The 130,400-nt window shown below is 43.3% G+C and overlaps 1 protein-coding gene across 1 annotated transcript; it reads left to right on the forward strand.

The window, feature by feature from the left end:
• The first annotated feature begins 31,761 nt into the window (after nt 1-31,761).
• fgfr3 (fibroblast growth factor receptor 3) lies at nt 31,762-101,585 on the forward strand. Its single transcript, XM_022751305.1, has 17 exons — nt 31,762-31,903; nt 55,794-56,057; nt 59,123-59,176; nt 70,029-70,198; nt 81,815-81,938; nt 82,152-82,342; nt 88,931-89,075; nt 89,718-89,893; nt 93,598-93,746; nt 94,122-94,243; nt 94,462-94,572; nt 94,665-94,855; nt 95,578-95,700; nt 96,374-96,444; nt 100,283-100,420; nt 100,509-100,614; nt 101,421-101,585. The coding sequence occupies exons 1-17, from the start codon at nt 31,762-31,764 to the stop codon at nt 101,583-101,585; spliced, it is 2,442 nt and encodes an 813-aa protein (XP_022607026.1).
• The last annotated feature ends 28,815 nt before the right edge of the window (nt 101,586-130,400 follow it).

The following is a 130,400-nucleotide window of genomic DNA, read 5'->3' on the forward strand; positions in this document are numbered from 1 at the left end:
CCGCCCTCTGCTGCCAAGGTGCTTTGAATTAAGGCTCGTCAGCACCTAAACAGTAGCAGCTTGTGGTTGTTCTGAGCAGATGCCAGAGCTGTGGCTGCATTTCAGACTAAATATAACAAAACACACTATTTTACTCATTTAAATATGTTCCACTAGTTTGTCAGATAATATAATGGAAACTAATACTTTGCACCGTTTTACTAGCAAGAAATGACACAAGATATGAATCTGTCTATGAATGTGCTTCAGGAAAAATTTAACTTTAAAAAGAAGAAGAAACATGAATGTTGAAGTAACAGTTCAGTTGCTTTATTGACGTTTTCATTGGGCAACCTGGAAACCAAAAGCAGGAAACAGCTGACATATTCCACTGAGGTATGACGTGTTTTTACATCTTATTTTTTAGATAAGATTAATTCTAGTTAATCGACAGATTATCTGTCAACTATTAGTATATAATAGTATATAACATAAAGAATGTGTAATTTTCTCTGGCTCCAACTTCTCAAATGTGAGGATTTTCATCTTCTGTGTTTTATTTAAGTCACTGTCTCTGGGTTTTGTGGTATTTAGACTTTAGGTTTTGGACAAAAGTATTTGGCACTGTTACTGCAGGCTCTGGGAAATTACAATGGGTAACGTTAATCTAAAGGTTTAATTGATAAATAGAAAAAAGAAGATGAATTAACAATAAAATGAATCATTAGTTGCCTGTAAGTTAGTATGTGTAGTTTGGAATTGGTGAATGAATATGAAGCACAATGCTTCTGAAAAGACGTGTGCGTGCTCAGCCCCCCTGCCCGGATGAATGACGGCTAAATAAAGGTAACGGAGAGGAAAGACAGGTTAAAGATGGTGTGCAGCCTCAGAGTCAGACCAGGGGTCTATCTTAGAACAGCAGTAGTCAATCGGTTCAGTAAATCCAGCAGGATAGAAACATAATACTTGCAGGGTTTAGGGGAGGGGGTGCACTGACTGACACTAACACCCTCTCCTCAAAGATCCTTTTTGTCTTAAGCGTTCAGTGGTGGACAGAGCAGAGCTAACAGGCTGCTCCTAGCGCTTAGCCAAGCAGTTGTGAAAACACACGGACCCCGGCGCCAGGGATCTAGCAGCACCTCTTTTTCTTTTTTTTTTGACCAAAACCGAGGAGCTCTGGCTGAGACCGAGGTGCTCGGTGGGGGCAGTGGGGAGGCGACAGTGAAGAAGAGGGGGTGGAAATTGAGGAAGATTATTGTCCAAGGCTTTAATCGGGTTTCTGAGGCAAGGCTCAGCGCCTTTAAAGGGGGAGGTCTGGAGTCAAGTAATACTCGGTCTGTCTGGAGTGTGGAACTCCTGTCAAAACAAGCTATCGTGAGAATGCAAGGCCCGGTGATTGGAGGGCACAGGGGAGGGGGGGGGAATGCAACCCACAAGACCAACAGAGGTAGTTTATATGAAATAACAGCTCACTGAAGATTGGATTTAAAATGATCAGCTTGAACCTGATTCAAAGAATGTGGAGTAATACTTTAAACCGGCCCTATTTAAGTGTATTACCCAGCATGGTAATATATGGAAAGGCACATAATCTGCAAGTAAATATATAGTAGGTGCATAAAGTGCCTATAAAAAGTATTTACCACCGTCGCCGCCCATGGATGTTTTCATGCTTCACAATAATGAAGTAGATTTAATGCGACCTTTGGCTGATGTTTCCCACCACTGGACACTGCAACCGCTCGTCGTTCATCTTCACAAAGCCTTACATTATTGTTCACGTCCTGGAGCTGTATTACAGAAACTTCCTAACTTGCAGGTCCTGTTTTAACTGTTTGGTAACCATGGTAATTAAGGTTAGAAAGAAAGCTGTGGTTCCTAAGTTAATGTTTAGATAGGAAAAGTGTGCTACACAAGCTTCCAATCTTAAATAAACTCTCTTACCTGTTTTAAAACGGCGTCTTTGATCTCCGTCTATACTTACCACACCTGAAAACACACACATACATGACCATTCACGGACACTCATGCACACTACACATGGTGGAAGCAGGAAGCGTCGACTCTGCAGATGATTAGTTGCAGAAAATGCTGCGAACGAGATATAGCAAACGCAGTTATAGAGTTAAAATGTAGAATTGAACGCTTGTATTTCCTTATGCTGGTCGAGGCTGATGAAAGCCAATCAGGGAGCGACCGGGGATGTTTAAGTCATCGTTTTCAAAAGTCTCAGTTTCTGTTCCGTCCCAACGACCGAACACAACAGATTTCTCTAACTCGTCTGTCTTGAAGTTTAGTGTCTGAAGTTTTGTTCTATTTCTTTGTGCATTTCAATTAGAAATCTAAACGATACCTCAACAAGATGAGATGTGATGAGAGAAGTATCATCGGTTGCTAGGTAACAGACATAAAAGTTGGTAACTGATCTTGGATTGAGTATTTAGGATTTCCTGACCGGAGACAAGACAGGATGAAGTAAGATAAGATATGATAGGGTTCCTAAAGTTAGTCTGTATTTGCTTCTGTCATACCAGTTCAGGAAAATTCCTCTCTTAAGCTTAACTTGATATGTAATTTTGTGCCTGGACTTTATATAATTATATATTCTATATTCAGTGCATGTAAAATATTTTCCTCAAATGTAAATCTTCACTGTATCCATACACCTCCAATGAGGTTATATTTTGACTGGATTTGTTTTATTTTGATGGAGATCTCAGAAACATGACAGAATTAATTTGGCGGGAAAATTGTATTATGCGGGACTGTGCAGCCTTGGTGGAGGTATGCGCCCTCTGAGTGCTTTGCAATTTTCAGATTGTGTTGTTTTACAGGTGTATTATGTGTGAGAGAGATCCTCAGCTCTGTACAGGCTCCTGTGAAGTGTTACTTACTGTTTATATAAAGTATTGGTTTAGAGAATTAAATAAGCCAAACTAACTGAGAGAAACAGGAGGCTTTTATATCAGAATTCGTTCTGTATCTAAAGCACTCTGCAGCCTGTGTTGTTCACGCTGAAGTGCTCTCAAAGCTCTTTCTATTACTGTGGGTTATTTGCGGTCTTCTATTTTGGATGCGACCTATTTATGAGTGATGTGTGTGTTTATGCAGTCCTCTCGCCCCCACAGAAACACTCAGGTTACTATGCTGCAGTAATTACCCTCCCTGCTTTTAGCTGTCATAACACAAAATGTTTGGACTCGGGGAAGACAGACGAGGTTGTCACACCGAACAAAACCGCTAACCAGACATAGTAACCGGTGTTTAACTGCAGCGGCGGGCTGGGCTGCAATATACCATCACTGACAGCGAGACAGCCGGGGTGGGGGTGCATGTAAAAGTGGGCAACTGTCCACTCAAGCCAGACGACAAAAGAATAAGTCAGTGCAGAAGAGATTACACACTAGAGCTCAAAAGTGTCACAACCCCCCAGTCCACAGAGAAATGCACACAGCCTGTATTCAGAAATTGAGCCTCAAAACGAGTCGTCACAACTTCAGTGACTTTGTGATGTCACAACAAAGCAGTCACTGCCCTCAGCCATGCCCAAAGCCCCGCCCACCTGGACCCACCCAACCAGGATTTTGTTTCTCTGAGTGTTTTACTTGAAATCTGCTATATTCTTGTTTGCTCACTCAGAAAACAGTGAGCCAATCAGAAGAGAGGCTCAGAACTTCCTCTCTTCTGATTGGCTCAATGACCTGTTGTTATCAGAGCTCCAGAGAGAAGCCTCAGAAAGGAGATGTAAAACTACATTGAATATAATATCTTCTTATGGATCAACACTTCAAATAAAACATGGAGCTTTAAACATCATGGAGCTGGTTTGGGAGGAACTGGACAGAAAGTGAAAGCAAAGCAACCTGCAACATGCAACACCTTGGTGACTGACTTTGAACTTCCTCTGAAAGAGTTTTCTTGATCTCTATTTAGATTCTGAGAGGCAGACCAGCAGACAAAGGCAGGGAAACAGAAAAACAGTCAGACACAGACAGTCAGATAAAGACAAGAAGACATCCAGACTGAAGGAGACAGAGACAGAAGAAAGAGGAAAGAGTTACTAGGTGTAAAGTGAGGAGCATCAGTCCTGATCAACGTGATCTCTCCGGTTCAGCTTGATCCTCCTTTTCCCAGACTTTCAGGCTGGGTCCACTGAGGTCTTATTACTTTGTCGGAGCAGACTCGGCTGTTTGCAGATGATGGATGATACTGGGGCTGTTTTGGTTCTGAACCAGCTTTGGATCAGCAATAGATAGGAGAACGATCGCATTCTCGTTTCCACCAACATGGGACAAATTTTAGAAAATAAATAAATGAATAACATTTGTGGGAGGACAAAAGACCTCGGGAACATGTCTTAGGTTAAATATAGTTTAGATTATATGCAGACAAACACTATGAAAACATCATACTGTTAGCTTGCCACCTGGTTTTCCCTGCACAGTCCTTTGCTGTGGTGCAGCCCTGCTCTTTATTTCATTGTATTCAATAGACTGTATCCGGAAGATTTGAGTCACAGGCAAAGACAAAAATACTTAACATGCAAAGGTGGAACTGCTTTAGTCGTGTCAGTACATGATGACAAAGTGATCAAAGTGTTGAGTCTGCAGTTATCAAGAAATAAAACAACACCAAGGGTTTTCTATTTTTGTGGTTGTGCTGTCAAAGTTGTGCAGCTACATTGTTTTTGTTTGTCTCTTTATTGTTTCTCATCAGACAGACACAGACACGTTAAAACAACAGCTCCACTGCAGTGAACACCACTCTTACCACATACTGTATATATATATATATATATATACAGTATATATATATATATATATTGTCTCATCTTTTTTTTCCTTTTCTTTCTAAATGCATTAAAGCCCAATATCCAACCCTGTTAGAGGACCATCTTCTTCTGTTTCCAAGGTAACCACCAGCTGCCATCCCGATGAACCTCGCTCACTATGCAAAATAAATATCCTTACATGTTTTCGTATGGATTTCCAATTAAGGTTACCCACCATCGTTAATCACACCATTGCCCTCGGGAATGCTGAGAGTCTGAGAAATTGATTTGGAGTATTATCATCGTGATTCCTTTAATGAGACAGTTTTTTTTATAATCAACTAATGAAGCTCACTTATTTGAACTGAAATTAGCTGTGTAATAATTGTACTGTTTTGTGGTTCAGCTCTGTTGTTTCAGTCGTTGTAATAATGGATTTAGAGTGAGAGAAACTTTGTAAAAGCGCCTGATGTTTGCACTTGATAACACAAGAGAAATGTTGCAACACAAATCCACAAGTTGAGCTCTGATGTCATCGCGCGCACAAACTTTCTTTGTGTTGGTTGTGCGGTGACTGGAGTGCAGGCTGAGTGGGTGTTTTTTGAAGGTAGCAGCTTGTCATCCCCCCCCCAGGGCAGAAAGACAGGGTACTCAACGCACAAAGAATCTAAAGACTGTCACATATCCGGTCCGAGCGCTGGGCTGTTATCCACCTCCGCTTAACGCTACATATCTTGGATTCTTTATTCTGCTGATTGAGGGTTGTGTAGGAGGCTTGTATGTATATTTACTTCCACCTGGTAATGCACCTATTTGCAGCCCCACATGATGAGACACAGCAGAGATATTATGGAAGACTTTTGTGATGTAAACAAGGCGTTCATGTGACACTGAGTACGCAACAGATAATTCATTTGAAGGGTTAACTTCATTCAATTAAGATATTGTAGGATTCTATTTTCATTGTCACACAATTTAGTTTGTAGTTGCAGCTAATTATCAGTACTGGTCCTTTGTTTTAGAATATGCAGCCAGTGATTAAAAAGGAAAAGAAGGTTTAATTGCTCGACAATCTATTGGAAAACACCTCAGGGCTCCAGTAGCGGGATCTCACTTCAGTATAGACGAGTGAAGGCGAGAACTGTGTGTGTGAATGTATGTTAATGCTTTCTATTCACATTTTATTTAAAGAGCTTCTGGCTAATTCATACAATGCAAGCTAACCGCCAGCTTTGTACGCGGTAGGGGTGGGCGATATGGCGAGAAATATTACATCACTATTCTTTTTTATGTTGTTTGGTTTTTAAAGCTCTTTTGCAAGTTAGTGAACAACAACAATCAAACTAATTTCCCTAGTCAAAAAAATACAGTCCAACAAGGTGACAAATCTTAAAGGAAAAAAGAATAACAGACCATTTAGGCCAGAGTACCTTTTCAATTAAAACAATCATTTTTTAATCAAGTGCGCAATTCTATAAAGTATGAAAAATCAACAAGAATTCTGAAACAGTTTGGACTTGTATTCAAGTACAGAGACTTTTGCATTATTCCAAAATGAACATTGGTTTCAAAAGGTAAAATAACACTATAAATAGCTTATGGAAAAAAGGTTTTAATAAAAATGTAAACTAACTCTTGTAATATAATAAAATGTAAATTAAATTGCAGACTAAGCTCCTCATTTTACTTTATTCTGTGCTCCTACTGTAATTTGTAGAGACCTTTATACTTCATTTTTTCACAGGCGCCAATAAACCTCTAAAAGGAAAATTGGAATAGATGTGTTTTATGAAATAATAGAAAAAACACTGAAGCATTTTGGAAGCATTCAAAACGGAGCTTGTTTGTGTTTTCACACCTCTCAAAGCCTACGCTCTGAAGCCCCCCCCCCCCCCCTCCCGCTTTTTTTTTTGCCGACGCAAAAGAACACGTCATTACGTCTTACGCTCCTTACGCTCCCTGCCATTTTGTAGCAGTAAAGCTAACAAACAAATCATCTCAGTCTTCTGCTTTGGACTTCTCAGGACGATATTAATAACCTGGAATACTTTTACAAGGAACCCTTTTGATTTTCGTTTTCTGTGGATCCTTACGGACTAAAGGAACACAAACCATGGAGGAATGGAGAGAGAGTCAGAGTTCTACACGTATAAAAGGTAGGCACTCACCAAGCTGCGCTGCTACACGATGCTGGTAGATAATAATAAATCTTATTTACGCGCTTATGGTTAGCGCAAATCCTAGAGACTTTAACCGATCTAAGGAGGTACAACCTGTCTATATTTATATTATACATACAAAACTTTAAGTCTTTACTCCGTCCTTCTAATGGGCTCTTGCACGGGCCGGCGGGCCGTATGAGGCTGTTTTGCCCTGTAAGTGAGTGAGGACGGTTGGTTGACCGCTCTCCCTGTAATGCTCGAGCTCCAACCGTTGTTGTGGAGTTAATAAAGCCACTCGTTTGGAGTACAAGTGAGCTGCAGTGGCCTGCGCCTTACTGTGGATGCCTGTATGCGCCACAGAACTGCACTGTGTCCTGATAGTAACTGTAAAGGCAGATCATATCCTCATATCCTCACCCCTAGTATGCGGTTATTGATTAAGATTATCAGTCATTGTTATATTTCTAAACGGTCTTATGTGCCCTGTGTCAATTTTACCACTGTTACGAAGCTCACATGACAGCAAAAGTGAGTTAAAAGTGTGCTGCATGTCATCATTTCATGTCATGTAATAACTTAGGTTAAACATTACAATAAGGTATAAAGATCAGCAGTAATGGTAACTGGTCCTCCTGAGACTGTGTTGGAATTGTTTGTATTGTTTGTAGATGTGACTCTAGATAGATAGATAGATACTTTATTTATCCCCTATCAATACAGAAGAGTGAAGGCGAGAGCTGTGTGTCTCTTTCCTCTTTCTTCTCCGGCTACTTCCTCCTCTGTTTAAGAGCACGACAGTCATGGGCATGTTTGGTTTCTAATAGCTGGTTCCATGTCAGATCCACTTCTATGTTGGTGTAGATAAGAGAATTCATCTTGACTGTTGGTGTCATATAGGAAATGAACAGCAGTTCAACCCCAACCTCCTCCTGACACGTCACCTCACTTCCTCCATTGCTCCCCTCATAATTACTCCACCTGCTAGACGTCACCGAGCAGTAAAATGTTATTATGGGTGATAATAAGCAGCCTTACAACCTGTGGTGTCATCTTCTTACAAGAGGAGTCTTGAAGGATCGGACTTCCCTGTACCGCCCACTCTGTTTGATTGACAGGTGAATAAAGCACAGAAACAGCACAGAGATTAGCTCTTAGCAACAAAGATGGAGACAAAACAAAACAAGAGTAACTTGCACTGTAACTTGAAAATGACTGGAAGAAATTAAAGCCACACGGGGGATATCTGTGCGGTTGTGGCATTACTAATACATTAATAGAATTATATATGCATGTATTCACATTGTGATGAGTGAGGACAGGGCCCTTAGATGTTTATTAATATATTTTATTATGCACTATGTGTCAGAATGAAACAGAGGAGCCTTTATTGTTGGCTGAATTTGCCCTTTTTCACAATATTTTATTCATTCTATCTCTGCAAATCAAATATTTCTCATTTTTGAAGGCGGGTTTGAGTAAAAGCTTCGGCTGATCCTGATTTGAGGTGGATATTCTCAAAGTAATACTGGTAGTCCTCCTCCGCGCACACTTTCCCACAAGTTAGCCCATAAAATGGAGAATGTGCCTAATCCCATGCAGAGTTATGACATATGGTCAGTGGCTTAAGTGATCTGGGACCATCTTAAGATGTAAGTGGAATGCTATTCCCAAAGGGGAGCGGGAAGGTAAATAAAGGAGACAATGCTCAGCAGATATGGGAAAATATTGACATGGCTGACCTCGGTGCTTAACTGATTAAGGCTGGTAACATCTCACAGCTGTTTACCTAACAGCTACCAGAGTGATTTTTAAAAATGAGGGGAAAGATTGAAATTCATCAGTCACCAAAAATAAAAAAAAGGATCCAGTCATAAGAGGTGTCACTGTTCTTTAACAAAGGGGTTTAATTTGCAGCGCTCCGGTTTTTAAAGTTGCTGTAATTCAGATTTGTTTTGTGCCTTTAGTCATATTCAGATGAGCTCTGAAGATGCCCCGAGCAAAGAGAGGAAGGTGCTCTGTCAAAAACGGTCCAAAACCAAAACGGTCTTTTCTGTCGACGTTAAATGCTCTCTGACCTAGAGAATAGCACATTTCGTTTTAGTGAACAGTGACTTTTAAGTGAGAAGTGTGAAAGACCACAGGGTGATGGCTTGAACTTTTCTGGCTGGGAAGGAATAGCGTTTCTTTGCTTGCCAAGTCTGCATCAATAACAACCAAATATCACTTCCAGGGAAACTCGCACTGGACTGGTCTGGTAATTCACACAAGCCAGGGTGTCTGAGAGGCATTTGGTAATTAGATCAACTGTGTGCAGTGTGCTATTAAACATAATCACTATTCTACTGGCTAATACAATGAATACAAAGCCCATTCTCACTTTTCCTCTCTTACCAAAACTGGTTTGAGCCGAGCTGATGAATGTAGGAGGATTTCTGACACTTCATATCCAATACACTCTATTGTTGTACACGCAGAAAACAACCTCTGTTGATGTATTGCGTGTGTTTTCCTCCTGACCTCACAGCCCACATCATTACTGAGCTCTTGTGATGATCAATACAGATCAATACTCAATAACTCCTCTGTTTGTTTTTGTTTTGTGTTTTTTTGCTCAGGGAGAGGACTCCGAAGGACAAAGTACGCTCAGACTGGAAACGTGGATGAGGAACATTGCCTCCAGACAGGTAGACAGTCAGAAACTATTAATCAAATATAGATTAAACACAGACACAGTGGGGATTCAGCAGGAGCTGGAGACATTTTCCATTCCAGTGAAACAGCAGATGTTAAAATAACAAAAGAAGAAATTATATTATGTCATGTTAGTGTTTTTTTTTGCGGGGGGGGGGGACTGACATGACAAAAAACGTCTGACAAGTTGCAATTGTGAGGTTTTCTTTGTATTCACTTGCTAACTAACTTCACTGTGTTTCTAAAACTGTAAGAAGGTGAGCGCAGTAATGGGCCTGTGTTGAGTTTGGGAATTTGTCATCGTCTGAATTAAGACAAATGACAAACAGCGACTCAAACGGCCCCGCAGCGTCACCACCGTCCCCCGGCTTTGTCTTCAGACTCCTTCCCAGCTCTGTCCTGTGCAGGGCTGCAGATGTGACAACACACAAAGATTGTAAAGAAAAAAATTTGGGTGGTGGTGGGGCAATTGAACGCTCTACTTCATAAACTCAGCTGCACTGCGGTTTTTAAAAAGAAACGTCTCTAATTGACAAGTTGCTCCTCCTCAGTGTTTCAGACGGCATCTTATCAAGTGTTCTTCTCCTTTACGCCTGTTTTCTCTGCTGCCCACGGACTGATAACAAAACCCCCTCTTTAAAACACTCCACACACACACACGCACACACACACACACACACTCACAAGCCCTAACATAAACACACACTCACACATTCATTCAGTTACACTTGCCTGCACACAGCATGACACATAAGAACCAAAACACCCACATGCAATCCTGTGCACCCTTGCGTGCATCATGATGAGCAAGAAGCACACACACACATACATGCACACACACACACACACACACACACACACACACACTCTATCTGTCTCACACACACACACACAACACTCACTCACTCACTTGCAGGGAGGGAGGAGTCAGCGCTAAAAGACTTGTAATTTGTGTTTTGCCAACAAAGACTGGCTAATCCTGCAGAGGGCTTTGTCGCAGCTGCTATTGTGTATTTGTGTGGTGTGTGTAAGTGAGTGAGAGAGGGGGAGAGGGAGAGAGAGAGAGAGAGAGAGAGAGAGACAGTTGGAGGAAGGAGGAAGAGAAAAAGAGGAGAAAACACAAGGGAAAGAGTGAGAAAGAAAGAGCTGTGCTTGATTGCTGTTGAGTTTTTTTTTTTAAATTTGTGTGTGTGTGTGTGTGTGTGTGTGTGTGTGTGTGTGTGTGTGTGTGTGTGTGTGTGTGTGTGTGTGTGTGTGTGTGTCGCTCTTTGTCCCAGCTGTGCGAGCATATCTGTGGGGGGCGGGAGTGTGTATTCGTCGCCTGCCCCTCCTGCAGTTTTCTGCATGACAGAGCTCATTTCAGCCCATCTCCTTCTCTTCCCATGGCCGCTCCTCCACAGCCGGGCTCAGACCTCTGCTCCTCGGGCAGCCCGTGGTGCCGAGGGGTCGCGGGGGTCACCGGGGACGGGAGGGGAGGGGAGGGCCGCAACGCTTGTTGGAGTCATTTAGCTTAAGACGGAGATGATCTCTCTGATATCTACCAGGGGGCCTCAGCCGAGTCGAAATAAAGTCACCAATGTGTGACAGGTGGAAAGAGAGCGAGCTAATAGCTTTGGAGCGGCGAGGGGCTTTTCTCCTCCACCCTCCCACCCATCCTGTCCCATTCACCGACTTAAAGAAACCACTGAATCAGACTTACCTCTCAGTGACAAACAGAGAGGCAACCCGGTGGGAGGCTAATCAGAATTAGGCAAATTCATCAGCTGTCACCGAGTGTCTCCAAAGGGGAAAGCGCAGGTATCACAGGGTTTATTTGCCTTTTATTCTCAGTTGCAGAAAGTTTCATAGCATCAGATCTCTTTGTAGGAATTTGCTGACGGGCCTCGGTGTTCGATACAGTGGCCTCGGGGAAGCAACCGACATGCAGTCTGCACATTCTGCTCCTCTCGTCGAGCTCTGCAGCGGAGAGGTGCTGAGCTGCTCTTGGCAAATTCCCTCCGTCTGGGAGCAGAGATCATAATCTGCATGTGGAGTTCAGTGTTTGTGCGCTGATAGCATGTGACAGAGCACGCAGGTGCAGCTGTGGGCATGTGCAAGCAAACAGATGTGCAGAAGTAGGATTTCAACACTGTAGCACATTTAGCAGCAGGAGGGGAGGGAGAGAACAGTTGTGCTTATCGTTTGGCCGAGATGTAGCAATGAGGAGAAAGATGGGTAGACTATGACCAATCAATGAACATCCTGAAGACACAGGCACTCAGTTTGCTTTCACTGTGTAAAACATAGTGTCGTTGTGAAACATGATGCATGAGAACATGGAAACGTCTCGTACCCGCAACCTCACAAGTAGCTTCAGAGCTAACAGAGCTAGCAGTGCCTTTGGAAATAGAGAGTAAGTGAAATAAAACACAAAGAAACTCTGGAAAAACAAAAAACTTTAAAACATGCAACAGACAGATGATTAAATGCATAAAACAAACATGAGAACATAGAAGTATCTTGTTTTTTGGGCTCTGGTGCAGAAAAAATGTTTTTCTACAGGAGACATAATCTGTTCACAGACTCAAAGTGGATTTGAACTGACAGCCTCTGTGTTACCACACCTGCAATTTAATTAGCTGGAGTGCGAAGGCTTCCTGCCCTAGACCAGCTCTCACACTGAGAGCTTCATTTCAGAGCATCATCAGATCAGAGTTTAAAGATTAAAACGTTGTATGCAAATAAGAACTGAGAAGATGTTTGGATGAAAACCAACCGAACACTAAACTATTTTCTAAAAGTGGGAGAAAAAAAAATCAACACAAAAAACTGTCAGAGCCACAAGAAAACAACAAACAGAAAAACCCTTTGCGAAACATCCTGCCAACAGCAGGAACACCCCACTGACGAGAGCGTTTACTATCAGTTGTGCAACATCTCGTGAGGACATGTTGTCTCACTGTAAAGCTACACCTCCAACACACAGCCAGCTCATGTCAGGTTTGTCTCTGCCTTTATGTGACAGATCAGGGCCAGCTGAAGTGAAGCGATGACTGATAAACGCTGTGACATACCTGCCATCTGCCAACAGCACTCCCTCGCAGGCCTGTTCGCTGCTGAGGGCAGGAACGCAGGTAAAACTCACCTCCCCTGCTCCCCTACACCGCTGTCTGAAAAGTGTTGTCAGATAGTTACGTTTAGACCGTTTTGCTTTTTTATTTTCAAGCAGTATTTCAGTGTCACACCAGTTCCTCTTTCTGCCCAGGGAAACGGGACAAACGTTTGCAAATGATGTTTCGCAAGCAACTGAAAAGTAAAACGTTTTCAATCACGTCTGCAGAACCGACATTTGAAATACAGTCAACAGGATTTTGTTTATTGAAATATATAAAGTAGAAGGTTGTCTGTCCGTTCCTTCCAAAACGACCCAGATGACCAATTCAGAAACTGCGCAGCTGAGCGCTGTCTAATCTGACGCCTCCAGAGTTAATGTTTGGTTGAGTTTACTCAACTTTACTCAGCACTGACTGGTTGGAGATGGGATATAAAACCCACTCTGGAGCTTCAACCATCCATCACCCTGACCTCCTGTTCATGAGATTTTGCATTGTTACAACAACAACATGCCGCTCTCCCTCTTGTGGGTAGTTTGAAGGGTCAGAACGAATGACCAACCTGTTGCTTTTCACCTGAAGATCTTTTCACCTGTAATCTCCAAACCCTGCTTTGTGGATAGACTGTGGATAGTGATGGAGCCAAGGAATAGTCATAACCACATAAACTGTTTGGGTCACTTTCTTTGACCGACTGATGAAGTTACACCACCGGTCAGCCGGCCGAGTGTTGGAGTTTTCTCGTTGGCTGTTGCTCTTTCAAAATGAATTATGTCATCAGTCACTTACAGGCAGCTTTTCCAACTTAGCACTTTGTTTACTGACTTCAAAGACCTGTTGGCAACTTTTTTTTTTTCAAAAAAATTTCCAGATTTTTTTCAGCAGGCTTTGGCTACTTGCTATTGAAAGCAGTTGTTTACAGCAGTTCTACAACAGTTTTCAATTTTGCACATTGACCATATGCGGTCCAGCCATATTCTAGGTTTTGACCTAGTCTGGTTTTCTTGTGTGCAACCATTCCTGCCAACAGCTACGATGCCTAGAAAACCTTTTGTGCACTGTGCAGGAGTTACTGTACAGTTGACAAATGGATGCACGCGGCGTTTGTATACGTGCACAACACTGACTTACTTTTCTGCTTCAAGTTCTTAGTTTATTTCTTCACATATGAAATTTTGATTCTAATATTGTCATGTTTCGTCTGTTTTGCTTTTTGCATTTCAAGCCTGTTTTCTGACATTTTTTGGAAACCTGGATTGTTTTTGTTTAGTTCGAGTTCAGTGAAACGTGAGGAAGTGCACCGGTCAAAAACCAGTAGCACCGAAACTGTTGATACAGCACAGATTGAGGTTCAATGCATGTGTTTAAACAGGGATTAAGGAATTACGGCGTGACAAAACACTCGTCATGCACACGTTTGGACAGCAGTGACGTAACACGGCCTTGTGTCGCCTCACAGCATTTGGGATAGCATCTATTTCATTGCAGTTTTGTAAAACAACTGAAGTCATCGACGTGCCGTGTTTGCTGCTCTCACCTGAGCCTCACGAACAGGTCCGACCGGCCGTGCGACTTTCTCCTCCACCTCCACCTACACCTCTCCTCCCACGCCGCAATCAAACAGGCGAGGCTGGCGTTTGTGTGAGAAACCCGGGACAGAGATCCGCCTCTCTGCCCTCCCACACAGTCATTAATACAGCCACATGCAGCAGACGCACAGAGAGAGGTAGAGAAATATCTCGCTCTCGTCAAATGAAGCCAACATGTTCTCTAACGTGTTCATGAAATAAGACCTCGTAGCAGTAGAAAGGGCGCCGTGCTGCAGCACAACTGAATCATGGGAGAATGTGGCGCCTCTGTCTATTTCCCAATAAGCCAGTATAATTTAAATTTTTAACCTTCCTTCTTCCACACATATAAACCCCGCCCATCCCCCACCTGTTCAGTCACCTCTGGGCTGTGTCGTGTGTAGTGCTGACCTAGACACACACACACACACACACACACACACACACACACACACACACACACACACACACACACTGTATGGAGATGCATATTCTCCTGCTCTGTGAAACCCATCTCCTCTCTCTACTCTATCTTTTCTTTCAAGCCCTGGGTTGTAGCAGCAGCTTTTTGATGTTGGTAAGAAACTGAGGGAGCGGTTATGAAAAAAAAAAAAAAGAGCAGGCTAAAAATAGCCTTTGGATGAGAAGTGAGCAGAAAATAGCCTTTCATCTGTCTTTGCTGCACGCCTTTTTCTTTTTCTTTTTTCTGCTCTTTTCTTCCATCACAGACAGAGATGAGGAAATCCTGAGCTCAAAACACGCGTGATAATTGATTATTAGTACAAGCTGAAGTAGTGAGCAGGTCGAAGGTCGCAGCTGGACAGAATCTCTGACCCGTGACGCTTTCTCCTTTTTGAGAAAAAAAAAAAAAGTCCAGCAAGATGTTTGTGCTGCTCTTTTTTCAGTCTGACCAGAAAGCAGTAAAGTCTGAGTGGTACATTTAAACCTTTTAAACTCTGAGTTTACATCACATTAAGGAATCCAGATGAACTCAAACATGTCATTAGTCACTTTGCTTCATTAGTCGCTATGGAGCTAATCTGTCATGTCTTTAAAGCTAAAATGAATAATTCAGCCCATGTTGCTGGTTTGTGATATGATGTTCAAACTATAACAGAAATTGATTATTCCGATCTGACTCATGATGTCCTGAAGCAAAATGCCTGAAAACATGTTGAAACACAATGAGATGAAATAAACTGTGTGGTACAAAGTAATGGAAGTTGCTTTTCAGGCCGCTCTGTATACAATGGCTTACGTTCAGATGGATCTTTGAGGCGTCGCCAGTCAATGACATCGAGTCCGAGCCTCGATCCAGACCTTTGACTTGCTGCCCACATCTTCAATTTCATCCGCTCTTCATAATAGGTTTTTGGTCCTGTTCTCATTGACATCTGTTTCCACCAGTTGGAGAAACAATCGACCAAAATAGAGTGGGCATATCTTCAAATATAGCTAGCTATTTAGCTACAATCCATGAAAAATAAAGACAGAAAATAGCCACAAATATGGCAACAAGCACCGATGAGATCAACACAGCTACACAGGTTGTAGTAAATTGATTTGTAGAAATAGAAATAACAATAATAATATGAATATTTCTTCTCCTTCTTTACTGCAGCTTCTGTGTTGACTGAAAATGACCGAGTTCACCATTAGACGACAAAAATAACAATGTTTTCCCAAAGATTTCAGCTTTGATATGGTGAAATAAAACTTCCAGCGACAATTAGATAACCATATTCTGTGAAAAACATGTCAAATATCAAGTTTTTCTTTGGTAAATTTCGACAAAATTAAAATATTGTAATAAAATTACAACCTTATACAATCATCCTTCTTTATCCTTTACAAATGCGCAGGGTGATTATGTCCTGCCTGGTTGTTACAGTACAGAATAGTGGGAGGCAGAGCTTTGAAAAAAAAGGTCTAGTTTGGTTGCATTTTCCACTCTGTTTGGTGTTGAAATGGTCTCTATGCCTCTTCCACCACTTTTCTATTATTGCTAAACGTTGGCACGAAATTGCAGCTCGGGAGTGGAGCAAAGTAGTGACACCAAACCTGACGATTACTAATTTTCTCCAAGCTCAGTTGTAGCTGTGGCCAAAATATGTCTGCATCGTATAATGTCAGCTACTTTTTTGGCAAGTTTGAAGAAAAATACAGCACAGAACAACAAAAATTGACCAGAAATTACATCACGAGCTGCTGATGTGTTTCCCCCGACGTGAGGTTTCCACATAACACTTGCATCATTCAAATTCATCTTTGCCTTTATGCCTGTAGCTCATCTTCCTCACCGCCGGGCCTCTTGGTCTCTGCGCCTCTTCTCTGTCACTGCATCAGCAGTAGCCTCAGGTGAACGCTCTACCCAGATGCCTGTGTGTCGCTACCAATGTTGAGTCGCTGTAGTGAGATCAGAGCGCCGGCGAGATAAAACTCAGACACTCTGATAATGTGAGACTGCGGCTCTGAGAGGAGCAGCTGACCCAGTAAGAAGAGGAGAGACAGCTGAGTTTATGTAACCTCAACAGAAGAGCGTGTATACTGTTCTGGCTCGGTGCCCGCTCACCGCTGTGTTGGATGTATGTTTGTGTAGTGAAATGTATAGTCTGCTGTCTGCTGTGCGTCTTGGACTGTCCTCGGGAAGTGAACATGAGGTTCTGCCGTCGCCCCAACAGCGATGGAAGAAAAACTCCAATCAGTCACTTTAATAAAAGAAGCATTAACACTGCAAAAAAAATAAATGTGGGCATGCATCCAAAGTTGTACAGATTTTTTAATTTAATTATGTCAGATTGGCAGGAAGGAAAAAGGAACTGAAGAAGTAAAATAGAAGGAAAGGGAGGGAAAAGAGGAAAGGAAAGAAGGAAAGTTGGAACTAAGAAAGCAGGAAGGGAAGAAGAATGGAGAACAGGAGGTGATAAATAAGGAAAGAATGGTGAATTAAAGGAAGGAAGGGAGTAAAGAGGAAAGGATGGACAATGAAAGAAGAGGAAAAGGAGGAAGTTAAAGGAGCAATTTGTAAGTTCTGCTACATAGGTAACGTTAGCATTGACAGCTGTTACCGGTCTAGAAAAAATTAATTCCTTTACTCACCAACAGCTGTCTCCAGAGGTGGAAAACAACCCTATGATTTTGTTCTACTGAAGTTAGCATGCTAACCAGCTATTCCTGCAGTGGTGGGACTGTTTTGGTTGGACTTCCCAATACTGAGTCACTGTAGCGCCCAGGCTACCCTGAAGAGGTGGCACCACTTCCCCTCTTGTATTGTACAAGTAACCATGGCTACAACCATGGTTAGTCGCTATCGGAAAGTGACGAGACTGGCAATAGCTAGGTGGTTAGCGTGCTGACTTCAGTAGAAGAAAAGACATGATGGAAACAAGAGTTGGCGTTGCTTTCCACCTCTGGAGACAGCTGTTGATGAGTAAAGGAATGAAGTTTGATGCCGAACTCATAACGATTCTTTTAGACTGGTAAGTAATGCTAACGTTAGCTATGTAGCATTAGCAAAAGGCAAGAAGTAGTTTTTAGAAAGACGCTTGTAAGCAACTAGAAAGAAAGATTTGATGATTTTATCTGAATCTGTCACTTAACAACTGGAGTTAGACTAATTCACATTGTGAAGATGTTCACTTAGTTGAACTCAGAGTTGCTCTTGCAGTTCTTGTTGTGATCTATTTTAAACCAGACTGTGTGAGTGGTGAGAAAGAGAAGGGGGGGGGGGAGAGAAAAAAAACGACATTTCTCTCTAATCCAAACACAGATCAGTGTCTCCTCCGTCTCCACCTTGATTCAATAAAGTTCAATAAGGCTTTTTTTCTTCACACTGTCTGGCTGGCAGCGAGGCAGTCGGCCAACTCTTGGAGCCACCCTACAGCTGATACACAGCAGGCTGAGCTTCTCTTTTTTTTTTTACATATTTTTTTCTACCCTATGCTTCTTGCCAAGTACTGGCAGCTGCCTATTTAACCAAGATATCACTTGACGTTCAGGTCTAACGATTAGATAACGCTGCTTTGTTTGATCAGACTGAAGTGTTTAAGCCTGCGTTAGAATAAAAACAACAAAAAAACGGCTGCATGCAAAGAGAAATCCACCCCAAAATGTTGCTGCTTTTATCTGATTCTGCTTTTTTCCTCCTTTGTCATTCCTACAAATCTTTTGTCTTTCTTTTCTTCTTTTTTTTTTTTTTTTTTGCTGCCATGAAAATACAGAAGCTTAGGCTCCATCTAAAAGCCAGACGTTTAGCTTGCTCTCTGGCCTCACATGGAGTGTTCCCTCTTGTTTGATTTTGTCTGAGAGTTTACTTTAAATATAAATGGATATGTGTGGCGCAGCGCTTCTGTTGTTTATCCCCTGTAAACAACAGATTTTCTCTCAGTTCTCCGGGAAGGGAAGGCAGATCCGTAGAAAATAAGAGGGCTGCTTTTTGACTCTTGGAGTTTTTTGGGTGAGTGCAAATGCAAACACAGCTGAGGGCTTGTTTTGTTTGCTCTGTTGACTCTCAGTTTTACACCTCAGCTCATAATCAGAGCAGAAGGGAGGTAAAGCCGAGGCTGGAAATGGAGACGGACGGAGAGTGCCAAGGCCCGGACGTGGAACAACCAGCCACTGTGTGCTGGGACAACAGAGAGAGGATTTAGCATCTCGGCGCTTTTGTGCCAAACCACCTCTGAATAGCGGCAAATAATCTTTAACGAACTTCTTTTAATTTACTTGGACGGCCACATCAGTGGGTTTTTACTGCGTCGGACTCAAATCCTCAAATTCAGATGGAGCAAAGTAAGTTCTTCCAAAGAGAACATTCACCCTGCTACAGCAAACCCCAACGAGCTCCTTTAGCGAACTTCACCTGCACGGGGACAAACTTTCCACACCTTGTGAAACACTTTTAGAATCAGTTATCAACTATTAGTGCCTTTTGAAAAATTCAGCATTAAAATACACATATCACCATCAACAGTTATTTAAAGAAACATCCATCTTCAAAATCTGATTCCTATTACTGCCAACATTCCTCGCCTTCCTTATGTTACATAACACCCCTCCCTATCAGCATCTTTCGTCAGTTTGTCCAGCTGGCCTTTTACCATTTCCTCGGATAGTTTGCGGTTTGATACACCTGTATAATTTACCAAGTGCACAAAAAACCAGGAACCTACAGCTTGCTTTCTGCTTCTGATGTTTCACTGATGTGGCTTTCTTTATTTTGAGTAAGTTGCCATAAACCTTTCTTATACATATTGAGGAATTTTTTTATTCTTTTTTCATTCGAAGGTGAGATATAGAAAAGTATAAATTCTCCATATTACATCAACCATTGTTCCTCAGCAAGAACTGAGTCCTCTCCATATGTTTTTATGCTTTACGCTCCCTTTGAATCTTTTCCAAAGAAGCAGATTGTTTTTTTATTACACTGTCCTCCTGTAAAAACACGACCACAGAGGTCACCTGTGCAAGCAGCTTATTACATCCCATAAGTCTGTTTTATCATCCGGCGACCTCGAGCAGCCGTAGTAATGATGAGAGCAGAGGAGGAAGGAAGGTGACGTAGTCAGAACGGCGACACAGTCCAGGTTAGGAGAAGGATGGGGTGGATGGATTGGTTGGTGAAAGTTTCACATGGAGAGACTGCTGTTTGTTCCCTGTGTGAAACTGATGTTGTTGCTTTGATCCTTGACTGTTGCACAAATTCAACGTATTATCGAAACCATCACGTCAAAGGTTAAATTAATTTACCCCAAAGCTGCGGCTTTCTCCTGAACCTGAGCTCTGATGGTTCGTAACCGAAGGGAGGGACAAACGATGTAATGATGGTTTCGGTTTGAGGATTTGTTGAGAAGCCCAGTCGGTCTGAGCTGCTCTTTGATGAAGCGATTAACCTTAATCAAACCCCCCCCACCCCCCCCGTTCTATAAATAGAAATCCCACTTCCCACTTTGAACTGTTTTTCAACCAAACCCTGTCTTCAGGTAAAAAACGAGTCCCAGGTGAATGGAGCTAATATATCACACTAATTACATGTGGTCAGCAGTAGTGTTTCCTTTTAGCCAGTAGAGACGACAGTTTCTTCACAGGGGTTACTCTGAGAGTGACACACACTGATGTAGTTGCACCTGAGTGAGTTTCTCTTTCAATCTTTAGATGTGTTTCTCTGAGCAAACACCCGGGAGCTCGGAGTCAAGCTGTCAAACTGTTTTGCGACCTCACCAACGAGCCCTCCTCTCTCGCAGCGAGGAAAATGTCAAGCCGCGGTGCAGAAATGACTCGCTGCTCGGATGTCGTCACGAGAAGTGTAATGGAAACGACTGTGCCCAAGCAAATGGACCGTCTCACTCCTCTACCCTCTTCTTCTACAGAAAAGCTCCCATTACCGAGGCCATTACAGCCAGTGGAGACGGAGAGGCAACACAAACAGTGTGCTGGAACCCCGCGGAGCCTTCGGCAGAGCGCTCACCTCACATCGCATCACATCGCCTTCAGACCTACTCGTCTCATTTCATTTTGAGGGGTGGGTGCTCATCACAGTCAGTGGTTACAAGGGAGTCACTGCACACGCTCTGATCGACCGCATCTCCCCGTGTTCTGCAGCTGTCGTCGCACACGTCAAATGCTCGCGATCTGTAGTACAGAAGAATCAGTTGGAATCAGAAAAAAAATTTACTTTGATAAGATTTCCTGAAACTAGCATAAACATCAGACCCCCGCAAAACCAAACAGCTGGTGTTTGAATATGAGTTACATGTAGTTTTCCACCAGTTGCTCTTGACCAGTACACAAGTGTTTTAACAAGGCCCGCATTTTAATAACAGAGACCCAAAGAGAACACAACGCAGGAAGCTATCATGTTAGCAGTGTGTTAGCAACATCCTCTCTGACATGTAAACTCCAGATAAAGATGGAGCTTTAGTTTAGGTTTTAGTTTGGGTTTGCGTTTTAGTCCGGAGGTCAATAACAGAGACAGAGAAACTCCCACGTTCACGACATATCCTCCCCTGATTCGTCACGCTCTTATCACATGACCCTTTTCCAGATGAAAACACACAGCCTTAGCCTCGACCGCCCGAGGTGAATACAGCATGGATGATGAATCACAAGCGTAGCTGACCTTGTTGTGTTTGCTAGCAGCTGTTGCGCAGTTAAACTTTGCATTTTATAAAGCTAAGAAATCTCTGGTCCTATTTTTCACCATTACTGTTCCTGGTTCGTAGTATTTTTTGCTTCCTGTTTACACCAGCACGCACGTGCCCAGTGTACATCAGTGGTCATGTGACAGGTGTTGTCAGGTGTGTTAGTACGGACAGAGATTATTCCTGATACACTTATTTGTATGAAATTCTTAACTGAAAACAGCTTTATATATTCTTGTTGAACTTAATCACCTTCTTGATAAACATAGGGTTTTACATACGTGTATGTAGCAGCGGTCCCCAACCTTTTTGTTTTGTTGCTCCGAAACATAAAGTCTGCTTGCATATGTTCATGAAAGAAATCAATGAAGGAATAACTAGTAACATCTCAGCATGGTGCATCACTTTACTTGAGAGAGCACAAAATACTGAAGTAATTAGAAATTAATCATCTGTAATTATTTTTGTGCAGCTCATCAACTGCACAAACAAGAGGCAAGAAGAAAACATGTTAGGAAAAACAACTGTATATTAATTCAGTGTTTTTTCTTTCCTCTCCGATGAATCATCCTGTGACCTCTCGGATTCATCTCATGACCTACTGGAGGGGCTGCGACCCCCGTGATGGGAACCGCCGGCATACAGTATGTTAGTGTGTGACAGCAGCAGAGACGAACCGTGACAGTTGCTCACTAGCAAGTGCGTATCTGGGTCAGCGGCAAAGCGCAGAGAGCAGCATCGAGTCGAGAATGAAGTGGCCTCGGTGATCAGCTCCCTCCCTTTGTGCTGCATCTTTGTTTGGCCAGAATCTGTGGTGTTAATGATTAGTCCGGCTGCTTTTGTCCACCTCTCGCAGACAAAGCCAGCGCGAGTCAATTGGCTCTTGCCCACACAGGCCGTGTGCACCGAGCCCAAAAGAGAAAGCAGTCAATGTTACCAGCCTGTTGGGGTTATCAGTGAAAATATGCACCAAGATAACAGCGGCCAGATAAACGGCTGGGCACCAGAAGAAGAATTTGTTGAGGTTTTCTAATTTTTCCGCCTGTTTCTCTCTTTGGATCATGGCAGAGAAGCAGTCAAACTAAACTCTGAGGCTGTCTTGTTGTTTAATTTTTAACTCCATTTTAAATGAAAAGGCCTCACCTTTCATCTCCCTCTGATCTGTTCCCCCGGGGGGCTGGGGGAAGAGGAATGTTAGTGGAGGGGATGTGTGTGTGTGTGTGTGTGTGTGTGTGTGTGTGTGTGTGTGTGTGTGTGTGTGTGTGTGTGTGTGTGTGTGTGTGTGCGTGAGTGGGTGTGTGAGTGTGAGTGTGTGAGAGAGTGAGTGTCTGCATACATGTGTTTGAGTGTGTTTGTGTTAATTTAGAAGTTAGGGTGTTGCGGGGGGGGGGCAGGGGGGAGCTTTGTTTTCCTACTAACATGAGCAGTGGTGAGCCGAGGAGTGTGTGTGTGTGTGTGTGTGTGTATGTGTGTGTGTGTGTGTCAGTGTGAAGAGGTCATTTGGTCAGTTTGGCCATCAGTACTCGAGCTGTCTGACTGAGCATTCTCACCATCTGTATGACCTCTCCTCCTGACCGACTGGCTTTTGTTCCCGGGCTCGCCTCCCTCCCACCGGCGTTTCTCACAGAGCACTGTAGTCCAAAGGGTCACCGAGCCCGGCCTTCATCATCAGTCGACCCTCTCCTTTCTCACTTACTTCAATAATGTTGTTTCTCCAGTTGGCTTTCCCGTGAGAATTATCCAGAGAGCAGAACCACCTGTATAGTAGGATATTTACCATAAATATCGAGGGTTAGACGCTGTTATAAAAACCAAAACGTCACAAATTGAATGCAGCAGAGTTGATTTAGATGTTTCCTATTAAAGCAGATACAGACATATATTTCGTTTTTTTTATGAACTTCATAGAGATCTGTTTTCATTTTGACATTAAAGACTCTTTTTCTTTTGTTCAGTATGAAAAAGCCACATTTAATCTACTTCTACTTGATGCTATAAAACAATAAAACATGAATACTTTAAAGCGTTGTGAATTCGTTTTATAGCCACTGTAAATGAAGTTTATTGTCACTATCATTCAGTTGATTAATTTCTAAATCAGTGGAGTAGGTGTTTACAAAATGCAACCACAGAGCCGTTATTTTTAGATTTAGACTCAGGCCCCCGAATGTATGAAGGGAGGTGACTAATATGTGAAGCCTGTCATGGCATTTTCATGCTGTGTTCAGGTCACATTAAAATTACTGTAAAGAAGAAAAAAAAGATCATTTTCCAGCTTGTAAATACCGTTCACATCAACATTCGAGCGATAATTGCGACTGTGTTTCTCTGGAAAAGTTATGCCTGACTTGGCAGGAAGGAATATGGAAATGTCTGGCAAACATATGGACGGGTCACGTCGGCCCAAAGTCCTTTACTCGAAGGGGCTAAACTCTAATTTGACGTGATTTTTATGATGCATTCATTGATAATCGTTTAGTCCAGTGGCTCCCAACCTGGCGTTCCCAAGATAAACGTAAAGCGGTTGCATAATAATTACCTGGATGCTAATAAGAAAATATAAATTCTGCTAGAAAATAATGTACATTTGATGTGAAATTCCAGTTTAAAATGGAGCAGCTTGAGGAGAATCAGTTGCCCTGCTCATAGAAAGGGGGTCAAGTGGACACGCAGGCAACAAAGGTCTGTCTATCTACCTGATGATGCAGATGCTCTGCTCCTCCTTTCTCCATCATTTACGACGTGTTGACGGAGATTGTCACAAATCACAGCGAGGAGCGCGGCTCTCCTGGACAAACACAGACGGACGACAGCGGCACACTCCTTCCAGCCACTTAGCAGAGGGGCTGCCCTGCTTTATGGCGTCATAAAGTCGCCTTCTCAAAACACAGTTTAAGAGGCGACTGTAATCGGCGTGTTGTTTAAAAGCGGCGTCGGGTGCTATCACCTCTCTAATGACGGCAGTAATTAGCCCAGAGGCCGCAGTATATGGCAGATTAAATGGGTGGTTAATGGTAATTTACTGTTCACTCAGCACGCTTTAGGTTGGACTGGTCAAACATGGGTTCAGGCTGTTTACGCTCCTCTAATGATTGTGACTGAAAATGACATGATTTACACTTTAACAGTGTTTAACATGGAAGAGTTAGTGGTCATAGAAATGTGGAACAAATGGAGGATTTGAGAAGCAGCAGCAGTAAATCTGACATCAAATAAGACGACGCAACACTAAAAGACATTAAATAAGGTTAATTGTATTATATATATATAATATATATATATATTATATGATAAATGGCAAATCCTTCACCAACTGGATCAACTCTGTCCAAGAGAAGCTGATTTTTCCTCTAATCAATTTGCTTTTTCTTATTTTTTAAAACCAGAACTATTCTTTAGTCTTAAGATTTTCCAGCTTTCCTCTGTATATTGTTTGTTACAGAACTAATTAGTGTTTTCCAAAATGTCATATCCAGCACTTTAAGAAGAACGTATGTGATTTTTTTTTTTTTTTTTTTTCATCCCACAGAAACAGTTTTATCTTTAATACTGGAAACTTCTTTCAACTGTCTGTTCAGAATCTGCTGAGATAACCAGGGGCTCCATAAGAAAATAGTTCACCAACAGCTCTGAGACACACACACACACACACACACACACACACACACACACACACACACACACACACACACACACACACACACAAAATTATCTCTAATCCCTGACATGTTCCAGGGCCCCTGTGTGGCTCTGGGCCCCCTGATTCTTTCAGGATTTATCCCTTAATGGCGTCCCTGGAGATAACTAAAGAGAAATGTGAATTCTCTGGTCTCAACAACTATCTGTAGACACTGGGTCACTGCTTTAAACCTCTCAGAGTGACATAATAGCAAAAGACCACCTAGAACCCCTCCTCCGGTCCCCTTATGGTCCCCAAACCCCGCGTTGGCAAACCACTGGGTGTAAGGCTCATACAGCAGCAGCTCTGGATTCTGCAACAGCGTCTCGCTTGATTGAGTTTTTCTGAACGAAGTAAAAGGAGCGAATGGGAGGCGCTTGGACCATCCGTCACTTGCTGCCTCCAGCGGGCCCAGAGGGGCGGCGCGTTCGAAATGTGATCGCCCTCCCCCCGCTGCTGCTGTTTGTCCCAGCGGCGCGCAGCCCGGCGGAGGCAGAGGCGGCCAGGAGGCATCCTGGACCACGGCGGGACTGGAGAGGAGAGGAGAGAGGAGAGGAGAAGAGAGCGCGTCAAGTCCGCGGAACACACACAAACACCAAAACACACGTGACGGTGGAGCCTTCAAAATAAAAGCTTAGTCTGAGGAATGTGGTTCTTTGAATGACTCAATTGTGATCCATCTGTTTACCAGTAATTGTATTTAACGTACTTACCTCAGTAGCGTATATGTATCTATTCACTTTCTCATCACCTTTTTCATGTTTCTTATTTTGTCTATTTTTATAATTAGCCTAATACTTATGGTTTAACTTAGAGTTCATTATAACGCAATTAAAAACATTTAAAATACCTTGTTGGGCCAACAAAAAATAAGAAATCTTTAGACACAGTAATGAATCAATTTATTTCAACAAAATGAAATAAAATGAAACATATAAGCTAATTTAACATATAAGATAACTCAGATGTTAAAGCTGATCGTTTGGATTTGTTCTAACTGACTTAATGTCTCAAAATAAAACTGACTTAGCTGTTATCAGAAATCTTTGACTAAGCTGCTGGATTTATTTCGTCTTCTTCCTTAATGTGATGTAAAAGCACCTCAGTGTGTAGGTAATATTACATTTGTTGAGCACAGATTCCACTTCAAGCATATTTGGCACTCGAGTCAGAAAAACATTGCGTCACCATGCAGTTCATCAGAAAAGCCCATGCTTTTATTTTGAAACTCCAACCCGGAACTCCTGTTGTCTCCTAGCTGGGCTGGTTTGGCGGCTTCACCGCGCACAGCTCCTACTTCACAGGCAGCCAGCGGAGGAAAGCCACCAGTCCGAGTTGGTTGACCCGAGGCGACGAAACACACCGACTGCCTGGCATCCGCGCCGGAGAGGAGCGAGGAGCCGCGTCCCCTGCGTCCCGTCCGCCTCGTCCGCACACGGCCCCGCGCACAGCAGGATGAACGCGTTCTGGACGTTTGGACACTTTGGGCAGCAGCGCGCAGTGGAAAACGGGATTTAGTGAAGAAGTTGGCTTTCGCAGCGGCGGTGCCCGAGCCGAGGACTCTCGCTGTCAAGTCGTGAGGGGGATTTCTGACTTTTTTCTTTCCCACTGTCGCCAAAACTGCTCCCCGAAGCACGAGGACCGAGGGATATAAGAGTAGTTTTGTGGTTTTTATGAAGTTTACCGGAGAATAAAAGCTGTTTTTCTTCTTCTGAAAGCTTGGTGACATCTGAAATCCGAAACGCTGAAATTTGCTGTCAAAACGGAATACTTTGGGTAAGTATTATTATCATTATTACTATTATTATTATTATTATTATTACAGCTTCTTATTATGAGCTTCTGGGTCATGGAGAAATAGCTTCATTTCCTTGTAGATGTGCGTCGGACAGGTTGAGCTTCCCAGTCTCTCAGCGTTAAGCAGCCGTGTTGCACTCCAGAGTGTGTACGGTGTGTGTGAAGCGTGGAGCTGCAGGGACCAGCCCCACGGCCGTGCCGTCGCACAGGTGGTGCAGAGGGGACGCTTCGTCTGCCGGGTCCCTGGTCTGTGCGTAATCGGCGCGTCTCTGTCTGTGTCAGGGAAATAAGGAAAGGACGCAATCTGTGCGTATTTTTTATTTTTATTTTTTATCACTGGTGTTGAGAGAGAGCGCAGGGGGTTTATGTTATAGCTCATAAATGCTGGTTGCGTTGCGTGTGTGTGTGTGTCGCAGGTTTGTTTCTGTGGATGAAATTACGCACGCTGCGAAAAATAATTATACATATTTGGATTGGAAAGTAGGCTATATATGATTTCTACTGGAACTGGACGCTGTTTGAGAATATTTTCTTCTTTTCAATGAAAATCTCGATCTCGATATAAAGAATTTGATCAAAATCAAAAGTCATTCTGATCAACGTGACTCTCCTCGTTCTGTCCAGTTTTAAAATATTGACACTTTGATTTCCAGAAAATTCCTAGAATTAGTGAAAACGTCAAAGTCAGAGGCACAATTTAAAAAATAAAAAAAAATGAAGGGTTTTTGAATAATGAAATTACGCACGTCCATCAGTCCGTCACTGTGCGCTGGAGATGCCCATTAGATGCGTCTGAGATGAGTTTGGTTTCCATTGATCATTAATCAAACGTTTCCACGTTTAATTTCACTCTCAAAAAGTAAAATATTGACTTTATTCGCCATCCTACTCTCGTTAGGACGAACACGCCTTTTCTCCTCACTGCAACAGTGACGTCTTCTTTGGTTCGCAGCACAAACATGAATTACACATCAGCCTCTTTCACAGAGCCGCACTCCCTAATGCCTCTGATCATCTCTGAAGTTTCTCCAGAAAGCAGCAGATTTTTTCCCCCCCTCCTCTCTTTGAATGAACGAACTGTGCGGTTCTCTCCCCTCAGCAGCAGATCAGTCAGCCCCTCTTCAAACACATGCGCTTCAATGGGATTCAGATGGTGATTTTGGCCACTCAGCTCCAGCTTTGACTTGCACCATGACAAGTCATCACCGGAGAAAATTACCGGATTATAGCATCCTACAAGAGAGAGGGGGGTGCTGAAATGAGATTTGGGAGTTGTATTGCATTAGCCTATTAAATTTCGGAGCCATAAAACAAGCGTGCGGGTGATAATAGTTGGCCTAATGCTGCAAATTAATTGTATCTATTGACCCGAGAAATAACGCATGCCAGTTTGCAGCGTTTTCAATCAGAGGCGAGCCTCAGACACATTTCGGTTCCAAATGAGACTCTGATTGCCTCTTTTCATTACCGAAATTGGCCTGAGACCATCGCTCTGCGTGGAGGTTTTGTGCCTTTTTTTCCTCCTCCCCTCTTTCAGACAGAGGAGGACGGTGCATTAATTGGCTCCAACTTGTCTAATTTGAGAAGAAAAGCTGATCTCTGTCGCACAAACATTCAGTCACTGTCATGCTCCAGTGAGAAAATCCTTATGTCGTGCAGCAGTGACCTTACCTGGCCTCTGTGGTGGTTTTGCTGTAGGACAGAATATGTCTCTGATTCTCAGTTATCAACTTTATTGGGCTTTAGTCTGAGTGTATTTGATTCTTTACTGAGCCTGTAACATTCAAAATAAAGTGACCTTACAGTGACCTTATAGCACCTAATGGTATTTTATGTTTCCCATTACTTGAGTTTATATAAACCTTGTTAAGCTTTATAACACTTACATTTCCCATGATGTTTGCTGATACAGTCTCAAAGAGAGTTATCTGTGTCTGAAGCACTTGGTGTTTGAATCATCAGTTTGTATTCAGTGGTTTCTCATATATTCCCCAAGTGTCCTTCTCTGTCCTCTGTCTGATGCTGAGGACAAATGTGCGGACAGGTGTCGTCGTCTTTTTACACGTGCATCATAAGACACACGACAACACGTCTTCCACCGTCCGTCCTGAGTGTCAGCCGGAGGTGAGCCGAGTGCACAGCCTGCGGCGCATTCACACCTGGAGTCACGCTGCACCTCTGACAGCTTTAAAGTGCGCAGCTCTCTCTCTCTCTCTCTCTCTCTCTCTCTCTCTCTCTCTCTCTCTCTGTGTCTCACTGCCTCTCAGCTGATCAATATCTCTTCTCACCTGAGGGTGCTGTTGGAGTGTGTGCTGTGGAGAGAGGAGAGGGTGGTGGAGGAGCGATAACGGCAGCAGAGGAGTGTGGTGAGGGGACATGAGGGAGAGCCGCAGAGATACAAGAACAAAAGCTGAAAGGAAAAGAAGAAAAAGTGTAGATGATATGGAAGACTACCCTCTTGTGTTTCCGCCCGGCTGCTGTTTGCACTTGTACCCCCCCCCCCCCCAAAAAAAAAAAAAAAAACCTCTAATCCCCTTTTCCCAAAATGACAGAGTCGATCTGGCCTCGGCTGTTGATTCTCTGGCTTAATTATTAAAGATTACTGATACTCCGGAGAGGTGTGACGAGCATGTGACCGCCTCGCATTGATCCTCACAGAGAGGGAGAGGGATGACAGGGATTTGAACCCCGGTTAAAGCACTTCTCTGCCTCCGAGCTATTACAATGTGGAGATAGTTCTGCATGATTAATATTCATGCATTATTCACAGCAGTGGCTGTGTTTCCCTTTTGATGCTTTAAGAAAATATTAGCATGAAAACACTTTGGAGGCTTTGAACTCCACGCTGGGTCTTTGGGATCCATACCGCCTCCTCCTCCTCTTCTTCTTCTTCTTCTTCTTCTTCTGGAGGTTGTTAACTGAAATCAAAGTGTTTTTAGTTGGTGTGAAGAGTTCGTTCTCAGCGTCCACTTTGCTGTGAAATATTTCATAGAACAGAGGCTGTGAGGTTACCGTACGTTACCGTCTGCTCTCACACTGACTGCAGTTAGTTTCAGTTTCACACTGTCAATCATGCTGCAATGCACGGCTGCTCCTCAAACTCAAGGATTCACTTTGCACATGAGGTTGTTTAAACTAATACCTGTCACCAAATTAGTCAATGCAAAAGCCTGTGTTGTTTTCCAATGTGTTCACACATGGCTCAAGAGGCTGTCATGCTGCCTGTCTAAACACATCTGCAGCACCATGACATGAACCAACTCTGCAGCTTTGTCAGCTCTCAAAGTGAAGTGCCCATAAAAAGCTGAGATTTTCTTTATATGCATGTGTGTGTGTGTGTGTAGGTGTGTGTGTGTGCACGCCTGCCAGAGAAAACAAAAGTTTTCAAATCAGAGAGGGAAGTGCAATCAGCTACCTCCGCGCCCCGGAGAGCGAAGGCCTTATCGTGCTGTATAAACAAACGGCAGCAGCGTGTAGGCGTCCTGTGTTGTAAGAAGGTGAGGATGGGCTGAGAGAGGAGGAGGAGGAGAAGATGAAGAAGAGCTCTCCGGAGAGCACAGAGAAGACATTAAAGGCTGCGGTATATGTTGAAGCATGAAAGGTGTGGTGGCAGTGTTTAGATTAGGACAGTGTGTGTGTTTTTGTGTGTGTGTGTGTGTGTGTGTTTCTGTGCTGCTTTATCTATTCATGTGAGTTCTGTGAAGTTTTCCCAGTTGGTGTTTTGTGCGATAATGTGCAAACAGAGCCTCGCTCAGCCGGCCCGGGCTCCACTTTGTGCTGAGCAAGGAGTGGGTCACAGGTCCTCAGAGGGAAAGAAAAACAGTACTGTTAAGACTTAAGACAACACAACCTTTCTGTGGACTGTGTGTTCGTACAATACACCTCTGTGTGCGCAAGCAAAGCCCACTCTCAAATGTGTGTGTGTGTGTTATTGTCGGGGTGGACGTCTCACAGACAAAGCTATTCTGAAGCTGGACAGAGCCGCTAAAGTTTAAGCTAGTGGTAATGTGTGTGTGTGTGTGTGTGTGTGTGTGTGGAGGAGAGAGAAAGGGGGGGGGGGTTGTGCTTTGCTTTTCTGGGCACCTCTCTCAGAGCTTTCTCTTCGAACCTCGGTGCATTCCAGCTTCTCCCTGCTTAAGCAAACAGAGAGCAGAGCGCTCCGCCGTCGCTCGCCGTGGCCGCCACTCTCCTCCCTCCTCCCTCCTCCCTCCCTCCTGCGAGCCTCCGGGCACGTTGGGCAACTGATACTGTAGATTTCGGCATTCCTCATCCTGCAGCAGGATTAGTGAATCCGTGTCAATCGCTTGCTAAACCATGCAGAAGGGTTTCTCAAGCAGAAAAAGAGTCCTGTGGAAGGAGCGACGAGGCCGTCTGAGGTGTTGTGATTTCTCTCTCCGCTCAGATAATCCTGCTGCTGCAGAGTTAAGTGATTGGTTAATGAACTTGTCTTCCAGGCCGGGGGTACGGCACAGACGGTTTTATGTGCCGTTCCAATATCAGAGCTCCTCTCCAGCCATCTTAACGATCAGGTGCTCCCAGAAAGTTTCTGAGAAAAACTGCGAAGAGGGATTTCCACCCTAATCCTTGAAATCTGTGAGGAATGTCAGGTCAGAATATGGCAGCATTTGTGCAGACCCCAAGGCGCTTCTTTCTTGCTGTGTTCTTACTTCTTCCTTTCTGATTGCACGTTCTCCCACAGCCAGAATAACATCCAGACATCTCTCTCTCTCTCTCTCTCTCTCTTTCTCTCTCTCTATCGCTCCGATCGATTCCCTCCTCATGTTTTTTGTATTTGTTTTGTTTTTCAGGTCAGCGGCAGGGAGTCTTTGGATAGTTTCTTGCGGCGTCAGAGGCCGCCGTTCTGCCGGACAGCATGCGAACGGAGGATGTTGTCTGAGTCGGGCCTCGCTGCTCTGTGTCTCACCTCGTCGTCCAGAGGGATGACGGCTCTGTGGTGCTCACTCTGGATTTCCTTCCTCCTGCCTCTCTGCGTCGCTCCGGCCCGGCTGCCCACCGCTCAGCCCACAGGTAGGACGCGACGCCGAGCCCCTCGCATACGTGTGCTGCATCACATCCTGCTGAAACAACACAGCACACACAGAGAAGATACAGTTTAGAAATGTCTGATCAGCTACCTGTGTCTTACACACTCTGTAGGACATTCAGAGTAGAAAATGTCCTTGAAGGCATCATAGATTTTGAGCAATGAAAGGGTTTTCTTTCTAAGTGGATGTATTTACACGTGAATATGAATTAAAAGGTAACTAAGCGACAATTTGAACTTTCTCATTGATCATATTACTAATGTGTTTAGTTGTTCTGGTTGAGCTAATGTGTGGATGTGACCACTGACTCCTGTGGGCCACCGTACGTATGTTTCAGCTCCCTGTTACAGAGAATAAGCTTTTATTGATTAGAGAACAAACGGCACATAAAAATCTGAGTAGAAAATGTCCTTGAAGGCATCGTGGGTTTTTTGAGCAATGAAAGGCTTTTCTTTCAAATTCCATAGAAAAATACAACACATGGAGAAACAGGAAGGATCAAACAGCTGATTGAGCGCAGGATCCTAATTGGTTCTTTAGTGGTGAAATCGTTAGTTGATGAATTGATTAGTCAGTGATTTTGTCACTTATCAAGCAAAAATGCCAAATATTGGCGGTTCCAACTCTTTCCGATATCAGTGTGAGTCGAACGTTCGTCGGTCGGAACAAAACAAAACTTGAAGCAGCAGCACAACAACAAAACACCAGCTCAGGGAAATAAAACCTCCTCGGGTTGGCTTCACACTCAGTTCTGAACCAGGCGCTCGTGAAGACGCTCGTCCAACAACGAGAGAGACGATGTTTTCAGCTCATCATCCACGTTCGCTTCTCCTCCTCCGTTGCTCCTTGCTTCATTTTCCATACTAATATGACATCTGCTTAGAACCAGCTTCCTGTGCGTTCATCACTTCAAATAGGGGCATTTCAAAAGGAACATTTATTGTTTATGAGAAAGTGGTGGAGTCTTTTTTTTTTACGAGGATTTAATTGGACTCTTCTTGGTTCGCTGAGCTTAGCGCGATTTTCCCTCTTTGTTCTCGAGGCAGAGAAATACCCAAAGATCAATCCAAAGTAAACGTCGACTGTGTTTTCTTTAATCTGTCCATATTGTGCAAAAAAAAAAACTAACACAGCAGAGTAATCTTTTTCTGAGGCGTTAGCCAAGTGTTGTTTTCTTTTCCTCCTCCCTCCCTTTTTGGTTTTTCTTTTAATGTGAGTTGTTTAAAATGAGTCTTTGACACACTTTACATGCTACAGTGCATTAAGAAAGACGAGGAGCTGGGCACGTTCTGGAGACGACCCAGCTGTCTTATACAAGCTGAGATGCCCTGTGTGTGTGTGTGTGTGTGTGTGTGTGTGTGTGTGTGTGTGTGTGTGTGTGGGTGGGTGTGTGTGCACATGCAAGAACATGGGCGTACAGTTTTTATTAACTTATACATGTGTGTGTGTGTGTGTGTGTGTGTGTCCATATAGCTGAGGTCCGACCACAGTTGTAGACTCAAGACTTGACACACAGACTTAAAATGGGAAAAACGAAGACTTGAAACTTCACTTACTTTAGACTGAACTACCTGAGGACTTGATTTGACTTGAGATGTGAAAACGAAAATTGAAAATTGTTCCATGTTTCAAGTTTGTACTTGGAAAGCTCCTGGAACAGTAAGACACAGACCTTGTATGTCACAGTTTTGGGTTTGTGCAGTGTGATGTGCCACAGCTCTGCGTCGGGACGATCCCGCCTGTGTCCTGCCGACTCTCCGTAGCCAAGAAAATCCCCCAGTTCTCGTCTTTCTGCCCCCCCCCCTGCCCTCTCTCATGTAAAACCCCACTGTTACAACAGACATGTTGTGATTCTTTGCGCCTGATTGCCTTCCCTGCTGGGAGCCATCACAGCCCATCATGCTTGGCATCCTCCAAAAAGCAGAGGGTGTTTTTTTTTGTTTGTTTTTTCTAAGCCCCCCCCCCCCCCCGGTGGCTGGTGTTCAGGCTGTGATCTCCATGTACCTTCACGTTACGCAGACGTGCACAAATACAGCCGCTCTGAAGAGGATATTGTTTCAAGGTGCTGATGTTTGTCATGTTCGGGGGGGGGGGGGGGGGTGATTCATCTGATGTGAAGTGGATGACGATCAGGTGAGAACATGCAACATGTGCAGCCACGTTTCCATCGAGAATGGTTGGAGTGTGATGCTGAAAATCTCATTTGAACTGGAGGTTAGATTTACTTCTCAGTCAGTGTCGTCGAAGTTTAATGACCACAGCCTGGAAAACCTGCATCTCCACACTTTGTTAGTAAGGAAAGCAGACACTTCTATCTGTTTTAAATAGAAGAAAACAATCTCATTATGGTCTAAATGTGGTTTCAGAAGTTTGTTTGATCCTGACAAGAATACAAATCTGAGAAAAAATACTCTCGTTTTTTGTATTTCTTGGCATAAAAGTGCAGTTATATGTTGAGTTTGTCCTTTAGTCAGAGGAGCAAAGCTGATAAATGAAGTCACTGTGCTCTGAGCTCTTCACTAACATACAGTCTTGTGGTTTGTTGGAGGTTTGCATCCCCTCTTCATTTGGGCTAATGATTCAGCACATGACATCACCACCTCAGAGGTCAAAGGTTGAATCCCGCTAGGAGCTTCTCTTCTCTACAAACATCCCATGTTTCACATGCGAGTAGAAATACTCTGGAAAAGCGGTCGAAGTAAACCGCAATGCAAAGATTCGGAACAACTGGAAACTTTTATACCGTCATGTCTTCAGGTAACTTGACGGATGGATACAGACTGAACGTCTCACACTGACTGCCCTGCAGCTAAAGGTCACAATATATTGCTTTCTCATGTTGAGCTGATGATTTACTGCCTCTGATAATCTGTGGACTGATTTTTGAAATACCTGAAATATTTCATTTTTAAAGGAAGGCAGAAAGAGGAGGTTATCAGAACACAGAACACATCCCTGACGGTTACTTACCTCCCAGACTTTTAACTCTCAGGTTCTACATTATCCTCATTTATCCGCCAATAGTGAAACTCTTGCATTTGTCCTCATGATGGGGTGATAAAGAAAGCTGTGAACATACAGCGGCCGTCAGCGCCTGGTGGTCATCTCCGGCCTGCGTCCTGTCTCTGCCGTCTCCCCCGCGGCCCCCTGGCCTCCAGCAGACTTCCCCACGTCCACAGATGGACGAGCAGTAGGGATAAAATGACGGTCGTTTACTGGCAGATGGCTCGATTTCCCCTCAGCCGCCACAGCACTGAGCTGCAAAGTTGTCACTTAGGTCTGTGTTTCTGTGTTTTGTGTGTGTGTGTGTGTGTGTGTGTGTGTGGCTGCTTGGGGGGTGCATGCAGATTAATGTTTGTGTGTCAGGGTCAGAAATTAGCAGGTGCCGAGGACAAAAATGCCCTTGAAAGTTTAGAGCAGGCATGTAAACATAAATTGAAAGGTAATGAAGCGACAATTTGGACTGCTCCATTAATCATATTACTAAAGTGTTCAGTTGTTTTTGTTGAGCTGCTTTAGATTAATGTGTGGATGTGGCCACTGACCCCTGTGGGCCACCGTAGGTATGTTTTTACCAGGGGTAAAAATTGTTTCCTGATACAGAAAATAAGCTTTTATTGATTAGAAAACAACTTCACGTGCTTGATAAGCTGTTTAAGTGATGGTACAAACTTTTCTTAAATATATATTTAAAAAAAAATTGTGGTTCAGATAGAGATTTCCCAGAGTGCCTTGCAAACAGATCATTTTATACTTTTTAAAAAGCCCCTTTAGAAGTAACAGGCTCTCTGGAATAACTCTTCAACTCATTCTCTGGACTGTATTTATTCCTGTGTGAGGTAAGGAGACACTGTGGTTTGTGTGTGTGTGTGCGCGAGTGTGTGAAGTGTAATTCCTTGTTTCCATTAAGTCCACCAAAATGTTGTTTCAGAGCGAGGCGTTGTTTATTTCTCCAAAGGCTGGTGGCGTTTCCAAATGTCCTGAAGAAAAGAAACGTTTGAGACGCCAAGTTTGACCGATGTGAGAGAGACTGATGACAAAGAGCAGAGACTGTGTGTGTACGTGTGTGTGTACATGTGTATGTGTGTACGTGCGTGTACGTGTGTGTGTGTATGTGTGTGTTTATTCTTTCATCGCCCGCGGATAGTTACTGACCATAAACCCCACCCACCACCCAGCCCCACCCCCCCACACCGATGCCCCCGCGGAGCTCGGATGAAATATTTGGCTCCTCAGCTCTGACGTTGTCTGTGTAGTGGCAGACATATAAATTCAACACATTCAGTTTTGCCATTGCGTGTGTGTGTGTGTGTGTGTGTGTGTGTGTGTGTGTGTGTCTCACAGAGCAGGCCTACGTGGAGTCTGCACTTAAGTGAATGTTATGTCTGTATGAGCAGAGGCGGATTATGAAAGGGAGGCAATAAAAGAAGATGAAAAGAGAGAAAGATAGAAATTAAAGGATAGCTGTGTGTGTGTGTGTGTGTGTGTTACAGAGGGGGAGCATGGGTGTGTGTGGTCAGTAAGCTCTTAACCATAGAAGAAAGCAAAAATGTATGTCATCTTTAGAAAAAGAAAACGACTGTGTGTGTGTGTGTGTGTGTGTGTGTGTGTGTGTGTGTGTGTGTGTGTGTGTGTGTGTGTGTGTGTGTGTGTGTGTGTGTGTGTGTGTGTGTGGTTGGGTGTCTGTGTGAGGTCACTGACCCCCTGCCTCCCCTCCTGGCAAGGACTGTAAATTTCAGCAGGGGTTGTTTGGATCGTTAGGACACTCGTTAAAACCACGCCATCCACAGATTTACACTCAGGCTCTACAAGACACACACACACACACACACACACACACACACACACACACACACACACTGTCACTCTCTCTCTCTTCTTGTGTCTGTGTGACACACTTGATTTTGAAGACCTGTCCTGTGTGTGTGTGTGTGTGCGCGTGTGTGTGTGTGCGCGTGTGTGTGTGTGTGTGTGTGTGTGTGTGCAGATGCATGCAGCGTTTACAACCAGCTTGTTAAACTGTTCTTCAGCTCTTCTCTGTGCTACAGTCCAACTGCTCGTCTGATTCGTCCAAGTTCCTCTGGTCTGTTTGTGTCTGTGGTCGTCGAGGACACTCACATTCATGTCGCTCAAAAAACTGTTAAAAGTTTTTATGGAAACCGTCACAGAAGTTCAGTTTCTTAAAGCAGGACTAAGCCTTTATTGTGGGACTACACTGAGTCCATGGAGCTGAAAATAACCAGGTCATATTTTCTGATCTGCTCGTTTTCTATGAATGGACAATTTAATTTCAGTGTTTTAAAATCAGTTAAATGCTGCATCAGAACAAATGCGCTGTTTGTTGTCTGAAACTGAGCTATGCAACAGACAAACAGGTGGTGGCGTCACTCCGGGTCAAACTACTCCTTTAAAAGAAGATCTGGACTCGGCAGCACTGGTCTGGTGACATGTCGACAGACCTGATGTGCAGTTTGATCGGGCAGGAATCAGTGGGACGGGACAGATGTGAGCTATGAGCAGACTATTGGAATCACTGCTTCAGCTTTTGAATTCTTATGTTACACAGTCAGTGATATGTGTCACAATTACCCAGTGGACATTTTCACCACACAGTCCAGCTGATTGGGTTTCTGGGGTTCAAGATGTTTTTGCCTTTCCAGTGTGTATTTATAGAAACATTTTCTTTTTTTTTTTTCAAGTATGGTAGTCGTGTCATTTTCTGTGGAGCACTCACCATCCCCACCGTTTAATCACGCTATTATGTAAATGAGCACTGCTCCCTGTGTGGGCTCTACATGACTCTGACAATCAGACCGTTCATCACAACTTTAAGCACAAATTTACACCAATCACTTCTTCTTCTTCTTCTTCTTCTTCTTCTTCTTCTTCTTCCTCCTCCTGCAGCAGCAGCAGCTCTCTCTGGCTCACTGTGTCTCTGCATGAATGTTCATTTCCCTGGCAACTTTATCAAGAAATCTTTTGGCAAGCGTGGGAAGTGCACGGGCCAAATAAGCTTTGGAGAATGACTATTTGTTGAACAATGACTGTTCTATCCTCAGTCCATCAGGCACTTAATCCAACAGACACTTTGGACACTTTTCTGGATGGGATTGAAACATTAAACACGACTCAGAGTCCCATTTAACAAGGGATCATGGTGGGGTGCTTCTCCTGGACTACTGTGAGACGCGGTCACGTGATTTACAGCAAAGCATTGTCACCTATAACAATGAATTTATACATTATCCAGCAGAAGGTCCTGAATTCACACAGTGGCCATCCTTCAGGAAAAACAATCTAACAGATTATGTATTTTCAATAACATATTTAACTTTGTGTCGTCTCGTCCCGCTGAGCATATTATGTATTAGGGAGATTTTCATTAAGCGCTCACTGTATTACTGTCTAGACGCAGTATTTTTCCAAGGATAACACACAGCTGAGCGCAAGTGGAAAAAGCCCGTTGCTAAGCAAAATGTTATTAAAGGTTTTCATATCAGATCACAGACTCGAGTGAAAATGGTCGGCTTGAATCAGACTGAATTGTGAAACAGCAAGGGTTTTATATTTCAGGCCTAGTGCTGGACATTGAATTTCTTTACTTACTTATTTACTAAAAATACATACGTTCATCTGTCATACTGAGTATTGCAACCTGTAAAGTATCGAAAGTCAGTATTAAATACTTACACATACATTTTTTTTCTCATATATTTATTCGTATTTAAGAGCATTTGTCAAAATATCTTCAGATTCAAACCTTAAACCTGCATTAAATGATGATCGCAAGCGGTCAACACAACACTGGCATGGTGAACTTGTGACACGGTGCAACGTTAGCATTAATTATGAGTCGTGTTTCCTGAAGTTATTCTCCTTTTAGCTCAGTTTTAGTCTCCACCAACTCCCGAGAAAATGATCTGGCTCATTAGCTGCTAATTGTTCCTTCATGTCGACTTGGTAGGTCCTAATCCTGCATGTTGTCCAGTGCTGGGCAGGTAACCTACAAAAGCAGCTGTCTGTCACTGTGAGGGAACCCAAACAGTAAAGATGCAGCTCAGAAAACCAAAACAATGAGCTGAAAGATGCTAAAATGCTGTGTGGAGCTGAGCTAGCATCAGGTGATAACTCTCAGGCGGGTGACCTCTTTCACATATTTTAATAAAAATATTGATCGTAGCAGCTTTAAAGTCAAATCAAAATGTTAACAATACAGGGCTTGATTTCAAATTAAAAGCTCTTCCTTTCCCCTGTAAGTAGAGAGAGGGAAATCCTCCCTGAAGTCAGCAGACTCTGTCAGGTTTGGGTTAAACGTACACTCAGGCGAGCCTTCGCTGGGTATGGAAAAAAGTGTCAGACAGCTGTAGATCAGTAGGTCACTGTCAGCCAGCGGCCTTCGTTCAAACCTTGTCTGCAGGCCACAGCTATGTATGTATTAATACACCTCATTAATGCCCTTTGAAAGCCTCTCTGCATGTCACTCCATGAATTATGGATTCAAATACAGACCTGTCTGTGTGTTCAGCTCACGTCTAACCCTGCCACCTTCTCCGCGGTGGGTGTTTTTTTATTATTTTTTTTATGTCTCTTTCTTTTCACTTTCATTCCCACTCAGCACACACACACAGATATAATGTGACATGCACACAAACTCATTTTAAATCTTCTCAGATATCGGCTCTTTTATTTTTCTATTTTTTGGCATGTTTTCAAATCTCAATCAGTATCTGATCCCTTTGATTGCTGCATGTTCTGCCAGTTTCAGCCTAATGATGTTTTCGCAGCACCTACACACACACACACACACACACACACACACACACACACACACACACACACACACACATGTATATGTCCTCTGCTCTACCTCTGGCTGTGATTCAGGACGGCTCTCAGCCTGCTGGCTGACAGCGGCGTTGACATACGGCGGGTTTTTAATTACAAAGCTCCCCTTAAGGAAATTGTTGAGATACTTAACAGATAAGGCAGACATGGAGGGGAACAAAGAGGCTCGTTGTGTCGTATCAGGAGGACTGCTTTTGGAGGGCGCGCAGGGAGGGGAGGGTGGGAGTTGGGGGTTAGTCAGCTGGAGCGGCAGTTAAATCTGACAAAATATTTTTGTGCTGTGAAGTGACTGGTTGATGGTGTTTTATTGAAAGTTTCGTGTCTCCTGAAAACAATGTCTCTGGCTCTCTTTTTTCCCATCATGCCTTTCTCTCTCTCGCTCTCTCTCTCTCTCTCTCTCTCTCTCTCTCTCTCTGGCTGACACCTGGATTTATGGCCACCATTGGTTTAATTACATAATTTTGACTGAATTGTCATGATGGATGGTGATTACAAAACGAAGCCAATATACACTGTCCTTGTGCATGTATAAACATGTTTGTGTGTGTGTGTGTGTGTGTGAGTGTGAGTGTGTGTGTGGGTGTGGGTGTGTGTGTGTGTGTGTGTGTGTGTGCACGCTTTGAGCCTTTGAGCCAACCCCACTGGAGGAGTGTATTTTGTTGCTGGCAGAGGCAAACAGATGGCAGGTTGTGTGCCGAGCTGTAAGGAGTCCAACACTCTCTCTCTCCCTCTCTCTCTCACACACACAAACACACACACACACACAGACAAAGGCAGAGAGAGAGAATCCAGGCTTGATCTGTCCCACCCATCACTCAGCCCCTTGACTCCCCCTCTACACCCCAAATGGCTCCTCCGCCACACACACACTCACACAGACTTGCACAAATAGTCATGTACTTGTTTCTTTTTCTTTGTGCATCTATTTGTTATTTTACTTCTCTTACCAATACTTTACTTTCTTACTTTAACTGTTGGTTTGCTTCAGTTTTTTCACCTTATTGTGAAGCGCTTTTAGCTTCATTTTTGTATACACTCGTTCTATACGTCTTTCTTTGCCTTTCGCTGTCATAATGACACACAAATATGCCTTAAACCAGTGAAGGTGAGGCAGTGTCCACACCGGACAGGTCACTGGGGCTCACGCGTACATTCAGCTCTTAGTTTCCAAATATCTGGATCCTGGGATCAGACCTCAGAATATCAACTCGTTAATGGCCTGACCCGACATAGGTGGGAAATAAGAATGAGAGTTGGATGCAAGTCGGCCGCCACACTGGGATTGACACAGCTCTCTGATCACGTAATCTGTCGCAGTGAACATCTCGAAAGAGTCTCACTCTGACGCATCCTGCGTGACCTTGGGCCTGAGGGAGGAGACTCATGCAGGTGCAGGAGGAAACATGCAAACTTGACCAAGAAGATCTCCAGTGGATAATAATTAATAATCTCTCATTGTATCCATCACACGTCCCTCTCTCTCTCTCCCTCTCTCTCTCCCTCTCCCGCTCGTTCTCTCTCTCTCTCGCTCGCTCTCTCTCTCTCTCTCCCTCTCTCTCTCCCTCTCCGGCTCGTTCTCTCTCTCTCGCTCGCTCTCCCTCTCTCTCTCTCTCTCCCTCTCCCGCTCGTTGTCTCTCTCTCTCCCTCTCTCTCTCTGTGACCACTAACCAGAAGCAGAGCTGTCCTGTCTGGCTCTGCTGCACCCCATTTACATTTCTGTGAATGGAAACAGAGAGCCAACAGACAGTGTTCGACATTGTGTGTGTGTGTGTGTGTGTGTGTGTGTGTGTGTGTGTGTGTGTTGGGAGAGAGAGGGAGGGGGGAGGGAGGCTGTGAGTGGGTAGGGGCATGTGCTTACCTCCTTGCTCGTGAGTGTGTGTCTCTTTCATCTTCCTCCCTCTGTCTTCCTCCTCTTCTCTCTCTCTCTCTTCCTCTCTTGCCTTTTCTCTCTCTCTCTCTCTCTCTCCTTCCTCATGGTCACACTCACACATCTGCTCACTCTGTCCCTTCATCCTCCTCCTCTTCTTCCTCATGTCTGCCAGGACAAATTCAAATTTGCTTTAATATCACGACCATAATTAAGCACCGTACTGCCAAAGCAGGTGATACCAGCTTTACAGTAGAAGTAAAATAATTCAGATTTTCCCTTTCCTCCTCCGCCTCCTCATTTTCTTTCTTTCTTTCTCAGCTGGTTCATCCATCCTTCTTTGCTCGCCGCCGCCGCCGTGTTGTTCAAAAAGATCCAGGGTCTCTCCTCACGCCCTCACATGCGCTTCTGTTTAAGGCCCCCCCACATCCAGGGCAGCTGACACATCTAATATTGAAACCAAACTCGGCTTCCATCCCTCCCACGTCTTCCCTCTCTCCCCCCTCCGTCACCCCAACTCTCCCCTGTTATTTTGCCAGGAGAGCTAAAATAATAAACCCTTGTACCGTCTGCAGAGCGTAATGGAAGCCTTTTTTCTCCCTGGAAAGAGGAGAAAGAGAGACTTGGTGTTGCGCTGGCTAACGGCAGAGCAGTGACAGTGGAGCTGACTCCAGTTTTGGTTTTTTAAAATAACCCACGTCAGAAAATTTTTCAAAACTCCCATGAAATGTTATTTTTGACTGTGGTGAATCTGGTAATTGGCTGCATTTTTTCCTCGTGTGACAACTTTCTCCTCACCGTGGTTTATCTGCTGTGTATCACCAACCACAACGTTGTTTACCCAGGGAGGAGCTCTGCCTTTGTGTGTGTGTGTGTGTGTGTGCGTGTGTGTCTGGTCTTTTTAAGCATCACTTGGTTGCAGACTTCTTACAGGGTCGTGATATCATCAGTGACCTTTATCGACCTGATAAGAACACGTTGCAACAACACTGATAGAGCTGAGCTCCTCCTTGAGTAGTCTCCGACACCCTGCTGATACAGTGGCCTTTACCTGACAGAAACTATAAAGTCCGACGTCTGAGAAATAAATCGACACTGAGACTCTCTAGTTTTTGTTAGCTGCAGTGTTTTGCTGCCCTGGTCTTGACAACAGAGTCTAAAATGGGAATAGTATCTCGCGGTTTCTGGAACGGTCTTGAAATGTGAATTAAGTTCATTTTGAAAACCAGAAATCCCAGTGGAAACAGAAGTGGCGTGTGCTACTCACCAGTACTGCTGGTTTGTATGAAACTGTGTGCCATTATGGTCATTTTATACACCTACGTGTTAAAAATGTATTAGTTAGAGTTCGTTAAAGGTCCCTTAATGTGTTTTATTTGAAATGTTGATCCATAAGAAGATATATTTGTGGTTTTGAGAACCAAAAACCATCACAGTGTAGTTTTACATCTCCTCTCTAAGGTTTCTCTCTGGAGCTCTAGTAACAACAGCCAATCAGAAGAGAGGAGGCGCTGAGCCTCTCTTCTGATTGGTTGAATGTTTCCTGAGTGATTAAATAAAATTATGGAAGATTTCTGGTAAAAACACTCAGAGAAACCAAATCCTGAGGCATGGCTGAGAACGGTGACTACTTTGTTGTGACATCACAAAGTTACAGAAGTCCTGACGGCTCATTTTGAGGCTCAGTTCCTGAATACAGGCTGTGTGTATTTCACTGCGGACTGAGCGCTTTGATGCTTTTAATATAGAACCTAGACCTGTGTTATAATAAAAGAACACATGGAAGTCTGTCTTTATAAAATATGGGACCTCTGATAAAAGGCTGTTCGGTGAGAGGTAGTGCTGAGAAGATTTAATGAGTAAAATGATTCATTGTTGACAGAAGATTAATCAAAATCAGTTATTTATTGGGCAAAAATTCTGTTCAAATGTGAGGATTTGATGCTTTTCTCTAATTATTATATCACTGTAAATCAAATGTTTTCATGTCTGTTGGTGATGGACATTTTTCCATTGTTTTTCTGATCCTGACTGATATTGACCTAACGATCAGTCTGTTGATAATAAATGTAATAATGAAGAGATTAATTGTTAAGCTAAGTTATCATTATGAATGTTTTTAAGGCTTCAGTCTCAGAGATAAAACCCTAAACTGTCAGCCAGCGAGCCGCTTCACGGGAGCAGTTGGGAGTCAAGTGCGGGTGCTTTGCTCAGTGGCACGGTGGCACTGGCTGAATGGAGGCGCAATTGAACATTTTCATGTGTGAAGCACTATACTGTCGTATTGTGCTCCTGAGGAAACGCCATTGACTCTTTAATGAATGGCGAAGCAAGGACTGTAGGCCACGGTGGAGTGGAGGCACATACAGGCACAGTCACCTTGGTAACTGAAGTGGTTACCATAGATATGTCGGGCTGTCCGGCTACAGACGAGCAGATGTTTCAGTTCATTTCGGTCGTTTTGCATTCATCCTGTTGTGCGTTGTTCAGACTGTGTTGGTGTAGACGTCTCAGGTTGTTGTTCTTCCCCAGACAGAGGCTCCTCTCTGTGGCCTGTCTGTGCTGTGAGTGAAGGCCGGTCCACGAGGGAAGCGGGAGGGAGGGATGACAGGATTAGAGGCTTTCCTGCTCCTGTCCTGCTCTCATAAGCGAACACACTTAACACAACAAGCGCTGCGTTCAGGAGTTTTTACTTTCTCATCAACAAATTCCAGAGTCCGACGTAAGGAAAAGTGATTATTGAGTCACTAAGAGGAAAAAAACGGGATTAACACAGAGTAAAGGTTTGGTGCTTGGTGGTTCAGTAGCAGGCCGGTACGGGACAGGAAGCAGCTCAGGAAGTGTTTGTGGGTGCTCCTGCTGATCAGAAGCACATGGCGGCTCAGATCAACAGCATGGTTTCACGGTGAGAGGTAACAAGAGCGAGGGGAGAGAGACGGACCTACGCAGTCCCACCGCACTAATAACCAGCATCGTAAACAAAGCAGTTAACGCTTTTATGTCCTGCTGATCCCGACCCAGGGACACGCCCACCCTGCCTCCACCTTCAGACCCTCCCTGGATCAAACACACCTACTGCTGAAATTTACGCAGCAGGTTTTATGAGCGCTTTATTAGATTAGGACACTGAAATGGACCAAACTGTTTAAATTTAGATCATTTTTAGTCTTTTATGACCTCAGCAATTTGGTGTACTAGAAATCATTTTAGCAGCATTTTTTTTTTTTTTATTGAAGTGGATGTTGATTTGATGATTGTTGCTTGGTCTGTTTTAAAACTGACTGAAGAGAACTCTTGAAATATAATTACATATGGAGGCAGGGGTGTAACCAGGACTTCAGAAAATCCCCCAATCATATGCCTGTATATATGTTTGATTATTCACATATAATTTATTCAGTTAACTGTTTCATTTTTAAAACATTTCACGTCCCTACATGAAGATTTAAATGCTGTTTCAAAGCCTTTTTTTTACACCGCCAGGAATAAGAATAGAGTATTTTCGAATTGACAAAGAGTTTTCAGGCCTAAAAACGGTTTCTTTTAAATATATGTGTCTTAAATAACTGGAATTACCCTGTAAAGTCGACTACATACACAAGTTTTAATTTTTAACTCACCTTAAGCCTCCGAAATTCCCAGGAAAAATACAAAGGACATGACCTTAGTGTCCGCTAGAGCCCTGCACAGGTTTACACTGGCTGCCATATATTTCCTGCTCCATGTCTCTGGTGCTGGTGGTGTTTGTTCAAAGTGAAGAAAACATGTAAAAGGTTGATAAAAGGCTCCTTCTTAGTAATGCTTGACAGATTAATTAGCAAAGTCTCGATGAGGTTTTAACTTTCAGCTCAAAGCTTCTCTTTGTCACCATTGTTAACTTGTGTGAAACACAGAGTCAGTGTGAGAGAGTGTAAACACGATTACTGGGGCTTTTTTTTTTTTTTTTTGTTTATCTATCTTATGGGATGAATACACAACACTGCTGTCTAGGTTTGCAACGTTGCTACGGCGACACAGCGATGCAGTGTGTGTAGGTGTGGGTGTGGGTGTGTGCTCAGGAGACAAGTGTGCCTTTGGACTGATCACACTCTATGACACTGATGTCTCTCTCACCACACACACACACACACACACACACACACACACGCATACACACACACACACACACTGCTATCACTGTCTTACCAGGGCAGGACATTATTTGTGGGGGCAGGTCATCCCAGCTGGAGAGTATCAGAAGTTGTCTGTCAGATGGGGGGGGGGGGTTAACACTTGCCACACTGAGAGGTCAGGGCAGGGTCCTGGTCGGGGTCAGCAAAGGTCAAAGTTGAACGTTTCAATCAGGCGTGTCCTCGTGCTGCGTGTTGGGAGATGGTTTCCTTCAGCCGGTTCTTGTCTTCACGGATCTGAGATGAAATGTCACTTTGAACTTTCAGAAAGTCTCTTTGTGATTTATTCAGATCGTTTGAAGTTTAAATTATGGATTTTTATAAAAAGAAAATATTCAACCTTCAGGTTTTTGACCATGAATATGTCGAACTACATGATGATTGAAATTTCTGTCTTGTTTTGTCATACTGTTTATATTAGCTTTTGTATTTGGCTATTGAAGGCAAATCCTCTAGTGGGAGTGTTTTATGATGGTGACTTTATTTTAACTATAACAGACCTGGTTCAGGCCGATATGCAATAAAATAATGTGTCACAATACTTGGGCTGGCCTGTATCGAGATATTACATCTTGGATATCGCTGTGTAATCTCCATGTAAACCTATAACAGACACTCCCATCAGGTTATAGTAAGTTTAAACAGCTATACAATGTCACAATGTAAAATTACATATACTTTCAAATCATGCAAAGTTTTAATCACTTCATCTTCACCTGAACTCGCCACTGCTCAGTGAAGAGAGCTGTTAATTGGCAGATAATGTTGTGGACATGCTCTTGCCACATTTTCAGCTTTTTGTCTTTTTCTGATCACTTCCCTGATTCAGCAGCGTCGCTCTCAGGATACATTAGTGCTGACGGAGCATCGGTCTGTGTGAAGTCGTCTGCTTTCCCAGTGTGACCCTGTGCTTCAATATCCTGCACAGCTGACTCTTGGAGTTTCACCTCTGTTCATGTTTTTATGGGAAAGTTAAGTGTGCAGACAACTTGCAGCCTAAGAAAAAAAGAAAAGAAAAAAGAAAAGACCTGAATTCTGAGAGATCCGAAAAGCCGCCTAGTAATCAGATTGGTTCCTGGGTGTTGTTTAGGGAAGTGTGATTATGTTGTATAGTAGCCCCACACACACTTCTCAGACATCCTGGCTTTTGTGGGCCGAGCTTCTTACACTTGTCTGTTGAATTGAAACTAGGCCAGTTCGTCTTTGGAATGACAATTACCGTGGACCAAGCCCAGGCCCTGTTCTGAGTCTGGAGGGATGGAGGGGAGGCGGGGGTGATGATGATGAGGATATGAAAGGAGCAAAGACGATTGGGCGCTGCCAAGATGCTCTGGACGTACAGTAGCTTCCGATGCTCGTTAACGCAGCCGAGCGGGGGGGGGGGGTGAGGGGTGAGGGTTGGGGGAGGGCTGGCACAGGCCGGGGCGGGATGTTTAGAGGCAACGTCTATCTTTAACTTGATTTTAGGGGCTCTTTTGATAAAGGGCGGCTCAGCTCGGCAAAGAATGGAGGCAACAAGCTGGGGAAACCCTCTCTCCCTCCCTCCTCTCTCCTCTTTTCTCCTCTCCTCCCTTGATCTCCACCGAGCCATCCCTCTTTTCTCTCCATCTCCTCCTGGCAGGCTTCTCCGCAACGGTGTGAGGTTGTCAGGCTGGCCCAGATTAAGGGCATTGTCCGAAGGTATTTACATCCGGCCAAACCATATTAAACAGAGATTAGGGGCTTTCACTGCACATTGCAAAAAAAAGGAAGAAAAAAAAAAAAAACGAAGGAGGTTAAAAAAAAAAAAAAAAAGAAGGGGGAGCTTTTCCAGGACGAGCAGGATTTACAATTGGCATAGCTGTGAAATGGAGGAAGAGAAATGTGCTCTTTATGGAGGTGATGGTTGTTGTTGTGATGGTGGTTGGAAGGGGGGGGGGGCTGCACAGATCCTGTTTGAAGGTCATGTGATGCTGGCTTGTCTGAGGGGGTGTTGAGTGTGCCAAACAGTTGGCAGCTGGTCCAGTTTTTCAGCGTACCGTACGGAAGCAAAAGAATCTGTTGGTGGGACACAGCGAGCAGACGAGCTGCTGCGGAGGACGTCTCGGCCTGAACCAGGCTGCCTGTCTGTGTGCCTGCAGCTCTTTGCTCTTATTTTTGTAGCTCTGTTTCATTTTCAGTATAAAGAGGGTTAATGCTGAGACTGAAAGTGAGTCTGATGGGGTAAGAAAGAGTCAGACAATCAAACAGGTTGTAAACAAATAATCTAATCTGGAGGATTAGTGGAAATGTTTTGGGTGTGCACATTTTTAGTTTTACCTCCAAATACAGTGATTTAGGAAATGGTGCTACTTAGCTAACTGTTTGTTTGCTAGCTACTAAGTAACTACTAGTTACTTATTACTTAGCTAGCTCACAAACAGATAGCTAGCTAGGTAGCAAAGACTAAGTAGTAAGTCTTTATTGCACTGGTCTGGTTGACATTAATGTCTTTGATGATTTTCTGGCTCTTGAGCATCAAAGTTAATTATTTTAGTTTTGTTAACTCAAGGTCCACTTACTAGCTTTTTCAACCCATTTCACCGTCTTCTTCAGCATCAACCACACTTGTGGTTGAAAACTTAAGAGTAACTTACTGAGTGAGTGTGGAGTTAAGTTTATTTTGACAAATAATCCATAGCTGTCAATGATTGCACTTCAGTAGAATTTATCAAGGCTAATCTTAAAACTCACTATGAAACTAGTCAGTGGCCATGTTTGCAGACTTTCCAGATGTCCGCAGTTGTTTTTGTATATATGTAAAACAGAACTATCATTTAAATTCAATATGAAATTGACCCACATGTGCACAGACGTACTGTACACACCCACATACCGTCCTCGCTCCCGGCTCCACACACATGCTCCCCGATTGGCCGTGAGCGATTGCCAAAATGTGGAAAGTATTTGCTGTCCCTGTTCAAAAAGGAGTCCGGTCTTTTTCAGCAGTAGAAGCAAACAACTAATTACCTGCAATAAAAAAGGCCATTTGTCGCTGAATTGCCTGCCACTGGTTTGGACTGCAGATGTTGGAGACGTGGCCTAGTTCTATTCGTAACTCGGCGTGGTGAGGAGAGTAAAACGAGGGAGCTCGATAAAGACGAATGTCTCCCTCGCCCATCTGGAATCTATCACTTTCAAAAGCAGTTGAAACACAGATATGGTTTAAAAAGGTATGTGTTGCTGTTTTTCTACCAGACTCAATAAAAGTACCTGTTAAACCGCCTTAAAGAAAGAGAGTCCTGTAATCTCTGGCTCTTTATGATCCTTCTCGCCGGCCTGTTTAAACCTGTGTGGATGCTGCGTTATGCAAAGCAGCGTGGCCGAACAAGAAGACGTCATTCTGAGCCAGCACCATAAATCAGCCTCCAGAACCAGCAGGAAGTTTTTAAGGGATGGTAATAAATTGGCAAAACTTTTTTTTTGTTGTTGTTAATATTTCAGGTATTACTGAAGACCCACACGTTTAGTGTTTTCTCACAGCAGAGATGAAAGTCTCTGTTTTTGTCTCCTCCAGAGAACAAAATGAATTCATCAAACTCCCACCACACTGATGCTGCAATTTGGCTGTTTACTGACAGATGTGAAATTCAGAAAATACCTTGCTGACTCTGAATTTTAAAGAGGGCTACACGTCAAGAAACATCATGCACACCCCCAAATCTTTTAAGCAACCTTTTACACGTGGAGTGTAAGTTCAGAGTCGCCTCATTTATCTTAAATTTAAAGTGGAGTCTCCCATTTTTACCCCACACAAACCTTAGTGTCAAACGCTTAAAAATATGTTCAAGACGCGCAAACAAAGCCGAGACAGACGGAGCACACTGGCAAATTGTGCAACTGTTGATTCGCTCTTAAATGAAAAAGGACACAAATATACACACAACGGATGTGTGAAGCTGCTTCAAGGCTGCACAGTCTTTTACATTCGACATATAAAAATGAGAAAATACCTCAGATTTCTTAACCTGCATTTGGTTCTGGATCTGTATCAAAGCACACAGTTTTCACAATAAGTGCGAAAGCTCATGAAAAAATATTGCAATTTTGAGGAAATCTTACATTACATTACGCTAACCGCAGATCACGTGTTCCTTAGCTCATGCAGGGCGAGAATTTCTATCGATTTTTAATTAAAGCTATTGACGAGGACCCTGGACCTCCTTGGTGGAAGTATTAAAGCACAAAGCACACTTGTATATGCATTGAAAAATCATAGGAAAAGTCTGTGTTTTTAAGCACTAGAACTCCTTCTAATCGTCTTTTAAGATACAAAAAGTTGGAATTTCAGCAGGTTTACTGAGCTAAACGTCATCCAGGTTCTCTCCCGTGACCTGATACAGCGGCGGCCATGGCGACAGCTCCTCGGTCTGGTCTACACGCCTTCCTGTTCCTCCAGGATTTCTTATTCAGTCCTTCAGTGTGTGTGTGTGTGTGTGTGTGAGTGTGAGTGTGCATTAGAGAGGGGAGAGAGAGGCAGGCGTGGAAAGGCTTCCCACATAAAGAGGCCTTTTCATCCCTGGGGCCGCAGTCTGCCGCCGGCCCCTGGAGAAGTTTGTAGAGGATAAATAAACCTCTTCAGACGCACAGAAAAGATGGAGTCTATAAGCGGCGCATTAACAGATAGCGCCGCCGCAGTATCTCAAAGAGAGACTTTATATGATTCTGAAGGGCTATTTGTTATGATATTGAGCCGAGAGGGTAAGAAGGGCCAGAAGGGCAGGGGCCTCTTGATTTATGGAGTGACCATCCACCCCAACACACACACACACACACACACACACACACACACACACACACACACTGTTCCTCGTTTACAATCACAGACACATGCACACATTTGTACATATCCGAACCCACATTCACATTTACACACACGCTCAAAAAGTACATATCACACATTGCTTCCAGCTGGCCCCAGGTTCCGGTGAGAGACCCACCCCCCTTCAGACACACCCCCCCCCACACACACACACACACACACACACACACACACACACACACACACACACACACACACACACCAGGCAGGCCATAGCGCACATATGCCGCACCGGACGAGGAAACAGCAGGAACTTCTAGATGTTGATATCAAGTTGGACGCCACCGGAGCGCCGCAGCAGAGCTTTCATTTATCTGCTTTGTCAGAACCACTTCAGTTCTGATTTATTCATGAAGCGCTTTTATATCAAACAGGTCTGTCATCAAGTGGCTCACGGAGAATAAAGAACGTAAAGACGAAAAGATTTAAAATGACAAATGATCCGAGACGAAGCCTTTGAATTAGTGTTTTTTAATCCCACGGCACAAAAATACCTACAGGAATTTCTCCTGGTGGAAGAGGCACGCACTCGTCTTCTGCTTTATTTATATTTGCAGCAACATCAGGCTCTTATTTAATATCTGACATGTGGCCCACTGCTAATTAGATGCAGATTCTTCTATTTTCTTGTTGTCTTTGTTCATTTAATTGTTTCTTGCAAAGTAATTCTTTAAAAATGGTCCGAGCCTGGCTTAATAGATTTCAACACAGACACATTTTCAGCATTTTCTACTCGTATTTGAGACTTTTGTAGTCCTGTAATGTTGTAAAATGCTGCTTTGGAGCCTTTTTCATTAGATGATTAGACATTTTTGGCATGATAATAGTTAAAAATTGCACTTGTTGGCACCTTGTACCTCCCTTTATATAAAACCCTAAATTGAATAATGAATCTTTTTGAACCGAAATTCCCAGGAATTAATCACATGCATTAAAGCGTCTTTAAGAGCATGTGTTTCTGCATCTTTACCACAACTGAAGGACTGTGAGAATTAGTCAGATTAGACAGATCACACATTAAAAAGCTACAGTTCTGTCTGAAACATCGTTGCTGTGCATGTGACAACAACAGCACGGTTGTTGTTCCCGTTTTAATTTGTTGCTGTGTGACTTAACTGCCGTATGAAATATGCAAAGCAGCTGTGTGAGCATTTTGGAAGCTTCAGATGTGGTTTTAGCATTTGAAGGAAAACCAGGTGCCTTTTAAATTCACTGTAATTCACCTGGTGAATGTAAATCCACGTATGGATTCAGCAGGAATAATGTTGTACTGTTCATATTGGAAACTGCCTCAGAAGTAGGGACGAACCGAAACTGAAATGTTCCTGCAGTCAGCATGAAGGTGAAGTTTGTTTTCAGGTCACATATTTTACACTTTCCTGCTGTTTTATTTCAAGTTTTGATATAATAAGAAGATTTAAGAACCCAAAACCATCTCAGTGTAGTTTGACATCTTCCTCTCTCAGGCTTCTCTCTGGAGCTCTAGTAACAACAGGTCGGTGAGCCAATCAGAAGAGAGGAGGCTCTGGAGCCTCTCTTCTGATTGGCTGACTGTTTTCTGAGTGATTAAATAAAAAATATAGCAGATTTGAGGGAAACACCGAGAGAAGCCAAGGCGGGATGGTGTGACTGGGCTTAGCATGGCTGAGGATAGTGACTGCTTTGTTGTGACATCACAAAGTTACAGAAGTCCTGACGGCTCGTTTGAAGGCTCAGTTTCTAAATACAGGCTGTGTGCATTTCTCTGTGGACTGAGCACTGATACTTTCACAGTATTAATATAGAACCTAGACCTGCTTTATGATTTTATAAAAAGACCCTGAAGTCTCACTTCACCTTAAAGGTTCCTTCAGGTTGCTTCATTAGGTTTCACTGTCAGATGCAGGGAAGCACACGGGAGAAACTGGCCCAGTTTGATTTCAGTCTCAACTCAAACTGCACTTCATCTTTACTCACATGCAGGTGAAGGTGACTGACTAACTCCCCGTTTCACATTCACTCACTTCCACATGTTCTCACCTGCGAACAACCACAATCCACAACCACACTTTTTTAGGAATTTAGAAATGCTCATTCGCCAATTGGGAATTCCTCTCGTTGCACATTTCTCTGTGACACACTCACATGAGTCCATTTCAAAGAACTGTCTCCTGTCAAGTTGATCAAACCTGTGACCTCACGTTACAGGGCTTTCCCCCCGAAAGATATAACAAGGCCGCTACAGTCTCCACTAAATCTGTCCTGAAAGGTTGTGCGGTGGCACACAGTGAAGCCTTTCAAACCAAATCCACTTTTATTCAGAACAGCTTTTTTTTTTCCACACTCACATTCAAATCTACATTTCAAAGTGCAGGATCTGAAGCAGAAACAGATATTTTGTCATTGACGCTGACCAGAAAAAGGGGGCTTTGCTCTGTTGTGTGACACCTGAGACATGGAGTTATTTTTTCCTTTTTTTTTTTAATGTATGAGGGATATATCTTTGTTTTGTTTTGTTCTTTCAGTAAATTGCATTTGTTTAGCCTCCGGCGGCGTTAACATCCAAGCGTTGCACAAATGTTCTTCCTATCTGTTTTCCCTGGATCAAAGCAAAAGAATTTCTTTTTACAACAAGATCACTATAAAATGCACTGCCTTGCTTTGCTGTTAACAAATCCTAATTAAATTAGCTGTAATGTCAGATTCATAAAGAGGCTTCAAGTAAATTGTAGAAATGTAGGGAACATTAACAGATATTTCATGTCCAAAGTAAAACGTGTTTAAAAGGCGAATTTGCACTATTCACAATTCAGAATACTGGCTGATATTTAAAGGGCTAGTTCACCTAGTTTCTAAATTTAAGACATGATAAAACTGCATGGTTAGACACCACCAGGTGTAAGTGAGACATATGGGTGAACTAACACTTTAAACAGGAAATATGTGCCTAATACAAAGAAGCAATTCCAGTCAAGCCCCGGTGCTGCTGCGTTCAGAGCTGCCAGGGGAGGTTGTGCTCGAGCGTTCAGGCCCCATAAAGCCAAAGTGAGCTATGAGTCTCTGGAGATTATTATATCTACCTCATAAAGCCCAGTTCCCCATGTTTAAGACCTGAAGATATTCTAAGACCTATTTTTTTTTCTTCCTTTTCTTTCACAGAGGTCATAAGTAATACAAGAAAGTAGCGAGTCATTCATGCTGGGTTTAAATTTATGCTCTCTGCACCGTCGCCTCACTGTTTTTCTTCTTTTTTCCTGAATGGGTCTTTTTGTTAGAATAAAAAAAAAAAAAAAAAAAGTGTTGTAAATATCGTTGTCAAAGCCGGAGGCCACGCAGAGAGGCTGCACAGCCACGTTAAGCACATTATTGATTTAACATCTCCACTAGTTTTAATGGGTGTAATAAGACAGAGAAAACAATTCACAACTCATCTATTCAGTTCACTTTATTTAAGAAAACCCTTTCAGGGCTGAGTTACTTTCTTGCTCACATGTGTATTTCACACATGTAGCATGCAGAACCCATTGACTTAACATTCATTATTCATTCATTATTTCATTATTTTAGTATCTCCATGTTTGGGGGTTTTCATCACTGGTGCGAGGGAGTTTTTTCCCTACCTGAAGTGTAGTTTAGGATTTTGGTTTTGATGATGAGCAGACATGCAGACATGTCGCAGAGGGACTTTTGGCGACGTTACCTGCCGGTTCACCCGCATAAGCAGCACCTCCGTCTGTCTGCGAGGGGTGCGTTCGTCTCCCCGGCTGGTGTTCGTCTGCACCAACAGCCTGCCTCACACTGAAAGAACGCATCTATAATTTAGATCACCTATTATGTATTCCCCGTGAAGATTGTCTCGTCTGGGCCGCCGCTGATTTTCAACTTTGCCTCTCAACTCCAATTTTCTAATCTCAGTTCGAGGCTGTCTGCGAGAGAGAGGGAGCTGCGTTCACGTTCGCTGCCTGTCAGCGAGCCTCCGTAACGCTGCTGCCCTCTCAGCGGGTCAGCAGTGGGTGTGTTTGCCATCATAAATCACGCTCTTAACACACCTCATTCAGTGTTTCCCATGGGTGGGTGGGTGTGCGTTTGTGCGTGCGAACAAGCGCGTGTTGTGTGCTCTGTTGCCCGAGCAGCTCGTTCAAAGGCTTCAGCTACACTCTTGCATATGTGAAAGTATGCAGGCAGTTGTGTGCTCGTAAGTGTCCTTGTGTGTGTCCTTCTTTTGAATGGTTGCCAGACCGACCAGAGTGTGCATGAGGTGTTGTGTGTGTGTGTGTGTGTGTGTGTGTGTGTGTGTGTGTGTGTGTGTGTGTTTCTCCCTGATGGCAGTGATGTGTAATTGAGGTCGGGATGAGAAGACACCTCTGATGGAGGGACGGGCGGAGACACAAGGGGACCCAGTGTTTATATATATCCAGACGTGTCCCTCCATCTTTCCTCCGTCCTCAGCGGAGGCCGGCATCCTTAGTGGAGCCAGTAAACATGTTGATTTTTCCCTGTCTCTGACCAAGCTGGCACACGGAGCTCCTGGAGTAAATGAGCTGGTGTTTGACAGGGAAGGTTGAAAGGGGGGGGGGTCCATTCCCACACAGCCCAGATCTGTCGTCTTCTTCATGCTGGAATAAAAAGTCGCACTTTTCTTACTTCCAGAGGTAGATTAGCCGATAGCTGGCCAATGGGTCAGTGGTTAACTGAGAAAAATCTATGATTATTAATAACATGGAGGAAAAGGGAAGAGGGTGTTTAAACAAAATATTAAACTCTTATTTATTATGATAATACAATCTATACCTGTGGGGAGTTTTTCTACAGTAATGATTATAATGTGTATTTAACAGGCTGCTACAAACACTCAATTTCATTGTTGATTACTCTGTTGTTTAATTCATTTTTCAATCATTTACTTCATAAAATATAATCTCTAAGTCAAAGTATCTCATCATACAGATATAAAGATGCAAATCTTCACATGTGAGAAGCAAGATGAGAGAATATTTGGCATTATTACTTGATTTATTCCCATAATTCATCTGTATATTTCAGCCTTTGTGACGTAAAGCATTTGAATTAAGATGTATTCAAAGATGTGGTCCAAATCTGAACACAGATGTAAAATTATTCATTAAGTTCAATCTTTTCTCATGAACCACTATTTCTTTCTCTTTGTGTGCAGACTCTGTGTCCAGCGAGACAGCCTTCCTGGAGGACTATGTTCTGGGCATAGGGGACACACTGGAAATGTCATGTGACCTGGAAGACCACTCAGAGCCCGTCGTCTGGTTCAAAGACGGCATAGGATTGGCGCCGAGCAACCGGACACGGCTGGGTCAGAGGATGTTGCGCATCATCAACGTGTCGTACGAGGACTCGGGCGTCTACTCGTGCCGGCTCGCCCACAGCAACACGCTGCTCAGCAACTACACCATCAGGGTGACAGGTGAGAGGAAGTTGCTGTGTTCACAATTAATGTCCACTCTACAACCATAACCTTTGATCAGGTGTCATGTACGTGGAAATTACTTCAGATTAAGGCGTCACAAGCCAGTAAAAGTCAACAAACACTGCATTTCCAACAAAAGCAAAGTCACTGTTTCCTCTGCAGCGATGTGCATTTGCACCAGTATACTGCTGAATTCACCATAGATTAAATGCTTTGCTGCATGCTGCAGGATGCAAGTGTAAAAGTGTAAGAGATACGAATCATATTTTCAGTGACGGTGCCCTTTAAATCTGGGACATACTCATTTTAAAGCCACTTGAGTCACTACGAGAGCTCGAGTGGAAACCGACTCTTTGGCTGCACGCTGTGGAGCTCTCCGAAAACTGACCTGCCTTATAGTTTTTCAGCCCGTCTGACAGACAACCGAGAATCAAAGTATTTCCTATCAGTAAACACGGTTGAGCAGTTACAGCAGTGACGTCTCGACATGACAGCATTTCAGAAGAAAACAATGAAAACTTAGCTCAGGAGGAAAGTTCTATTATCCCTTCCTTCTGCTCGGCTTCAGCTCCCAGTTAGCTAAATGCACACAGACACACACACACACACACACACACACACACACACACACACACACACCGGTATACATTCACCGGCTGACACCCGGCCAGGTTTCACACAGATTCCCCCTGCTGATGCACAGTCGAAGGTGAAATTAATTATCGTATGAGGGAACGTTTTCAACAAGTGTGTGATGCAAAATGAGCTCTAATAGGAATGTAGGAGGGGCGGGGGTGGAGCTGTGTGGGGGGGGGGCAGAAGGGGAGGGGGGCAGTAGCTTAACAGTCGGGTGGCTTTTCCCGTAAAACTCATGGACACCAGCTGAAACTGTTATTGACAACTAATTAGAAAGCAATTAGCGCAAAACATTTCATCATTGAAAACAGATGGGGTGGCAAGAAATGAGAGAGTTCACTCGCTCTCAACCCACCCCCCGTCCTCCTCACACACACACACACACACACACACACACACACACACACACACACACACACAGATGCATGTGTTTGGCTGCAAGCCGGGAAGAAAATGGCCTTTTCCAGGACTGATCAGACATGGACAGCCTCTCCTCATGGACCCACATATCAGCTCCAGTCTGCAGGAGGACACATTCACACAACGCACTCCCCACACCACTTTATAATTTAAAATGAACAAACCATCCATCTCTCCAAGTCGTGCTCAGCTTGTGAAATCAGATTTTGTTTTCTTTAAACAAGTGCAAAAATTGAGGTGAGAGAACTGCTTCTGCTTCCAGCTCAGCTCAGCATGTTTCATGAGTAAAAACCACACGGGAAGTGAATTCATCGCAGCCTGTTGTCAGACATTTTCATATCATTTTAACACTCATGTACATGTTTAAATTACCTATAAAGTCAGAATTTTTACAGTATGTGGCGGCAATATCCTGTTCTCCCCCCTGCCGAAACCGCCCGTTCTCCTCCCTCTATTCTAAACACAGCCTCAGCTCCATCTAAAACACACACAGACTATTGTGTTTTTCCTCAAATATTTGAGTAAGGTGTCAGATATTTAGGAGCAGTATCAGATTTAGCACCTGGACGGCGTCCAGACAGCGGAAAGCAGCCAGATCATATTGTACACACACACACACACACACGGTACACGTGTTGGAAACAAGAAGCTGTAATGTGAGGAGGTGAAAGAAGTTATCTGCATGCTGAAGTGTATGAAAATGAACAACTTTTCTGTTTGGAGACTTTGCAGACGCAACACAAATTCCTCAGTGTGTTTTGGAGAATTGGCCATGGGCAAATTCAGCTTAGATCAGGTTTAAGTAAAGATAGTTAGCATGTTAGCATTGTTATTGTGAGCGTGTTAGCATGCTAAGACAGTTGACATTAACATTATACAGACTAAACATCAACATCTTAGCATTGTTATCGTGAGCATATTAGCATGCTAAGACAGTTGACATTAACATTATACAGACTAAACATCAACATCTTAGCATTGTTATTGTGAGCATGTTGTTAACAATAATTAAAATTCAGAGCTCATCCAGACTGTAATGTGAGTCAAACTGCCTTATTCCTGCTGAGCTGCAACACAATAGTAGAGTGTTGTCATGGACTGAGGTGTCGGATAATAGAAAAAAAAAAACCCGCTAGTCAGGAGTTTCAGGAGCAGTTTTAGCTCGCTGGGGTTGTCAAGGTAACAGCTGGCTCTCATTAACAAGACCTGTGGAAGTGAACCAGAAAACTTCAAGGTCAGATTGAAAATAATTACAGAGCAGCCGCGAAAATGTGTGATACAGCAAATCTAAACAGTCGTATCTGTGGCCGAGAAGTAATTAGATGTCATCTGACACGCTAACTGTTAGCAAGAGTTAGCGTCAGCGCGCGTTGCAAAGATATGGCTAGAAACAGTTGTTTTTGTATGTGTCTGTGTGTGTGTGTGTGTGTGTGTGTGTGTGTGTGTGTGTGTGTATCCCCACATGTGCACTCACACACACTCACACGAGCGTGTCGCAGCAGCAGCACTAATGACCCTCTCATTTGTACCGTCTGTGGAAATGTTTGGGTTGTAATATCTGAGAGAGCCGCCACGCTACAGAGAACTGTGGACTCATTCATGAGTTTCTCAATGAGCAGAGTCAGTTTTAACATGCATTCATGCATACATGTGTATGTGTGTGTACATTTGTCCAATCATACTTGTTTTTGAACACACACCATTTAATCTCCACTGGGCATTTAACATGCACAGAATTCCTGCTTTTATTTTTGATTTATTTTCTTTGTTTTTTTTCCCGCACTCTCTTTAGTTTTACTCTTGCACAAAATAAATGATGTGGTACAAACTTTCCAGATGTATTTTTTGTGTTATCTGATGGCTGACACGGTTCAAGTAGTCTGAGGAATAAAGAGATTTTATTACATTGAAGAAGTTGTTCAGACGAATGAGAGCAGATGCAAAATAAGATGTGTTTTGTTTTGTTTTTTTAATATTAATTACACTGTATTTGTCTTTCTTTTAAGATTCTCTGTCGTCTGGTGATGATGAAGACTATGATGAAGATCCAGAAGATGCAGGTAATGCAAATGGTGAATTCTTAATTATTCTTTTTTTTAACCACACCACACAGGTTAAACACTGTCATTTGCTTTTAGTTAAGTGGTATTTTGGAGCCAGCGTTATCAGATCATGATAAACAACCTTGTGTGACCTTTTGTGAATGAATGAATGAATGAATGAATGAAGGAGACACGACAAAGAACAGAAAGGATGGGTCTATTGAAAATGCCATTTCACCAGCCCTCACTATGGTTGTAGCTCTGTCTCTAACTTGGAAAGATGCCTAAAATTTCCATTGTTTATCCTCATCAATAGACATCAGCAATTTTACCACCTTTGTTTCTCCTGAACGTGTCAGTAGAATCACAAAGAGAAGAACAAAGCACCCTCCAGTCACATATTAACAGTATTCCTATCACATAAAACACCAGGCATTAATGTGTCCTGTCAAAAACACAACCTGAGTTCTGTGAAGGCAGCATGAACCACGTCGTTGAGCTTAACGAGCCGCACCTGCCACACACACACTGCTGGAAGGTGTTAACTGCTGTTAATGGGTCTGGGTTAAGAAGACACAGCTTTGTTTAAATGTTACTGTATATTGTTTTGCAACTTTATTTCCCTTCGATTGCAAAAGGATAGATTTTTATTCCGATATGGGACATATTAATATTAAAGGCTGTAAAGGTATAGATATGGATCCATCGACTGAACTAACCATAACCCCAACGCTTACTTAAAATGTCAGATACAGATTTATTTTGTCTTTTATTGGAGACCATAATTAGTTAGTATGAAGTACAAACAGCATATACAGAACTGACAAAGCAATGGCACCCAGCAGGAATCAAGTGCAGTATAAATTAATTGAACAAAGTTAGAAAATTCCTCAAGAAGGCATTTAATATGAATGTAACTTAGTTTGATTACCTGACTGCTATTTCATTTTAAAAAATTATAAACATAGATGGACAGTGTAAATCGTTTTTTTTCCAAACAAATCATGATACTTGCCTCCACATGGCTATTGCAAAGATTACAGACCATCTGATTCTTCATTAAGTCTTAATGTCTTCCAGTTACTTCTGCCGCCAACCCTGGATTATTAGCAAAACTTGATAAGCAAGTGAAAAGTGCACCCCAGTGTTTGCTGTGGTTACACTTGTGGTCTCCACGCATTATTTATGTTGTCAACATTTAATCTGCATTTTAGAGTTTGGGCTCATTTCACTTGTCGTGATAAAAAATGTTGTTTGTAGGAGCCACAAGGAAGTTGCTTTCACAGGCAACTTTGTGACAACTATTGGATTTATGCAGCTGATAGACTTACACGAGCACAATCTGAGTTTCATATCTGTGATTGGAATTATATGGCTCTTGTGTCTTCCTGTGCTCACATTAAAGCTTCTCCCTAGAGCTAAAAACTAAACGCCGCCGTCACACACATCAAAAGCCGGTGGTTCTCCGGCGGGGTAGCACCCCTCTCGGCGCTCTGTTGTGATGAGAGCTGCGTTGGCAATCGGAGACACGCGGAGTTCAGGTGCAGGTGAACAAAGAACAATGAGAGATGGCTTCTGCTGGCTGCGCACACTTTACACGCTCTGTTCTGTCAGCTAGCATGACTCCAGAGAGACAGAGAGCGTCTCCACCCCTCGGCGGGCTCTCGACCAGCCAGACGCCACACTGTGCCGCCTTTGTTGTATCGTACGGAGGGAGACAGCGGAAGGTGAGGCGCAGACAGTCAAAGGCAGACGAGAAAAATAACAGACATGAAATGATGGAAATACGGTGAAAGAGGAAGAGGTGACGGGATAGAAGTGAAGTGAGGGAGACAACAGGAAGCCAGACCGGGAAGCTGGGAAACTAACAGAAAGAAAGAGATAGATGTATGGATAGATTTAAGTTGATACAATTGATAAACACTAAACTTTCCAGTGAATTATATAACCATTTGCATACTTTGACAGTTCACAACAGTTCAAAGAAGAAAGATCCGATTAGACAAGTCTACATCTTGACAGTGGTTTGCAGCCGTTAGTGCAAAACTGGAAAAACTGCCAAAAACATGCCAGCAGTGTCAAACAGCCCATGATATCTTGAACTAAATCCCAGAACCTTAACTGCTCAACAGGATTGCTGCCAGAAGCGAAATGTGGAACTGTTTCTGTGACGGAGTGACAGGCGGACGCCAAGCCGAAATCAAAGGCCCTTTGTAAACGTCACTACAAAGCTCCGACCAAATCAAGTATCGTCGCACACTAGTAAAAAAAAATACTGAGACTACTAAAACAGCACAAATGCCCCATTAATGTTTCACCCCGTCTCTTGTCATCCAGCTACAATCATTACATTTCAAGAGACAGATATTTGACAAGATGGGCTAGCACACAACAAAGACAGATTTTCATAACCAGAATTGTGCGAGAATACTTACAGCTAATGGCTTTCTCAAGGACAAAGAAATCATCCTACAAAATAAAATCCCACAGAAAGGGAAACGCAACAATCCCAGAATCAACTGCAACAGCTTATATGTAAAACATACACAGACATACTGTTGAAAACCAACGCTTGTTACTCTTAGCGTGAACTATAAACTTAGTTCTCACTGAATCAGTCTACGTTTGGCTCGTGGGGAGAGAAACAAGGAGACGGCTTCATCCGGCTAACTTGATCCACTTTAAGTTCCGCTTCCACAGTCGGACAAATGAACACCGACAACCATCACTGCCTTAGATCGTGTCAGTCCACCGATCTTAACCATCACTAACCTCACAGGAAAGAGGATAATGTAGTTTAGAATCTAAATTAAGGAACAGAATACATTATGTATGTACTTTAGTTACCATTACTGCAATTATTCAAATTCTCTCAGTGAACCTGAGGTTATGTTCAACATAAATGTTATCATAAATAAATCTCATCTTACAATATCTTTGCTCAAACATCGAGCTTGTTGTTGTTCTGGTGATCTGGGTGTTTAAGATGCAGGCCCAGCTTCAGTCGGTCCAGGGACCTTGGTTGCATATCACACCCTATTTCACTTTTCCCCTCAGTTCCTGTCACTATCAAAATAAAGGTAAAAATGCCCCCCAGATATCTTAAAACGTGCTTTTAGTAAAGAAATCACATGAAGCTGTTCGGAGCCAGATGCTGATGACAGAATGCAAAAAGAGCTCTGACAACAACAGACTGTCAAAAACATGCAACAACTGTTGGTAAAGCTGGTGCTTGGAATAAAAAATAACTGTAAAGTCTCAGTTACAAGTCAAGTAATAACTTCTCATTTTCTCATTTTACCGCAGTGAAACCTCCTGATGTAGCACTCAATGGTTCAAGTGCTCAGTCATTTAATAAACGCAGGAGTCTCTGCTAATGTCTCTTGTTTTGGTGATATCACTTTCAACATTTAATCTCTTCATTCTGCTCACTTCAGATGCCGCAGAATTAAAAATGTAATCTTGCCCCGTATTCATATTTGCCTTTTTCTTAAGGCACTTAGCTGACGCTCTTATCCAAAGAGATTATAGGGGAAAAAAAAAAGCAGTAAAAAAGCTTCCTGTTGCTGTCTTTGTACTGTAAGTCGTTCTGGATAAGCTTAACGCCTGCAATGTAAAACCTGAATGTGTGTTGAATGTGCAGCTTTACTTCTTGGTGAAAGCCTGGAGTGTTTTCTAAACAGGCCAAAGTGGCAAAAGCGGCAGCGGCTTACTGCAGACATCCTGAATGCCAGTAAATAGCCTCAGACTGCCAGACTTAATCTCTGGATGTAAGTCTACCTCATGACATACGAGGCTCCGATTTCCTGGCCAAAAGGAGAGGGATTAGCCCAGAAACGCTAAACCCCTATCGCTGCTTAATGTCCGCTAAGCCACCGCTAATTAGCCGGCTGTAGCAGGAAGGAGCCATGTGACGAGCCACACAGCCAGACGGAGAGTCCCCGTCGGTGAGCGGAAGAGCATCCGCATCCACACACAGAGAGGACAATAACTGAGATGTGGAGACGGTGAAAGAGTCAGGCGATTAATGAGGGAGAGGGAGTAGAAAACATTTGCTGACTGACAGGCAGACGGAGAGAGTCGCAGGGCGAGCGGAGAGAAAAGAGAAGAATTGAAGAGTTGAGTCACTCGGAGCCGTCGCTGGAGCTGCCAGTTGAAATGATGCTGCTGGCCACAGCTGACTGTTCTCAGAGGAGAGACAAACAGACAGAGAGAAAGACAGACAAGCTGCTGCAGTCATGAGCTCATTCTCCACCACCTCCAGAACGCGCTCAGCTGTCTCCAAAGGCCCTCTGGGGAGAGGCAGAGAAGATATGCGTCCGCCCAGCAGCCACAGTAATTCCTGCGGAGACGACGCAGCGTATAAACGATGCTATCGACCAGTTTGTGAGATTGACACCAGATTTTGTGTTTCATTTTTTTTTTTTATTAGAGGAGAAAGACTGGTCAGCTGTGTCTGTTGCCTCTGTATCTTTCCAGTTTGCACTTAAATCTCGGGCACCTGCACCGAGTGAGCAGGTAAAGGTTGAGAGTGAATAGACGCTGACTTTCACACAAAGGAACCAAACTGTGAGGTCAACATGTGGCATTTCTGTTCTGAAAGGCAGCAGAAAGGAAACCACACGGGCTGAAGGAGTTGAAATTGAAACTTGTTACTGATAATAACATCAGCAAACAAGTCAAATCTCCCAACCCCAGAAAGGCCATCCTGTATTCATATAAATCACACGTCAGATATGCAAAATAAACTGCACAAAATGTTTAAAAGGCCTGACTACAACTATAGATGTAATAATAATAATAATAATAAAATTGCAAATTAAGTGTTGAACTGAAATGAATGAATGAATATTCTTGAATCAAGGTGTCATCTTGAAATATTTAGAACAGAACTGTGGAAAAGTGAAATACTTTAAACAACGCATCAGTTAAAGAGCAATAAATTCTCTTATGTGTGATGCATTCCTCATTTGCATTTGTCAGTAAAAAATATTTCACCTGTTTTGACTTGTAACTGTGCAGTAGTTTCCCCGCTTGGACCGCTCTGTGCTCTGTGATGCAACACTTTCTATAGTTTCAAGACCAGAACCAATCAGCTGTGTTGGAGTCTGACAGACGAGCAAATAAAAAGGTCCGAGATGAAACCGTCATCCGCCCTCACACGATGAATATGATTTATTAAAGTGAGTACTTTTTGCAGTGTGGAAAGTGGCTTACACACTCGGAGGCTGTGTGAAGTGAAAGGGCAGTGTGTGTGTGTGTGTTGAAAGCGAGGAATGTTAACAGAGCCTAATCTGTGCTGTGCTGTGCTCCTGAGCTATGCAGCCTCCTTGTTTACCCTGGCAGGAGAGCAGAGAGCCGGACGCCGGGCCACGCTACGCTGCTCCGCAGCCGCCATTCCTCTGACTGTGTTTGCCTAGAGTCCCTGCAGGCCCTCCGGGGCAGCGCGCCTTCAAAGAGCCCCAGTGTAATCTGTAATGAAATCTGCCTATGTGCTCGCAGGCGTCAGCGAGGGCAAATTATACAATTACACAATTAGACGCCCCCCCCCCCCCCCCTCCTTTTCCCCAGATCGGTGTCTGAGCGCTGAAGGGCCTTGTGCTGTGGCGATCAGCACTGCAGCGTGTCCTGCTCCAGCTAATTGCTGTTGCACTGAAGTTGGGCCGATAGAGAGCCACAGTCACACTCCTCCGACCTGCAACACAGAGACAGAAGTCAGAGGAAAAGTGAACAGAGCGCTGCAGAGGGGTGTGTGTGTGTATGTGTGTGTGTGTAACGGTAATACCTAGTCCAAATACAAAGAAAATGCAAGCCAATCCTCTCAACCTGTTATTTTAATAACAGAAGTATTTAGAAAATGTTAATGTATCTGGATCTGGATCAATATACACACAGTGACAATCACGCAGTGCTTGTGCCAGACTTCTGTCTTTCAAGTTTAGTAGTTCATAAGAAAATATGGAAAAAGAAAAGAAGGTCCTGGAGCTTTACCAAAAACTAATGTTGTTTTGTGTTTTGGCCCATAGCCAAACTTTCCACCGAATTTCACTGAAATTAGTCACAATTTTGAGATAAGCTATTTAATGTGATTTATCTCCAGTCTAATGTTACTCATCCCACTCCTGTCATCTGGTAATAACTGATGATAGTTTAGGATTATCGCTGTCTCACCCCACTCGACCCATTCAGTGGAGAAACAATATAAAACAATATAAAATGTCAATAATGAAGAGAGGCAACACATCTTAATTATAATATTCTGTCTAGTATGCTAACTGTTAGCGTTATCATCCAGGACATTTTGCACTGCTAGCATTGCTTGGTAAAAGCTACACAAACAGTGTTTAATGAAGCTGGCTGGCTAGCTAGCTAACTGACATAGCATATGAATGCAGTCAGTGTATCATGCAATGAGAATGGATTAGTTCAACGTCATTAGCTTATATTGTGCTAGCTAGCGAGCTGGTAACAATGTCACGGTCTATTACGCTCAGTTTTTAAAAACGGTTAGCTGTTAGCTTCGCAGAGCCTATCTGCACACTTCATTGATGTTGAGCCAGCGCTGCTGAGGCAGATTTACTCTCAAATATAGTTTATGAACAAACTAAAATAACTGTAGTTACCTCATCTATCAACCTGGTGCCAGTCAGTCACATTCAGACTTGTGTATGTCACATCACTGTTTTGGCCGACGCCCAGGATGCTCGCTCTGCAAACCTACAGTCAGAGCATGCACGCCGCTGCACTTCACTGAAGCAGTGTCATTAATAACAAGGGTTTCCTCAGTGTTACATACAGAACCTTTAAGTAGCAGCAGGTGTTGTTGTGTATGCTGACTTCAGTGTTTGAGCTCGGATCATGCCTCAGACTGTGCTACTGATCACAGCTTTGATGAGCGAACTGGGAGCTGTAATGGAATCCAATTTCCCAGTAAACATACCAATGCGTGTGTGTGTTTGGAGGCGTGACAGCTTCTGTGCGTGTGAATGAGACATAACTCCGCCCAATGACTGACCTCTCCCTGTCAGTGATTTCTGCAGCCGCGCTTTGGAGTCTGTTATCGAACGGAAACCAAACAAACAGCCAAGCAGGAATACGGCCCGTCGGTATTTTTTAGGCTCCGAATGCGCGCCCCCCCCGCCCCCGGTTAACCTCTGCGGCTGACAGGAAGGATGCGATTGCACGGCTCTGTAACTGCAGAGCGGAGAGAGTATGTTACAGTAAACCACTTTCCACTCTAGTGGCTGCACGCAGGGCAGCGTTATCTGCTGACCCCCGTCCCTGTGGAGGTTTAGGGGGTATCTGCTCTGGGCCCCCACCACCTCCTCCTCCTCCTCCTCCTCTTAGAAAATCCCACTCCCCTCTGCTGAGGAAATACCATCCAGCCAATTAGACACGGGATGGGATTCCTGTGTGTTTCTGAGCATATAGAGCAGGACTCCACAGTAAATCAAAAACACTATCGACTGCTGTTGCTGAACTGGAAAAGGCTGCAGTTTTTACTTCTTCCTAGAGTGGAAAGTGCCGGTATCAGCTTCCTGAAGTGAGCTGTTCAGAATCCACAGAGCCAACACATCACACCGTTAAAGCAATAGATAGCATTTTTATTTTCTTTTTTTTTTGTCTTATATCTCATTAAAAAATGTATTTTAAATCTTTTATATTCACTTTGCAGTCCAAACTATTTCTTGTTTCTGTAATAACTTTGAACTTTGATCCTGGTTTTTGTTCTCTGCATTGTTATCCCATTTTTATTGATTACCTGAAACATATTCTGTGCTTTCACAATTGCAAGCTGCAGAAAAAAAAAACAACAAACTGGATTCACAAGTTAAAAAAATGGGTAAAATTTGTTCATATCAATCTGCTGCTTTTAAAAAATATTGTAAAAGAATGGATTAGCCTTAGCTATATTCCCTCAAAAACTGATGGAGGTCCTTCTGCACGGGACAGGAATGTGGAGCACTTTCCAATGTCCCTGTGCAGACAAAAAGAAACCAAAAAACTAGCACCACCTTCAGACACTTCACTGCCAGAAAATCCAAAAAGAAGACATCACAGCTCTGCCCACTCTGTTTTACTGACAGGTGATCTCGTGCAGAAACAGAGCAGTTAGCACTTAGCAGCTAATGGTCAGCGGATAAACCTCAGACTCGGTGTGTTTTTGGGACAGAACCATGGCGAGCGCCCCCAGCTCAAGCTGAATCCACGCAGGTGTCTATTTTGGGTGAGAAACGTCATGGTGGCTGAAGGATCATCAGCAGGAGGAGGAAGGTGTTTTCAAGCCCACATGAGTTCAGGAGCAGCAGCAGCAAGAGGAGGAGGAGGAGGACCACACATTGGGAGAGAGACTGTTTAAAAACTCAGTGTGTGTTTCTGTTTGACCGAGTGTGTGTGTGGCTCATTACGATGCCAAGAAAACAATGTGTTCAGACTCCTTGGAGGATTGTCCCACGCTGCGCGCAGTGTCGCTCCAAATACGCCGAGACAGAGGAGACGCAGAGAGAGAGAAGTAATGATATCTAACAGATATTTCCCTTTTAAGGTGGCAGCAGTTATGTGCGTGTGCGTGTGTGTGTGTGTGTGCGTGCGTGTGTGGTTGCACGTGGAGAGTGTTTGTCTTTGCAAGCTGGGGAGTCTCTAACTCAAGCAGGGAGCAGTGTTCAGCTGCTCCATTAGAGTTTGTTAACACGCATACACACACACACACACACACACACACACACACACACACACACACACACACACACACACAGTTAGTTCAATAGAAGTGAAGCAACGTTTTGTTTGTTTGCTTTCTAAGAAGATACGTCTGTGTCTTTCATCACTGAACCTCTCTCGGCCTGCTTGTAATTACTCTGTAAAGCCGAAGCCAAAGTTTTATGGCAGGAGCCACAGAAGTGTGTGTCAGAAATATATCAGAGCAGCTCAGACATTATGATAAACAGACACACGCACACACACACACACACACACACGTGGTAGATCAGAGATAATCACAGACAGGTATTACATTTATATTTTCTGTGATTGACATCTCACCTGAGCTGTCCCGCTAAGATCAGCTCCGCCCACGTGGTGCTGGAGGGTGAGAGTTACTCTTCAGTCTGATAGCACACACTCACATGAGCGCACACAAACACACAGACAAGCCTCGGATATTGAGATGGTAATTAGCTCCTCTCTCTCTCCTCCTGCATTTAGAAAGTAAAAGAGACATCTGATGACCGGTCAGCCACCTCCCCAGCTTTTGTCCTGGGAAACACACACTCACACACACACACTCACACACACACACACACACACACACACTCACACTATAAAGAGAGTGAGTGAGCCATGCATCAGTGCTCTCACCCTCCACACCCACACAGCAGGAACAATAGGCCTCTCTGACTCGCTACTCTCCCTTTGTCCGTCGTCTTCTCAATACAACTCAATAAATCGCCCTGACAGGTTTCCAAACTCTCAGGATCTGATGATTCAAATGAACTCTTGCATTGTTAGCGGAGGGAGGGGGGGGGGAGAAGAAGACGATAAGCTTTGTTTGACCCTCACGACGCTTCACACACACACACACACGTTTTGTGTCCTTTCAGCGTCTGTCAAGCTGTGTTTTACACCGTTTGCGCATCTTGAACTTAACTGTATCTCTCCGGACAGAGAGGTGGGATGGAAACTGGAGAAAGACCAAAATGTAAGAGGTCTCCTCCCGACTGCAGCAAGTAAACATCCTGCAGAAACTACTGGATGTGTCCAAACTTCTTTTTACTGAACACCATCACAGAACCTCTTTTCAAAAGCTGCTTTTATATTTTTTTAGCTGTATAACTATAACCATGTAAAGTGTATCAGTAGTGTCTTCTACCAGTATGATAGGTATGATAGTCTCTGTAAATGGCCCGGGTACTGTATGTTGTTCATCAAGGCGCTGAGGGAAGACCTCCAGTGAAACCACAACCTCACATCTGTTCTGGCACAGTACATAACTCGTCCAATATGGACCAATTTGAAGACAGGGCAGAGGTACAAGTTGTCCCATCTGTGCCATCTTTTAGCAATTTCAAAAACATGTTACTATGAATTCCTGGAGGGTCTTTCCCCAAATTTCTATGATCTGAGAAAATGGAAAACTTATGGACGAATCGGTTCAGCACATCTTGGCAAGGAGAGTCAGACGAGTCAGTCACAAGAAATGACGACCTGAGATGTGACTCCCTAAAGTCTTGAAAGCAATAATCTCCAACCTTCAGTCAGTTTTATGAAAACACTATTAACAAAGCTTTCAAGAGAAATGTTTTTAATGTTGTGTCATTTCAACAGTTTGGATTCAGACCTGAAAGTCTTGCATCTTGTATGATTTTGCTTTCAAAGAGTTGTTACTTGGCCTGGACTGACGCTGATAGACTGGAGACTTAAATTACATGACATTTGACATTAGACCCAGACTTACCTCAGGTGACTTGAAACTCGACCTGCAACCTGTTTCAAAGACTTGACTTGAGACGTCACTTGGACTGATCTGAAATGACTTGATATATGACTTGAAGACTTGCTCAGACAGACTCAGGACTTTGTCTTGAATGACTTGAGATCTGTCTTTAGACTTAACTTGAGATTCGTCTCAAAGGGGTTGATGCTTGACTTGTATCAAATGATTTGAGATGTACACTTTTCTTGAGTTACTGTACCTAAGATGTAACTTAAGTAAATGGCTCTGACAGACTCGAGACTTGACTTGGACTTGTCTCAAATGACTCGAGACCTGTCTGCACTGCTTTCCATCCACCCACCCGTTAAATGTTATATCCTAATAGTGGTTTTTCCATGACTGACACGAGACCCTGTTTTTTGTGCGCCCCCTCAACAGAAGCGCCATATTGGACCAGGCCCGATCGGATGGACAAGAAGCTTCTGGCCGTTCCTGCTGCCAACACTGTCAAATTCCGCTGCGCCGCGGCCGGAAACCCGACGCCGACCATCCACTGGCTGAAGAACGGCAAAGAGTTCAAGGGAGAGCAGAGGATGGGAGGCATCAAGGTGAGAGAATTTCGCCTCAGACTTGTTAACGCCTAAAGGTTAGAGGAGCAGCGCGCTGATTTAGAGATTCAAATCCTCACACCAGCTCCGAAAGAATCTGCCTGGAGGAGGCGATGTTCAACGTGCCTTTTAGCAAGGCATCTTAATCCCCCGCTAGTCCAGTGGAGCTGCTGTGTGTCCATCAGTAGATCGCTGCGAGTGCTGCGATCGTCCCCGGTGTGAATTTCTATAAGTGGAAGAGTGTGAAGCGGAGTGCTGAAAGAGCGCTCATGGTCAGTGAATCTTCTCACGGTAAATAAAGGTCAGAAAACACGCCTCAGGGCCCAGCAGGATTCAGACCGAAATATATTTAGAGGCTCAAACTGCTGCGCTGAAATCAGAGTGGTACACAGATACGTGCGTGCTTGCGTGATAGCTCAGTGTTGACAGTAACACAGTGCAGCAAACAGCTGTTGTACTCAGTTTTGTCATCGGATTCACTCTAAACACTGGGCTCTCATGTGGAATGGCACTGCTTAAAGTAATAGGGCTTGGTTTACTTTTGTGTTCGTTTAATGGCCCCGAGCTGTAGGATTAAAAGACAAACGCTGTGCGGTAAGAACATTGGAATTCAAACAGTCAAAACGTGTGTTTTGGTTCAAAATAAACTTAAACTTAATGACATATAAATTCTAAAATTATGTCCAGAGATGTAAATCCTCCCGGGATCAGTCTGCCCTGCGTCGTACACTCTCTCCCTCTCAGTCGGCGCTCTGCCTTCAGAAAGTGAGGACGAGGGGATTTACCTGTTAAGATTTAACAGTCATACATGACCAACTTGCAGAGTAAATAAAGTGAAACTGTTGTTTTGAGGAAAGTTTCCTCTAAGAATCGACTTCATTACTTTCCACCAAACTTTCCACTTTCCATATGTACTCTCAGATTAGCATCACTTCTTACAGTGTATTGTTATGTTGTTTTAAAGAGCAGTATTTTTGTAAACCAATTACATTAGCTATATGAGGACATTTCGACTCTGATCAAAGTTTAAGGCCAATCCCTTGTAGCTTTTCATGTGGCTCTGCAGTCCTTTCAGACAGTATGATTTTTGGTTTATTTTTTGTTTCCATAAGCTTCCCTTTCAATTTAAAGTCTACCCTTTCACTACAACAAACTTCTCCCTTCCTGTTAGCCTGGTTTGTGCAGCTTTTTTCTGCACCGCTGGCTTTTGCAGCTGCCCACTGCAACCTCAGATGACAATTAAATGCTAAACCTTAGTGTAACGGTAGCACAAGTAGAGAAGAGTCAGTACTGACTCAGCTATGACTGCTACAGAACAAATTTACCTCAAGCTTGCTAACATTGGCAAAAAGAAATTGCCACCATAAGCAGCTGGTCATACCAGACCATGAGTGTACTGAACTATGTGATGATGCATTTTATTACCCATGACTTCAGTTGTTTATCTGTAAGAGCAGGGATTAGTAATAATAAGTATTAAGTAATTAATTGTCATAAATGCAGCAGAAACTTCAGCATCTGTAATAATGTCAGTGAGAATAAAGGAGGGAAAAGACTGAATTTAAAGTTTAATGTGATAACTTTACTTTGAAATTGCATCTAACGTCAGCAGAGTTAAACGTGTGTCAGGCTGGAAGTGAGGCAGTGGGAGACACTTTCTTCCCCGCCCCCAACCCCCCACCCCCCACCCACCCCCAGTGGAGGTTTGGCATTTAAAGGGTTAAATGTAATGAGATCCTGCAGCTATTAACAGTTTACAGAGATCTACAACATCTGCTCCCAGCAGACCAACAGCAGTTGTCTCCCTCCCTCTGTCCCCACTCTCTCACACACACACACACACACACACACACACACACACACACACACACACACACACACACACACACCTGTCACTAGCCCTCAGGACGCTCCAACTTGGACTGCAGTGGCTCCCCGACGACTTTTAGCGTGTTTAGTTTAGTGTGCAGGAATATTTGCTGATGATAAAGTCTAATCCCAAACTGACCGGTCGGAGCGCTTTGATATTTACTCCGTCTGTTCGCCAAATCTCCGACTTCTCCCCCAAATCCCCGAGTGTCCCTGTTCTGTGCCAAACGACTCACCAGCGGCGAGTTGAAAAGCACAATATAGATGTTTTTGTGGCGACTGAGGTGGTATTAAGATATTAACGTCAGCCCGATCAGTGTCATTTCCTCACGCTACACTGAACCTGTGCTGCGCTTTTATTTCCCTGAGCAGCAGTAGCCATTTTGTGCGCTCTCCTGCTTCAACACATGCTCCTATGGGATGATTGATATATAATTAGAGATTGATATGTGTTGCTGACGCTCCATGTTAAGACTCTGCAGAGTATGTGAGGTCCCGTTGGCCTTGCACTGTGTTGTGTCAGTGTGAGATGTGACACTATAAGTTGTCAACAAGCCACCGGGACAAATTCCTGTACATTTTCCGCTCCGTGTGGCGCAGCGGGTTCAAGCTTGGCACCGGACATCGCTGTGGGTTTATTTCCCACTGTGGCCACCCAAGCTGAAAGTATAGGCAATCATGGTGCTGTAAATAAGTGTCCAACCAAAGAGTAGATGTTATATTTGGTGGTGTAGGTTAACTTTGTCCTTTGTCTGCTCACATCAGTCTGACTTATTAAGACGTTTCCCTCCTTCTCTTTCCATTAAACACTTCGTGTCTCTCCCTCTGTCCCTCATCGCTTTGACGCCTGTGAATTACAACTTTGTTCCTGTATGAGTGAAGATTTCACCACCTTGTTCCTCTTATTTGGAGCAAGTGCAACTTCCTTAAATTCCTAAATCATAATGACCATGGAATGAAAGTAAAAATAAGTTCTTCTCTGTGTCTTTATTGAGACATTATCTCTTGCCCCTCCACCCTCCCTCCCTCCCTCCCTCCTGTCCTGGAGCTCTTCTAAAATCCAGTTAGCCAATCACCATGTGGCCGCCGTCGGCCTTGAGGGAGGTGAACAGAGAGGTCACTCTCTATAGAATCAGGGTGCTGGGTGACAGACAAGCCTGTGACCGGGCCGGGCTGCAGGGGGGTCAGGGGTAACATCTTTACCCCGGTCTTAATGTCAGAACCTCTGCTGACCCGGCACACTGGCACCCAGCAAATGGCAATATTAAAGTATTTTTTAAAGCAGTAACTTCAGTCATTATCTTAAAATATCAGTTCCCCCCAGTATTTAGACTTTCTTCTAGTTTTGGTTTTGATCGCTGAGGGTTTGAGGTATTAGCCACCGAGACTTATTCTGCCTCCTCAAAACAACGGAGGTGAATGGAATATATTTGAATGTGCCCATCAAGATAATCCACATCACTAAAAGAGAAGAAAAAACTTTTAACCCTTTTATTACTTACCTGTTGTTGCATTCCCAACGTTAACAATCCACAAAGACTCATTTTGCTCTGAAAGATCTGTGCGCTGACAGTCAAGTCACATTATCTTCAATTAAGCTGAGCGATGTGTCTAATGTCATTATATTGCCACCTAATTTTTAACTTGGTTATCCTCCGGGTCCCTCTCTTTGTTCCTGCCACATGCTTGTGGTTGTTAATGTTCGTGCAGCGCACAGATCAGCCGTCAGTCAGACTTCTTCCTCTGTGTGTCAAAAATCCTACAATAAAAGAACGATACTTCTCAGTAGCTTAATTGTGCTAAAAAGTATTAACATTATAGAAAAAGGGTGAGTGTTGTATGTAAAGTATGATATATAATAAATATGTAAAGAGGAGGATGAAAATCAAGATGAAGATTGAATCGTTGTTGTGTTGACAGACAGATAATAGACAGACATTCAGTGCATTCAGTCTCCCCGTGTCACAGCCCTCATCACCCCACCTCACATCTGCCTGTGATGAGTTCATCCAGCGAGGTCAGGCGGTAGATGGGTGGCGGGTGGTGGTGGTATGGGGGGGGGACGACGACACCCTGACAGTCTGACAATGGCCTTCTAAAGACTCTATTCCTCCACTGAGGACCTCAAGGTGAAGCCGTCTTCCTCTCACGTCTGTGTTTTTGATTTGACAGCCGTGGATAATTTCAACAGAATGAATTGCGAGCGCGTCTTTTGGACGCTTTTGTCACATGTCTTTTTCGAGGCTGGGAGTGTCTCATGACAGTGCGCTGACCTGCTAACTGATCCACGCTGATCGGCACAGCGGAGTCCTCTCCGCTCAGCGCTGCCGTGTGTCATTTACTCTAAGTGCCTTCAGATCTGCAGAGGTGTGAGAGGAAGTCACTGACTGAGCGGACCATTAAGGTCCATTACCAGCTTACAAACACACCTCCTGTCTTCACACTGGAGTGCTCGAAAGTGGCCTTTCTGGGGACGCGCCGCGTTCTCCTTTGTTCCTTAAAGGCATCCATTTTAACAAGTGACTTCCACACAGGCGTAAAATCACATTTCTGTCCTAAAGTATGAAGAGATCCATACAGTCTCATCAGGTTCACTCACAATGTGACAAAAGATTACGGCACTTTAAGGCAAATTGGTTCTCCCGTTCCCAACATGCATCGGCAGAGTCGAGAGGATTCTTGAAGATGAGTTTGTGTGACGAGCAAAGTATTTCACCTTTTTTAAAGCTGGATGTGATATTAAATTTCTCCAGATAAGATGGTGCTGAGAGACACTCATCCTGGAAGAAAGACAAAAAACTTTGACTCTATAATTAGGGATTAATGCTTTTTTTAGGTGGAGTTAATGGAAGTCTGGAATGAGAGCTGCACGTACTTTAATGGTAAAATAAGATCCAAAGTTAATATTTCAGGCCAGAATAGACTAAATGAAAAATGGAAATCGACTTCGAGGCAGCTCTATCAGCAGCACCAACAGTCTCCAGACCTTGAAATTTGCTTTGCCTGCCTGGCTGTGTGCTACTCTTGATGCCAAACGCACGGAGCACCGGTGGGAGGAGAGGTGCGAACAGGTGGGAGGTTCATTCTAACGAGGCAGCGCAAAGATGCAAATAAACCATTTTAACTAATCACTCCCCAGCCGTTGAAATCGGCATAAAAAATTATGCGCTTATCTCTAAATGAGTGTGAGAGATTCCTGCAGTCTCTGCCGTCCTCAGCTGATTTATCCTGTGTGTGAAAAGTTTCTCCCTCAGTTCATTAAACCCCTGCAGCCGTCTGAGCGCAGCAGGACACGTGTCGATAAAGAGAAGTCCCGCTCCAGAGAGCAGCGCCGTTATGCACGGCTGTCCGCTGTGTTTGCCTTTATTAAATCACGTGCAAATGACACCGAGCTGCTGCACAGTAACCCCCATACAATACTACAACACACCATCTCTGCCTTCTGTTGTTTAGGTGCGAGATTTCCGATTACAGCAGCAGGGGATGGAGTAGAAATAAAACTGAAATAGCTTTGGATCGATGTGCGAACATTTCTTAAATGATATATTTCTATCATTATTGTACAAGTTAAATAAGAAGCCCACACCATCTGCCTCTGGCTGCAGATTGGAGGAGCTGTGTGTTCAGCTCGTGCCGCTCGGCGCCATCCAGACAATGATTTCCTCCTGGAGGAGCCTCGTTCCGTTTGTGGAGCTGCTGTTGTTGTCGTGCGAGACTTGTGATTGGCACAAGTGTTTCACCAGTGATGTGACTGGCTAAGAGTGGATTTTTCTTTTTTTTTCAAATCACCACACCCTCTGATTTGTATTCCACGTCAGCCCGAACCGAAGCAGCAGGCGCTCTTGAAGACTCCCACACAGTCCGTGCGTCCAAGATCTGCTGCTGTGCAGTTGCACTTGTGCAGTTAAAATAGGGAGATTGTGTCGTCATGGTATTGCCAGATAAGAAAAGTAATGCCAAGAAGATGTCCCCTCTGTCTGGCCACAGTGGATTCTATTATGGTTCGTTTGTCAAGGATATTTCGTGTACATGAGCTTCCTTTAGGGGAATAATGCTTCATAGACATGGCTGAAAATATTTTTTTTTCAGTCTGTAATGGTCTGAATGCCTCTTCACATTCCTGTGTTCAACAAAGTATACCATCTATCTGCAGCTGCAGTATGAAAATGTCAATATTTGCAGAATAATTTTCACTCTTCAAAGCACAGATCCCATTAACATCCAGTCCTTCACACCTGTAAGTTGTACACACATATTCTCTGTATTTTCTTTGCCGTGAGCCCATTGGAGGACGTTCAGACATTCACTTCTATCTCACAAGCACTTTGTACGTCTATTGAAATGCGACACAGAGACACTAAACGTTGCGTTTGTTGAAACTAAATGAAACGGCAAATAGGATGTGTGGCTCGTTTGTAAAAATGGAAAATGAAATTCCAGCGGGGGAGACGTGCCGGAGCATTGTGCGCCCTCCCAGACAACTGTGGCGCTCGGAGCCTCCTCCATTATGGACGGGCAGGGCCTAAAGGTTAAAGTTCACCTCTCTATTGAGCCATCAGATGGAGGTGGGGAGAGATGGGCGTGTCACCAGCCTATTGAGTCTTTGACAGCCAAAACCAATGCTGTTGTATGCTGCCACATATGGCCGAAGGGATTTTATTGTGCTCATGCTAAACTGCTGCGGCACAAGCGAGACAAAAGTTGACAATGTAATTATTGTGTTTCACCCCGTCCAGGTCGCTCAGCGCTTAACTGATTTTTCAATCCCTGTTTTGACAGGTTTCCAAGGCAGGGCCCTTAAACTGGCTCCACACTGTTACTTTTTAAGACTTTAAGCACTTTAAATCCTTGTTTTTCCAGTCCAGATTTTAACACAGCCTGGATTGTGAGTCCCTGCAGGCCACATAGGAATTTCTACACTTTGCAAGATTATTTTTGGACTCTTTTTAATTTAATACCTGCCGTGGTAATTCACTTTCCTCCCCTGTCGTTTCACCCAGGTATCAAAAGACTGATTATCCTATTTATTTGGTTTTCTGACCCATTTTCTTCTCTTTTGAACTCTCACACTTCCACTTTTACAATCTTCTCCTCTGTTTTGATGCAGTGGTGTGTAGAGCCAAGCCCAGTCAACAGCCCCACAAACTTTTGCCAGCTTTAATAGCAAACCCTTCGGGCCGCTTCTATCTGTTTCCGCCTTCTCTGTGGGTCAAATTAGACGGTAGCACAGATCCGGGCCACTGGTCCGCTCTGACACAGTCATAAATTCTGGTAACTAGCCCCCGCTGGTTCTGACAGGGCTATTTTGCGAGGTGAAGACGGAGGGTTTGGACTATAAAGGGAGCAGCGCTTCCTGTGTTTTCTCAGACAACTGCCACACTGCAAAAAATGTCTGTATCTTTGCGAGTCACTTGAGTTGGCAGTCGAGTCCTGAATTCTTGTTTTGATTAAAATAACTGAAGGAATCTGCCAGTAGGGTGAGGTAACTTCACTGTTTTCCATGGCAGACTCTGTAAGGCAAATATATCTTAAAATAAGGCAGATCACTTTATTTCTCCCAAGATATTTCATGCACAAACTGCTGAAATGAAAACAAATCCAACCTCACTGCTCTGTCCTCTTTCCCCTCATGCATAGCCTCTGTATGTTGGTTAAAAGTCTCCTTCAGATGATACTTTTTGCAGTGTAAAACTCCCTGTCCATTCCCATGGCTTGTGCCCTTCTGTAGGTCCACAGCCAAAGCCCTAAAACCTTTAAAGCCTCGTATGACTCTAATGTAAGCTCCTTAATAATTTAATTCTGTTTGGAATCCGGCATGATTGGAATGGATGGGATTATCACGTTTCCTGACTAATGCTGCAGGTTCAACAGGGGTTAGCCAGTGTAACATGGTAATAAAAGCAAGTGGCATGTATGGAGAAAATAATTAAATGTGCCAAGGGGGAAAAAAAATGGAGGGAAATTAAAGTAGAAATGTCACTCAGGGCTTAGGATAACCATAAACAATGAATTCAGTGTGAGTGTGTGATGCCTTAGAAACCTGCTCTTATGAAACGGTCATTCACACTTTATGCAGCTATAAACAGTGAAGTCCAGTATTTCAAACTGTTGCTGAATGTGCCACAGGTACAGGATAATGGTTCATGCTAAAACATAATGTAATAGTAGTGTAATTAGTGACTCAGTTAAAGGTGATTACATAATATTACTACAGCCCCTTTTCCACTGGTCAGAAAACCCGCTAACATCAGGCTTTTGTCAGCCATGGAAAATGGTACAATTGGCGTTCACACCCGGGTCAAATGACTCTGCAGTAGACGTGGGTTTTTATCGGCTCCGGCTGCTATCAACACTCGAGTGAACACGCTAATTTTTCACCCCGTTTCCTGCTGTAACATCTTTCAGAGCGCAGACACTGTAAACACACCTGTCACCTGTCCAGCACGGTGCTGTTAAAACCCGGAGACACCACAGCTGCTCTGCACTCAGGGATGAAAGAGTGAAGCTGCAGCCGCAAAATAAGTTTCAAAAATGCATGAGATGACATTGGTTCCTGCAGTTTGTGTGTGTCCTCTCAGTCAGTCGCCGCCTTTTTAACCTGCTTACCTGTTAACTTTGGTGTAAAAAGTTAAAGTTTTCTAACATGAGCAAACATTCACCACCATAAGCTACTGGTCGTATCAGACCAAGTAAAGCAACAGTATGACAGCAAAACCCTCGAGTGTGTGAAGTTGAGCAAGAATATTTCTTCTTTTAAAAGGTTAAAAGCTAAAAAAAAATAATAATAATAATTGTGAATTTTTCATTATAAAACTGCCATAAAAATAAATAAATAATAATAACTGTGAAATAATCAAAATCTCCAAAAACAAATACAAAGACGATACAAAGATGTAAATCTGCACAGGTTATCAATCTCGTATCTCCAGTGTCAGATGAAGATTACATGTATCATATATCTGTGGACTGTGTCAAAGATTCGTGTCTGATTGAGCTGAAACTAAACTGTGATTTATTTATTTTCTTCTTCAAAGTGACAAGATGCTTCAACAGCCGCTTTAAACGTGTAAAATCAGAGAATCTGCACAGTAACTACAGCTGTCAGATAAAGGAGGTAGAGGAGGCTAAAATAAAGTATTCGTCTCTGAAACATAATAGAAAAAACAGAAAGTCCCCATCTGAGATTAAAATACTTCAAAGTAACAGAAGCTCAACAGAAGTGCAGGACTAAAGCAGAGGTACTTTCCCTGGTTATTATGAAACGAGGACGTAAATAAAGACCATAACTCTGATCTTGCTGTTTCTGTTGGTGGTCTTGGCCTCTGCACGTTTGTGACTTCTGCTCGTATTCTGCCACCTTTTTTAACTTAACTCCTTGTGCACTGCAGTTTAGTTTAGTTTTTTCTTCTTCTTGCCCCTCCTCTCTGCTCAGCGACCGCAGCACAAGGCGTCACTCATCTGCTCATGAGAGCAGCCATTGACTCCAGTTTGACTCCTCGGCTCTGAGAGGGGTAGACGGGGTGGAGCCAGCCGCTCTGAAAAACCATTTGCCAGCGTCGAGCAGGCAGCCTGGTCTATGTTACCATGCAACTGCAAAAAGCACACACAGGCATAATATTTACACTGTTACATTATTTTCCGCATGCGCCTCCAAGAGAGAGAGAGAGAGAGAGAGAGAGAGAGAGAGTCAAGGAGTGTATACTGTGAGACAGAGGGAGAAGGAGGAGGAGGAGGAGGAGTGTGATCCTCGACCTACAAATATATACATTGTGTGAATGGCTGGCCGGTTACCTAAACGCGTGGGGTTAAACGTTTGTGAAAACACTCAGCCCTCTCTGCGTCGGCACATTTTCCTACGCAGGTGATGTTAAGTGTTCCACCCTGAAAAGCCTCCTTGTTGACATCACTCGCTGCCGTCTTTAGTAATTCTGACCTCTTCTCGGAGGAGTTCACTTTGTGCTCGTCTCGCAGCAGCGGAGCAGTGAGCAGCAGCGACGGCGGCGGCGTCTGGAGCGCATGTTTCCACTTAAACTGCGCAGGGTCGTCCCTCTTGGCCCGCGGAGACTTCTGCCTATCGATGCGTAGCAGGTTTCTCTGTTCTCGCCTCGCCGCACGGAGCCCGCTCGCTCGCTCGCTCGCTCGCTCGCTCCGCCCTCTGAGCTTCTGAATCTGTCAAGTTAGTATCTGTCTGCTGCTGCCATCCAGCCCACACCTGGTTTGAATTACTGCGCAAAATTTACCCTTCGACTCTCCAGGGATGGATTGCTTTTGACTGGCACAGTGGAACCAATTTCAGAGGTGCAAAAAAAAAAAAAAAAGAAGGAGAAGAAATCCTGAATCACTGCAGAGAGAAGAGAAGAGAACGCTTTGACTTCACCGAGCTCTCTCTTCTTTATATCATCATTTCAATTAGTTTAACTGACACTGTGGTGTTCTGTTCTTAAGGCTCTTGCCATCATTGTTTAGCACCTTGTGAAGCCATTAGCGGTGTACCCCGTCATATTTCTTCATGTCATCTTGCACAGTCTTAAAACGTTATTCATTTGTTTGTGTTGTGTCTTTATTTTTTTTTTGCAAACTTCATTCTTTTCTTCCTCCATGGAAGATGCAGCTGAGCTGGAGACAAGAAGGTGCAACTTCCTTCCAACACAAATGAGCTTTCTCCTCTTCTCCGCTGTCGTAATGTCGGGGGAAAACTACCAACTTTCAACCTCCTCTTTGTTTCTGTTTTTCTCTCCTGTATTCATTGCAACTGTGTCCCGTCCAATTAGATCCCCAAGACTTCAAATATGAGCTCCAACACACACACACATTATGACGGTTTCCTGTTTTCTATCTTCTCCCTCGGGCTGGTTAGCCGTAGGTTCTGGCACCTGTCTCTGTTCGCGGCGTCTTGGACACCCTGACGCAGCTCCTCCCTCTTCATCTCCGCTCTGAGGCGAAGCAGGCAGTTGAAAATCTGTTCTCAGCTCACCACTGGCCCTTTTTGATACCTCTCGTATCTGCTTGCAAAGCTACCAGAAGCTTTCCAACTCGCCCCAACTCTTCTGTCGCCCGCTAGCATAAGTTAAACAAGGAAAATTTAAGCTCCAAGTTGGGCGACAGTCTCGCCCCGTGATACATGGTGCTGCGGGCGCACAGAACTGTTTCCCATCAAGACGTTTACACCACGTCCGAAGATTGTTTTCTGCTAATCACGTCTGCTCTGCATCAAGCTGTATGCAATTAATAAAAGGAGCTTTGAGTTGTATTACCGTTTTAAATGTTTGCTCAAAAGGGGGTTTGCACCTCAGTAAACATGCCGCTGCACACGGCACGCTCTTGTTTACCATCCTGCCCGCTCTGCGATGTTTTATACCAGAGGATATCAAAGGAAGGAGCAGATCTGACTGCTCTCTCTGGACAGGGCGCTCACCCACTTCATTTGTACAAATAGAGGAAACGTCTGTTAGTGAGCCGGGAGTTTGTCTCTATTTGGGCTTTAGTTTGTGACTGGGCTGAATTTATATTCACACCTTAACTGCAATTTCTTCTTCTTCTTCTTCTTCTTCAGTTTTCTTGTGCAGGTGACAGGTGATCAATAAAGGCTGTCCTCACAAATAAGAATATATTAGATTCATCTTTTGTTGCTTGTCTATCAGGCCGACAAATGAGACCAAACTCCCCCTGACATTTCTTCAAATAGGTTCAGTATCGTGTGTTCTGACTCTTCCTCCCCTCCCTCCTCCTCTCTGCCCCCCCCCCCAGCTGAGACACCAGCAGTGGAGTCTGGTGATGGAGAGCGCCGTGCCATCAGACCGGGGAAACTACACCTGCGTGGTTCAGAACAAGTACGGCGCCATCACCCACACCTACCAGCTGGATGTGCTAGGTAAACACCACGGAAACATTTACTTTCACTTCTGCTTCTGTGTAAACAACGAATAAATTACCATTCACAAGTGGCTTAAAAAACCCCACAAGAGCTGTTGATTGGGGGGAAGAAAAAAAAAGATTTTTTAAAACTACCTTTCCTGCAGCAAATCATTCCCATGCATGACTTGTGCTCATGACTCTGCACTCTCTCTCTCTCTCTCTCTCTCAGAGCGCTCCCCTCACAGGCCCATCCTTCAAGCGGGCCTGCCAGCCAATCAGACGGTGGTGGTGGGCAGCGACGTGGAGTTCCACTGTAAGGTCTACAGCGACGCCCAGCCGCACATCCAGTGGCTGAAACATATCGAGGTCAACGGCAGTCGCTACGGCCCTGATGGCGTTCCCTACGTCAACATCCTGAAGGTGGGTGTGCTGCCTGACGCTCTGTTTCACATCTCTAATGAGTCCTGCTCTCACTGCAGTTTTGCCTGGAGTAGATTTCAGCCTATGATAATTTGACTCATAATTAATCTCTCCTAAATGTCTTATTTAATGAGTTTTTACAGTAGGTGGGTCTTCGGGGGCCCACAGGCTTTTTTTTTTTTTCACCGCAGCGTATAATTGACCAGCTCATTCCTCCAACTCTACACCTTCGTTACGGACTTTCTGCAGCGAACAGAAAAACGTACACTCATTAACTTAATGATATCACCGTAAACCACAGTGCAGGTTCTGAAACGCGGCACCTGCACCGCTGCAGTTTCAACAAAACTCAAAGAGATGATACGCAGCAGCTTTTTTATTCCAGTGTTGGCCTGCGGGATGATTGGCAGCTGGTGAAGGTGGATCAAATTAAATGAAATCATAATTAAAGGTGGATTTGTGTTTATCCTTTCAGGTGTTCCAATTTTCTTGCTGTGGAAGCGTCCAACACAGGAACTGATTAATAGCTCAGGACATTTGTTATAAACCTGAAGTAATAATGCGGCTTTAATTATATATAATTTGGGCAGGACAATAAACCAAATATATCAAATTACCAACATTATGAATCTGTTACCAGCCAAAATGGATTCATGTCTCTTCAGAGCATGTCTGTAAACAGCAGCTACAAAAACCAATGACATTTAATCAGGAGTACAGCTGACCAATCAGCCAACAGAACATTTGAGAAATGATTGAACCTGCAGATGTATGAAAAGATAATTATTGTTTTATTTATTATAATTGAGAAAGAATCTGATATTTTAGGTCATGTTATTCCAAATTAAATGTGTTCACATTTATTGAATTGACTTTGTGAGAGTGACAGGAAACACAAGTAGAAGGTTTTCCCTGCAAATCATAAAGTCTACACTCATCTAACATTACTGAGATTCTTCTGACATCGCTTTCAGATCAACAATCTCTGCGTGAAGTTGAAAACACAAGCTGATCTGATGAAGCCTTTTAGCTGTTATGTCCACAGCCTTGATGACTACATTTTTATCTTCACTTACAGATGAATGAAAACAACTGAACTCTTGAGGTTCCTTTCGGCTTCGAGTGATAAGAGAAAGATAAATGAAACAAACAGATAAAATAATATCCCATGACAAAAGCATAAATCCTCATTAAAGACGATCATTCGAAAACCTTTTGATGCCAAACCTGCCACAGCGGCGATCCCACCTTAATGAAACTTGATGATGCATCTTGTTGCGTCATTGTTTGGGAATTAATTCTTCAGTTACACATCAAGTGAAATGCAGGACTGTTATAGGTGCTCTCTACCTGACTTGTATCTCCAGGTTTATCAATCACTGATACTGAGTGTATGCGTGTTTGGTTCACACTGTTCACTTGTACTGTGAGTTTTTGTGTTTGGTTTGTCTGCAGCCTTCTCGGTTGCTCCGATTCTGCATCTCGTTACAGTTTTTGTTTTGTTTTTTTTTTAAATGATTCTCAATCAAAAACAGCTCCCTCGTGAGCTAAAGGTTAAGTAAACGCAGCGGGGAAGTGGTCAGATAATCTGAGGAGAGTTTGCTCCCGTTAAAGAGCAGCTCCTGGAGGTCTCTCTCTCTCTTCGCCTCCCCCAGGCAGCGGTGTTGGCGTTCAAGAATAGAGCAGAAAGCATTCCTCACCATGAGAGGACAACACCCTAAACCCACTGTGAGGCGTGTTTTTTTTATTTGGGGTGAAGAGAGGAAGACTCCCATCGAAAAAAAACCAAGAAGGCCCCTTGCTTTCTCGTTTGCCCCCCTCCCCCTTTTCTTTTTTTTTTTTTTTTCTGCCTCTAGAGAGAGCGAGGGAATAAAAACATCTGGTTTGGACTAAGTTAACTGCTGTGGTGGCGGCAGAGAGAGAGAGACGGGCTCTGTTAACCGCCGCTGCCGTCAGATGTGCTGCGTCGCGTGGTTTGGAGGAGGAGGAGAGAGGAAAGAGGGAAGAGGCACCCAAAAAAGCCATGGAAAAAATGAGTGGAGGAACACAAGGAAGGGCAAAGTCAGCAGGAAGAGAGAGAGAGAGAGAGAATGTGTGACAGAGTGGTGGGTGAAGATGGAGGGCGAGAGACTTATAGGGAATGAGTGAGGGGGGAGGGTGAGAGAGGCAGGGAGACGAGAGAGAAGAAAAGGGAGGGAGATAGAAACAGAGAGAGTGACAGGAGACCGACATGGAATATGTAACACTGCTGACTTCATCTATTTCTTGGAGTGCTGGATTTTGTGATTTTAAATTTCAGTCAACTTTATTCAGCAGTGAGTTGAAAAATAATGATATCAAGACAGAAGAGTGTTCTCAGAATCTCAATGCTGCACCGCGCTGCTTCGATGATGGATTATTTAGCAGTTCAGATTAATAACCATCATGAGTACGGCTCACACTCATCTCCAGATTCACCCATAACAAATTTTCAAATCATTTTTTTAATCATTTATTAGATAGAGAATTGAATATATTTATATTATGACCAGTTGACAGTGATAGTTTCATTATTATTGTGGTTTCAGAAGGGTTTTTCCCTCTTTTGCCCCACGATGCAATGGAGAAAAAGATCAATGAAAACACATGAAAAGTGATGTGACATTACAAAAAGCTCCACAACTTAAAGGAGTAGTTTAAAATACATTTATTCACTTTCTTGCCAAGAGTCAGATGAGAAGATTGTTACCACTCGCACATCTGCGCTGCGAATATGAAGCTACAACCAGCAGCCTGTTAGCTTAGCTTAGGGTAGTACAAACAAGATATGGCTACCGGCATCAAAGCTCACTGATTAAATGTTCCTTTAACGAGGGCTCAGCCACGTCCATTTAATATCTGTCTCAGTTTGTGTGTTGAGGCCTCAGCAGAAACGTCTCCAGCTCTCACTCAGTAAGATTACAGTTACAGAAAAGGGACTCGAGCTCGGACTCAAACATGATATCAATAAGTTGCCGTCACATTTATTGTAACGAGGAGCCCGTCTGAAAGGAGAGAATATGGAAGTGTCAGAGGGAGAGAAAAAGAGGGAAGATAGAGAGACGAGAAGGCGGGAGAAATGGAGAGAAAGAGGAGGAGAGAGACAGGCCAACAGAAAGAAAGAGAGGGGGCAAGCGAGCCTGTCAGCCCAGACCGCGGCTCCACGCTCTATTTTCAACTACCACATAATTGAAACAGTATTTACTGAGATCTGTGTGTGTCTCTCTCTCTCTCTCTCTCTCTCTCTCTCTCTCTCGCTCTGTCTCTCTTTCTGGCCCAACCACAGTTCATTCAAACTCTTTGCGACATCTCATGTGTGGTATATACTGTAGGAGTTAAATACAGCTGAGGGTGGGAGGAGTGTGTGGGGGGGGTCATGCATGTTTTTTTTTTCCTGTTTGAGAAATGCCTGAATCACTCTTTTGATGCCTGGAAAAAGAGTTAACGATGAGCGACTCGCCCCGGCGTGGGGAGGGAGAGGGAGGCGTCTGGAGCCGGGCCCTGGATGTTCATTAAGCAACCATAAAACATGATATGTTTTCCCCCTTTATGTGCTTTGCCCGTTTAATTATTCATCAGCAGCTTCTCTACTGGAGAGCCCGTCACAAGCAATGTGTGTGTGAGTGTGTGTTCATGCACGCAGCGTACACACTCTGGGAAGATTGACACACTGAAATGCCTTTAATATACCAATCGACAGCATGTGTTACTGTGTATGTAATGTACGGTGTGTATGAGTGTGCGTGTGTGATCTTTGAAGGTTTGACATTATGCTTTTAATCTCAGCCTGCTTCACTTGAAATGTGCAGTTTAAGTGTGTGTGTCTGTTTGTCCAGTTTTCCAAAGCAAAAGTAAAACAGTCAATTACCAGGAAACATTCATTTTTTTACTTTATACGATACTTTTATATTTTGGAAAAACACTTATTCACTTGCATGTTGCATCTTAGATGAGAGGATTGACACCTCTCCAGTAAGTGTAGCGAGAGCCAATGGCAATTATCTTAGTTTAGCATTAAGTCTGTAAGCAGGAGAAAGTCGGGGAAATAGCTAGTTAGCCTAGCTTTCTCCAAAATTAAAAAATAAACCTACCAGCCTTTTCCAAAGTTCACTGGTTAACAAGGTGCATCTCACTTGTTTAATCTGTACTCAAACAGAAATGTAAAAACAAATTTTGTTTTGGTTTTTACATGATATAAGCTAAGCTAATAGCATCCAGGCTCTAGCTAGCTCCATGCATAATGTAATTCCCAAAAAATAAAAACAATTTCCTGAATCAAACAAGTGTTAGCAGTGAGAAGTAACCAAGAAGAAGAAAAGTGAAGAGGATAAACATTGGTTAAGCCTACACCTGAAAGTGAAAGAAAAGAAAGGTGGAAAGAAAGCGGGATATACAAGTAGCAGAGCGTTTCCTCTGCTTAGTTCATCCATTTCTATTGTACATATATAAGTTTCTATATATTGTGTATTCTACTGTATTATGGCCCTTATACTGTGACAACCACATATGACATGAAAAGAAAACTGTACCTAAGTGTCCACTGAGTGTAGGATGATAAAAGGAAAATATAGGAATGTAAGTGAAGTTGCAGTTTTTCACCTGCTTGCAGTATATGAGTGTATGTGTGTTTGTTGTCCAGGTCGTGTTCTCTTCATGTGTTCCTGCAGGAATTTGTCGTAAAGGCCTCACTGTGCCTCTCAATTTTCCCTTTACAGAGTGTGGTCAGTAAACACACTGAGGCCCACAGTAAGTTGAAACTGTCCAACGTGACAGAGAAAGACGCTGGGAAGTTCTGGTGTCGCGCCTCAAACTTTGTAGGCAAGTCAGAAAACGCTTTCTGGCTTAAGGTACACAAAGCAGGTAAATCCTGAGCGACCTTCACATCTGATTCTCTGCTGTGTCTCCTCCTCTCTGCAGGGCTCCTCTTGGTTGTGGGTTTTATTGGCTTACTGGCTTGCTAACGGCCAACACGCACGCACATGCACGCACATGCACAAACACACACATACACATACACATCTGAGTTTAAATGCACATTCACATTGTGTTAGCTAGTAGGTATCATCCATTTTAACACCTAGCGCCACTTTGTCTTCCTTCCGGATCAATAACAAAGCACAATATCACACCTTTAATTACTGCGACGACTTCAGAAGCCTCAACCTCGCTCTCCCACAAACCACCTTTACACACAAACACTCTCACACACACACACACACACACACACACACACACTCACACTCACACTCATAAAAGCACACGTAAAACCTCCCACTAGCCCAACACACACACAGACTGGCATTGATTTCCCCGGGAGTGCATTCTCCAGCTGTATTAATGTGCTTTTATATGAAAGCATGCAGTAGGACTGTGATTCATGGCTGGGTCTGGATGTCACTGTTCATTACTGAGGCCTCAGGAACCAGAGTCCCCCACCCCATCCCCTCCCAAGCCACATCAGATACTGGATTTGAAACAGTCTCCCCTACTGGTCATCACACCAACCATTAGTCAAAGGGGAAAAGCCACAACTGCAGCACTGCTCATTTTTGAGTAATTTCAAGGTTATTTAGAAGAAACCATAGTGAATCTTTAGGGTATTGCAAAGTTGTTTTTATCAAATTGATTGTAAGTTTGTTCAGCTGAAACAACAGGAAAATGTGTGCTATTCCCATTGATCTTCATATGAATATGATTTATTTATGGTTTATTTGAATTTATTTAAATAAATAAAAAAACAAAGGACCCAGAATCAATCCTTGAGGCACCCCCAGAAGAAAAAAACTTCAAGGTCAAAAGATACAAATGGCTTTCTGTTGAATATACAGCCAAAAAACAATGTTTGAAGCAAGTAAAGAAAAAAAAAGAAATTTCTCACTGTCAACATTTGCTGCCGCCGTCACACCCGTGCGGTGCCATTATTTCTGCAGACAAGATATTGCGGTGGAAGGATTTGCTTTGCTTTAGCGTCAGGAAAACTTTGCACTGGTTCAATTTAAACTCACAGTTACTGATGTAAGTGACAGAAAACTTTCCCATGATCAAAATCTCCCATCTTATCAGGTCCTCTTTGTCTGTCTCTGATCTTTGCATTGTGAATATTTCAACCTTCAACTACTCCGGTTCCAGAGATGAATGCCAGTACCTTAAAGGTGGATATGTTAAGGCAGATCACGGCACTAGAATAGAGAATAGAGAAATGAGCCATGATTCTATAAAATGCTTGTTAAATTCTCACTGGCACATTTGAAACCTTTTTTTTGTTGGGAAATTATGACTTTAAGCGTTAAATAACAGTCCACAGTTTACAGTTAGTTACAGTTTTGCCTGTGGCCTTAAGTTGAACCAACAAGCTTCTTTTCGCAACAGGGTGACGGTGCTGCTTTGGTGTTTTCAGGTGTTGGTGGTGGGACTATCAGCAGCACTGCTGACACCTTCAGATCCTCAATCCTGTCCTTTTCCCTCCAGGGTGTATTTGGTGTTTCTTCTAAGAAGCTTTGGGCTCATGATATCTCTCTTCTTTCTCTCTGTTCTCCCTCCTCCATCTTATACCTCTCTCATCCTCCACAGACGGCTGGTATTAACACTACAGATAAGGAGCTAGAGGTTCTCTTCTTGACCAATGTGTCTTTTGAGGATGCGGGCGAGTACACTTGTCTGGCAGGGAACTCTATCGGCTATGCTTACCACTCTGCTTGGCTGACGGTGCTTCCAGGTATATTCCTCCTCTCTCTGTGGACTCTTATCATCCATTTCTAACATCTCAAATGTCATATAAACTCCATACAACTGTGATTGTCCCTGTACTTTTTTTCTACAGTTTCATGTTTTGCTCAGTAGCACAATATTTAACAGTCATTTTCAAACCCAATTATCGCAGATTGATACTTGTTAACTCGTTTTTATGTGTGTTGAAACTGTATCATCATCCCTTTAATTTAACGAACCGAATGTGAAATCCATCCTCTGTCGAAAAGAAGAAAGTTTTAATCAGAGCAGATCGTCTGTTTAAATGTCTCAAGGCTACAAGGCAATTTCAAGACATTTATGTGTTCAGCATTCAACACGATAATTACCTCTCTGGGGAGGAGCATATCACAGGTGCAATTACCTGCTGCAGGATAAATCTACAAGTTGATTACTGTGCATGCATACTTTCAGTATACAAAGCCAAGTTTGTGATCTGTTTCTGTTTTGATTTATAGATTTTATCTCATAAAAACTGCTTCCTAGAATCCGTCCAGGTGAAACGTGCTACTGAGAAAAGCAATACCAGTTTGATGTGAATCCGATGTGCGCACTGTGCGTGACTGACTTCCTGTGTGTGTGTTTGTCCGTCTACCTCCTCCTCCCAAAGCAGTGAGCCCAGAGAAGGAGGACTACTACGCCGACATCCTCATCTACGTGACGGGCTGCGTGCTCTTCATCCTCGCCGTGGTCATCGTCGTCCTCTGCCGCATGAGGATGACCAATCAGAAGACGCTGCCCACGCCTCCCGTGCAAAAGCTCTCAAAGTTCCCCCTCAAGAGACAGGTAACAGAAAGTAGATACAAGATTCGTACAAGACTTTCCCTCTTTTTCTCTCTACCTGTCTGTTCAGTTTGAACAATCGTAGCCGAACGTGATGCAGCTGATGTTGGTAAAATAATACTGTGTTGAAAAAAAAACAAAAAAAAACTGCACCTGTAATCCCTGAGATACTTTATTAAGCAGTTTTTTAATTCATCAGCATGTCAGCAAACTCAGTTGGCTTCCCCAGGAGGTTTAGAGACATTACAGGGTTTACCAGGAGTCCTTGAATTCCTGGAAAACTTCCAGAGGTGTATTCAAGACGGACAAAACCGGGGTTGAGACAAATCAAGAACTTATTTAGTAAATTAACTGTTTTTCACCAAAGCAAATAGAAGTGCAGCAGGAATTTAGTTTATTTTGAAAAACAACCCCAACAGTCAAGTAGGGACTAACATTATTGACTCAGGAAAGAACTTGAAATTAGTTCTGGAGAGTCATGGAAAAACAGTGTAATAGTTGTGCATCAGTGCCACAAGGAGAACCCTGCTAAAGAATTTATATTTGCAATATCAGTCTGTTGAACTTCTATAACTTTCAAAGAAGAATGGCGCAGAGGATCGGACTCGCGCAGGACGGAGTGTCAATAAATACAGGAGGTTATTGTACGTCTGTCTGTCGAGGATCTCTCTCCTGTCCTGCTGCTTTGGTGACGTAGGGCGGACACTGGAAGGCATCACACCGGTGACATGTGTTCACATTTATCTTGGAGTAGATTCAGCTCAGGGATATTTATGCCCTCCTGTGACTGTCAGTGTTAGTTTTAGATTTCACTCTCTGTGTAACACACACTCGCCCCTCAACTGTTTGGAGAGAAACATAAAGTGGAGCAGCTGCCTCGGCACGGCCCGCAGTCTGCAGGACTCTTCACGTCATTGTCTCTCAGGGCCGTGTTCAAGGCGAACCTCCTCGGTCGAGTCTGAGCCGGATCCAAGACCGGCTTCAGACAGAAAGCAGACCAAGCCGAGACAAACCAGTCGACTGAAAGGATTGAGGATTAAAGGAATAGTTGTGACATTTTGGAAGTTGCAATTATTTGAATGAACTTGAAGCTGGAGCCAGCAGCTGGTTAGGTTAGCTTAGCTAAGCTTAGCTTAGCTTAGCTTAGCTTAACAAAAAGACTGGAAACAGGGGGAAGCAGCTGCCTACGAACAACTCTGTAAAGGTCACTAATTAACACGTTATTTAAGCAATATCACACGAGAGTGAGTGATGTTGTACTGAATATCAGCACGGCTGTGATTCGGTCACAGGTACGAGGCCTTGCTGCTCTGTCCACACGTTACCTCAGGTGTGCCCTGAAGTACACAGCCTTCTTCCCTTCAAACTCTTCTGACGACCAGACATCATTTCATTCAAACGTTAATTCTGGAAATACTTTCTTCTTTGCAAAGTTTGTTACAATCGAACATAGATGACGACCGTTAATGTAACGCTGATTAACGGTTAATAGAACACCTGTGAAGCGGAGTGATACATGTAGTGAAAAGTCCCAGTGCTGTTATACTCGTCCAATCAAATTACTTGGCCGGAACGAACTGTTGCATACATTTAATTTATTTCAAGAGGAGAAGTTTTGGTTTGACCTTCAGACAGAGCCAGGCTTTTGGTTTTTATGCTAAGCTAAACTAAGCTAAGTTGAGTCAATATCCATCAGTGTTTAGAGCAAATCTGAGTCAAAACAAGAGCAAGAAGCAGAGATGTCCAAGAAGGGAAAAAAGTTTTTCTAAAGGCCAGACTCGAGTACCTTCCCTTATCCAGCCTTTCTTTCTCCACACTAATGAATTTGGCCTCTCCTTCATCTTCCCCTCTCTTCACTCCACTTTACTCCCATGAAAAGACTTCTATCTGAGCTCCTGAGCCTCCATTTCTTTTCTTATTACTTCTCTGTCTTATATAATCTTCAGAAAACCATCAGGCGGTGCAGTGTGGCTTCACTCTTTTTTGTTCTTGTAGTATTTGTGTACAGCGTACAGGGCGGTACACCTTGCGATCGGACGCTCTGGATGTTACGCTGATGTGAAACGTCTGAAATGCAGATGAGTTTGTGATTATCCGTCCTGCCCCACACCCTGCTGGCCTCCCGCTGTGAGCAGGACACAGCTGCTGTGTGGCCGTTCTGTGCGAGCTCCGGCTTTATAATTGAAGGGTTGAGCTCGTCAAAATGCAAAACCCGCATTTTTAGGAAACTGTTGTTTGAAAGTCGTATAATTCAGTTCTTGGAAAACACGACTTTTAAAGCTAAAGTTAGCATTTAAGCTGGACAAAGCAAAGTTGTTTTTTTTTTGTAAACAGTCCTTGTTAGTTAAACGCAGCGTTGTTAAGTTATATCAGGTAGAAACTAGATGCTCTAATTGTAGCCTCCAAATCTCTGACTCTGCTGCCTTCATATACATGCTCTTATAAGGAAGTGCAGGGAAAGATCTTATTGCATTTTTCTGTAATCTTCGCTTCGTTTTTGTAAAGCTAATCTCCTGGTTCTCTCCTTTCATAACTCTGAGTAAATCTCCCATAAACCTCCTGGCATGTTCTATCAGATATTACTTTCATGCCTCTGAAATTGTGGTCGGGGCTGTTTTTTTTTTTTTCTTTTAGCTTCACAGCGTTTTTCTCATTTTCCTCCAGTTGAGAAGTTGAGGAGGGAAGTCTGGTAAGTGGACATGTTTGTTTCAGGACCCCACCTGAAGGGGCCGAGCTGGCAGACTCTGACACAAACAGATTCATCAAAAGCCGGGCCGGAGCCATCAGCACCCCCCACCCCACCCACACACACCCCCACCCCCCCAGCACTCAGATAAATGGTGTGAGGATGTCGGGCCCACGGGCTCGGTGGCAGGACCGCCGGTCTGGAAATGGAGCTGGCTGATGGATAGAGACGTCCATCCCACCTCGCCACTCGCCCCCACCACCCCCACCTCCCCTCCCCCCACCCCTGCATCCTCCTTCATTCGTCTTTGTTACCGCCTGCTTCCTCCTGCGCGCAGCCATAGGCCGGCTGTTTGTAAAAGTCACTGCCGGTGTCAGGAGTCAGGCTGTTTTTCAGAGAAACTCTGAGCGGCTGAAAGCTCTGACGCTGCTCCTGAGATGTGTGATGTTTGCAGCTGATTGTTGCCAAAAAATTCTTCATCTTGAGAAGTTATTCGATCGCTTTATTTATACTGAAGTTCAAACCAAGTTTAACTGAAGGCAGCTTTGAATTTTAGAAGTGAAATACTTTTTCTGTCCAAGCCACAGCTTGAACGTTTTCAGCATCTTACAAGAAAATGTTCATTTGAATTATATTTTCAGTTTCAGATCAAAAACCAATCAGACGTTTTAAGATTTTGACAAGTCATCAGAAATTATATTTGAAGATGAATTTGTTTTCTTTAGAGGAGTTCCACTTTGGGAGTTTTTCCCTAACTCATTTTGACTTAAATTTTTTGCAGATGAATATTTTAGTTCTCTTGGTAAAACTGTCTTTACAGTAAAATTAGATCGTAACTCAGAGATCAAGATGAAGGCTGGAGCACAGAGTGAGAAGCTTTGTTATAGAGTGCTGCAGGAATGAGTCATAAAACCAGGAAATGAGCATTTTAGCACCTTTCGGTTTCCCTCTGTCTCTTTGTTTAAACTCCCATCAGCTCGCCCTTTTCAGAGACTATAACAGTTTGTCTTTTGCACCCAAGCAGGTGTCCTTGGATTCCAACTCCTCCATGAACTCCAACACGCCGCTGGTCAGGATCGCCCGCCTGTCCTCCAGCGACGGACCGATGCTGGCCAACGTTTCGGAGCTGGAGCTGCCGTCTGACCCCAAATGGGAATTTCCCCGCACACGGTGAGAAGGAACAAAGAAATATTTCTCCAGATCTACATTCATCACTGACGTTTAAAAGCCTGTCAGAAGAAAGAAAACAAACAAAACAAAAACAAAAAAAAAAACATGGTGTGAGCTGTGGCTTTTTTCACGCTGCCAAGCAACATATTTCAGAATTGACAGATACTGCGCTGTTGTCCTTGTACCGTGATGTGCTGTGAAAACACGAGTGCCATCAATACGTCAAGGTCGCCGTGGCACCTGCCTGCACGCTTATTGTACTTGGCAAAACAAATCAGCCTCATTCAGAAGTCTAATTCACAGAGGAAAAAAAAAAAAAAGAAAACACTCCTCAGGTGTGCTCCAAGCTCTGAAGTGGTTTTGCTTTTGTTTCAGGTTAACTCTGGGTAAACCTCTGGGCGAGGGCTGCTTCGGTCAGGTGGTGATGGCCGAGGCCGTCGGCATCGACAAGGAGAAGCCCAACAAGCCGCTCACTGTGGCTGTGAAAATGCTGAAAGGTAAGTGACTGTGGAGCCTGCGCTACAGGAATTAATGCACAACCTTGACGGTGACAGCCAAGGTAGTTTTCTGTGATTTCCTGAAGGAAATCAGCAGCATTGTGTCCTTCCCGCTCCCTTTCTCTCATGCCTTCCTGTACATAGTAATTTACGTGGTTTGTTTCTCTACAAATGAAGCTCTTCATTAATTCTGCGGATCTGCTTTTTGTTTGTCCCAGATGACGCCACAGATAAAGATTTGTCAGACCTGGTGTCGGAGATGGAGATGATGAAGATGATCGGAAAACACAAAAACATTATCAACCTGCTGGGAGCGTGCACGCAGGACGGTGAGGCCACGGTGCACCGCAGACGAGATGATGAAGTCAGTAATTAACAGTGAGTCCTGACGGTGACGCTGTGATTTGTGTTTTGCGCGCAGGTCCTCTGTACGTCCTGGTGGAGTACGCCTCTAAAGGCAACCTGAGGGAGTACCTGCGGGCGCGGCGGCCACCGGGCATGGACTACTCCTTCGACACCTGTAAAATCCCCGACGAGCAGCTCACCTTCAAAGACCTGGTGTCCTGCGCCTACCAGGTCGCCCGAGGCATGGAGTACCTCGCCTCGCAGAAGGTCAGCCGCTACGACGCTGAAGTGCACGTGCACTGTCCTGATTTACTGAGCTGAGCCTCTGTGTGTGTGTGTGTGTGTGTGTGTGTGTGTGTGTGTGTGTGTGTGTGTGTATGTTTTTAGAATCAGCAGCTGTCCTCACAGCTTCAGCTTCAACTCAAAGGGTTAGGGTTAGTGTGAGTACAGTGAGATTTGTTTTATTTTTTATTATAAAGCAAGTCGAGGTTCTGCATTAAAGCTGAGAAGAGAGCCTCCTCTCTTCTGATTGGCTCACCGACCTGTTGTTGTTGCTCGAGCTGCAGAGAGAAGCCTGAGAGAGGAGATGTAAAACTACACTGAGATGGTTTTTGGTTCTTAAAACCCAAAAATATATACCATTATTTTACCATTTATAAACTTTCTAAGAAAATTTGGGAAATTGGAAAGTTTTCTGGAAAGTTACAGGTAAATGTAGTAAATAGAATTGTAATTGATTTTTTTTTTTCTCATAATCTAAATGTGGAGAATTCACAGATTACTCTTTGCAGTGTTAAAATGAATTTAAAGAGTCAGGACTGAAAGAAAAGTTTTACTCTCAATTTTCAGTGATTAAAGTCGGAATGAGGCTTTATGTTTGGAGTAAAGGTCAATATTCAAGTTAGAGGAGAGTAAGTGAAAGTTATCGTGTGTGTGTGTGTGTGTGTGTTGTGGATGTGCCTTTGATGCATTTGTACTTCTTCCTTCAGTGTATCCACAGAGACCTGGCGGCCCGAAACGTCCTTGTGACGGAGGACAACGTTATGAAGATCGCAGACTTCGGTCTCGCCAGAGACGTGCACAATATAGACTACTACAAAAAGACCACGAACGTGAGTCTCAGCGCATCAGTATTCTCACTCAGACAACTGGCAAACAGTCTCAGACTTTCACTTGCATCAAATGGCGTCATTGACGAGAGCAGGATCATTTTGCCTTTTCTACAGAGAAACAGTAACTTCAGTTTCTCATTCTTGAAAATGAGATTCTGTCAGTGTCACAGTCGGGTCAGAGGAGGAAAACTAGATCATACTGCTCAACTCTTCTAGGCCTCGACACTTTGATACTGATGTTATGACAATGTGAGGATGACTTCAACCTGTCAGAAGGTTTTTACACACAAGAAAAAGGAAATTAAACACATGAGTCACATGAATTTGATGCCCAGAGTTCAGTTTACTGAGATAGAACAGTCGAGAAAAACAAAACCCGTATTGAAGACGGGAAAGAGAGCGTACGTCAGGATTAACAATAACCAAGAGATGTGATATTTGTGAATTGTCCTTGAATCTTTAATACATTTTTATGACAGTAATGAAGCCTTTAGAGCTGTATACAGTAATTATACACACACACACTTTATACCTGGTGAATTAATGTGGCGCTGAAGTTCAGGTGTCAGGAGCAGGTTGAAGTCTGAGCATGTGGGTCCAGTGTTGTACTGTGGGCTCTGTACAGAATGGTTCTGCTGACCGAAGCGGTTCTGCTGTGCCTCTGTTGTTGCAGGGTCGTCTGCCCGTGAAATGGATGGCTCCGGAGGCTCTGTTCGACCGGGTCTACACGCACCAGAGCGACGTGTGAGTTTGCACAGACCGACGGCCACATGCCGACTGTCCGCTCATGTGGAGCTGCTGCGCACCGGAGGAATCCGGGTGTTGAAATATCGTGACTGAGCGCGTTAGCATCAAACGCTTGAGTTTGTGCGTGTGAATATGGAATCATAGCTTTCCCTCTCCAAATATCTCCCGCTCCCGCCGTCATCTGCGCTCTCTTGATAATCCTGAGCTTCTTGTGTATCAGTGGCTGCACATTCCTCGCCGCGTTTGTTCTCTAATCTCCCGACACGACATCAGAGAGAGACAGAAAAACACAACGAAGCCCCGTCATCTCACTGTTGTTTTATCAGTGTAAATCCAACCTGGCCCAGAACAGAAGGAGATAAGAGGGTCAGTGGATTTATCACCAGGTGCTCCCTCGCAGGGTTTTTCCACAACTATTCAAAGGAATCGCAGCAGCGGAGACGAACGCACCTTTTACCACCTCTGATTGCTCCCGTGTTGGCTGTGATCAGGAGGAGAGAGGCGCGTTTAGGCGAGGAGGTCACAAAGTCAATCTGTCTTGCGGTAGCTGTCCCCCCCCCCCTTAGACAGCTCCTCGCCCCCCTGCCGGCTGCAGCCAGACGCTGTGTCCCCAGCACAGCCATCCAAGCCAAACACGGGACCCTGTCAACACTGGCTCGCAGTGTGATTACACGAGACTGGGAACTGGCCGAGAGGAGAATCAGCCCGCTCTGTTATTTCAGCAGGTCTGGATTACAGAGTCAATCCTCCTGCCAGACCTCCTCCTCCCTTTATACAGTAGTCGCTCCGCAGCCAGTTTACTCTCACACACCCCGGGGGACTTTGACTTTTGACCTGTGATGGTTTTTCATGAAACAGATTACGCTTTGCGGGGGGGGGGGGGGGGGGGGGTTGGCTATTAAACACATTAAAGCAAATCGGACACGACCAAACGGCAAGAGAACGACTGAATATTAGCAAAGTGTTGCGTGCAGCAGCCACACACACACACGCACAACTGACGCCACAGATCATGCATCGGGTTCACGCGTGTTTCAGCTTCACAAACATTCACAGCTCTGGGGCAGAACTGGCAGCGACAACGCTCAGGATTTATACAGTTTCACACACTTGGAGCGGAGAAGCAGTTCACCTAGACGCAACATGTCGATCAAGTAATATAAGCTTGAATTCACAGTTTTAAAGGTCCTGTATTGTATAAAAGGCAGATGTCCATGTGATTTTTGATTATAAAGCAGAACTACATTAAGATTAAGAGGTTCTTAAAACCACAATTATATTTTCATATGGATAAAAACTTCAAATAAAACACAGGAAAAGTGTAAAATATGGGACCTTTAAACTCATATTGACGACATTGACCATTTAGTTCTTCAGCCAGTGGGTGTTTCCTGTTGCCGATATCATGGAGGTTGCAGAGGTGTCAGTCTATACAAAACAAATCTGACTGCAACTTTAGAGCGACGCACTAATCTGGTAAAAGCAGGAAATAATGTTGGTGTCTTGTTGTTTTTCGATGCAAGTGAGGACGTTATTTGTTCTATAAAGATTTTTTAAAAAACACAATTGACTTCTTCTAAAAACTTCAGCAAGGATAAAACTTCTCTGATTGGTGTTTGACCTCTCCTGTCCGGACACGTTGCTAGTCAGTGAAGTGCTCCCTGATCACCAGGGAGACGTTTGATATGATTAGCTGACAGAAAAGCTGAACAGACAAACACGTGTGTTCATTTAGACTTGTGAAAAAGAAATCACAAGAGAGTGAAACCCCCCCCATACACTGTGCATCTACATCTCAGGCTCGGGCATCACAGTAATGTTGGCCTTCGTTCTCATTCTCATTCTGTCAGCTCTTGTTGCCGCAGGTGCCAATGAAAAATTAAGTGTTTACATCTTTATTGCCTGCTCCTAATAGGAGCCTAATAGCCTGTGAATATTCATCCTTGACAACTTGCAGTGAATATAAACTGACTGAGTCTGTGACTCTGTTTCCTCTCCTCTCTGCTGATTCCTGCAGTCGTCCCTGAGATGCTCCTGAACCCAGTCTGACCCCAAAGACAGGATTTTGTTTGTGTCCAGAACACAATGATGTTAATGAGTTAGTTAGAGCTCTGTTCGGTCTGGGTGATTAGTCTCAGCCGCAGCTCTGTCTTCAGTTGCTGTTTTTGATGTCTCTCTTTCACCACAGTCCTCCTTTAGTCTCCGGCCTCTCTCTGTGTTTGGATAGTGGACTAACTGGCCCGGCCAGTAGCGCCTGTTCTTCACCCTCTGGACCGGAGCGTGGATAATTAGATTAAGCCCACAGTGAGAGGAGGGGTCTGATCCCGATTCACTGGACGAACAGCAGAACAATCCTACGCTGGGTTAATAGACCGCCCATTATCTGATCACCTTCCCTCATTTTTTAAACCTTTAGGAATAATGCAGCAGTTCACCAGAGCTGTTGCCACGGCGAGAGAAAGGAGGAGAGATGAAGGTTTAGAGCCAGCTGGCTGCGCGGTGACCAGTTTAATACGTTGTTAATATGTTTTTCTCTCACTGTAGGTCACAACATGTTTTCAACCACATTCAACCATCAAATCAAAGGGAACATGATAAAACCTGTGTCAACCTGTGCGCTCGGCCTTCTGGAGCTAGCACAAATACCTGGAGGTTTTAAAACGTGGATCATATGAGAGTCGTACACAAAGTTACCGAAAAGTTTTCTACAATGCGAAGGTGCTGCTTTCGCATTTTTCCAGATCGGTGCGAACGTGGCTCATCGGCCTAGAGTCAAGGATGCAGACAGGAATGTCTTCATTAAACTGATGAATACAATAACTGATATACTGCTGATACACACTGGGCTTTTTTCAGTCAAGGTCAGTCGTGTTTGAAGTGGCAAATGTGTATAATTTATCAGTGCAGCTCGTTACATCTGTGCAAAACAAGATAAAAAAAAGATAAAACTGCTCATATTTTATATTTCTGTTATTGTCAAATCTCACAAAAAGACCAAAAGCAGCAGTGAAGGTCTCCCACTTCCTGCCTGGCGTATCTCATTCCTCTGAGCCGTCCCGCTCCACTGTCGTCCGGAAACTATTAAAAACACGTCAGTGAGCTGCAGTCTTACACTGGGCGACATGTTCCTTCATTACGATCAACACGGGCACTGTAGTTTATTTAGACTCAATCCTGCCGCCTCTAATACCCACAGAGTGTCACGTCTGTATTAATCTGCTGCTGAAAATAGGCCCCAGTAAATGCACCATTTCCTGCTGTTTGAGTCATTTTTGCTTAAAACTCCAGATCCCAGCTGTTTGAGGAAATTACTGAGGTTCTTGTAAATATTTATCTCTTCAGTAGAAACCGATGGGCTTGAAGTTACGACATCTCCAGAAACAGACTAACACAGTGTTGGTTCTGGTCTTTTCAAGGCATTTGTTTACAATATAGAAAAGTATAGAAGGATAGAAACCAGCCTCATGATGATACAAGTTCTGCTTCATCTGATCAGAGACTGTCGGATCGCGTGTCTTCCCACCGCTCATCTCCGTATCTATTAACGTCTTCCCGTTTCTTTCTTAGTTTGAGATTTCGCTTGTCTCCTCTCCGGCTTGAGGGGAGAGATTTAGACTTTTCCAGATATTGACCCGCTGTCTGAGACAATGTCGAATTGACTCTTAAACTGAGTGCAGTTAACGTTATTAGGATCAATATTTCCCCCCAAAACAGATCGATGGGTGTATCTGAGGGAGGAAAGCCTCCATCTGAGCCGTGACCGCCTCAGGCCACGGGTGTCATTTGACCTCTGATTTGTATTCATTGTGTATTGAATTCGTCCTCTCGTGTTCAGGTGGTCATACGGCGTGTTGTTGTGGGAGATCTTCACCCTGGGGGGCTCACCGTACCCAGGGATCCCAGTAGAAGAACTCTTTAAGCTGCTGAAGGAGGGACATCGGATGGACAAACCCGCCAACTGCACCCATGAGCTGTAGGTGTTTTCTCACTTATAGGTTCAGTACCAGGTACTAGGAATGTTTTATCGTAAACTCGCTAACGTTGATGTTTGTGTGTTTCAGGTACATGATCATGAGGGAGTGCTGGCACGCGGTGCCGTCGCAGAGACCGACCTTCAGACAGCTGGTAGAAGATCACGACCGGGTTTTATCAATGACCTCCACCGATGTAAGTCTCCCTGCACAGCTGCTGCTCACAGATAACACGGAAACACCTGGAAAACACCTGGAAAACACCAGGAAAACACCCAACCCCTCGTCTCACTTTGACCTTGGCCGTAATTTCACTAACTACAAAAATCGTTTTACACATTTAAAGTCACGGGGAAAAACAGCAATTAGAGTCATTTTTATGTTACGTAATGATTCATGTCTCTGAGTGAAATAGAATATTTGGGCGATATTAAACTATGGGTGGGATTTTAATAAATCCAACGAGAGATCTGACTCAAACACACTCCTCCTGATATGGCTCGTAGTTACAGGAGCCATATTGGATTAGATGCATCTGTGCACACGCCCCCAAGGTCAACATGTGTCATTAACAGCATTTTAATGATTTATAAGATGATTTTATACCAAAACACTCAAAAATGATAAATTCTTTACATATATTGAGCAATTAAAGAGATATAACTGATATAAATATGTATGATATATAAAACGTAAAATGTTCAAATCAAAGGACGATGAACAGTAATGGACAGGCAGAGGAAAACAATCCTACATCTGCCTGAATAATATAAAACTATATTCACAATGTCAAAGAAATAGAACATTGTGTGGGAAATGCAGACACTAGAAAACAGTTATAAAACAGATTAAAGTCTGTTTTAAACACCTCAGAGCTGTAATTCTGTGCTAAAATAAAAGTGATGATACAGCAGAAGTAGATAAGTGTTCGCCTAATTATGTGACAACAGAGAGGGTTTGACCCCGACACCTGAGTCTAACCTCTGACCCCTCCTCTGACAGGAGTACCTGGACCTGTCGGTGCCCTTTGAGCAGTACTCGCCCACCTGTCAGGACTCCAACAGCACCTGCTCCTCAGGAGACGACTCGGTGTTCGCCCACGATCCGCTGCCTGACGAGCCCTGTCTTCCCAAACAGCTTCCCAGTAACGGGGTGATTAGGACATAGAAGCTGAGCTGGGAGGGGAGGGTGGACATTGACCTCCTCTCACAGTCTGTGACTAATAATCACCTCTCAGTGACTCAAGCTCCTCAAGATATGGAAATGAAACCTCCGCATGCAATACTTCCACAGTGCTTCAGCTCTTCGATTCGTCTTAAACTCTTGGTCGAAAATCCTCTTCGAGCGAGTTTTTCTTCCTCCTCCTCCTCCTCCTCCCCAACAGACTCTTGAAACATTGAAGGATTATTTTTTGCCGTTGAACCGTGTTTGTGTTCTTCTTTTCAGAAATGAAATTATATTTTTGTACTCGGGCCAGTCTTTTGTTACGGACAATCTGTGGGGTGAAACCATTCCGTGCCTACTCGGATAATAACCTCCTGACATGGAAGAAAAAAGAAAAAAAAAGACATAAAAGGATATAAGAGCAGGGAACGAAGGGCATTTGGTAAGTGTCTGGTTGGCGATCCAGTCGGCGAGGACCTCAGAGTTTTTATCCTCTCGTCTGCACGGAGCCCAGAGATCGCCACGAAAAAGTTTGCGATCGGAAAAACGAAAAAAATCTGTTGACAAGATACCAGCAAACGACGGGACTCGTTCTTCCGGAGATCCTCAGTAACTTGTCTCGACCTTCACAGAAGATGTTCAGCAGCAGCAGGAGGGATTACATGAGCGTACACGTGTTTTTCTCATGAATTCGTACACCATCGTCACGTTTTAGCATCCCGGAAAAAAAACAACAACATTTGTGATAATCATGGAACAAATTCCTCATCGAAGGTGAGGTGAAGTTTCAGGGCCATTCAGTAATAAGTACAATGAGGTTCGGAGGGTTTTTTTTTTTTTTTTTATGTATCTAGAAAATGATTTATTGTAAATATATAAATGCAAATATGTATCATATTGCTGTCCACAGCCATGTACTTAAAAGACAAAAAATTACATTTTTTAAAATATTTGTTTTAGGATGGAAGCATTGCAATCTAGAAGACACTGTCATGAACGTGTAAGACATTTAATCATTTAAAGTGATACAGAAAAGGTTTATTTGAATAATTAACGTGTATATTTGTAAAGATATTTATAGACTTAACATGTGGTTCTTAAGTTCGAAAGGTCTAGTTTAGGATTTTAGTACTGTACGCAAAGATTTTTATTTCAATTTTTTTGTAACTTATTTTACAACAAAACTGCGACGTTATTTTCACAACTGGCAGACTCCTCTAGTTTTTGATCCATCGGTTTTTTTCTTTTTCTTTTTTCTTTTTTTTTTTTTTTTGGTTTGTTTACAGTTTTAAAAAAAAAAAAAAAAAAAGAAAAGAATGTATGACATGATGATTTTTGAGAGCGAGTGTGATTCGACCGGTGACCTGAAGGCTCCCGCTGAACGGAGCTGGATGTTTTACGCTGAGCTCAAAACTCTGGTTTGAAAAGTTGACGTTTGCAATATCAAAGCAACGATTAACTCTTGCTGGGCAAGAAAGAGCAGCGCTTGGAGATATGTACCAGAGAGGCCTTTTAGTACGACTGAGGTACTTAAAGACATGTGGAACATCAACAACATCGAGCTGTGAATCATGAGAAGCCTTCAGAGAACCTCAGCAGCCTGTTTCTAAAGTCAAATCCTGCTACTGATGATATTTCACTATCCAGTCTCGACTGAAGTGAATTATGGGATGGATTGGCAGCCTGTTTGCTACTTAGCGCCCAACATTTTATTAATGTAAAATGTATGCACTGCAGTGCTCTCCAAAACCCCCACAATGAAACACAGAAAGTTCCTAGCATGTATGCTAGTGTCCTTTTTGCTAAAAACACCAAATCCCACAATGCAATTAGAGTTAATGCAGATCTACACCTTTCACATACGCTGAATGATGACAAAGAAGAACTGTGGCAGCAGTAGATTTTAAGAGCAAAAATATATATATATGAAAAAAAAGGAAAAGCGCTTTTTAGCTGCAGTGCATTCTGGGGGTTTGAGTCCATTTAGAGGGCAGAAATTGTTCTCTGAAGCTCTCACTGCTTGATTCTGAGTCTTCACCCAAAAATGTGACATTTACCATCAAATACAAGAATAAATGAAACGCACCAATTGACAACCAGGACACACAAATTCAAAATACTCTTTAATCACCATTGTCGTCTTTATCGGCGTTAAAGAGGATCCAGGCGGATTCCAAGGTGCTTCTGAAGGCTTCAAACTCTTATTGTAACAGAAAGGTCACAGGGTCAATTCTAACAAGTTGCGTGTAGTGACAGTCAGCACCTGTGTGCACACTCATGGGTAAAAGCATCAGCTCGAAGGCAGAAGTGGAAAAGCTGTTATGTCCTTTTGTGCTTGAGTGTTGCTAAAAAAGAGAAAAAAACTTGCCCAGACGCTTGAGATTTTATCGCTGCTCTATAGTATTAATACTGAAATGAAGGCACGCTGTGTGATCTGTATGTTGCACAGCAAAAAAAGAAAATATATGGACAGTGTGTATATATATATATATATATATACATACACTATATATATACATATATATCAGTTTGTTAAGGAAGAGTCTGAGGTCTGTGGTGGATGCTTCTTCAAGAAAAGTGCCAAATTAGTCTTAAAAGTCTATTTCACAGAGTTCTCCAGATCTCTGAACCAAATTACTGCACTGTCGAATGTAGGCGGGCGGAGGTTACATGTGCAGGGAAGGATCATGGGATTGCCAAATCAATACCCCCACCCCCCACCCCACCCCCTTCTTTTTCATATGCAGTCGTCTCTCCAGCTGACCCCCCAAAAAAAAAAAAAAAGCATTAGGGTTGAAATGTTTACAGAGTCTGTTTTCAGCAACGTTCACGAAAGGGAAAGCGACGTTCAAGTGGCATTGAAAGGTTCAGAAACACGATTCACTCGCTGCTAAATGGAAATGGTGGCAACACTTCACTGTGCAACGGCCTTGTTCCAGTGTAGGAACGGAGTTTATAATGTAACGGAAATACCCAACAAGACTGTGTCGGTACTTAATGAAATCTCTGCAGTATTTGAAGTACTTAAAAGAGTGAAAATATGTATTTAAATCTGTTGCTACACTGGGAGATTTATATGTTGTTTTGCTTTATTTTAGCACCAAATCTTGTACTTTTTCATTGGTTTGTACACAGAAACAAGGCCTTTGTAAAGTGAAGGGTTACACAGAGTTATTGTTACTTCTGTTTTCAGTTTTGGCCCAAATCTACAAAGTGCCTGGAATAATTTAGCAAACAAAAAGGAGATTAATTGATTAATTTTGATCACATTTTGAATGTATAATTGCAAAAAAAAAAACAAAAAAAACCCATAAAAAAATGAAAAATGAAAATGAAGTTCTGACTAGAAGCAGGCTGTGTAAGTATGCGCCTGATTTTTCTTTTTTTTTTTTGAGTGAACAAGGCAGACAAAAAGGCACTTGTGTAAAGGTTGGATGGATCTAATGAAACGGATGGTGTTTTATTTTATTTATTCTTCCATGCTGGGTAAAAGCTTTCCCTATGGTGAGAGTATTTTTATTCATAGCTATCTGCTTTTCAGTGTTGTTTTTCATTAAAGAGCCAGAAGATGATGACGATGACGTAGAGTAGTCATGTTACTAGATACTGATGCCCCCCATCAGGCTTTGCTCCTTGCATAATTTATCCTGTATTTTATTTTTATTTCATTTGGATGCCCTCCCTGGCCTTTTTCTCTGTATCCTTGTCAAGCTTTTTAACGGCCTCTGTCTCTCCGTTAAGGTCACTTTTAAAATGGATGTGTTGTTTTTAACGTGCGTCTTGCTTTTGACAGCTAAATTGAAGAGCTACTGTATGTTGCAAACTGCTGGATATCCATAATAGTGGAAAAATGGCAACTAAGAGGTGTAATTTCTTGCAGTCTGTATTGTGGTTCGGCCCACTGATCAGCTTAGTAATGGACACAAATACGGTACTTTAAAACCCTTACTAACTGATTGCCCTAATTTACGTCAAAATAGTTCTATGCTTTTAGATTCGGTGTAACTGACACTTTCTGAGGATGTTATTACCCCCCATGTCTCTTATGATTAAACATTTATTAATCTGCTTAGAAATCATACAAGACGTTAGTTTAAATACAGAACTTTCCATTGATCTGTTGGTACATTGTAAACAAAATCTGTTAATCGCTAATTTAGCATGTTTTTAATACTGCCAATTTGTCAAAATAGAAAGAAATAATCAGTAAAAAGCTTCAAGCCAGTGGCTGCGGCCATTTTCTGTTGACTTTTAAATGTCATAGCCCTGTGTCCACTTCACATAGACACATACACAGTTAATGTTCTAACATATATAGTTATTTACAGAATTAAAAATGCTTTTAAGTTGTTTTTTTTTGAGTTTGCCACTCAGAACGTGGAAGCTAATTAGCCTAGCTCGCTAATGTTAACACTGGTTCCAACTAGGCATTACTTTATGTTCATGTTATTTCAATACCTCATCGAGAATGGAGATAAATACACTTCACTGAACAGCAATAAGAGGATACTGGTGTTTTCTTCTAGAAAATGTGATGGTTATATATCTGGTAGTTCTTCTGAATTAAGATGCTGCTAAACTAAAATAATAAAATTAATCTTGAGATTTAGTTTCCCAAATTAGCCTAAATGCTGTTTCAGAGGCTTTTTTAACTGTTGCTGAATTCTGACATTTAATAATATTTGAATCAGCAAAACATTATTAGCTCCAGTGTAAAATAGATGGTTATTGGTTCGACAGGCAGATGTTAAAAACAACAAATCCTATTTTTTAGGAGTGAACCCGTTTTCTTTGCTGTTGAATGAATGAACAGCGTGGCCTCAGCAGGGAGGGATTCTTACTGTATGTACAGTCACACATGGGCCTTTAATCACCTGTCGTCTCCACTCTGACTGACTTATTTATTCTCTTTTCTGTAAAAACACAAAGAAAATCAGGATTGAAGATGAAACTGGGAGGAGAGGCGTGTTATCTCGGCTTCCTTTGGTCTCCGGGAGGCGCACCTTTGCTTCCAGAGTCATCGAAAAAATATAAATTGCTTTCATGTCTTTGTTTAGTTTTTTTTTATTTTCCAGGTTGGAATGGTTAGTTTTCACACAGCTCTCGTTCATCCCGTTTTCATTTTGTCATGCGTTTCTAACCCGGCGATGAGTTAGTCCAGATTAATTTATAGTTTGAAATATGCTTCTACGTTGCTGGTGTACACGAGTAGAGTTTTATGTAGCTGTGTGAGCTATTTTGTAAGAATCTTAGAGAGGAAATGATTTTCACATACGGTTCATTTGATTTTTCTGTCCGTTTCGTCACATTTCATTTTGCATTCCACATCAGGTTTTTATTTCACAACAATAGTGAGACAAAATCATGTTTGTCCTTTTGATTTTTGATTTTTTTTTCTTTCCAGTCCCACGTAATTTATTTTTCCTCCCTCTGTATTCATGTTTCTAACATAGAAAGGTGGAACTAACCATTTGGCATTATGTGAATTTTTTTTTTTTTTTTTTATTTGTAATTCATAGCTTGTTTGTTGCAATGTACCTGTTTTGATCATGATGAATCCTCTGTAACATTCCACCACAACAACCCCTATGGGCAAACACCTCCCACTGGGAAAAAACAATTTCACAACTCTCTCTCTCTCTCTCTCTCTCTCTCTCTCTCTCTCTCTCTCTGTGCCTGACAAACTATGCTGTCAAAAAAGGTTTTCAATAAACATGTTATAATAGCGTCTTCTGTCAACGCCGTCTCTGTCACTGAGAGCATGTATTTGCAAAACAAACAGTTCCCATGGCAAAAATAAGTCAAACAAAAAAAAAAATAACCAAAAACAGACTTTGTGAATCACGGTGAACAAATCCGAAGTTTAGAAGTTTATGTTAATGGGATGAAACCAAAATACCGCAGAGTACACACGTCAGGCAGGTTGTTTTGCCTGGTGTCTCGGTTTGTTTTGTCTGAACACTGTCAATATCAGGGCTCATTTTCCTTCAACATAGACTAACCGAGCTGTTAGTTAAACTCAGTACAAACAAGCTTTGGACACGGTGACGAGGCTAAAGGTGTGTCTGCACAGGAGGTGTAGCCTGAGCATGTTAGCAGGGCGGCAGCTAGCTTCAGTCCTTCCATGTGTATGTACACAGTTCAGGTACAGTGCTGAGTGGAGGTCAACGGCTGTTCGGAAAGATCTATTCTCAGGCATAGTGTTTTATTGAGCTAAATGCTAAGGAGCTAATTGTAAGGTTTGCTATTGCTACATAACCAGCGATAGCTGTATTAACAGCTCTTTACTTACCCGTCTTGCCAAAAGCTAAGCAGCGCTACTTCTTCAGGGCAGCCTGGACAGTGACTCGGTATCAGAAAATGACGAGACGGTTAGCTGATTAGCGTGCTAACTTCAGTAGAAGAGAAGAAGTGAAGACATAGAATCAAAACGAGGGTTTCTTTCCACTGCCGGACACAGCTTTTGGCGTCTAAAGGAATTACGTTTGATGCTGAACAGTTGTTGCTGTTTATGCTAACATTGGCTATGTAGCACTAGCAAAACATCAAATAGCTCTTTTATGCAGATATAAGGTTTCTCATGTTCATTGTCTTGGTTTAACTTGCTACATTTGCTAATTAGCACAAACACAAATTACAGCTGAGGCTGATGGGAATTCCATTATCCAGATTTGCAGGTATTTGATAATTAGCGGAGTTTCCATCCACCTGTTTTTATGCACATTTTTAATTTGCTTCATAATGTTTACTACATGTTTTTCCACTTTTTGAGATTTTGACGGTGAGCTTTAAATTACGTCATCTTGTTGTGCCATCTTCTTCTGCAGTGGTTTAATGGCACCTGACTGGAGAACTAGCACCACCAGCTGTTTTATCTCAATGAACCAACTTTACGAAAGATTTGTGGAAACAAATACTCTTTTTATTCTTGTTTTCTTTTGCTGGTTTTGTCCTGCCTCAGTCTTCAATGCCAAGTTTCTTTTAAATCTGAAAATGACTGAAAATTATATATTGATTTTTATTTTTTTTCCTTTTTCTTCTTCATGGTGTTAAAATGAAAAACACTTAAAATCTGTTTTTTTATAATTATTTTATCTAGGATCCAGGATAGACTAACCCCACATTTTTTTTTCAGATAGATTTCTTCTGGAGAAACTGTGATTTCTTGGTTGCTGCCCTTAAATGGGTTTCTAAATGTTAACGAATACAAAGAGCCAGTATTACAGGCATTCTGGATGTGCAGAGCATGTAAACACATATTTAGATTTTTCTTCTCCTAATCTGATTTTTCACAGTAATCAGTTTGCTTATGTGCATGGGTTTTTATGTACGAGCTGTTTCATAGCACTCAATAAAAAGACAGACGTTATTGAAGCATAAAAAATTCTATTTAAAATGTGATAAAAATGGAAAACGTGCATAAAGGATTCAGTGAGAGGAAGGAAACCCGGATTTAGACGTCAGTAAATAAACTTAAACTCTGAATCACTGGGGTATTCTCCTTTAAACTGCAGCAGGAAATGCAGGCAGCAGAGATTTCTGTCCCCAGTTCCTGTTGATTCTGTCACACAGTGAACAAATTAGCCTCTCATAGCATCTTAACTGCTCTTTAATCACGGAAAGTCTTTGCCCCTCTGTCTTTGTTTGCTGAATACAGTTCCACGCCCTCCCTCGCCGCCTCGCTGGCTGCAGCTCAGTAAACGGCTGGTAGGAGGAGGAGAAGGAGCGGGCATGCAGGGGGGGGGGGGGGGGGGGGGGGGGGGGTTTCGAGGGGTGCTGAAGCAGCTAGGCCCGGGTGGGAGGGCGAAGCTGGACAGTGACAGAGGGAGAGAGAGGAGTCTATGTATTCAGACTTTTGGCCCTCAGCCCGTCTCAAGTGCGTCCTGAGGGGAACATCCTGCCCCTCGTTGGAACTTCCTCGGCCGGCTGAAGTGGCCCATTCACGGAGGTCTTGTGAGGGGGGCTTGTTTTCGCTGCTAAATGGATGTTTCTGTTTCAGAGGTGTTTACGTTGGTGGACGCCTTCCATTCCTCCCCTCCTCCTCCTCCTCCTCCTCCTCCTCCTCCTCCTGTCTCCTTCCCATTGCCCCTTTTTCTCCTTCCCCCCCATTCCCCTCTTTACCAGCCATCCCCTCGGCTCTCGTTCATCAAACCCACTCTCCCTCTTCAGGTTGCTGTACGACCTTTAAACCACCTCTCAGTCGGGCCCTCGAGAGGAGGCGGGGCTGGAGAGGAGGGGGGCGTGGCTTTACAGTAGTTATATAGTGATGGTCGAGTTCACAGCAAAGGGGAGAACACAGTGAAGCTAATCAACCTGTCGCATTTCTTCATCCGTTCACCGATGCTAACAATTTTCAAATATGGAATGAAAGTAAATGAAGATTTATAGCAAGTACGACATTAAACCCTTCATGAATATGCAAGTGTTTGAATCTTAGGGAGCTGTTAATGAAATCTCTGACAGCTGACCTACATGATCTGCTCCTATATTTCTGAGTTTGGACACTTTCTTTGGACTTTGAATTTAGTTCCTGTTTCACTTTTAAATTATTTACCTTGTGTGTCTCATGTTTACTTTACTTCCTGTCTTATGTCATCATTTTTCCTCTCTATGACAAAGTCCCAGCACATTATCAGCCTGCAATTTGCATCGTCAGATAATTTCCTCTCCTTCCTCCTTCGCTGATGAAAACAGGTTTAATGTGAGACCCTGTAGCAGGAGTCCAACCAGTTTAATTTATTATCCTTTGGGAAATTCCTCTTGTGTCTGTGAAAATTGTCACACAAATAATCTCTTGCCTCAAAAGTTGTCTCTTCTTTCTAAGTGCTCGTACTGTTTACTGACTGACAGACGAGGGAAACCCTGCATGAGAAACCCTGCTGCGGTTCAGATGCTGTAGGTGCATGTGCTAGCTAGGAAATGACGTTAATGTGTGTAAACAAACTAAATTCGACAAAGAATTCAGAAAATACAAAAGGAAAATGGGCAGAATTTACTTCAAAGTTCTTCTACTGTTTCTACTTTCAATACTTCTTTCACTGATCAGAAAGCAGCATTTTGCAGCTGCTTTGTGCATCGTGTTCCTGAACTGAGGAGGAAAGAAGACAAAGAAGAGCAGAAACTGACCCAGAGTGCAGGAGGAAAGTTTTCTGGAGGATTCTCATGACTCCAGACAGGCCGAGCTGAGAGGCCTCTCCCGTGCTGAAAAGCTCAGCCATTTTTATCGCCGTCTGGCTTCATGTGCTGCCAAGAGGCACTTTAATTGTTTCCTATTCAGTCAAAGCCACAAAGCGTCAAGCGTTCCAGTATATACAAACTGTCGCCCGTTTTCGTCTTTTTTTCAGACAACTGAAAATAATTGCAAGTTTCAGCCTGGCTTTGGAAACGCGGCCTTGTGTGTTTTGCACAGTTTGAAGTTATTTTGGTGAGTCAACAGTCGGAGGAAAAAATCAAAGATGGCTGCTGAGCCAGCGGCCGGACTGTTTGCCTCATCAGGAGGTTCCAGTGTCTTCAGTTTCACAGCCATTGTGCAAAAGAGTTTGCATGTGTGCAGATCTGTGTGTGAGTCAGAGGTCTGAACCGATACCATGCTTCTATCTGTGTGTGTGTGTGTGTGCATGTGTGTGTGTGTGTGTGTGTGTGCATGTGCGTGTGTGTGCATACTAAGTTCCTGAAACTGGACCTTGGTATGTTGTCACTGTAAGTGTGCCAAATCAGCGATTAACTGCGCTCCCTCTGAGACAGGCGTGTAGCCGAGTGACATTCAGGAACAGGTGTGTGTAAAACAATCCGGTTTTCAGCGCTCCTTGGAGAACTGCAGTCCCACTGAGCAGCAGGAATAGACCTGATGATAGTTTAGGGACCAACATAGGTTTGTTTGCTGCTTAGGTTGTGGATGCCTCTCTGACAGCAGCGGTCCTCTCAAGTGTCCGTCAGAGCAGCAACAATTGGACTTGAACTTGTCTTTTTTAAATCAAATAAATAAATTAAATAAATAAATAAAATAAAGGGAAATAAGTAAAAAAATAGAGAAAAGGTGACACTGTTCAAGATGTTGCAAATAAATCAATAATCAGTTAATGGATGACTGAGGTACTGAGTGTACTGCACAGAGAACCACCTATAGAGCCACATCAACAGGAAGTCCTTTTAAGGAGAAGAAAGAACTTGACAGTCCCGCCCCCACACTGTTTGATTGACAGGTGCAGTGCAGAGACACAGCTCAGCTCTCTGGAGGCCAAATGCTTTATGAAAACAGGCTTTTGCCAGTTTAAAGTTTTTGCAGCGAACGCCACAGATCACACTGCAGTGAATGACGTCTTTCACCTCCAGGCTCCATCAGGAGGGTAAACACACTCAAACACAGCTCATGCACATTTCTTATTTCATCCATATTTGTGAGTTTAAAGTTTATTTATACAGAAACTTTCAAGTGCTGACGTCACAAAGTGCTTCACAATAAAGACAAACCCAACCACATTTGTTTGGGGGGGGGATACTGTATGCAAGCGGAGGTATAGGAGGGAGCATCAACAGGATGTTTTATGAGGTTTAAGTGTTTATGTAAGTCTGATGATGTGGTCATGTAAGCTGATGCTACATGAGCTTTACATTTGTAACGTTTTCTGTACAAACATGGCTCAAGATTTAGGTTTTAGAAAACACAAACTGGGGAATTTATTGGTATTTATGTCAAATATAACAAAGACTGGGGAAAATCTGACGTATAAAAATCTGAGTACACAGTATATTTATTGTTTTGGTGCCTATAGCTGTGAACTACAGCTGGGCAGGTGTAGGGGGAATCAAACCCAGGTGAAAACTAGTGAAAGTTTAGGTGGTTTTGTAAGTGTTTTCATCAGGTACTCGAGTGTGTTTCACAGAATAACAAGGACATAAATAACCCCGTTACAAACTCCAAGATATTCCTCCCCTTCTTTCTTTGTCTTCACATCAATTTACTACCATGACTGATTCCACAGTGTGTGTATGGACACCAGAAGTAGCACATAAAACTCTGCTTGCAGCCGAAAGCGGCGCGCTGTCAAACCGTTGGACACAACTTCAAAAACATGGAGTTTGGACCTCACCCTGACTGTAAAACCCAGTTTCACACCATCTGAAACTGTGCTGTACAGACAAGCTCTTCACTGTCTGAAACCCAGATCCAACAAAACTCTCCTTAGAAAAACATGTTGGGACAATATGACAGTGACGGTTTGTCATTAGTATTGATCAATTTTGACATTTTCATGCCAAAATATTCCTAAGAATTCTGTGTTTTTAGAGCAAAAACACCCATGACACCTGTAGTCATACAAGACTATTAGATCAAGAATTAATGTACAAATGATTTAGCAATAAAATGACCTTGAAAAAAATTAAGACCCTGCATGTTATTTTTGAGCACTAGGAGGCAGGAAGACAAACAAACTTTACAAACTTTAAGCCGTGTTTAGAGTTCTCTATGTTATGTTCATGTCTGCAAAAACAAATGTACTTTAATATAATCCTGTGGCTCAGCTCTGCTTTTAGCTGCTGGATGTTCCACTATGTCCCTCAGCTCGTCTCTAACTCTGTCCGGGGTTGGACATGTACAATCCACTGTTTCTGTTTGCTTCACTGTATCAGCCGGGAAATGTTTAAAACCAACTCCTTCTTCCAAAGTCCTGTGGGACCACGTATGAAAAATGTTTCGAACAGCAACAATCTAAGGCGGATGGAAAAGTGTGACTTCATAGAGACGGAAGAGATGTGATGATCTTTAAAATGAGACACTGCCCTCAAAGATGTTCATGGTGCTGAAATGGTTTCTACGTAAAAACACATGATTGAGAAGTTGTGGAAAGAATAAATAAAAAAAAACCAATTAAATCTGAGCGAGACAGAAGGTCGAGCTCTGCCTGCTTTCTCGCCTCCACACACCTGGCCGAGTGGGCGTGTTTCTCGGATTATTGGTTTCAGAAAGTTACAAAAGTTATCGGACACCTCCCCTCAAGTTCACGCATCAGAAATGTGTGGGCGGAGGGGGATTCAGGTGGTGTTCAAGGTCCAAATCTCCGTTTGAAGTATAGTGACCCTTTAAGAAGCAAACCCTTCTCCTCTGGCGACTGATGTTGCCAAAAAACGAGCGTTGTGAATTATTAGCGGAGCTCTGCTTGACCTCGGTCTGCGCTGCAGCAGGGTGGCTGCTCCCTTCCTCTCCTTGGAGAGATTAGGAATACCATCGGTGGCCAGGACTCCCTCTGCCATTCCCATTTATGGAACATCTGTTCCATCTCTCTGGCCTTTTCTCTAATTGCTGGATTAGAGGGTGACGGGAAGGCCCTGGTTGTTGAGAGTCGTCTCTGAGCTGTTTTGACATGTTCGCCCATGATGTGCGATCATGAGGGAAAAATGTCGGTGTAGGTCATGGTATCTCAATGTTCAACAGCGTTTTGCAGGATGATTCAGGGGAGAGGAGGCCACGGCGCGTCGTGAGTCCCTCTGCTCGTTTTTCTGAAAGTGTGCTCGGTGATTTACAGACAGAAAGGTCGAGCAAACAAATCATAACTCCTTGTGTGTGGCGTTAACTATACTGAGAGTATTACTACGTGACATTTCCATCTGCAGTATTTCATAGAAAATTGCATGACATCAGTAGAATGAGGCTTTATGTGTGTATTCATCTCACTGTAGGATAATCATTTATAATGATAATAAAGTGTGTTAAAATATAAAAGATTTACTATCTCTAGCCCATCGAGGCTAGAGGGAACTCACCATCTGATGTAGGATCATAGAACACATTAATATTAATAAAAAAATGTATATGTGCTCTAGATAAAAGCTATTTTTATTTTTCTATAGTGTCTTCCTGCTGCAGCTGCCCAGTGGCTCCTTGGGAAATTAGTGAACAATGAGAATCTGGCCCCTTTTTTTGCACAGAAAAAAAATGAGCTCACACAAATACATCCTGTTTCCTAATTATGGTTAAAAAAGTGTTTGATATTCATATATGTTCATTAAATACATTATGTTTCTGCTTTTTTCAAATAAGCAAAATGACACAGTAAGAGATGAAAGAGACTTTTTCTTACCCATGAAAATAAATTTAAAACTCTTGTTTAACAGTAAAGCTGTGGATTAAAATCTTAGGCAACAAATTTCACAACAGAAATACTTGGATACCGCTCTCATGCCTGTGTGCTAAATATGGAGCTGGAGCAGGAAGGCAGTTAGCTTAGCTTAGCATAAAGTCTGGGGGAAAAAAGGGGGATGCAACTGGTTTTGCTGTGTCCAAAGTTCAAAAATAAAAGCTCAGAAATTACCATGTTATATCCCTGTTACCATTTTCAAAATCCCTGTTGCTACGGGAAACAGCAACAACCTCCAGGCTAACAAACTACATGCTAAAAATGATTTGTGCATTAGCCTCAGTCGAGGGGGTAAAGGGGCAAAGTTTTCTCCGTCACCAGCTTTTATATCATGTTTGGACTTAATTAGTTTGGTCATTTCCTGTTTTATTTTGAAGTAGATTTCCTTGTGTGTCTCTTGTAGTTTTTTTTTTACTTCCTGTCTTTGTCCTGTTTCCCCCCAGTTTGATTGTCTCCCCCACCCTAATGTGTTTCACCTGTGTTCAATCACCCTCGCCTCCCTTGTGTCTCTTTAGTCTCTGCTCCCTTTTGTCTCTGTCAGTTCGTCCTGTTTTCCCGGCTGGTGCTCCTGTTTCGCTCTGGTGTTCCCGTTCAATGTTTTCTAGTGTTTTCTTTCATTCTTTGATTTTCAGTTGTTTTTTTTGTTTTTTTGCTTCTGGCTGGTGTATTTTTGATTCTTGGTTTTTAGAGGTTTCTGTCTTTCCTTTACTTTATAAATCACTGATTTCACCTACTCTCGGATGATCGGCATTTCAGTCCCTTATAACTACAAAACCTGGCTTTATAATACAAGAGGTAATAATACGTCCTCTGAGCAGCGTTACGTCTTCGGGGGGTAGACTGGAGGCTACAGTGAGTCGCTAACGGAAAGTGACGAGACGGGCCGCGGATAGCTGATTAGCTGGTTAGCGTGCTAACTTCAGTAGAAGAAAAGACGTGATAGAGACAAGAGTCAACACTGGTGATTCTTTCCACCTCTGGAGACAGATGTTGGTGAGTCAAGGGGACGAAGTTTGATGCTGAACTCGCAGCTTTTCTTCTAGTCTGGTAAATAAACAGCTGTTAACGCTAACATCGGCTACGGTAGCAAAACATACAAATAGCTCCTTTTTTAAAGAAGAGTACGACTGAGATCTAAAGGAACATTGATCGCCTGACAGTGTCCTAACACGCAGCACCAGGCCTCAAACCAACTGCAACATCTGAAAAAACAAAACCACAACAGCAAAGCGAGTGCACTCGCAGGTCGATGGGCAGATAAGAAAGGAACATTTAAACTGCACTTTAACTGGAAAAGAATGTGATCTTGTCTTATAGCAGAGCTTCACAAATGGAGCGAGACTCAAAAGCATCATTGTTTAGTTTATTTGCCATGAAATTAGAGGAGTCATTAAGGGCCGAGGCGAAATGGTTCCACATGCGAAAACTGTCTTCCATCTCACGTTCAAGGTACACAACAAAGACAGACAGCTCGCTCGCTCTCTCTCTCTCTGTCTCTCCCTCGTTCTCTGCCAGACTCTTTTATTTTTGTAACCTTAAGCTAGTCGCAGGTCGCCCCGCTGAGAGTACAAATCTCCCTCTCACCAGACGTCTGACCTAGAGAGTAGCATCAATGACAAACTTAACAACATTCAACACCAACAATACATCTCTTTTCCTCACCCTCACATTTCACGTTTCTGTTTGACCTTGCTGAGTGTTTTGATGATGCACAGCAACACACACACACACACACACACACACACACACACACACACACACGCACTTCCTCCTCTTTGTCAGCCAGAAATGAACATGACTGATGACACTGAGGTAACACAGTGCTACCGATGTGGAATTTAAAGTGTGGCTGCGAGACTTTGCTGCTACCGTCAAGACGGAGCTCATGCGGCCCGTGTACACAGGGCCAGGTGGAGCGCGATGGGTAGAAGGTGTGAACAGGAAGTTTGCGGCCGACGCAGACGGCGACTGAGGATGTTTCCACAGAGGCTGACGCACGACAGCATCATCAGGTTATAAATCGCAGGGTCTTGGCGTTGTTGTTTGTCGTGTGGGAGACGTTTTTTGACGTCGAGTGAAAAGTCATAAACTGGGAAAATGGGCATCATGGGTTTTGGCTTTATACCAGAAAGAGGTTTGATGTGATCTCATTCAGATTCACCTGCTTCACAACTTATTATCAGAAAATTATCTTTTAAACAGTCGAATCTGTGAACCGTGGAAATACTTCTGACTTTGTAAATTCAAACTGTTTGACTCTGGAGTCAAAATTATGAGATAAAAAAAGTCAGATCTTAAAGTTTTGACCTCAGTCAAACTTTGGCAATGGATATTTTTATTATGCTTAACTTATTTTTCTCTCTTTTCCTAGTGGAAATCAGCTTCCACTCTTTGCCTTGTGCATCTAGTTTTGGACTGATGCTGGATCGTATTCAAGATATTAAATCTGTGTTGCAATCAACAGGGGATCCCGAACACAGGACAGAGTGGGAAAGAATAAGAGAAGGTTTATTGTCTGCTGTCAGTGAAGGTGGGTGGAGGTGAAGGTTACAGCAAGTGAAGGGACACGAGGATTAGTCCGGTGATTTAAAACAACACAAGAGCCGAAGCCACACTGACTGAAACAACGATCTGGAGACGAGTGGATGAAGAACCAGGGTTGATGTGTGCGGGCTGATGAGATGGGAGAGTGACGGGAGCGCCACGCCCACAACGTAGACACACACACACACACACACACATACACACATACACACACACACACACAGATACAGAGAGTGAGGCAGACAGCTGAGCACAGGAAGCACACGGGAGACGGAAATACTAAACACAAGGAATAAACTGCAGACTCGGTCCTGACTGTGACTGTGACTGTGACTGTTCATTAAAATTCAGCCAAATCAGACTGCAACATTTTCAGATATTATAGTGCAAACAGAGCGGGATGAAAACATCACCCCCTGCAGTTCCCACAACGCTGCCATCAGCCAGGATCCTGTAAGGGTGATGAAACACACCTATTTATGCTGCAAAATATAAGCACAGCTCATGTATTTTTCAACAGTGCGGCCAACTTGTCCAGCTTTCTGCAAGTTTGCAAGTCAGCCCTCTGCATCTCTTTTTAGTTCTTGGCTTTGGAAACTCTCACTAACTCAGTCGTACATCTGCACAAAGCAGAAGCCTTCATTGATTCATTGATCAGTTCACCGTCTTTACATGCACGAACCAGAGGCGTCAATCCAGAGCAAAATGATATAGTTCAAAAGTCAAGGTCACAGCGTTCATGTCACAGATGTAGCTTCAGCCTCTGTCCTTGCGGAGATACTGTACATATAGAAAGAGCGGGAAGCGTAAACGTGCAGTCGTAGACGGAGGAGCTTAAAGCGAAAAGAAGCAGGAGAAGAATCTTGTGTGCGGCTGTATGTGGGCTTTACCTTCCTCTGTGCTTCTCCCAGACCAGATTAGTAAAGTTAACACAGAGAGCTGTTAATACACGAGGCTTTCTTCATGCGAGGCTCCGGGCTGACTGTCACCGCGCCGCTGAGAATACTTCTCTTTGTGCTTCCATCTAGTTTTTCTGCTGTATAACTACACCTCAGCTCTTTAGTCCTGCCAGCACAATGCCTGACTGTTTCTTTTACCGCTTAAGCTACATAGTTGTACAACTTTCAAGACAAGTACCACATTTCTTTTCCCCCTGCCAGGCTTGAATTTACATCAGCACTTTGCTTAGTTTGCCGATGTGCTCGCTGCTTTTCTTGTTTATTTCCAACCAGCCTCGTTGTTCTGTCAGCGGTTGATATATCTGAGCTGAGAGTGTTTCCCTCTCCGGTGTTTCCTGCCTGTTGCTTGTCGACTTAGGTTTTTTGTTGGAACGGTTATGAAAGCAGGGAGCTTATTTTTTACCTTAGTATCCATAATAGTCAAGTTGAGTAATGCAGCCATTTCGACACATTTTCACAGACTTTGTTGGAGACATATAATTATTATTTCGGTGACCTTGAGGGCTCGACGCAATGCAACTAAAGAAAACACACGCAAATACTCACAAACACAAGTACAGAAATGTTAAACAAGTGCGTCCCAGCCGGGTTCATCACTATGGAAACATCATTGTCATCTGCAGCATGTTTCTCTGTTTGGTTTGTGTTTGAGTATTTGCAGCACATGTGTTTGTCAAACTGATGAAGTTGTTTTGTGTCTCTTGTCTATTTTCAAGTGTTTTCTGCAGCTGCAGTGCATTGACCTCTCAGGGCCACCGTATAATACCTCCCAACATGACTTCCTCTGCCTTCCGAGAAAAAACGTACAAACAGTATCATGTCTGTGAAAATCATAAATCAATGACATCGACCAGGTACAAAATAATATAGATTCAAGATAAAAGAGGAACAATCAATTAAAATAACAACAAATTCATTTTAAAGTGATTTGTAGTGAGTTCCAGGCGGAAGCTCAGCGTGAACTCGATGGACACGGAGCGTAAGCCGGTCATTAGTCCACTGGACCAAACTACTCCAGGACTGAACTAGCATGCAGGAAATATGTGGAGGCAGCTTTCCAATACGGGCCTCGTAAATAAACAAATGCATGTGCAAATCAGGCCTTTCAGAGAGAGAGAGAGAGAGAGAGAGAGAGAGAGGACCACCCAACCTGTTTGTACAGGATGCAATGATGAGTCTTACAAGCATCACCAGTAATGACCCTGAGAGCAGAGTGGGTGAGAGTCGTAGCCGAAGCCTTAACAGGGCGTCGCAATTGCTACTAGAGCCAGGACCTTAATCTTAATACATAATAAATCTCCCAGCAGCCCCTGGACCACACAAAGCACGACAGAAATCCATGCGGCACCGCCAGCATTGGTACATCACAATACAGGCCGTGCAGGTCCGTACAGCAGGAGGAAATACATGCACAGAGCCACCCAGCTATTGGTCATACTTAAAGTGTTATTCAGGTTAAGCTACCAGACCTTCGCATGAACCCTCGATACTGTGGGATTGAGTTTCCCTCTTGTCAAAAAAAGTTAATAGAGTATTCCTGTCTGCTCGGAGCGTGCCGCTCCATAAAGTATGTGAAAGGGCTCGGCTGCACGCTGCCTCAGCGACTGAGGCCTCCGCTAACAGCCTACAGGGGAAATAAATGAGGATTCCCACTGCAGCCGCGATCGCAGGCGCTGCTCGCTCGCCGTGCCGTTTTTATTGACATTCAAATCTACCTATGACCCATAATTAAATTATCAGCTTAGCAAGGTTATTCAGTGTTATGACATTTATATGCATTGATCCAAACCGGGGGTTCCTTCTCTGCATGTGAATTAAATCTGACTTGGAAAATGTTTCTCTGCATTAAAAGCAGTTGAGCTGTCTGCTAGAAGAAATAAATAAATAAAAAATGTTTTATTACTTTCACGGAAATGGTCTTTTACTTGTCCGTGAGACAAACAACTGATAACTGTGGAGTAACCGGGTTAAGAAGTGAACGCTGTGCGCATGTAAACATAGCTGCTGTCTCCTGTGCTGTCAGTGTGTGATGGATGAGCCGTGGAGGAGATTAAACGCTCCTCAGTGAGCAGTGGCAGGTGAGTCCGGCGGCTCTGCGCTCCACGCTGCATTTCTGTCTGTCTCCGAACAGCGTGAGGCCCTTTGTCATAGGCCGGACTACAAAGGCCCTTTAGGTCTCCATTGTTCTCCCCGCGATCAATATGGAGGTAGAGTGTTGGAAAGCACTGCTGGCACTGTCAGAGGAGTTCAATTAAAATGACGGTGAAACATAGTGTGTCATGGCAGAGTGCTTTTATAGTATTAAACATGATGTAGTGCAGCCTTATGCATTTAACATATAATACAATGTCTTACAATGTATTTTAGTGTGTTACAGTTTATTAAATGACATGGAACAGTTAGCTGATGTAAGAGGAAATGTGTTACAATAAAAATATAAAATATACATGAAGGTAAACGATTACAATAAAGTGGAAGCAATAAAATCACATATAAATGATTTACAGGTATTGACTGAAGATGATGCTGTTTTCAGTTGCACTTTGTGACATCAGTGTAAAATACACATACCTACACATACACACATTCAGTAGAATATATCTGATTGTGTAGGTGCAAAGAATAAATGTCAACAGGATCCGTCTGGTGCCTAAAATTGAATCGATTTCTCTGCAGAGTGTGAAAACAGCACTTTAGGTCGACAGCTGCCGCAGTATTATCTGCATCTGTGTCACATACAGTCACGCTGTTTGATTAAATCAAAGAAATCGATGACAAAATATCAAAAATATGATGCCAGCGGTAAATAAGATGTCTTCTACATTTCAGAATATAGACAGTAAAGTGCCAAAATCTGCAGTTCCTCAAATGACCACTTGAACCTTCCTCCAACAGTGAGTCAATCCCCATAGACTCCCATGTTAAAACGTCCAACTTTACAGCAGAAATAAACATGTTTGAAGCCTGGTATGAAAACAGTTTTGGTCTCTATAGCTTCATAACAACTGCTCTCTCGTTTAAATTTTATTAAGGCTTTCAGTTCTGCATAATTGAGGACGTGATGCTTTGAGTGACAGGTGGTTGAACGTATTCCTGCCACAAACCGACCTGCACCGACGTCTCGGCTCCACACACGCCCCACCTCTTTGTCCATCTCTGGATTAGCTGGGAGTTTGGTGGAGTCAGGCTCTGCCAAGATGGCGACGGTAGAGCAGCTCGCTCTTGAGCTTCAAAAGCGCTCTTCAGAAACCTGTGGGTGACGTCATGGAGGCTACGTCCATCTTTATTTACAGTCTATGGTCATACTTAGTTTAACTTTCTCAATGAACGGTCAGAGAAGCTACTAACAACCCCGTACGACTACAAAACCCAACTGACCACATCTTACATTTAGCAAAATTACCTTGTTCTAAAGTCATCGCATCAGTTCGATCAAGTCATGATGACACTTGTTTATTATTTCATAATAGTGTTAAAGTCAAATCAAAAGCTTGAAGCAGCAGGTTTCAGTATCATTTATATAAATATTTGTTGATTTGTTGCCGTTTTATTCATGTGTTAGAGATCATACTGTAAGTCTGCTCATTGTAAATTACATGCATCCAGAGATGTAATGTGTTCAGACATAGTGATTATAGGTGGTGGTGTATTTATGACCGGTTTCATGTACCTTGTGTTTTTCTCTTCCTCCTCCATCACCTCAGTCAGAGGCTGCAGGCGTCTCCCGTTCAAAGAGCTGTAATCTCCCTGTGATTGAAGAGCGTTCTGGAGAAAGTTTTACATACTCTCCCGTTTTTCCTCGTTCTCCTCCATTATTGTACGTCAAAGCCGAGCAAAATAAACCCACAGTGTCTACTCCTGACATCAGTCAGAGGATGCAGGTGCGCAGCGGTGGTTGGCTGTGTGATGTAGTGTTTTAAGTATTCAAAGAGTTGCCGTTTGTTTATAGCCCGGTGTTTTATAGTGATTACAGTGCATTAGTATTCCAGGGTCCTATTATTCTTGTCCTTTCAACATGACAGCAAACAAAGCAGCAAAAAGACCGAAGATTGTTTTAGTTTAGCAGCAGTGGCTGCGACTGTTTACACTGAAACTTATCTATGATGTAAATATGATATTACATGCTCTCCTATGTGATATTTTCAAACACGGGGCCAAAGCAGGGCAGTGCAAGACTTTACTCTTTACTTATTTACGTCAAATAAAAGATGCTGTGCAGCTGAGGTTCACTGTCTGAGCTGCACATGGTGTAAATACTGTATAGTGTTACATACACTCATATGTATTACACATACACTCATATATTTACACTGTTTTGCTTCAACATTTTAAGGTGGAGAAGGAAAAAAAAAAGGACAGAAATGTTATGTTTAACAGCAGGTGGTGTATATAATTATGCAGTAAATATATATATATAGTTATGTAAGCTCATTCCCATGCAAATATTTACAGTGTGTTGTCAAAGCAGAGCAAAATAAAAGCATAAAAATCGTTAAATTTTGTGTCTTAACAACAGAGGCTGCAGCCGCGGTTCATTGCCTGACCTCTGCACGGTCTCAGTACATGACAGTGATGCACGCACTCACACAGCTGGTTGGTGTGGATGAGCTCAGAGGTGAATAGTAACTTAGGGTAACATAAGTGCATAAGATAGCAACTGGTGGGAGGCCAGTAACTTCTTCGGTGTCACCACTAAGGTCTACGTGTCCTTGAGCGAGCAACAGAGGCTTGACCCTGTTTTCTGACCCCTCAGTATAAATGCATAAGTGGGGACGAAGTGCAACCAGGGAGCAACATTCAGAAAGTTTTGAGTGACTTGTTCACATTGGTGCTAGAGTTTGTTTTTTTTATTCCCCTCGCAGCTGCAGAAGAGCAAAGTAAAGGCTCAGAAGTCTCGTACTTTGCCCTCTTTTTCCTCAACAACACCCTCTCTTGTTGAAAAGAAACCGCAGCCTGTGGTTTAGTGTATAATTACACGCTGTATGTACATCACATAATTATAGTATCACATGCAGCCATACAGTTGCATCGTGTTTTCCTACATCACACCAAAGAAGAGCCGCAACTGTGGCTCACAGCATAGTTTCTATATGGTGTAACTGCAGCGCTGCGTGCACTCACACAGATACACTTTGTTTTCATGGAGTATTTTAAAGCAGAGCGAAATAAAAATCACATAAATCTCATATTTCTGTCCTTTTTCTTCTCTCAGAAGCAGGCTGCAACTCATTATAGTGTAATTATATAGTAGATCCATCATCTGTTTATCCTGCTCATGGTCACCGAGGCCTGCGGCCATGAAGCACATACAGCACATACATTCAGAGTGTAATGATAGCACAGTGCAGTCAGACAGTGGTATGTTTTCTCTTTGTGCTGCAGCACAGTGAACATACAGGACTCAGATCAATGTGCGGACTTTCAGCTTTGATTAAAGCGTCATTTGGCGACACGAGGCCGGTGAGGTGCAGCACGGGTGTTGTGTGATAACGTGTGGCTCACGGTCGGCGCTCTGTTTCATCCCAAAGGTGTTGAGGTCAGGGATCTGTAGGGATTAGTTCTTCTACTCTAATCTGGGAAAACCGTTTATTTATGGCTTCATGCGCGAGGGCGTCTTGTCAGGTTGAAACAGGAGAGGGACAAACACAAACTGTTGACACAAAGATGGAAGCATGCTATTGTCTCAAGTATTCATACCTATTTTAGATTTTAAGCCAGACATTGATCTTAAACATACTGGCTGTGTTTTCACTGGTCACGTGTTTCGGTTGCTGAAGACCACAACATGGATGCACCAACACTTACCTTTTAATGAGATCAGGTAGCGGCCACGACGTGTTTGATCAACCAAATTATGTGTCATTAAAAACTCAGTGATTCCACTATCAGATACATTCATTAAAAGGAACTATTTGTAACTTTTGCTATTGCTACTAACGTTAGCATTAACAGCTGTTTACTTACCAGTCTACCTGCTCAGAGGACGTGCTCTAACCTCTTGTCTTGTAAACGCAACAATGGTCGAAGCTCCTGTCAAGCAACAATCACCACCACCCGCTCCCGGGAAGAAACCATGTTCAGTGGCAGAGAAAACTGACAAATAGACGTTTTTGTGCGCCACAGGAATCTCTGGCCTCGTGTTATTTAAATTAAAGTGATCCAAAATGCAGAGCAGTGTACACGGGGATCAGAGCTGGGAGAGAAAAAACGTGGGATTGGCGTTTTGGTTGTTTGTTTTTTTTTATTCTTGGACAGTTTTTAGAGTCTGAGGAGGCGGCAGCCCAGCACTGTTCTGTGATTGATTGTATATTTGGCAAATAATAATAATAATTTGACTTATTTTTCTACATCACGTCAAAAACGAAGCAAAAGTAAAATCACAGAAATTTTGCTGCTTCCTCTCGTCAGCCAGTGACGGCTGCTCGGCCCGTTCCGGCCAGAGGGTTTATTGTGTTGTGACACTGAGCTCAGCCAACTAACCAGCCCACACACACACACACACACACACACACACACACACACATCCTCCACCAGCAGCACCACCGCTGGCTCTGGACCGGCTTGTTTGGGCTGGAAGCGGGCAGCCCGGCAGCTCGGGGCCGGGCCGGGTCAAAGAAGCGCAGCGGGAGGACGGCCAGCTCTGGCGGCTGCTGTCCCTCTCCAAGACAACTGCTGACGGGGCCAGAGAGGCCCAACTGGGCCAGAGCCGGGCACGCTCAATAGTCCCCATTGACAAGGCACTTCCTGGAGGCAGCGGCGCACAGAGAAATGAGCAGAGAAGAAGAGGAAGACGAGAGAAAGGGAGAGGAAGAGAAGAGGGAGGACGGGAAGAGAGAGGAGAAAGGAAGAGGAGAGGGATGTCACAGGGACAAAAGAGGAGGGACGGAGAGGAGCAGAGGATCTGAGGCAGAGAGGATGAGGAGGATAAGATGAGGAAGAAGAGAGGAGAGGAGGTGAAGACGAACAAGGACAAGATGAGGAGGACAAGATAGACCAGGATTTGAAAAGAAGGTGAGGAGACAAAAATGTGAGATAAGGTGGCAAGAGAAAGGAAAGAAAAAGGAGGAGGAGGAGGAGGAAGAGTAGGATGGTGGCGAGGAAGAAACAACACGCTCACAATGACAAAACTAACATGCTAATGTTTTGGAGGCCTAGGTGAAACTTTGACCGTGTAGTTTAGCGTGTTAGCATGCTAGTTAGCAGTGAAGACTAAATTAATTAAGAATGTCATTAGTTTTTGTCGAGTCATTAAAACACATCGTCTGAAAAACACAAACATCTGTGTAAAGGTTTGTGCCGATCCATCCTGATGATGATGAGACATATGGATCACAGCGGCGGACGGACCGACCAGCGTCACCTCCTCCAGATCCAGAACAGTAGTGTGGGTAAAAAACGAGAGAGAGAGAGAGAGAGAGAGAGAGATAAGTACAAAGATGACAAGCACAGAGACAGAGATGACAGAAGAGGCAAATATATAGACGAGTGGGAGATGAAAGCAGAAACAGCAGGAAAGAAGATGAGAAGAACAACAACAGGAAGCAATGAGAATAAAGACGAAGAGAGGTTGGAGGGTTTGTGGGATTCAGTTTAGACCTGTAACACACACACACACACACACACACACACACACACACAAACACACACAAACACACACTTGTCTCTGCCAAGTGTAATTTACTCTCATGACCCCCGCTGAGCACCCAGAGGTTTCCTCCTCTCCTCTTCTCTCTCATCACCTTCCTTTTCCTCAGCTTGTTGGTTTTCTGTTTGCTCCCCCCCCCCTCCCCACACACACACACACACACACACACGCACACACACACACACACTCCTTTGACTGTGAACAATTATCACATCTGGAACATTCCTCCTGACGTCTGCTCTCCTGTATCAACAAACATCCACCACCTGCTCAACCTTTCATCTGACCGGAGACGACCGGCGCGTCATTACGTCCACATCTGGAAGCTGAACTCGTCCGCTTCACTGATGCCGAAGAACTTCGTGGTGCAGATGTGCAAAACGTAGAAACAAATAAAAGTTTTGTCTTCCCGGCTCTGTTTATCTTCAGCTGATATAACAGAGGACCGAACCAAATGTTGAGAGGCTCTTTTCCTTTGTTGCATCAGAATGTGTGTCTCTTACGAAATGTGTTTCTCTTGGTAATTTGTTTTTTGCTTTGAAATTCATGACGGGGAAGAAAATATTTTGAACATTTCAAATTTCGGGATTTGTTTTTCTGTCCCTGACTGAACAAACAGTAAATCTTGTGGTAAGGATTTGCAAACACTGGCAGCAGAAAGAAAGTCAGACTATATGAATCTATAAGTCGAGTAAACTCGCTGCAAAATATGAACATCAGTAACGAACACAGAAGAGTTTAAGATACAAGGAACAAGACGTGTGAAAGCATCTGGTCAAATGGCTGGGAGCCTCTGTGGGGTGTTGTTCTGCACTCAAAGGTGCTTTGGAGGAAATAACCGAAAAGTTATACATAAAAATAAGTTACTAACTATTAGCATGTTATCGTGGCAACATGTGTCCCTCACGGAGAGAAATTAGTCTCAGTCCTGGTGATAAATTCATGTTTTATGATCTATAAATAAACAAGATTTACAAATGTGTATATACTTGTTTGTAGATTGGACGATGCATTTGTGAACAACGTAAATTACTCACGCATTTACTTACAGCGCATGACCAGAAGAGCCAGTGCAGAGCTGCAGCAGCAACCCAACAAACTGCCTCATAGTGTTGACCTCTGATGACCTCTGATGACCTCTGATGACCTCTGATGACCTCTGACGGGGTGACTATTTTCACATGCAGCTGATTTGCAGTAGTAAAGATGTTTTGTTTTTTTAAAATTATTTTTATCCACATAAAGTCACACGACGAAGCACAAGACACCATTTTTTAAAAATATCTCTCACTCTTGGAAAAAAATGTTGGCCCTGAACGTCCAGGTGGTGATTACACCCCCCAAAAAAAACTGATTTGACTAAGCAAATGGAAATGAGCAGCATCGCAGCATGTCTGCTGAGACAGAGAGATGTCTCCGGTTAGTGTGGTGTGGTTTGCAGTCGTAACTCCCTCCCCTTGTGTTTTTAGTTGTCGAGGATTCAACATCGGCAGCTGTATCTCGCTAACAGTAGCAAACGTCGCTATCTTGATTGCTAGCATCTGTGCTACAGTTGCAAGGACTCACAACACTTTGACTTTGCTTCTGTTTGGTGTTAAACAGAGCGAGCAGAATGCCAGCACTCACAGATAAATAGTCTTCTTGTTTAAAGTGCCCCACATTAAACAAATGTCTATTTACTTACACTCGTCTGCTTGCTCTGTTTAGATACCAGTGACTGTGCTGCTGATACATTGCTATTGTATTTGGAGTTGTGCACGCTGCTACGACCTTGTACCTCTCTATATAGTCTCTGTGTTGATGTGAGTGCGACCTGCCCACGCTTTTATTTATTTTTACCTCACTTTTCTCTTTTTTCCCTTGGCAGATCACAACTACAGCTTATATATAATAACACTAAACAAACATCATAAAAAAATCATACTCAGCACCACATCAAAACAAAGTGTGTGTTCATTGATTTGTATGACTGTCCATTTCAAAAACACAGATGAATACAAAGCAAGAAGTAGATCGCAGAGTATTGGAGCCTTTGGCAGGTTTCCCGCTCCTGCACACCTGCCTCTCATCAGCTGATCATCGCTGCGAGCCGCTGCCTGCTCAGCTGTTGCTTGTTGGCTCGTCAGGCTGAAGCCATAAAAGCAGCTCTGCCCCCTCACTCCTGTTTGACTGTTTGAACGCCTGTTGACTGTGACTCTGTGACTGTTATCTGCCTGTTGTTCAAGTTGAAGTGCTCTCTATCCGTCGCTGCTTTAACAAACTATCACAGGACACAGTGTCAGACACCAAACAGAGACTAAAACTTCGAGGAAGGAAGGATAATGACATTAAAGTGTCACTGCCTGTCTCGTTTGGCGTGTCGTGCCAGACAAGAAACCACGTCAATCAAGACACAAATACAGTTAAATAAAACAAAGTGGCTGATTAAATCAGCAGCATTACTTTACTCTTTGTTTAAAGCCTTTTAATCTCTCTGAAATTGTGTCATTTCAAGCTGAAACACAAGTTTGAAGATGAAATTAAAAACAGGAAAAATATGTCTCAGCTTTGGTGAAACCCTGTCACACATACTCTCCGTGTGTCGTTATGAAAGCTTGTTAATTGTGAAATGTGCTTCCTTGGTGTTCAAGCTTGTTGCTCCCAACATTTTATCACTGGTGGGGTGAAATGAAGAGAGAGACTGTGGGTGTTTCTTCAGTAGGTGCCTGCCTCAGTGAAAGGCTCGCTCCATATCTTCCCCACTGTTTAGACTGAATTGCTTTTTGAATAATTCCATGCCTGATTTCTCATGGCTGTTAGCGCCTTGCTGTTCATCTCTATGAACGGAGTGAGAGGGCAGAGAGGGAAGAAATAAAAAAAAACAAACACTTTTGGCCACAAACCTAATTAGCCCGAACGCTAAACCTGTCCACACCACAGCAGCTAACGCAGCTCCTTGTCTCGGCGAGGTAAAACGATACCCATCCCCGAGGTAATGAAAACCTCTTCGCTAAGCAGAACACCAGGTTAGTTTTTTCAGGGTGTGTTCAAGAGGAGGGTGAAAAAAAACAAAAAAAAAAACGAAACAGACTATCAGAATAAAGCACGGTGAAGGAGAGAGGCGAGGGGAGCTGTTGCTTAGCAACCAGCAGGTCTGACAGGTGCTTTGTGGGGATGGGATGTTGAATTCATCCAGTTGTTTTTGCTTTTTTTTTTCCCCCTTCTTTTAAATATGTTTTTTCCTTCTGCTGCTTCCTCTTGTAAAAGCATCTGCTGCTCTCACAGCGACATCGCTGTCTCAGTCGAGGACCAGAGGAGGATTCCTGCTGAACGACCAACAGCTAAACTCATCGGTGATTTAAAACCAGGCTGAAACGGACTGTGGGAAACTTGACTCCATTTCTTTTTACTGTCTTAATTTCCCCCTTTTTGTTGAGATGCAACTTAATTTATTTCTTTAATCCCACAATTTACATTTTCATACTATTTGTCTTCCCAATTATATTTTTGTTGTGAAATTGCTTTTTATGCCTCTGCACCTGCGACAGAGTTGATTAGATTTTGGGGGTCAAAGGTCAAAGGTCATGGGTGTGGTGACCTCGCAAAAAAACAGTTTTTTGGCCTTGTGAACACAATATTTCCGTAACATCTGGAGGCCCCCCCCCCCCCCCCCCTCAATTTTCCTCTAGCGTCATCATGAGCGTCATGTTTGGGATTCACTGTGAAATGTCCCAACATCTTCCATGTTCCCCGGAGGACGAATCATAATAACGCTGGTGATCCTGACTTCCACAGCTCAAGCAAATGCTAATGACGACGCTAATATGCAGGAATAACGTTGACCATGTTTACCGCTTTGGTGCGTTACCATGCCAACGTTTAATAATTAACACAAAGTACAACTGAGGCTGATGGAAACGTCTCGCTGAGCTGCTGGCACGGCTGCAGTCTCTCTGGAAACTGCGCCGCCATTTTTGACCCAGACAAAAACGCTCTGATCTCGACGCTGTACTTGTGAAAGAATTAAAGGGAAAACATATTGGAACATGTTTTCTTATTTTATCCTCTAACCTTTTGTATCGTTTGTAAACTGGAAAGCATCAAAACACTTTACGAATAAATGCCCCCCCCCGTCTCATATCCATAACTCAGCTTTCCATCACTCACCTTTGATGACATTCACACCTGCACACAATGAGTTCATGCTTACACTGCACACTGAGGCGACTGCCTCAGATCAGCAACTTTCATTCAACCTCTTCTTAACCACTGATCCCCCCCCCCCCCATCCCCCTGAAAACCTGATCCTCTTTATCAGCAAAAGGATAAAAGCTAAAATAAGACCTGCTCTAACACTTTTAATATTCTCCCTATGATTAACAAAATTGCGCTTTGAAAGGAAAATTTAGCAACTTATGGCATTTTTTTTTTTTTTTTTTAAAGTTCTCCCTCTGGGGCAAAAGACGGGAATAATGGGATGATGGACTCTTAATCACCCTTGTCTGAACTTCTCAATCCCACCCACAGACATTTTTTTAGGGGGGGGGGGGGGGGT

The sequence above is a fragment of the Seriola dumerili genome, unplaced genomic scaffold (assembly GCF_002260705.1).
Source record: "Seriola dumerili isolate Sdu_G_001 unplaced genomic scaffold, Sdu_1.0 BDQW01000149.1, whole genome shotgun sequence".
In the NCBI taxonomy this organism is placed as follows: Eukaryota; Metazoa; Chordata; class Actinopteri; order Carangiformes; family Carangidae; genus Seriola; species Seriola dumerili.

Coding starts and splice junctions, on each gene's coding strand:
- fgfr3 (XM_022751305.1), top strand. CDS start 31,762: ATGTTGTCTGAGTCGGGCCTCGCTGCTCTGTGTCTCACCTCGTCGTCC. Junction 70,199..81,814: donor AGAGGATGGGAGGCATCAAG/GTGAGAGAATTT, acceptor CCCCCCCCCCAG/CTGAGACACCAGCAGTGGAG. Junction 100,615..101,420: donor TATCAATGACCTCCACCGAT/GTAAGTCTCCCT, acceptor CTCCTCTGACAG/GAGTACCTGGACCTGTCGGT.